The sequence below is a fragment of the Macrotis lagotis genome, chromosome X, assembly GCF_037893015.1.
Source record: "Macrotis lagotis isolate mMagLag1 chromosome X, bilby.v1.9.chrom.fasta, whole genome shotgun sequence".
Lineage (NCBI taxonomy): Eukaryota > Metazoa > Chordata > Mammalia > Peramelemorphia > Peramelidae > Macrotis > Macrotis lagotis.
Window position 1 is genome coordinate 586,654,563 of NC_133666.1, and position 144,179 is coordinate 586,798,741.

Below are 144,179 nucleotides of genomic sequence, written 5' to 3' on the forward strand. Positions count from 1 at the left end.
CTGCAGCTTCATGAGCAAAATGAATGATATCATCAGATCTAGGTTTTAGAAAAATCCACTTTGATGACTGAGTGGAAGATGGATTACTTGGAATGGGGAGAGATTTGAAGTACAACCTGATAGAAGGTTCTTTCAATAAACTAGGACCTGCCCTGGGTTAGTGGTTGTGTAAGTAGAGAGGATGATATGCATATAAAAGGTATTTTGAAGATTAAAACAATAAGACTTTGTAATGAATTTGTAGGGAGGATGAATAAAAATGAGAAATTAAGAATCACACTGAGGTTGTAAACCTTGGAAACTGACAGTGGTATCGTTGATAGTAACAGGGCAGTTTGGAAGAAGGTAGGGTTTGGGGCAAGAGTTAATGAGGTTTTCTTGCCCATGTTGAATTTGAACTGCCTATGGCTATCAGATTTATCTGATGAGTCAAGTGACTAGTGTATGTCCTCACTGGGCACTTTATTCTTAGATCAAAAAACCAATATACAAACTAATAAACCAACAAATGTTGCTCACAAAGGAGTGGACATTGGGTTATGCCAGATACTATGGTTATAATCTATTTCTGGGAATGAGTTGGAAGTAATAGCAAATGATTGCAGAAAAAAATTTAAGAGAAAAACAGAATCAAATAATGCAAACTTGTGGGGAAAGCTCTCTGCTACACATACTTAATTCTATATCTACAAAATCTTCCTTGGGAATCCAAAACTGAATTTTAGTCTTTTAGACATTAAGCTAAAAAATGATAAAAGAAGCATTTTTGGTTTTTAAAAAATATTTTCCATATATAAATATGTTTATATATCTGTAGATATACATTGTATATACACATAATTATAGATATATCGGTGGATGTACATACCCATACACACACACATATATGTCTACATATATCTATGAATATACATATGAATACTATACATAAACATAAAGAGATATCGGAGGCTATGATGCATAATTTAAGATGTCCAAAAGACAGTTGATAATATAGATTTGGAGCTCAAGAGAGAGATCAGGGATAGAAAATGAATTTTGGAAATCATCTGCATTGAGATAAGAGCTTGTGAGATCACAGAGGCAGATCAGGAAACTAAAGCAAAAGGAGGTTAAGGGACCATGTCAGATAATATATGCAATATTCTTCCCTCACAGTTCCTCTGAAATGTATTTCACATCTTTTCTCTGGGACCTAATTAATCCCCATTATTTTACAAAGAAAGAAAATGAGGAAAGGTTAAATGATTTGCCCATGATTATTCAGGTAAAATCAGATCTCCTACTAATTCTTCCAAAGGTACTATTTTTATTACTATTATAGTTTAGCAACAGTGACATTTGTGGGCTTTATGAACAATCTTGGAAATTGAACTGTAATTTATAACATTTTTTAATAATGATAAATAAATGTTTCAAGTTCCAAACTGCTGAACAGTGAAATTTAAAGCAAAATTTGCAAGTAATTTGGGATTCAACTGTATAAGCCTCATTATCAGAATCAGGTTGCAAAATACTTGAGATTGGGGCCCCAGATTTACGCTTTTTTATCCCCAGGATCTAAATCTAAATTAAAAAATAAAAATATATGTATGCACACACACAGTCCTACCTGATAACTGAACCTAAGACTATTCTTTAACAGCAACATGTTCTAATCATTGGAACTACCCAACCAAAAAAAACAACCTAAACTTGAGTAGTGAGAGGTCATTTCAGTTATCTGGCCTATATTCGGAATCTGAGGGAAATTTCAGTCTCTGAATTAGTAAATTAAATAGAAATTTTATGTAATACACATATGAATTTAGAAGTTCCAAATATGATGCTGTTATAGAACTAAAGATTAGGGTCCTCTTTGAACAATCATATCATCATGGGCAAGGATAGATGAAGAACTAGGATTAGAAGAAATGGATAATCAGTCATGAATGGAAGCCTAGTGATATCTTCAGACTTAATTTCCAAATCTGATAGTCAGTTCCAATTTAAAAAAACCAAATAACTGTTAAGTATTATTTCTGCCTTATTTAGAGTAAGGAGTTCATAAATGTTCGAGCTGAAGGGTTTGGAACTACCCTCAACATTGAAGTATATGGTAAGGGCTTAAGACCTTTTGGGCTTGTATTGACTATAACTTTAATAATAAAACCTTCTTATTTTGATTCTATATTTTGAAACTTCCTAACACATTATTTAGAGCATTGACTGGAAGATTTTCTTTATGTGATTCTTTAATATTTGAGGTTTTGGGGGAAGTTTAACCCTTCACTGTGACATCTTGATTCCTCCACCCTGAATTTCCATATACATACTTAAACAGGAAAAAGAGAGGATTATACATGAATATTACAGACAACTTGTTTTTCTTTTTAAATATATAATAAATTCAACATGTAATTTTCAGAGCTATCCACCCTGCTTATTTGTGATTCTTTCTGACCTACCTTTTGTTCTCTTTTTCATATAAAAATGTTTCAATGACACTCTTTACTTTTCTCTTCTTTTCTGTTTTGTTCTTTTCTGTTCTCTCTTCCTGCCTTCCTTCTTTCATCTTTCCTTTCTCTCTCTCTCTCTCTCTCTCTCTCTCTCTCTCTCTCTCTCTCTCTCTCTCTCTCTCTCTCTCTCTCTCCCGCCCTTCCTTCATTGTAACAAGTACATCAGAATGAATTTTGGAAGTGGGAATTATGGATGAATCATGGTCCCAACCCCTCTTCCTTGAATTCTGAAACTAGTCCTTCAGGAAGAATCACCTGGGTATAATTCAGTTCAATACAATAAGTATTTATTAAGCACCCACTATATATATCAGCCACTGTACTAGGAACTGGGGATATTAAGACAAATGTTTACAGTCTTTGACCTTAAGGGGCTTATGAGAGAAACAACATCCATATACATACTTTTAGGCATGATAGATGTCATTAAGGTCTTTAAAAGGCTCTCTTATGGAACAGCAATTAGCCTTACTCTGGACTCAGTGGTCAGAACAAAGAGTGATAAATAGAAGTTTTAAAAAAGGGCAAATTTGGGGTTGTTGTAAGGAAAAATATTTCTTTTTTTTCCCAGACTTTTTGGGAAGTCAATGGGGTTAAGTGACTTGCCCAAGGTCACACAACCAGGTAATTATCAAGTGTCTGAGACCACATTTGAACTCAGGTCCTCCTGACTTCAGAGCCAGTGCTCTATTCGTTGTGTCACTTAGCTGCCCCCAGAAAAGATAATTCTTAACAATTAAAGCTGCTCCCAAATGGAATGGGCTACTGTGGGAGGTGGCAAGTTCCTCTCACTCAAAGTTTTCAGACTGGTCAGGTTAAAACCTGTTGCATTTCCTTTCAGACATGCCTTAGACTGGGGCCACTGAGGTGTCTTCCAAATGTAAAATGCTTTAAATAAATACAATATATATGCAAAAAAACCCCCAAAGTAACTTCAGAAGAAGGGAGGGTATTAGCAATTGTGAGCATCAGGGAAGACTTCCTGTAGGAGGTATCACATAAACTGGATCTTGAAAGTAGTAAGGGAATCTAGGAGGAGGAGAGGTAGAGGAAGGGCTTTCCAGACCTGGTGCCATGGTGATTAGTCCATTATTCATATAGCTACCAAAGTGACTTTCCTAAAAATCATGTCTGACCCTGCTATTCCTCTCCTTCTTAGTAAACCTTAGTGACTCCCTATTACCTTCAAGATCAACTACAAAACCATCTATTTGCCTATAAAGCCCAGGAGCTGGTCCATTCTTACCTTATAGAATATCAGCACTTTATACATAAGTATGCCACACATGTCTGGTAACCTGTTGACTGACAAGTAGGCCTGTTTGTCTGCAAAAGAGCATATGTGAAGGGGAATACTACTAGACAGGAATACTCTAGTCACATGAAATCTGCTTTTAAAAGCCAAACAAAAGAGCATAGTCCTCCTAGGGTGAACTCAGTGGGAATGGAAATCTGCAAGGATGAGCGAGTTGGAGACCAGGGTAGGTCTATGATCTGTTGTTTCTTCCCACCACATGAAGTTCCCTCACAAGTTTCATTTGCTTTCTTTGACTACAGAATAAAGCCCATATTCCTTTTTTTTTAGATTTTATTTCAATTCTGAGTTTTACAATTTTTCTTCCTATCTTACTTCCCACCCCCCACCCGCCCCCACGGAAAGCAATCCATCAGTCTTTATTTTGTTTCCATGTTGTACATTGAGTGTGATGAGAGAGAAAAATCACATACTTAAGGAAGAAACAAAAAGTATAAGACATAAAAAGATCAGACAATAAGATATGTTTTTTTTTTTCTAAAGGGAATAGTCCTTGAAATTTGTTCAAACTCCATGGCTCTTTTTCTGGATGCAGATGGTATTCTCCTTTGCAGACAGCCCAAAATTGTCCCTGGTTGTTGCACTGATGGAATGAGCAAGTCCATCAAGGTTAATCATCACCTCCATGTTACTGTTAGGATGTACAGTGTTTTCCTGGTTCTGCTCATCTCACTCAGCATCAGTTCATGCAAATCCTTCCAGGCTTCCCTGAATTCCCATCCCTCCTTGTTTCTAATAGAACAATAGTGTTCCATGACATACATATACTACAGTTTGCTAAGCCATTCCCCAATTGAAGGACATTTACTTGATTTCCAATTCTTTTCCACCACAAACAGAAGCCCATATTCCTAATAGCAACTTTTAAGGATCTTCACTCATTGGATTAAAGCTACCATTTTAGACTTAATGCTCATTTATCCCTTATTGGAGTCCTTAGACATTGTCTCCTAAACATATCTTACATCTTCAATCTCCCTACAATTCTCCAGAATTTTTCTCTCCTCCTGCCTAACCCCTTCTCAATGTATTCAATTTTTTCCCATTTTTAAAGACTCAACTCAGGTCTACCATACTCTATAAACACTTACCTGACCTGTTAAATCTTCTGCTGTGAATTCCTACAACAGTTACTGTCTGAGCCACATTTAAAACCTGTTGCTTATATTATCAATGATCTTGATTTCCCAACTAGAGAATAAGCAGTTCAAGGACAGGGACCATGTCTTGAATTATTCTGTACCAATCACAACATCTAATGCACAGTTCCTTGCTCATACTAAGAAATACTAAGTATTTATTAATGAATATGTGAACCTCTCCTACACACATATCTACTTTATCAATGTCTTCTTATCTGGTAGCATGTAGGAAAAGGGATCCTGATGCCATGAAATCTTCCCCTTTTGACTGTAAAAAATGTGTCCCAAATGAATAATTATAATATTGGAGCAGAGTGTTTCTGGCATTAGCCCCCTTTTCTACTCATAGATGCTGAGGCAACCAGGTGGATAGTACTTCATGTGAAATCAGGAAGACCCTAGTTCAAATTCTGCCTAGTTCAAATTCTGCCTCTGACTAACTGTGTCTTCACTTCTTTTAGCCTCAGTTTTTTCACTTATTAAATGGGAATAATAACACACTTACCTTCTAAGATTTAAAAAGTTCAAGAGGCATCATTTTTATTAATAAAAATAGGTCAGTGACACTCTCAAATGCCAAAGATCCATCACAGAAGTAGGCTCACAGTTTATATGTCTTTGGAAGAATCAACTCTGATTGGTTAATAATGAGAGAAAATGAATATTATTATGAGAGGTGTACATATTCTACTGAGGGATTAGGGAAAATGTCAATTTGATTATGTCATTTACTTCTAAATTTCCCAGTCTTGGATAATCTAATCAAAGAATTTATTTTTACTCATATCTGTGCAGAGCACCTCAATTCAAGGTTGAGTGGGGTCTGAACAAGATTGTGAAGAAAGTTAATTCAATCTCATTATCAGTGATGTCCTTCTGAGACTGGACCTTGAAATGAGAACTTTAGGGGGGAAAAAAGGAGAACTCTGGATTTACTCTAATCACTATTTGTTAATTATCTTTTCTCTCAGTAGTTATGAATCAAATAATACATAGGTAAAGTGCTTCAGTGCCAGATGGCATAATATATAGGGTCATACATTGCTCATAATACATAGGGTCACTTGAATTTACTATTTGTTTTTGGATAGAATACAGGATTGGGGGTTCCTAAAGGCCTAGATTCAAATCCTGTCTCTAATATTAGTTGTGCCATCCTGGATTAGTGATTTAACTTCTAGAGCTTTAGTTTTTTTGTCTGTAAAATACCTACAGTTCTGTCTCATAGGGAGTTATGAGGGAGTTACAAAATTTCCAATACGACTTGCTTGCCCATTATCATTATTTCTGTTCTCATTGTCTAGTTTCCTTAGCTGCTGCTATAGATTCATGCTCTGTTTTCTGTCCCTTCACTTTGTGGTGTGAATGCTGCCTCTCTTTTGCTGCCCAGTGTCTCCCTTCTAGGCTGGCTCCTTTGAAGTCTCAGACTTCTTGGGGCATTACACAACCCCTACTGTATGGCTATCTTTAGTACCAACTCCCTTTTCTCTCAAGTGGCTTAAGTAACAACTCCTTTCTTAGCCTTGAGTCATATCTTCTCCTAATCAGCCATACCCAGCAGAGTTTCTAGAATATCAGTCAAAGGTCAGTACCTTGAAGATCAGTTAGGGGATTGGGAGAAGATGTGAAATGGTTCAATTTGAAAATCACACTCTATTTCTGACTCTACCTCATTCTCCCAGGCTGTATACCTTTCCAGATGCAAAATGTAGTCAATGTATAATTTGGCAGAATCAAAGCCACTCATGGTAATGAAGTAATATGTGGAGCAGGAAACTTTAGGGACAGAACCTCAAATAACTTTCTATTTTTATCCCTTACAGAACATAAATCATACCCAATGCAAGCAGCAAAATCATACATACCCTCAAATATCTGGGAGTGGAGAAGAGGTGGAGATGGAGAGGAAAGAAAGAGATGACACTTGCTAGGGGGGAGTCTAAAAACAGGTCACCTAGTAGCTTTTTTTCCATGAATTCTTCTTGCTAAATACATACTAAGCTGTTTTCCTCCTGAATGAATATACCTTCTAAACATGGTACATGTATATAAAAAATTCAGTCATACCATCTTAGTTACATGGCCAATCCTCATGAGTTGAATTGTGGAGACTTCAAACATTCCTTTGATTTTACTAGTAACCTCCTTTTCACTTTCTTGGTGGCAACCACACATATTAGGCCTATGAATAAAAGACAAAAAATGAGAGGCATAGTTCTAGTTTATCTTTACAAAAAAGGAGAAAAATATTCATAAACATGTTCATGAATCCAATCTAAAAAGTGCTAAAGTAAATTCTCAAGTGCATGAGGGAGGGAATTGAATAAAAGGAAAAGCAGTTAGACTTGTGGATAAATGAGATGGTAGTCACCCCTGCCCTCTTACTAGGTGCTTGCTGGGACTGGGGAGCTTGAACCTAGATCCAGGACTCATCCTGAGGTGAGTTCCATCATGGAAGAACAGTTCAACTACAAAATTGAAAGACAGAGATAACAGGTTACCCCTTCCCATTTTTATCTTGGGGTTAGTGACTACTTCTCTTTCCCAATTTCTCCAGCATTACCTTTCCTCTCCCTTGCATTTAGTGCATAATATCAGAATCTATACTTTGTTATAAAGAATTATATGTAGATAAATGTATTCTCAATAATCTCTAGTGAAAGATTACAGTTTTGGATGGTTGAGGGAATCAAATCCCCTATTTCCTATATATTCAATGTATCAATCATGGCATTTTACCAGCATCCTCCTGGGGTTCACAACCTTGACTCTCCCCTCTCCCTTATCACATGTATCCAATCAGTTTTAAATATTGTCAAATATATCTCTAAGTCATTAGTTACCTTTTCTCTCTTCACACAGACACGACTTTAATTCAGAATCTCATCATCTCTCACCTGAAGTATTGCAATAACTTCTTAATTGAACTGTTTCCAATCTCTCCCCTTTCTAATTCACCCTCCTCCCAGATTCAGAATTAATATTTCTCATATATGGAACTGACCATACCATGCCACTCTGTTCAAAAATCTGGAGTGGTTCTCTGTTACCTTTGGGATATAATACAAATGAATCAATACCAATACAATGTGCTAAATTCTCAGTCTGGAAATGAAATCTCTCTTTGGTCTAGTTCTCACCTGTCTTTCACACTTAATTCTATTTTTTTCCTTGTGCTCTAGTATTCTCAAGCTAGCTTCCTAATTTTTATATGCTAGCTCCCATCTGTCTTTATATTTTTGTAAGGTTTGTCCTTCAAAAGTAGAATGCACTTCTCTTACTTAGCACGTGAAACCTTTACTGATTCACAGTTACTGGTCCCTCCCTTCTCAAATTATCTAGTGTTTACACATCTGTGTGCATATTGTATCCTAGCTACATCACCCTTACCTCCACCCTTCCCTAGTAGAATATGATTTCACTGAAGATGGTAGAAACTATTGACTTTCTCTGTCTCCTCTTATCTTATGTAATGCCTAGCCCTTAAGCAAGTGCTTATAAATTTTTGCTAGATGGAATTGGTGTTCGTTTTAGTCTAATTTGGTGGTGGGAAAGCCATGCTGTGATCTGTCCCACAAAATTCTCCAAGGAAAGTTCTGGTCAAGAGGAAGCTTCTGAGCTTCCTATTTTACTATCATTTAAAAAAAATCTATGTATTTAACAGACACCAATAAATGCAAACAATTCATTAATACTTGTTTATTTTTTCCCTTTACTAGTATCACTTTTACTCCTGACCCGCATTACTCACCCCATTCCATTGCCAAAATAAATTGAAATCCTCCTTTATAATAGATAAGCCCCAATAAACAAAATAAATTCACACATCAGTTATATATGAAACTCTCATTTCTCTCATTCTATACAGATAGTCTCATTAATTCTCTACCAAGACATGGGAATCATATTTCATTATCAATCTTTCAGAGTTCTTGAGTCTTTCAAAATCGCTTCTTTTATAATATTATAATCAATGCATAGATAGTTTACCTAATTCAAATCATTTCATTCCATATCAGTTCATAAAAATCTTTCTAGGTTTATCTGAATCCATTCCTTTTTACCATATCTTATAATGCAATATTATTATAGTATATTTGCACACTACAAATTCTTCATCCCTTCCCCTTATTGATGAGAATTCATGGTTTCCATTTTTTGCTATAATAATAAAAAGTTATGCTAAAAATGTTTTTTGTGTCTTTGGGTTCTTTTCTCTTGGCCTCTTTGGAGGATATACCAAGTAATGGTATTGGTGGGACAAAAGTTACATACAGTTTAGTTCTTTGGAGGATAGTTCCAAATTCCTTTGCAATGTAGTTAGATCAATTTACAAATTGCCTTTCTTTGTATCTATAGCAATTTCTCAGTGCCAACTCACAGCATCTGCTTAATAAATACCTGTTAACTTAGTTGCTAGTGAAATAAAAAGATATAAACTCAAAATAAACTTGAAATTTTAATAGTAGGTGTTTTAAAAAGGCTCTCTGATTAATAAATCTTAGTGGTTATTTCATAGTATATTTCTCTATTCTGCAGATTAAGAAATGGAGTCCCATACAGATGGCAATGATGGAAAACTGATGGAAGAGGGACTATAAAGGATGAGACACATTTGAGAGGAAATGGTGGCAATAAAATCAATAGAACTTATCTTTTTGGATGTGGAGGACAAAGAAAAGTGGAACAATGTATAAATGACTTGGACTAGGATCATGGATAATTGGAACAGTAGTGATGCCATTGATATAAATAAAGAAGACAGAAAACAAAGGAAGTAGACTTTTGAAGAAAGAACAAATTCTATCTTAGACATATTGAGCTTTGGAAATGCCTGGGGTGTGCAGGTGGACATAGCTGAATCTCCAGGAAGAAATATGCATCTAAAACTTAGAAGAGAGATTAGGTTTAGAGTTATCTATTTGAGAGTTATCTGTTGAAGCTATTAGAAAAAATGAGATCACCAGGGGAAAAAGGACATATAGAGAAAAGAGAAGTTGAAAATGGGCAAATATTGATTATATGATAATATTAACTGGGCAGGGGATGAAAAAGAAAAGTAGAAGGGGTCAAAGATTTAGGAAGAAGACAAGAAGAATGCAATGTCCTGACTTTAATGAAGTATTTATTATGGTAATTCATCAGGTAAGAAGATATTGTCTTTGCCCTTGGGAAATTTATTAATAATGGAGACAAAAATATATAAATATACATGACAAGGATCTGCATTTCTTTGCTTTTGTTTACTTATTGAAAACTATTAATCTACCAAGAATGCCCTGTAGTTTTTGTGTACTCTACAAGTGACACAGAATAAACTGTCACCAACTCTCTAATATGTGAAAGGGTTGGCCAAGTATTTTACTTTATCTTTATATTTAGAAAATCACCATCAACATGTTTTTGTTTTCTAACTATTACTATGACAGCAAAAGAGCCTAAATGACTTTGGGTACTATTAAAATACAATGAAATGTTTACTCAGTGAATTTCTAAATATGAACTTTATGAGAAATTATTTCTGAATCATCTATTTGCTGGAGGCAAACTGTTTTTCTTGGTTGCATAAAATGTAATTTTTAAGAGTGAAAGAAATTTGACCAAGGAGAGAAATTTTGGAAAAGTTTAACTTGTAACTGGATATTAGAATCTTAGTATTTATAGCTGGAAGGGACCTTAGAGACTATCTAGCTCAAACCTCTCAGGAAATTAAGGGAGAAAAGTGACTTGCCAAAAGTCACCTAAAAGGCAAGGTCAACACTGGAATCAATCTGTTCTCAGTCCAGATCTGGTGCTCTTATTTCAATGCTGTCAATATGAACATGGTCACATGGAGAGTTTGAATCTAAAAGAATCTGGGAAAGCCAACAGAAACAATAGCAGCAATACCAACAAGAAATTTATTAAGCACCTACTATGCTAAGTGCTGTAGATACAAAGAAAGGTAAAAACAGTTCTTTCTCTCAAGAAATGATTTCATAATGTACAAACAACAATGCATAAACAATATGTATACATGGTAAATTGGAGATAATTTTTGAGGGAAGACTCTAACATTGAATAGTTAACTCAAAAGAAGACTCAAAGTGAAGACTCAAATGAAGACCAAGCTGTTACTCTGAGAGATTTTTCCTGTGGAAATGTATATTTGTGGGAGATCTCTTCATTTTTGACTGGTTAATATTGGAAATAATTAATTAAATGCATTCGCTCATAAATCTTTTGGCCAATTTAAAGTCAAATTTGAGTAGAACATGTATCATTATGTAGTGGGAAAAGTACTGAACTAGGAAATCCCAGAGTGGTAGTTCTAGTTCTTCCTAGAATTTGAAGCAAATCAAAACTTCTCTGGGTCTTTATTTCCTCATCTGTAAAATGAAGGGAAGAGAACTAATTAAATTCTAAGATGCCTTCCACTGAAATATGTTACGGAGTTTTATTTTATTTGAAATTTTGAGCATCAATGAGATATCATAAGATATATGAGAAAAAAAAAGAAAAATGAGAAAGGAAGTGAAGAAAGAGGATGCACAGAAAGGCAGAGGATATGTCCCAGGATGATATATTTCCCCCCCCTCAAAATGCTGGAGGAATGAAGTGAATGCCATTGGAGGACACAAAGACTAGTCATCTGTGCACATGGGTCATTTGGTGATGGTTTTGTCTGTGTGTGTGTGTGTGTGTGTGTGTGTGTGTGTGTGTGTGAAGTGCACCCTGGTATACAATGAGATTCCTAAACTGCTAAAGGGGAAGAAATTCACACAATCTCCAAGATAATGCTGTCAGTACCCAGGAACAAAACTCTGGTCATCCTGTTCTAGCTATGGATCTGAAAATAAGAATTCAGATGTTTCTTCCTGCTCTTTCACCAATCTCAATCCTTGTTTTTCCCATGCTCACAAATACTCTTTTGGGAACTGTCTAAGAAATGATTGAGCAACTTCATTCTGTCCATCACAGGATTTCAGAATAGGAAGAGACCCCAAAGGCCATCTAGTTCAATCCATATCTGAATAAAAATCCTCTCTAAAATATGCCTTTCTGGTTTTTGCTTAAAGATATCTAGAAAAGGGAAATCACTACTTCCTGAAGTTGGTCTCTTCAAGAGTTGGGCGATCATCTCCATTCATCTCAAGTATAAACAGATAAGAAAATGTTTAAGTAAATGCTATTTTGGTACTTGTTGGCTAAGTTCTATGCTTCATCTGTGTTGGGAGGAGCATTTCACTCTGAAATTCTAGATTGCTTCATCCATTCATTCAAAAAGTTTGTATATAGCATACTGTTGCATGGTATGCTATCATAATATGCCATGATAGATCAAAGAAATACAAAACATAATTTGTTCCTTCAAGGAGATTACAGTTTGAGTGAAGAGGCAAGATAAACTCACAAGCTTCTGAATGTCCTGACTCATATTTTTGTACTGTCTCCTGTGCCTGAATGTTCTCCATCCTCACTTTAACTCTTGGAATCCTTAGTTTTCACTGTCACTTTCTACCAGAAGCTTTTCTTGATCCCCATAAATACTACTTACTATACCTTGTCTCCAATAACATATATATTATTCATATATTATCTAGTAATATTATTATGAATATTATCATATAATAGGGATAATCTATGAATGATTCTATTATATAATTATGCATTATATTACATATAATTACATTGATATATAATTTTACATAATTTACACTATAGACATATGTATAAATATAATTCTATATAACAGATTATATTATATAATCATAGTATAAAATCTAAAAATAAATATATAATAATTAGATGGTAAATAGTTCACAGTATGAATATTATATGTGAATAATAGGAGTGCTATTAATATAATAATATTACTATGTCATTTATATAAATTCCATATATGTGTATATAAAATTTATGTATGTATAAATGTTGTTTCTGGTAGAATGTCAGCTCCTTGAGGTCAGGGACTGTTTCCCTTCTGTCATTATATCTCTCATACCTAACTGGGTGCCGGTGATCAGGAAAATGAGGGTGTGATTTTAGGAAAGTCTCATGCTTTAGAGAGTTATAGAAGAATGAGATTTGAGAAAAGGCCTTTAGATCTGACAATAAGGAGAAGTTATGGAGACCATAGATAGTGCAATTTAACTAAAGTGGTAGAAATAGAAATAGGTGGAAAAAGGGAGAAAGTAGTAGCAGATGCAGACTCTTTAGAAGAGTCTAGCAGATGAGAGGAGAGAAATAGTGTTGAAGAAAGAAAAGAGTATTTTCAAGGTAAGAAAGACTTAAAGGATCAAATGTTTCTATACATATAGGCTATTTTTTTTTAGGTTTTTGCAAGGCAAATGGGGTTAAGTGGCTTGCCCAAGGCCACACAGCTAGGTAATTATTAAGTGCCTGAGACCAGATTTGAACCCAGGTACTCCTGCCTCCAAGGCTGGTGCTTTATCCACTGCACCACCTAGCCACCCCCCTACCTATAGGCTATTAAATAGAATGTGTACTCAAGCAAAGGCTTCATACAACCTTATTCTTCCTTATGGCAAATATGGGACTCTGATGTCCTGTTAATAAGGGTATATTAGTCAGAGTTAATAATGATCCTTTGCTTACAATATCTGATTTCTGTAATGTCAAATCGATTTTAAATGGATTTATTTAGAGTAGAGCTAAGAAATTACATTTTAAAAAATCCCACCAAACATTTATTAAACATCTACTGTGTTCCAGATAATGCATTACACCCTAGGCATGTAAAATACAGTCAAAATAAACCCTGCCTTCAAAAAGGGGATGGAAATAGCAAAAGATAATGATAAAAAATTAAATATATGTAATTTTGTCAACAGAACTTGACAACCACAATTTTCATCACAATATTTATAAGATAAATAGAAGTGCATATAATCAGATAATTTTGTTGAAATGGTAATTATTTTGGAATTTAATTTATAATAGGAGTCAGTTTTATGTAGAGGAAAAATATGTGACTTCCTATATGGTATGTTTTACAGGGTTTCCATTTCAATATCCTTCCCCCTAACCTCAATCCTTCAATTGGGACAATGTGGCATGATGAAGTAAACATGATTTGATGTTAAAGGAACTTGGGTTCCTTTTTTTTTTAAATTTAATTGATTTCCAAGAATTCCTGATGAAAAGACCAAAAGTTCATAGAGATTTTGAAGTGCAAATTCAGGAGTCAAGTAGAACAGAAAAAGCTAAACATGAATGTACAACCATAAAGAACTAAACAAGGACAAAGTGTCCAAATTTTAATATAGGGAGACAATATGTGTCCCCCAAGATCCCTATCACCATCAAGATCTTAGAGGGAGTTGAATTATATGGAGATCCTAAGACTGGTTCTGTCATATTTGGTTGATTTAAAAGAATTGAGGGGCAGCTAGGTGACACAGAGGATAAAGCACCAGCCCTGGAGTACCTGGGTTCAAATTCGGTCTCAAACACTTAATAATTGCCTAGGTGTGTGGCCTTGAGCAAGCCACTTAACCCAATTTGCCTTGAAAAAAAAAGAATTGAAAAGGATGAGAAGATAAAAAAGAGAGGGGGAATATTATGCACATAATTAAAATATACATATTTATATATATAAATATATAAATATAAAAAATATAAAAATGGAAGTCTCTATAAATAAGGAGGTAGGGATAAGTTCACACTTTTTTTAGGTTTTTTTTTTTTGCAAGGCAATGGGGTTAAGTGACTTGCCCAAGGCCACACAGCTAGGTAATTATTAAATGTCTGAGGCCGAATTTGAACTCAGGTCCTCTTGACTCCAGGGCTGGTGCTCTATCCACTGTGCCACCTAGCCGCCCTGAAAAGTTCACACTTGATCCTCAGTCTCACCTGAACTTTCCAAAGGAGGAAAAAAATTAGAGCACAGAGAGATAATTTCAAAAGAGACATGTAGTAGGGATAGCAGAAAGTTTAATTAGATTAATGAAAGGATTAGTCCTAAACAAAACAAATTGAGGATGTACAAAAATATTTATGGGTTTTTTTGCATCTGTTTTTGGTGGTAAAGAATTGGAGACTGGGGGCGGCTGGGTGTCACAGTGGATAGAGCACCGGCCTTGGAGTCAGACGTACCTGGGTTCAAATCTGGCCTCAGACACTTAATAATAATTACCTATCTGTGTGGCCTTAGGCAAGCCACTTAATGCTATTTGCCTTGCGAAACCTAAAAAAAAAAATTGGAGACTGTAAGGATATCCATTAATTAAGGAATGTCTGAACAGGTTGTGGTATATAATGTGAATACTATTGTGATATAAGAAATGATGAAAGGGGTGGTTTCAGAGAAATCTTAGAAGACTTGTATATATTGATACAGTGAGGTAAGTAAAACCAGGAGAATAGTTTAAACAATACACAATACTGTAAAGACAAATAAGATTGAAAGAGTCAAAGACTCTGAATGATGAAAAGACCAATGATGGTTCCAAAGTACTCATGAGAAAATTCAGCTCCTCCTAGAGAGGAGTTGGACTCAGAATACAGTTTGAAATACACTTTTATATATGACTGATTTAGGAATTTGCTTTATTTGGTTAGGCATATTTGTAACAGGGATTTTTCCTGTTTCTTTATCAATTTCTGGTTTAGGGAATGGGGTGGAAGGTGAAAGAGAAAAAGTAGATTTTTGTTGATTGAAAAAAGTATAATTTAAATATTTAAGAAACCTTGGCTCTCTTTGTCAACTCACTGAGCTTCTTTAAATTTGTTTCTCTAGATCTCAATTATATATAAAAAAGGAATAAGATGAGATGGACCCTTCTAGTTCTTACTCATAACTCTCAAGAAACATTAGATGCTGTGCAAATTTGCCTGATTTTGTCACTAAAATAGCATGCAAGGAAATGCCCTTTCTTTTCTTCCTATTTTACTCTGACCTCTTGACTTTTACCAGGAAACCATCAGCAACAAGATGGAACAGGTCCATCTCAGAAATTTATTACTTTTTCATTATTTATTTTTCAACTTAATTTTCCAAATTTTATATAAAAGTTAAGGTGTATGAATTAAATGTATGATTCCTTAACATTTTTGTCCTGAGCTACTGGCCTACTCTGAGATGTGGGGTTGTTAAGATTTGACTAAAGAAGTCACATGTTGAAATTCTTTGCTCTGTGGCTAGCTATTCCCTTGTGGACACTAAATGATAGTTTAGAATTCACCAAGTATCCAAAGTATGGTTCATATGATATTCTATATGTTGCAAAGAGTGAAAACAAAATATGTTTGGGCCACAAAAATGTTTTCTAAGTATTGAACTTTGGAGGTCATAAGTAAGATTCGTTGGGCAAAGTGAATTTCTTAAAGGTTGTAAAGAAACCATATAATAGGTTTGTATTATATTAGCAGATTGGTAAATTATAGAAGAAAGCAATAAATCACCTGTTGATTTAGAAACAGCAGCCTACTAATAATGTATGTTGAAAATATAAATGCTAGGGTATGGATAGATGCTGACTTGGCAATAATTTTTTTCAAGGAAATGTGGTTTCCTAACTTTCTCTGTCATCTGAAACTGTTTTTAATGATAGATTTCTAAAGGAACAAAGAAAAATGAAATACCCCATAAAGGGAGTTCAGAAGTTTTATTTCATTCACTTGTTTTATTTTACAAATGAGAAAGTCTTTCATAAACTTTGTTTACAAAAAGTCCTATACAAATATACATAAAATGTTAAACAAATACGAGGAATTATTTTTGTTATAATTTTACTTTATAATATTTTCCTTACTTATTTTCATATTTATACTAGTCAACCCACTGAGATGGTAGAGATGGGGAGGCATATCAAAGCTTTGGCATATTATTTTGGGGGAGGGACAAATGTTAAAAGGGAAGAGTAACTTACAATTTCTAAGTTCTCAAAGAGTGATAAAACTTACTACTTGACTACATATTCTGTAGGCACTCAATAAAGCTGAATGAATTCATTTTTCTTAATACTTTAATGAATCTATGATCTCATGAATATTCATGTTCCATTCATTGAGACCAATCACAAATAATTCACAGTTTCTCAAGCTTCTAATTCATGAATTTCCATAAATCCTCTATAAAGAATTTATCCAAAATATTGGAGAGTGTACTGTAGGTTATTTCCATTCCACAGGTAACAAAGCAACAGTTAAATTATTCATATGTTTATTATTCTTTGCTCTTATTTCATGACTGGCCCAACTCCTTTTCCAAACATATCCTTCCTGAATCATATGTTTTATCCTTCTTCTTGTGTACAAATCATCATTGATGCTGTGTTTCAATCTATATGCCACTCCTCGTTTATCTGATATTTTAAGCCACATTTACTTCACTAATTATTCCCATGAGGAAGACATCCTGGCCAATTAAAAGTAATTGAGGGAATAGTAAGATAATAATAATAATAATAATTTGGGGAATAGTAAGATACATGGGTAGTTATGAGGTATCTTTTCTCTGAACACACAACTATTTTCTCTTCAAATATCATCAGTCTGGAAACAAGCATTACTTAATCAATTAGGTTGTTCCTGGGTATATTATTTGCTTTGTCCATTTGTGTGGTTTTGTTTTCTCCTTGGTCACCCCAAAATGTATTTGAAGTATCTGGAGCACTTTCCTCATATTCCATTTGTGCTCCGCATAAGCTCTCCTCTGTTCTAGTAGCAAAAAACCTTTGGAGATCATGTATCTTCATGATTTATGATTCACTTGATTATTCACTGGAGGATTGTTGAAAAAGTTGATTTCTCTGATTTGGTTATATCTTTCGAGGAAACATATGAACTTAGAATAGGCACAGGCAATATCACATTAAAAGGAGTCCTTAAAGACTCTTAAAGACCAAATTCTGTTCTACCAAGTTAGATTTTTTGAAAAAAATGAATATAATAATGACCTAGCTGTGTGGCCTTGGGCAAGCCACTTAACTCCACTGCCTTGCAAAAAAAAAAACACTGAAAAAAAAAATGAAATAGACTTGAAAAAATGAATAATAGAAATATGAGGCAGCTAGGTAGTATAATGGAAAGAGTCCTGGACCTAGAGTTGGGAAGACCTGAATTCAAATTTGACCTCCGACATTTACTAACTGTTTGATTCTGAGTAAGATAGTTAACTTCTGCCTCAGCTTCCTCATCTGTTAAATGGAGAAAATAATAGCACTTACCATCCAGTGTCATGAGGTTAAAATGAGATAATTTTTGTAAAGCATTTTGCAAAGCTCAAAGCAATATATAATTGCTAGCTCTCGTTATTATTTTGGGAGTTTACATTCTCTATTGAATACGGCATTTAGCTTATATAACTGAATTAATATGATTCTGGATCTGAGATATCAAACCAAATGAAAATGTAATTGGGAAAGATTTAGCAAAAATAAATAAAAATATCATATGATATGGATAATGTTAATTTGTGGTATTTTATGTCAATATGCTGCCCACGGGTTGTTTCTATTTGGCTTTAACATGCTCTATATCATTCTTATAAAAACTTTAGAGATGGAAAAAGTGGTTGGAGAGGATGTTAATACGTATTAAGTGCACCCTCTAAGATGGTAGCTACATATGTTATATATATATATATATATATATATATATATATATATATATAGATATATATATATATATATATATATATATAGAGAGAGAGAGAGAGAGAGAGAGAGAGAGAGAGAGAGAGAGGCTTTTTTTGGTAAAGCAATGGGGTTAAGTGACTTGCCCAAGGTCACGTCACATAGCTTGGCAATTAAGTGTCTGAGGCTGCATTTGAACTCAGGTCCTTCTGACTCCAGGGCTGGTGCTCTATTCACTGTGCCACCTAGCTGATCATCTTTATATATTTTAACACACATTTGCATATTTTCAGGTGCCTATAAAAAGTAGTTACCACAATGAGATCAAAAGAACCCTGAAATGCTATCAGATAGCAAATACTTGACCTTTTTGCCCATGGAGAGACATGGAAATGAAAAATAGCATCATTTGCAAAAAATTGCAGAGAAGTTTAGTAAAAAGAAGATAAATAATATTAATTAAAGAATTTGTTATATTATCCTTATTTTACAGCTGAAGAAATTGGTTCAGAGAATGTAACATTTATCATCATAGAACTAGTTAGCATTATAGCCATGATCTTAATATAGACTACTCGATCTCCTTTTTGGAAGGTTATAACACTATCCATAATTTTTCCTAATTGTTTGATAGCTTTCTCCTCTTCAGCTATCGTAAGAATCTGTTTTACAAAGCTTTCACAATTATGCCATCTCAATTGGTCCCATCTAGATCAGTTCCTACCATCATTTTCCATATCCTCATTCAGCATATTGTATACTGAGTTGTTAGAGTCCAAATATCATTAGGTCCATTGCCATCCATGATTGTTATGCTGGGAAATATTTTCCACCTTTCTCCATTTTTCTCCATCTAGCTTTACCTATAACTGCTCTTGGGATGGTGATTTGATTTGATTTTGTTCATGTTAAGCTTTCTGTAAACTTATTTCTCTCTCACACACACATACACACACACACCATTTATGGTGGTTATTACTATTACTGAGGTAATAGCGCTCATCCTCTTTTTACTAACCTTTGTAACCTTTTGGAAATGATGTTGCTTTTCACCTCCATGTCTCTCTATGGGCAAGAAGGTCAAGTGTTAGCTCTCTGATGTTATTTCTAGATTCTTTTGGTCTCATTGTGGTAATTTTTATTGATACTTGGAAATGTGCAAATATAAGTTAAAGAAACTCTCAGAATGAATAATAAGAAATAGTAATTCCACTGGGACATGAAATTCTACTTTCCCACGCCAAATTTTTTTCACATGTTGTTGGTTCCTACTCTACTTCCTTTGAACATGCCTTCTCCTCATTCCTTGATAAACAAACAAAACAAGCAAACAAAACTTCTATTATCCCTTCAAGCTAGTAGTCTAAATTCCACCTCCATTTCTTAGCCAAATTCTGAGAAAAAGCTATCTGGGATAACTATTTCCATTTATTCTCCCATTACTTTCCAACCCCTTGCAATCTGGCTTCATCATTAAACCAAAACTCTTCTCTACAAAGTTATCAATTATCTCTTAATGGACAAATGTTTTCAAAGTTTTCATCTTTCTTGACATTTCTGCTGTATTTGACACTGTTGATTGCCCTCTTGGCTTTCTGGACACTTTCTTGGTCTTTGTAACAAGACTTTTTGCTGATACTCCTAATTGTCTTATTACTCTTTCTCAGTCATCTTTGCTGGCATGATCCAGATTGTGCCACTAATTGTGAGTCTTCCACAAGATTCTTCTTGGCTCCTTTTCTCTTTTTCTTTTACAAATTCTGAGCAATCAAAACCCAAACCTGCATCTGAGATCATCGCCAGTCATACTGATCTATATATTGCTCCTGGACTCAGATGACTAGAGGAGAGAGTGAGTGAGGCCGATGATTTTGTACAGCTCTGCCTCACTAAAATTCAATTCATCACAACCTCCCCCTGATGTCATTAGTTCTCTTATGAGAATGAAGGACAAACAACAGCCCACATACTCTCTTGGTGACCTCATCAGTTTCCATATATACTGATGGTACACAGATCTATGTATTCTGTTCTAATTCAGTCTCACATCACCAGTTGTCTGTTGAACATTACAAACTGAACACTTCAAAGTACTAGAGACATTTTAACTTTAATATGTCCAAAACTTGACCCCTCCCAAATCCTCACCTCATTTAGCTTTCCTCAGTTTTGTTAATGACAACACCATTCTGTCAAGATCCCAGGTTCATAACCTTGTCATTATCCTTAGCCTCTTCCCCTCCCTCATTTCACATATTCAACTGGTATCAAATTTTGCTCTAACTCCACAATGTTTCTCATATCTGAACCCTACTCTCTACTAATACAACCAACACCTTAACGCAATCATAGTCTGTTGCAATGACTTTCTACTTGGTTCACCTGCTTCAAGTTTTTCCCCAATTCAGACCACCATCCTCCAAAATGATGCCAAAGTGATTTTCAAGGGCAGATCTCCCCGTTACTCCCTTTCTCAATAAACTACAGAGGTATGTTGCCTTTGGGATAAAATATAAACTCCTCCCTTTTGATTTTTAAGCCCTTCACAACTTAGCCCCAACTCCTTCCAGTTCTGTGTACATGACCCCCCTTTCTATTTTAGATCTAGGCAAACTGCTTTTCATCTGTTTTCACACACCTCAGCTCCATGCTTTTGCATTGGCCATTTCCCATGTCTAGAATCAACACCTCACCTCATAGAATCTTTCTATTCTTTCAACATACAGCTCAAATATCATCTTCCATAAGAAACTTTCCTTTTTTCCTAGGTGCTAGTTTCACTTCTTTTCAAACTATCTTACATTTAACCACTTTATATGTATTTATTTTATCTATATTTATTCTGCATGCACTAAAGTAAGGGTGTGCCCCCTTTTATATGTCAGCAAAAGCCAAAGATCAAAAACAATAAAACTTAAGGAAAGCCCTTTCAGATGTAAATGAAGTCTCCCCCATTTTTATGAGTCTAACCTCATAAAATGGGAGAAAACAGACAATTAACTTGAACCAGACCACAGATTACCTCCACTACTAATTTGTATAAAACCCAATAAGATTCTGGGAAGTGCACTGAGATTGTCACCATGAATTAGAGTGAAGATCCTCAAAAGAGGGAATCTGAAAAGGAAACTGAAAAGATTATGCTATTCTAATCCTATACTTGTTAGGTATATAGGTAATAAATCTCAGCTGAATCCCTAGGTGGAAATTAGCAGAAGACTTTTTGTCAATCTCAGTCTAAGGGTCTCTGTACTTTCTCAAAGTCCATAATAAAGCTCTCAAGTGAAGAAAAAAAACAAACCTCATACCTGTCTGATCCTGAGACTTAGAGGTAGAGGAGATTGAACTTGCCCATAGAGTTACAGGTCCAGAAAGCCTAACAAATCAACTCAACCCTCCTAGCAGAGATGCCAAGCCCTGTGGAAACCAAGCCTTGGGACCATTCATCCTGTATAGCTGAGTTCACTCCAATAGTAGTCATGCCCTGTGAGCAGCTAGCGAACAACCTGCCTGGCTCTACCTGTGAGTGTATAGACCCAAGCAGCAGAGACACTGTGCACTGTAAAGAGAAAACCCATTTGATATGCAGTGGTCTGTGGGGGTGTCAGCCCAGTTTAGTAGAAATGATATATCCATCACTGATACTAAAGTCTCATCTCACAGTGAATTTGCTGTTGTTTGGCACTCTCAGTCTTGTCTGATTCTTTGTGACACCATTTGTGGTTTTCTGGGCAAAGATAGTATAGTGTTCTGTCATTTCCTTCTCCAACTTATTTGACAGAAGAGGAAACTGAGGCAAACAGACTAGGTGACTTGCCCAGGGTCATATGGCTTGTAAGATTCTGAGGCTAGATTTGAAGGCATGAAGATGAGTCTGTCTGATCCAGGTCTGGCACCACTTAGCTGCCCATGAACTTTGTGAGAACTCTCCAAAGGAAGAAAGGACATGGAAGATCCTCTCTTCCAGAGTTGTGAGTTGCACTGAGCAAATATATTTATATATATTGGCCCTTTACCATGTCTAGAATTCAATACCTCCTTACCTCACAGAATCTTGCAATTCTTTCAGCACACAGTAGAATCTGGTCCCTTTAAAAAGACTTTTGCAACAAGAAGACATTTTCAACATTTCTCACAAAGATGGAAAAAATGCCTCTTTACTTTTGTGGCTCTTAAAGTTAGCTCTTTAGGTAAATTTCATGTCATAAGATTATTTTCCCCTTTTATTTTTGTATGCTGAAAGGGACCAATAATTATCCCAGTCTGGGATTTGACTTTCAGGTTTTGCCAATCCCTGATGCTTCCACAAATATCCTATAAAAAGAGACTAAGTGATTTTGATCAAGCATGTAGTTTGATGAGGGACCTGCTATAGCAAGAAGTTTCTAAATATAGGAAAGTAAACTTTTTAAAAATTTTTTTCCCAATTTCATATAAGAACAATTTAAATTTTTTTAAAATTTTGAGTTTCATATTCTATCCTTCTCCCTTCCCTGAGAAGGGAAAAACCTGCAGTCTGATTTAGGCTATCCATGTACAATCATGTGACATTTGATTGAGAAACCTAGTTAAAGCCGGATGTTGCCTATCAATGTGATTGCCTTATGTTCTAACTTCTTTCCTCCATTCACTCATGATAGAATGCATTATTCATTAATAACAGGTGTGTCTAGTTAATCATATCAAAGACAAACAGTACCATCTCACAGCTTGTACCAGATGATAACTTATAATAAAGTAGAGGAAAAATTGTGACCTTTGTAACTTACTTATAAACTGGAGTGACGCATCCAGAGATTCTGGTTTTGATAATTTCTTTTTCTGTGGCTATGCAAAGTCAACTGTACCATTTTTCTTATTTTTCCATTCATTCATATCAAGGTTATATTTTTGTTCTTCTTGCAGAGGGGGTAAATTTCAACATTACTCTTCTATATGTGTGTTTTTGACATTTTGCAGCATAAAAGTAAAAATTTTGGGCAGGATATAGTAACATATTATATAAAAAAATTTGAATAGCCCTCCTAAAAAGGACAAATAGTTTTTGTCCTTTGGTATCGAAGAAGATAAAAATGACATCATTATGTTTGAGACAAATTAAAATGTGTCTGCTATGCTGATCAGACCAATGTGAGCTCAGAATGCTCTACCACTGTTCGGGCACAAATAATCCACGTGAACCCCTGGGGTGCTTACTCTTAATAGGACAAATAGCTACCCAAAGGTATAGTTTTACTTTATTATACCACTGATACCAGAGGTAAGCAGAATTAACTTTCTTGTTTATTTGAAACATTCCTGCCCTCTGACATTCTCTTCCATCTCTGATTCTTGTAATTCTATTTAGTATTTAAGGTACAGGACATAGAGAGTTCCTCTATGAAAACTCCCTTTTATTTCTTCTTTATCCCTCAATCTGAAGTAAACTGCCATGGCACTTAATTCATATCCCATATGGCACTCACAATATCCAGATGTGTTTTATGATCTTTTCTGTACATGTCTATTCTTCCCAATTAAGGAGATTATATATTTCTTAAGAGTTAGTTTACCTTTTTTTGATCAATACTCACTACTTGATCTGTACCCTGAAGAAATCATGAAAAAAGGTAAAAATCTCACATGTAGAAAAATATTCATAGTAGCCCTTTTTATGGTGACAAAGAACTGGAAAGTGAGGGGATGCCCATCAATTGGGTAATGGCTGAACAAATTGTGGTATATGAATATGATGGAACACTATTGTTTTATAAGGAATCATGAGAGATGGGATTTCAGAAGAGCCTAGAAAGACTTGCATGAATTGATGCTGAGTGAAGTGAACATCATAAACATTCACAACAAGATGGGGTAATGATCAACCATGATGGACTTATTCATTTCAGTAGCACAATAATCAAAGACAATTTTAAAGGACTTGTGAAGGAAAGTATTGTGGGGTTTAAATGAAAACCAAAGCTTGCTATCTTCAAGTTTTAAAAAATTGACTTATGTATTATGTAATTTTGTTAACTCTAATGTTTTTCTTTCTGATTCTTCTCTCACAATATGTTCAATTTCTATCTATGTTTAGCATGGTTGCAAACATAGAGTCTATAATGGATTGCCTTCTGTCAGGGGATGGAGGAAAGGAAGGGAGGGAGGGAAAACAATCATAAAACACAGAACCCTGCTAAAAATGATTGACAAAAACTATTCTTGATATGTAGTTGGAAAAACTAATACTATCTTTTTTTTTAGAATTTTGCAAGGCAAATGGGGTTAAGTGGCTTGCCCAAGGCCACACAACTAGGTAATTATTAAGTGTCTGAGGCCTGATTTGAACTCAGGTACTCCTGACTCCAGGGCCGGTGCTCTATCCACTACACCACCTAGCCACCCCAATTTTTTTAAAAAAACTTAGGATGTTCTCTTATGTGTTGCTGTATTCTTCATACTTGTTTTGTACACTGTATAAGTCTAATGTTTCTTGAGATTGGTCCTTTGTTTCATCTACTTTTATTATTAATTGACTCTAACATCAGAAATTATTTCCATTTTTCCAGACAAATAAATCAGTTGTTAGTGTTATTTCTGAATTATTTCATTTTAAAAAGGCTTAATAAGCATTGAGCTCTATTGACAATTTCTGGAGAGGTATAGACTACTAAAGTTGAAGAAACATTTATGAATGCAGAACATACAGAATCCAGAACTTCTAAACAGAAAGAGAGCAAATGCATGTATGAACTTGGGCCAAGAAATGCAAATTTATTTTTGGGGATGGCTGAAGCCCTAGCCAAGAGCATATTTTATCTCTCATTCAAATCTCATTTATAGAAGCCATGAAGCTGACTTATTTGTGCTTTTTTATTTATCACTGATCACAGTTTATGAAACTTGTATTTCTTGTTGGACAGTTAAGAGATTGTGTCCTGCAAAGGGTTATAAAGTTTGATTGGCATATAATGCAGAGAGGAAAAAAAAGTGTTTCATATCCAGCCAAATTTTCTGCCATTATGATGATACACCAAATAAGCTAAAGTAAGCTAAGTCAAACTATGCCATATCTGTTACATAAACTTTGAAAATGCCCAGATTAGTTAAGCAATACATAGCTCTATAATTATCTCTGCCAATTTCTAGCAAGGGATGGAGGGCTGTTGAGGATCGTGTAGCTTATAGAAAATTTCTTGATTGAGCATCTGTTTATTTGATCAAGACAGAGCATTAACAATAGGACAAAATGGGGGGGTATTTGGGGGGGTGGTTTACCTTTCATAGAAAGGGAATTTGTCCTCTATTTGTTTCTAGTATTTAGAGTTGGACAGCATGTTTTAAGATAATTTTGACCAAGACCTACATTTCATTAGTGAAGGAGCTAAGGCCAGGGCAGTTTAAGTGATTAGGACAATCACAGACCTAATCAATTAGGGATTTGTGCCTAGACCTAATTTTTTAATTGGATGCTAAGGCTATTAAATAGGACAGACTTTATATAAAATTGTGAAATTGAGAAGTTGTCTTTGGTGTACAGTCCTCTAGGATAAGTTGCTGGACTCATTCATCAATGATTAGGAACTTCAATTTGCTGCCAATCACAACTTTTTCATTTCCATGTTTATGAACTCTCCTGTATTTATCTGATCATAATCTTTTAGCATCCCATCTTTCTCTGTGTCTTATGACCTGTAACCTTTTATTCAGTCTCACTGTGGCATCTACTGCTTCCACCTCTCAATTCTTTCCCAGGCTCTCACTCTTGCACTAGCTACACTCTCCTTGCTTTCCTCTTGTAACCCCCTCATGTAGAGTACTGGCCCTGGAGTAAAGAGGACCTGGGTTCAAATCCAGCTGCAGACCCTTGTTACTTTCTAGCAAGTCACTTAACCGAATTATCTTGTATCCCAGGCCATCTCTCGATTCATATCTGGTCACTGATGCCAGATGACTCCTGAGGAGAAAGTAAGGACAATGACTGCTCAGCACTCCCTTACTCAAACCCATTTCATGTGTTTGCCAAGGTATCACATCCCTTTCTTTAAGAAAGAAGGATTATCAACAACAATATTATCAGATACCTTTGCTGAGGTCAGCTACCACACTGACTATTTTATGGAGAACTCACAAAGGGCAAGGGCTCATAAGGTGGTCAGAAGAAAGAATACAGGGACACCCTGAAGGTTTCTCTTTAAGAACTTTAGAATTGATTATACATCATGGAAGACAATGGCATAGGATTGCCCAGCATGGTGTGCCCTCAGTAGAGAGGGCACTGAGCTCTATGAGCAAGGTAAAATAGAAGCATCTCAAAGAAAAGGTAAGTTTAGAGTAAATATGGACTATTTGTGCCTGACCTGTGGTATAGCATTCGGGGTTCATATTGGTCTGATCAGTCATAGTTGGCCACAATATAATTTGTCTCTAACATGGTGATGTCATTTTGGCCTTCTTCAAAAATGAAAAACAAGAACTAATCAATAATATCCTTCTCATTTGAGTTCCTTGTCTTCTTATCTTATTATGAACCATGCCTTTCCAAACCTAACCTTGGATAATCTCATACGTGTCAAATCAAATGGCTTTTTCTCAATCCCTATGATTCTTACCATTTCTGCAACATTTAACATTATTGATTAACTTCTTCTTCTGGATGCTGTAGATTTTCAGCTGTTGTTCTCTCTTCTAGTTTTTCTCCTATCTGTTTTTTTCCCATTCATCCTCCTTTGCCATGTGTTCATTCAGGGCATTCCCATGCTCCATAATTATTTCACAAGTCTCCATGCTACCTTTGTTGTTTGAGTTATGTCTGACTCTGTGACTCACTTTGGGGTTTTCTTGGCAAAGATATTGGATTTATCATTTTCTTCTCAAGTGGATTAAGGCAAACAGAAGTTTAGGGACTTGCCTAGGATCACGCAACTAATGAATGGCTAAGGCTAGATTTAAATTTAGACTTTCTGACTCCAGATCCAGTGCTCTATCCACTGAGCTAATTAGCTGCCTCTCTGTCCTTCCTAGAGCCTCTCATTTTCTTCCTCAATAATATTTTTCTTGGTGATCTCTGCTCCTATGGGTTGGGTTCAATGATCATATCAATACAGATGATTTTCAGATGTACATATGCAACCCTAATTTCTGTCCTGCCATTTGGACATTTTGATGTAAATATCTTTTAGATTTTTCAAACTTAACATTTCTAAAATGGAATTTATTCCCTCCTCATCAAACCTTCCCTTTTCCCAGCTTTCTTTACTCAGATTATATCTTTCCTGTTACTATATTAAACTACAATTTTCTCCCAACCTTGATTTCATCTTCTAATTCTCATAGGCTCCCATCTCCCATCTCCAGTCCATTATCAACTCTTCTTGTTTCAACCTCCCCAAACAACTCCCATAACTTTTCTTCTCTCTACTCAAATAGCCATCACCCAAGTACAGGGTCATATCACGTTCTTTCCTGGAATATTGCAATAGTTTTATAATTGATTTTTCTGTCTCAAGTCTCTTTTCACCTCAACATGGAGTGTATGGGATATTCAGGGTGGACTAGCACCCCAGTATGAGGGCTTGCCAAGCATTTTTCAGGGCTGCTCATCTACCTGTCCCCCAACTCTCAACTGTGACTCCAAGAAGTTGTAATATGTGCAGTGGTCATACCCCATTAAAACCATCTCAGTAAATGGGCTAAACCAGTTTGAGGGTAACCAATGGGCCTTAAAACTGTTGGTGAATTAGGGGGATGTCTTCACCAAGTATGTAAAGACTTCCCCCAGAAGAATGACAAGGTCATCCACTGCATACTAGGCCATTGCCAGTTATCCTGACTTTTGTTTTGCCACTTCATTATCAGAAGAGAGAATGAAGCTGGCAACTTTTGCAAATCTGCCTCACTTAAATCCAATTCATGAGCAAGTCAAGACAGTATATTGTGATGCCACTGGTTCTCTTAGAAAATGAAGGATGAACAATAACAACTCCAATTTATATTCTACTGCATTGCCAAAGTGCTTTTTTCCAAAAGTGTAGCTATATCTCTTGTAAAAGTAATAAACTCTGAATACTCTCTATTATATCCAAGAACAAATACAAAAGCTTCTGTTGGCATTTAGATCCCTCCACAACTCATCCCCATCTTCTTATATTTTAAGCTCCTCTACAAACTTATGGTCCAATAATACTTGGACCTACTTAAAGCAAACAGTTGAGTCCAGTCTACTTAATGCTCTTCAGGCAACCATTTTTATTTCATGACTTTGTACTGGCTTTTCCTCAAGAATGGAATATTCTCTTTCCTAATCTCAACCCCTAGCTACCCTGCAATGATAGCTTCTTCTCTCTATGATTACCTCCTATTGCAATCTCATTATGCTGCAATGTATATAGTTTTATACATGTTATCTCTTCCATTAGAACATGACCTCCTTGAGAACAGGGGTTGTGTTTTTGCTTTTTTGTTTTGTTTTGTTTTCTCCAATACTTAGGGTATTGATACTCATTGATTGACTGACAAACTCTCAGCATTTCAAAGTGATAACTGATTTTAATCTGGGTAAAGAGGCTTGAGGTGTGTGTTGAAAAAAATATAGATATGAGAGGGGAAAGCATTCTAGATTATAGCTTAGAAGCAAAATGACTGAAATGAGAATGAAGATGGCAAATATGTTGGGGCCAGGGTGGGGTTGGAGACAAACAGTGAAGAAACTATTCTGTCTGAAGCATAATGGTAGAATAAATTTTCAAATAGGTAAGATAAGACCTGTAATATGATGATTCTACTTATCTAAACTTCTTACAGAAATATATATTTTTAAATTTAATTTTATTTTCAGTTCCAAATTTTCTTTCTTCCACCATTCTCTCCTCCAATCATTGATATATCAAATACATTTTATTTCTTTTTTCTTGCACTTAATAGTATTTTATTTTTCAATATCATGTAAAGATTGCTTTCAACATTCATTTTTGTAAGATTTCGAATTACAAATTTTTCTTCCTTTCGCTCTCCTTCCCTTTTCCCCCACACAATTCAGTAATCAGTCTGATATAGGTTATACATGTAAAATCATGTTAAACATATTTACGCATTAGTCATATTGTGAAAGAGGAATCCGGATAAAAGGGTATAACCAAAAAGAAAAATAGACAAAAAAAGTGAAAATAATTTGCTTTGATCTTTATTCAGGTTGCACAGTATTTTATTTGAATGTGGATGGCGTTTTCCAATACATGTTTGTTTTTTTTTTGCAAGGCAAATGGGGTTAAGACTTGCCCAAGGCCACATAGCTAGATAATTATTAAGTGTCTGAGGCCGGATTTGAACTTGGGTACTCCTGACTCCAGGGCCGGTGCTCTATCCACTGTGCCACCTAGCCACCCCCAATACATGTTTTGACAAATACATTCTTAGCAGTTTTTGTTAGATTTACTACTCCATATTTAGTCAGAAATCTATATTTTATTAATAATATATTATATAATGTTAAGCCCTATATATTAAGCTCTTGTTTAGAAGTCCAAATCCCATTCTCAGATAGCACTTTCTTGGTCATCAATTTACTTCCAAAGTTCATTTTTCTCTTCTGAATTCCTTGACTTCAACAGGCAGCAGCAAGAAAAAAGCAACTAGTGCTCCATTTCTTTTACTAGATATCATGCACAAAATTGACTTTGTTTTGATCCTTATACATGCTATTTTTTCCCCTTCCTCCATGCCTTTGTACAGGATGCCTGGAATGGACTTCCTTCTTACTTTCATCTTTTTTAATTGCTAGCTTCCTTCAAAGTTCAGTTCAGGGGTGGCTAGGTGGCACAGTGGATAGAGCACCGGCCCTGGAGTCAGGAGTACCCGGGTTCAACTCTGGCCTCAGACACTTAATAATTGCCCAGCTGTATGACCCTGGGCAAATCACTTAACCCCATTGCCTTGCAAAAAACAAAGTTCAATTCAGCTATTACCTCATACACAGGTTCTTTCTTAATATATCCAGATGATAGTATCTTTACCCACCAAAGTTACTGGGTTTTTTTTGGGGGGGGATATGTATATTTTACATGGATGTAAATGTATACATATTCTTTCTTTAAAAAAACTCAAGGAATTTTTTAAATTTTTATTTATTTAAGACAATGGGATTAAGTGACTTGCCTAAGGTCACATAGCTAGGCAATTATTAAGTGTCTGAGGCTAAATTTGAACTCAGGTTCTCCTGACTCTAAGGTTGATCCTTTATCCACTGCGCCACCTAGCTGCCCCTACATATTCTTTCAATTACTAGAAACTGTAAGGGTCTTAAGGAGAGGAACAGTTTTGTTTTTTATAGTCACCAATGACTATCAAAGTTCCTGATTACAGGATTGGTGATTGATTGATCTGGAGGGGGAGGGGGGATAAGGAGGTGGGGAAGGGGAGGATAACTATCCCACCCCTATCTGAATAGAATGGCATCTGGACTGGAGTGAACCTCAAAGGAGACGTTGCACTGATGGTAGTAGACAAGTGTCATGAAGTGACTATGAGGGGAAGATATGCAGTGTATCTTAAAAATGAATCTAGAAATGGAGAGGCTGGGGGGGTGGCTAGGTGGCGCAGTGGATAAAGCACCGGCCCTGGAGTCAGGAGTACCTGGGTTCAAATCTGGTCTCAGACACTTAATAATTACCTAGCTGGGTGGCCTTGGGCAAACCACTTAACCCCATTTGCCTTGTAAAAAAAAAGAAAAGAAAAGAAATGGAGAGGGCGACTAGGGCTACAGAGTTTTTTGAAGAGAATTAAGTTTTTGTGACTGTAAAAAAAAATAAAATAAATTGAGAAGAAGTTTAATATATAGGGATATTTTTAAATAATAGAATGGAGATCCCATATGGGAATCCCATATGGAAGGGGAAGGCAAAGTGGGAAAGGGACTGAGGAGGAATAGGTCTAAGAAGGAAAAGTATGAAGGACAGGGTAATACTATCAAGAGAAGGGATTTCTCCCCTGCTCCCCCAAAGCAGTCTATAACCCTCAGTCAGAGATTCTGAGTGGAAGAGAGACTTTACTAGCCATAAGACAGGAGTAGATTGTTATACTCACTCCAAAAGAAAGGGAACTATATCCCAGGCATCAGTCCAAAATTGATTATCACTCTCTGAGCAAAAATGTAGAAAGTGGATCAGCTTGGGATGGGATGGTGACTGTAAAAGTTTTGTGTCTGGGCTCCTGTCCAGTGGCTAAACAGCCTAGTCATAAGAATAGGGAGTGGACACCAGATGGCAAGAAGCATGAGTCTAGGGGCTAGAAGGGGAAGGGAAGGGAATAAGAAGTTATTAAGTTTTCACTGTAAGTCAGGCATCATTGTAAGGGGCCAGGAATAGGAATAGGAAGTCAAATGGGCAGTGTCTGGGAAATGTCTGTGTTGCAGTGGTTTGTTATTTTCCAGTGAGGAATCATTACTTGACCCTGGAATGCAGGTGTAAAAAGAAAATAGAGATTCATCAAGAAGTTACAACACAAAGGAATTAATGGAGAGATGGCAGCTAGGTAGCACAGAGGGTAGAGCACTGGTCTTGGAGTCAGGAGGAGTGGAGTTTGAATCCAACTTCAGACACTTACCTGCTGAGTGACTTTGGGCAAGTCACTTAACCCTGATTGTCCCATATCCAGGGTCATCTCCAGTGTCCTGATTCATATCTGGCTACTGGACCTGGGGGCCTCTGGAGGAGAAAGTGAGACTGGTGATAGCACAGCATTCCCTCACTCAAAGCCAATTCATCTGCTTGTAATGACATTACCTTCCTGATGTCATGGTCTTTTTTGAAAATGAAGGACAAACAAGTCTAGAAAGTAAAAAGAGGCTGAACCTCATCAAAAATCTCCTTTAATCCCACCCTCAGGGTCCATGGGAAGAGGTAGTGATTGGGAGTTGCCCAAGTCCTGCTTTGGAGAGTTTGCTTTTGGGGGAGGGGTCAAGGGTCTCTGATTCTGGCCTAGGTGGTCTCAAGATGACGTTTCAGCACCTGTATAATTTAACTTGCCTAAGCAATGAGAATGTGGCCAAGGTCAGACTGGAGGTCAAGATGGAATGTTTTAACAGAGTGATAGAGGAAGATTATTAACAGTGCAAACAAAAGATTTATGAAATTTTGTTTCCAATTAATTTCAATATTCCCGATGTCCATGATTCTCTGCATCATCTGGACATAGCTGAAGGTGAGTGATAATAAAATGAAGTCTGTGACCACAAACCACAAGGTCTGGTATACAAGGAATTTGACTGTGATAGAAAAACAAACAATAGACTATGGTTGAAATGAATGTCAGGAAATATTTTATTTTGAATTCAATTTAGAATGCATCCATTAGATGCTTGCTGTATACACTCTATTAAGTCCAGAAGAGATAAAAAGCTTATGTAATATATAACACCTACCTTCATGAAATGAATCTAATAAAGAAATGTGTCAAATATATAGATGATTATGAAGACAGAGAAAAGATATGAATGTTTATAGTTTAAAAAAAGAAAGCCAAAATATTTTGTTCTTTAGTGTTCTAAAATCCTGTCAGAAATCCATTTGCTAACCTCAAAAGGCAGGTTCAAATTCATTTTAAGTATAATAGAAATATTGTAGGATATCAGCCTCTAGTGGTTCTTTCAATTATTACAGTTTTGTTAATTTGTTAACTTTTACAATAATATAAATTTTCACATGAGGAATACTAAGGTGTTTTTTTTTTAAGCTTACAAGGCAGAAATATTTTATTTCTTCAATTATTATTCTTTTGGTTTTGCAAGAAAATGGGGTTAAGTGACTTGCTCAAGGTCACACAGCTAGGTAGTTAATTATTAAGTATCTGAGGCCAGATTTGAACTCAGGTACTCCTGACTCCAGGGCTGATGCTCTATCCACTGCACCACCTAGCTGCCCCTTCAATTATTATTAAACTATATAAAACAAATGTTTCAAAAATTATGACAGGTGATCTTTCCCACTTTTTGGGTGACCTGGGACAGATCTTTCACCCTGTCTTGTTTCCTTAAAAGTTTCCTTAAAAGTCATAATTTCCTTAAAAGTAAAACAAGAGAGCTATTTTTTTAAAAAGGCCTTTTAAAACTGATTTAATGTCAGTAAAGGGAATGAACAATGTCCATGCTTTGGGCCGATGACAAGATATTAATAGAGGTCAGAAAATGCTTTTAATTTCTAGTTTACTTTTATTTTCTCTGTTTCTCCAGATTGGAGGAGGTAGAACAATGTTAATTTAAGCATTTATTATGCAAAAAGTCCCATACTTCCTTTGTTTTGACACAAAGGGAAAAATAATTCAATCCTTATCCTTAAACAGCTTTTATTCTAGTCGTGGGATGGGGAGGATAGAAAGGATCTACAGACCAGTAAATACAAGAAAATACAATATAAAGAAAAGTTACATTCAAAAGAAAAAGGAACTAACAACTGAGGGAATCAGGAAAAACTATCTGTGAGAGGTGACATCTGATCAGTATTTTGAAAGAAGTTAGGAATTATAAATGAGCCAAATTTGGAAACACTACTCCATACATGAAAGACTACTGTGCAAAGATATGGGAGTACTATGTCTTAGAATAATAGCTGTCAAATCTTGCTAAGAGAGAAGCTAAGCTAAATAGTAGAGAAAATATCAATAGGAGAGGACCTAGCATTTCTAAATGAATTCAACTTTCTTGTCCTGGACAAATTAAACTTCAAGTCTCAAAAAAAAAAACGCTTTAATATTGTGCTGCAAGTCTACTGTTGAGAATCTTTGTGACCTTGGAAAAGGACTTTACCACTTTAACCTTTAATTTCTGCATCTGTAAAATAAGGAAACTGATGATCTCTCAGGGTTCTCTTTTAGCTCTAATATTATATGATTAGGTGAGAAAATATTCAATTTTTCAAAAAAGGAAAGAAAAGTGAATTATTCAATAAATCAAATGGCATGCATTTATTGATAGGTTACTATATACTTCAGAGGTCCTCAAAAAAGGTAATATTAGCTTCAGATTCTTTTGTCTCATTTGCTCTGGGCAGATAAAAGGGGTTGGTCACTTGCAGAGGTGAAAGAGGAAGGACTTAGGGCTTTTTCTTCTCTGAAGTCATATAGTCCCAAGAAACATCTTCAGTTCTCTTATTATTTATTCTTTTCTATCATAGGTGAAGGGAGGGAATGGAGTTTCTAATATTGGGAATTTTGAAATGTCAGGAAAACAAGCTACAGTTACCTGGGATTTAGAGTTCTGGTTAAGGTATGCATCAATGTAGCATTGATGCCCTGAGAAGCAAGGAGTGTCCTTTGGAAGTAAGCTTTGGGAACCTAACCCAGGGTTGCTGAGGCAAGGATTCATTCACCAGATATGCTACCTTTAAATGTGAACTTGGTAGGACTGGTGCTATGCAGAAACTGAGCTAAGTTTTGAATCTACTCCCTCAGAGATCAAGGTGGAATAGAGGAGAGTATTCCCTCCATATCCCCTTTCTCCCCTGTACACAGCAGGAGTTGGAAATACTTGTACTTTGTTTTTGTCATGTGTGAGAAGCTACCTGACATTAAGTGATTAAATAGAACTGGAATGCTAGTTACTGCTAAGGGCAAATTATTGGGATGTAAGCAGATGAAAACAGAAAAAAAGAAACACCACTTCTCAGGGTTCTGAGGGGTGATATAGGCAGCCTGGTTCTGGGAGACAGAGCCAGGGAACCCATGCTACAATAGTTTAAAGAAGGCTGTGGATTCTAGGAGCTGGAGATAAGGAAGGACGGTATTCCAGGTCTATGCAGGGGAGGACAATTCAAAGGAAAAAAATAATAACAATAATAATGGTAATAATAATAATAATAATAATAATAATAATAATAATAATAATAACAGGACAGCTGGGTGGTGCAGAGGATAGAGCACCAGCCCTGGAGTCAGGAAGACCTGGGTTCGGATTTGCCTTCAGATACTTGGATAATTACTATCTGTGTGACCTTGGGCAAGTCACTTAACCCCATGCCCCATAAAAATAAAAAATAATAAAAACAATGATGATGATGATAACAATAGCAGCAGCAGCAGCAACAAAAATAATAACTTTTTTATATATAAAGTAATAGCTATATAAATAACATATAGAGCTTACTATGTCTCTGGCACTATACTAAGTACTTGATAATGTTATCTCTTTTGATCCTCACAACACTGGCCGGTGGGTGCCTCTATTATCCCCATTTTACAGATAATGAAACTGAGCCAAACAGAGGGTAAAAGATTAGTCCAAGGTCCTACAGCTGGTGATTGAGGCCAGATTTGAATTGAGATGTTCCTTGCTCTGTGCATTGGGGCGCCACCTAGTGGATATAAAGGTAATGTCATGTGTGATTAACAGCATAGTATTTATAGTGTGAAAGGAGGAATGTCAGTGAGTCACTAAACATTTATTAAATGCCTACTGTGTGCAAAGTACTGTGCTAAGTACTGGGGATATAAAAATGGCAGTCTCTGCTCTGAAGGACCATACAATACAGTTGTATGGAGAAGACAACATGCAAACAACTTTGTAAAACAAGCTATGTATAGGATAAACTGGAGGTAGTAATCAGAGGGAAATCATAGAATTAGGAGGATTGGGAAAGGCTTCCTGGGGAGGAATGGATTTTTCCTAGGACTTGAAGGAGGCAGGGAAGCCTGCAGGAGATAAAAATGGAGAGAGCTCCAGGGGTAGGGGAACAGCTAGTGAAAATGCCAGAGTTGGGAGATTTTCTTGTTTGAGGACCAGCAAGGAGACCAATGTCATTGCATCACAGAGTACATAAAGAGGGTGCCTATAAGGGGTATGAAAACTGGAAAGTTGGGGAGTGAGGGAGGGGATAGATTATGAAGGACTTTGAATGGCTAGCAGAGGATTTTATATTTGATCCTAGAAGTGGTAGGGAGTCACTATTCAGTGGGGGGAGGGAGGACCTGCATTTTAGGACAATTATTTTATCAGTTGAGTGCTTGATGGATTAGAGGAGGGAGAGACTCAGTACCAATCAGCAATCTGCTGCAATAAGGTTGAGAAGATAGACAGGAATCAGACTGTGAAGGGTTTTCAATATCAAATAACAGAGTTTGCTTTTGTTGCTGGTGACAACCAAGAACCATAGCTGCTTCTTTAGCAAGGAAGAAACAGTATTTTAGTAATATCACTTTGGTAGATGTGTGGAGTATAGAATGAGAAAGGAGCTCAAAGGCAGGGAGACCAATCAGAAACATGTGGGATAATTGAAGGGCTGAATTAGGGGGGGTGGTCATATGTGAACAGTAGGGGATGGGTGAGATATAGAGGTAGAACTCATAAGTGAAGATGAAGATGGTGTCAAAGTTGCAACCCTGGCTGACTAAAGAAATGGTGGTACCTTCTTTAGAAAGAGGCGAGTTGGAAAGAGTGATAGATTTAGGGGGGAAGATAATGAGTTGTATTTCAGAGAGGTTTACTTGAAGATGGTATCTAATTTGAAATATCCAACAGGAAGTTGTTGATGGGGTACTGGAAATCATGGGAGGGACTAGGGCTGGATATCGTCTGGCAGCCATCTGTGTAGTGATGGAAGTGAGATCCTTGAGAGGGAAAGAAGAAAAAAAAATGGTTCAGGACAAAGTATTAGAAGTGGGACATAGAAGATAACCAAGATAATGAAACTGAAGACAAATGAAGTCACTTAGAAAGTGAATTGAGAGAATAGTGTCATGAAAATTTAGGCAGAAGATAGTACTAAGGAAAAGGTAGTCAAGTATCAAATACTGCTGGGAGAATCAAGGACTAGGACTGAGAAAGGGCCATTAGGTTAAGAAATAAAGAGATTAAAAGTAACTTTGGAGAGAGCAGGTTCAGTTGATTAATGGAATTAGAAGTTGGACTATAAGGGTCTAAGAAGTGAGGAAAGGGGGCGGCTAGGTGGCACAGTGGATAAAGCACCGGCCCTGGAGTCAGGAGTACCTGGGTTCAAATCCGGTCTCAGACACTTAATAATGACCTAGCTGTGTGGCCTTGGGCAAGCCACTTAACCCCATTTGCCTTGCAAAAACCTAAAAAAAAATAGAAGAGGGGAGAGTGAGCATAAATAACTTTTCTAAGTGTTTTGCTGTGAAAGAAGAGTAATAGGATGATTGCCTGAGTCGGTTGGGAAGGTCAAGGGACATTTTTTTTTTTAAAGAACAGCCTTTAACACGAGTCAAAAATGCGATGAGACTACCAGGAAAATCAATTGAATCTTGGGCTTGGTTGAAAGAAGCATTGTGCTGCAATAGAGAATACCATCTGTATCCAGATAAAGAGCTGTGGAGTTTGAACGAAGTTCAAGGACTACTCCCTTTAATTTAGGAAAAGAACCAGATATCTTATTGTTGGATCTTGTTATCTCTTATACTTTTTGTTTCTTCCTTAAGAATACAATTTCTCTCTCATCACACTCAATTTGGATCAATGTACAACATGGAAACAAAGTAAAGACTGACAGATTGCTTTCTGTGGGGGGGATAGGGGGAGGAAAGTAAGATTGGAGGAAAAATTGTAAAACTCAAATAAAATCTTTAATAAAAAGAAGAAGCATTGTGTACAGAACAAGAGAAATTATTAGTGAGACCACATAGCATTGTGTTATGTTGTAGGCACCATACTTTGCAAGGGACATTGTTAAACTGGAATGTTTCCAGAGGAGAGACCAGGAAAGTAAAGGCTTTGACATCATATCATATGAAATATGCTTGAAGAAATTGAGTATATTTAGCATGGATAAATGAGGTCATGATAAAGATATAATAGTGATCTTTAGATTTCAGTTGTAGTTTAGAGGGAGTTAGTAATTTTTCAGTTGTGTATGACTTTTCATAATGTAGCTGCTTCTTTTACAGATGAGGAAACTGAGTTAATGACAGGATTAATGACTTGCCCAAGGTTACAGAGTCAATATGTGCATAAGGATGTATTTGAATTCAGATCTTCCTAACTCTAGTGCTGGTGTTCTATCCACTTTACCACCTAACTGGTCATATTTATAGGGAGACAGATTTCAATTATTATGAATAATTTGAGCTCTTCAAAACAGCAAAAAGTTGCCTTGCAAGGTCCTGAATTTCTTGTCAGGGAATTCAAACCTTAGACTTAATTTGATTGGGGTTAGACTAAATGACTTCCAACCCTAAGAGTTAATGAACTTTTTAAGAGGGCCGAAAAGCAACATTCAGCACATACCTAGAGGTATGTATGCTGGAAGTGAGAATTTCTTCTCATAGGTACCCCCTTATCTCTCAACAATTTCATACAGGTAAAAAATAAGATCAAAATAAACATGGAGGGTAATTGTAAGGGTGAATAAGGAAACAGGGGTAAGTGCCATCTGTTTAGCCTGAGTAACAAAGAAGGAAGTCGTGAGTATATGTTTTTTTTGTTTTTGAGCATCAGCTAATTTACCTTCTTGATACTCCTTCCTGTTCCTCCCTCTCAGCCACAACTGCCTCCCTTCTTCACTTGCCAGTCAATTATCTGTCTGGGAGGAGGGAATGAAGGGAGAAGGTATCATAGATTCCCAAAGGACAGGATGCTGGAGTAATTGTTCATATTCTATGCTCATTCAACAAACTAAATGCATCTATAATGTTTGTATTCATTACTGGTGTTAGGCTAGGCAAAATAATCATGCAAGTGAAGTTTCTCTTTAGGACACTAGCCTTCCCTATATGAAACCTTTCTCCAACACTATGAGTTTTTCTCCATCTCTGTTGACAAATGTTTTCTGATCTTTCCCCCAGCCTATTCCTTATAACAATCTTCTCTCTAGAGAGGAATTTATAAACTTATTCAAATAAAGATGCAAAAGGCTATTAAAGCTCAATGGGTGCAAGAATTTATATTCTAATTCTGAGAATAGGATTAAATATCTAATTAAGAAATTTAGCTAGAAATCAATTGTATAAAAAAAGCATTGGGACCAAAATGGGTTTTTGAGCAACCTGAAATCCCAATACTTGCCATTGTACTTGACTGTCTCTTATCCCAGGAACTTCTGGAAAAACTCAGTGCTTCTCAACCCCTATTGTTGAGACACCATTATGTTTTCAAATACCAGTCTTTTCTTTTGCTCTTATTCTAGATTCTACTCTGTACGAATTGCTGTCACCATTGCTTATTTCCATATCTTTACCTAGTTCTAATTCTTTTTTTGACCTCTTTCATTTCTCTATTCTGTTGAATTGGAATTTCCCTCTTCTCTTCATCAAAATCACTTCTTCCCCCAGAGATGTTTCATATCCCTAAAACTCAGTTTTATCAATGTATATAAGACTAATTCCATCCAGCCCTGGTCCAATTTAGAAATGTTAGAAGTAACAGAATAGGTAAAATAAATACTATTTGAATTGATACACAAAAGTTAGGAAACAAGGTCTTCAATCCTGAAGTATTGAAGTAAGAAGTAAAAGTATAATGGAACTCAACAAATAGTTGTTGAACCAATATATAAAACTTAGGAAGTATTGCCATGTCAGTCAATAAATATTTATCAACTGCCCATCATGGGCTAAATGTTGGAGATACAAAGAAAGGAAATAGATAGATCTTACTCAAAAAACTCGCAATCTAAGGGTAATCAGTGACTAATTTGATTGACTATTATGAGACAGCAGAAACTATAAGATGCATCTTACATGGATAAAATGTTAGTTTATAGGGTGCCATAATGGTATTTAAAGTAAAATTTTCTTTGCTCAAGTAATGAAATTTGTTTTGCTAATACAAAACTGGGGGTGTGGATATGGGCAGTTGGATAGAAAAGTTTTTCTGTTCTCTTAAGTGTTTTTTCACATCCAAAAGAATTTAAAAAGAATAAAAAGTCTCATTGGTTCTGTATGAAAGTTTCTCTGATTAGAACTGAATAGCTCTGACAACACAGAATTGACAAAATCAAGTTAAGGATTACAATGCCTGCCCAAGTTTTAGATCAGTGCAACCAATGACATATGTGTATATATTATATATAGTATTATATATTTTACATATACACACACACACACGTGTGTGTGTGTGTGTGTGTGTGTGTGTATGTATGTGTATCAATTAAGTGGCACAATGGATAAGAGCACTGGGCTTGGAATCAGGTAGCCAGGAAGTCTTATTTTCATGACTTCAAATCCAGCCTCAGAAACTTGTTGTGTGATCCTGGACAAATCATTGTTTGCTTCATTTCCTTATCTGTAAAGTGGGATAGAAAAGAAATGGCAAACCCTCCAGTAACTTTGCCAGTCTTATTATATATTATTTCTCTTCATATTCCCTAAAGCCTAGACAAATTTGGCAAAGAAAACCCAAAATGAGTTCATAAAGAGTCAGACATGACTAAAATATCTAAACAAGAACTATTTATCTATAAATTACATATTATGTATCACCTGTAAATGAATGCATATATACATATGAAGCAACTTAGACCAGAAAAATATTTTTGGAAAAATACTGAACCAATGTACTCATGTTGACATCACCCCTTTCCTATTAGGATAACAATAACATTTACAATCAAATGGCCCAATTTTGCAAACAATCATAATAGCAATTTTGGGAGAAATGATCCCTAAAGACTTTTTTCTTATTAGAGCCTAAATAGGATGAACTGGATTTTATTCTTGAACAGTGTTAACCAGAAGGTCATCTATGTAGAAGGAGTACAGAAGATGGCAGAACTAGTCAGAGAAATCTAAAATTATGTGATTGGATTCTCTGATTGAGGTGTAAGGGACTCTTTCCCTTTCCCTTTTTCCCAAGGAGAGAGGCTTTTTGAATGAATGACCATAGTGGTTGAAAGCATTTTCCATTCTTAGTTGTAGAGAGTCATTCTTTTTTTTTTTTTCTTCCTCTTCCCTGAACCATTTCCCCACATGGCAAAGAAGAGCTTTGGGAACAAAAGTTTTTCTGAGTGGCAAAAACTAAATTTTGTTCTACTGATCAGAGGATGGGAAACACTGCAGAAAGCTTTATTCCTTGCATGGGGTCTTCTATAACATCTTCAATGCAACATTTCTGACATGGTAGTGATTTATCTTTGATTGGACACTTGGAGCGTACAGGGTTCAGGGAGAACTAACAACTCTTGTATGAGGGCTCACTCAGCCCCTTTCTGGGCTGCTCATCCAACTTTGGTGTCCATCTGTCACCCAGCTCTCTCTCTATGGCTCCAAGAAGTTGAAGCATGTTTATTGACCACACCCCTGTAAAAGCATCTTGGCAGAGGGACTAAACCAGGCTAAGGATAACTAAAAGACCTCAAACTCATGATGAATTAGGGGGATGTCTACCCCAAGCACAAGAAGACTTCTCTGGAAGAATGGGAGAATGAAAATAATTTGTTCCATTAGTCATGAAGATAGATGAAACAGGTACTTTGAAGTTCTTAGGGTTTGGTCAGATATTGAATATAATGAGCTCAACCACTACATCACTGATCAGCTTAATTTTTGATTTGCCACTGAAGTGTGATGATTTTGGAAGAGACAGTAAGGCTGACAACTTTGGGCAACTTTGCCTCACTTAAATCCAAATCATGAGTAAGTCAAGATATCACCACTTGACATCATTGGTCCTTTTCAAAAAGAAAGGAATAACATCAACAGCAACGATGGCAGCAACAGCTTGGACACTCCCAGTAAAGGGAATTTAGTTCTTACCAATCAGTCTAGCTCACTGTTGGACAGCTTGGATTGTAAGAATATCTAACAGAAATCTGCCTTCCTGTGATTTCCATTGAATTGCTCATCTCTGTCTGCTGGAACTATAGAGAATTAGACATGATTTCTTTACTCCATGATGCCTTCTAAATGCTCTACCATATGGCAGAATCTCAGAGATGGATGGGACCTCTGAGGCTATCTAGTACATGCACCAAGAGTTTCCTGACTATTCATTTCTACTTTTGAGCAATTTTACTTATTATTTGGCAGTTTTTCGTTTTTTGTCAAGCCTAAATACACTTCTTTACAACTTCAGTGCTCTTTATCTTATTCTAACTCTGGGGTCAAGCAGAACAAATCTATTCCATCTTTCAAGGAAGAACCCCCCAAATATATGAAGGTAGCTATCATATCCAGCATTATCTTTTCCTTATCTAATATCTAATTCTTTAAATGATCAAATGGTATAAAGTTGAGTTCCTTCACCATGTTGGTGACAGTCTTCTGAATATCATCCAACTTGCCAATGCTCTTCTTAGATACAATACCTAGAATTGAACACATGAATACTGAATACTGAACTGAACACTGAATACTTTATCTCTCTAAATAAAGTTTATGATCTATTATATTAATTTTCTTGGTTGCCATATCAACCCTTAATTCATATTGAGCTTTCAGTGCACTAAAACCCTGCAGATCCTTTTCAGAGGAATAGCTAACTCATTTGAAGCAGTTAGGTAGAGGAGTGATACAGGTTTGGACCTATAATTATGAAGACCTGAATTCATATCCTGCTTCAATCACTGACTAGCTGTGTGGCCTTGGAAAAAATCATTTAATATTAGTTTTCTCCTAAAAAAATATTAGTTTTTTCATTAGCCAAATGGCTGTCTCACAGTTTGTTGTGATGATCAATTGAGATAATATATGTGATGCGCTTTGTCAGCCTTAAAGTCATATAAAAACTAGCTATATTTATTATCCACCCCTCTCTCATTTTGTACTTGTGAAGTTTTTTTTGGAGGAGTGGAGGCATGCTGTCCATTTGGTATGTTAATTATATACCTCTAAGCGTTATGGGGCAGCTAGGTGATGCAGTGGATAGAGGGCCAGGCCTAGAGTCAGGAAGACTCATCTTTCTGAGTTCAAATCTGGTTTCAGACACTTACTAATTAATTGGGTGACTCTGAGCAGGTCATTTAACCATGTTTCCTACGGTTTATTTATTTAGCAAGGCAAATGGGGTTAAGTGGCTTGCCCAAGGCCACACAGCTAGGTGATTTAAGTGTCTGAGATTGGATTTGAACCCAGGTACTCCTGACTCCAGAGTCGGTGCTTTATCCACTCTGCCACCTAGCCGCCCCACTACGGCTGGAGAAGGAAATGTCAAACCACTACAAATAGCTTTGCAAGAAAACCCCAAATGGGGTCTTAAAGACCTAATGGCTGATTATGACTAAAAGACTAATTAACACCTAACAAACAGCTTTAATTCCTTTTGTCAGCATGATGAACAAATCATTTATGCCTGAAATAAAAATGTTGAGGAAAAAAAGAGGTTCCTAGGAGCCTAGATTTAGATCTAGAAAAGTCCTTGGTGGTCAATTAGTCTATCCTCAGTTGATAGAAAGGGAAATTGTTGAACGTTAAATGATAGAAAACAGGTGTTCTGGCTCCAAAACTAGCACTCTTTCCCCTCCACTCAGATATTCACAAGTCTTTTTGGCTTTTTGCCTTTGAATCCTAACAGTGTTGAATGCTTTAATAAGCAATGATAGCCGGCATTCATATAGTTTAAAGACTAGCAAAACACTTTGCAGATCCCATCTCTTTTGATCCTCCTAACAGCCATCACCCCGGGGGATAGATACTATGATTACATCTAGTTTACAGGAGGGGGAAACTGAGGCAGAGGGAGACCTTGCCCGCTAAGTCCCCACAGAATCCCACTCCCACATGAAGCCTCAACTTCTCAATGCCATCCCCTTCCATTTATCCTGCCCGTAGCTGGCTTCTTATGCATTTGTTTGCACAGCATCCCTCCACTGGCGGCGAAGCTCCTGGGGTGGGGGCTGTTCTGGCCGCGTCCGGCACACGGAGCAGCTTAATCTACGTCTGTGGGTCGGGCTGTCCAGGATCGCTCAGCTCCGGCTGGGGACTCTTAGCCCCTGGGACGGAGGCCGGCGGTCACGTCTCGCGCTGAGACCCTTCCAGACTTCAATTCCCATGAGCCCCCGCGGTGACGGGATCCGTCCATTGGCAGAAGCTCCAACAGGCCCCTCCCACTCCGGAGGCTCCAGCCAATCGCGCGCCCCGTAGGTAAGGGAAGGGCGTCTGGGAAGAGGAAGGCGCCCCCCCCGCGGAAGTGACGCGAATCCGAGACCGTTTCCGGAAGATCGAAACTAGGAAGAAACTTGGAGCCGTCGCGGCGTACGCGCCCCTCCGCCCCCCTCGGCTCGCTGTCCGCTCCCGGGCCGGCCTAGGGCCCCGGCCCCCGAGGCATGGGGCGGCCGCGCCCTGCGGCGCCGTGAGCCGCCGAGCCTCCCGCGGGCGACCCCGGCGGGGCCGTGAGGAGGAGGGGGCGCCGCCCCTGCGGGCCCCGGCGCCCCGCGCCATGAACATCGACGTGGAGTTCCACATCCGCCACAACTACCCCTGGAGCAAGCTGCCGGCCAACGTCCGACAGGTGATGCGGCGCGGGGGGCGGGGGGAGCCGGGGCGGGGCGCCGGGCACACCTGCTCCCGGGGCGGGCACGGGGGAGAGCTGGCGCTCCCGCCGCCCCCCACCCGGGAAGGGTCGTCGGACGGACGCGGCCCGTGTGACAGTGCGGTGGAGGACGATGCACGCGCGTGGGGACGGAGAAGCGCGGGCTCCCTTGCGGTCCGCTGCCTGTGCCCCTTGGGCCTCGCGCCTCCTAGGTGCCAGTGGTGCTGTGGGGTGCGTGTAGGGGCATCTGCTTAGAGAAGTGCCTGCGTGTGTGTGGACAGAGCCGGAGGCACACACTTAGACCTTAGCGTCATTCCAGTCCCTAACCTTCATCTTGCAGAAAACCGAGAGCAAGAGAGCCCGAGGATTCACACATAGAATCAGAAGTCACTTGAATCCAGGTCTTGTGATTCCATAACTAGTGATGTTTCCTCCACACCAACTACCGGGAGAACCACCAGTTATTTTCTTCCTTGCGATGAAGGGAAGATGAATGTTGAATACATGTTTTTCTGAATATGAATAATAGTGACAAGAGGGAATGCCTAATTTAGATTGGAATAAAAAGGCGATATCGCATTGCTTTTTTTGTAAGGAATCCTTTAAAGGCATTGGTAAGATTAAGCCAGATCTAAGTTTAGCCACTTGTAGACAGTGGTTGCAAAATCCTCCCTGCACAAATTTCTTAGAGGAAATTTTGGAACTTCATATTAGTATCTTTAAGATTTTACCAATACAGGAGAGCTGCCGGGAAAGGGACTAATGATGATTTTTTTCCCCCACACATTATTATGATACTTTGACGAGTTTCATTACATAAGGAAAACACCAATTCACCTATTATGAAACTGTTAAAATTAGTTTTAAAACCCATTTTAATATGCCATTATGGAAAGACTTGAAAAACTATATAAAGTTGAAGGAGGGGAAGAGATCATCATTACACGGCTGTTTCATTTAAAATTTCATCCAAAACACATCATGAAATTGGGGGTAATTTTGGCTGTATTTGTAGGTAGATTAACTTTAATCTGTTTTTCAGGTTTTTTAACATTAGATCTATATCAGTGAGTTACATTATTGATTTTTATTTTTAAGCAGAGACACCGTGTTATGGTGGAAAGAAGACTAGCTTTTGTTTCAGTGGTTTAGATCTCACCTCTGACTACCTGCCACTTGTGTTACCTTGGGCAAGTTATTTAACCTCATTGGTCCTCAGTTTCCTTGTAGGTAAAATATGGTGTTTTGGAGTAGACATCCTCAGAAAGCCCTTTCAACCTTAGAGTTATGATTCTGAAGTGTTGTTTTAAAACTCTTATTTGATCCTCACAATTTAAACACCTCAAATCATTTCCTTTAAGTCTTTGTCTGCTTAGCTCCTTTCTTAATGCTGCTTACCAGTATTGCTTCTCTACTAAAATGACATTTCTTTACCTTCACTTTTCTTCTGGAACTTCCTTATCCCAAGCCCAGGATCTTTATATTTTTTAAGGGTTGGGAGAGAGTCTCTTTAGAAAATCTTCCATATGGGGCGGCTAGATGGCACAGTGGATAAAGCACCGGCCCTAGAGTCAGGAGTACCTGGGTTCAAATGTGACCTCAGACACTTAATAATTACCTAGCTGTGTGGCCTTGGGCAAGCCACTTAACCCCATTTGCCTTGCAAAAACCTAAAAAAAAAAAAAAGAAAAAAGAAAATCTTCCATAAACAAACATTTGCATATAAAAAAGTCTAGAAAAAAATTTTACATGAAACTGTTAATCTGTTACTTTTTGTATATATGTATATATGCACATATACATATGTGCATAGATATGTATATTTTTATATATGATGCCCTGATTATTCCCCATTCTAAATTTCCTTCTAGTTTAAAAATGTTTCATTGATACTCATTTCTTTTTTCTTTTTTAAAACCACTATCACTACCCCTCCTCAAACACATTTAACTAATTGTTAATATAATTTTGAACTTTCTATATTTTTTAGCTTGATCAGGGTCCTTCAGTCCCTTAATAACCATCAGAGTAGCATGCAGAAAGGGACCAGATTTTTTATTGTTTTATTAAACATTATTTATAATATAAACAATATCTGTCTTCCTTTTATTATTAAAATTATGTTTTCTATTTCCCTTAAATTTTTTGTTGCTATCTTTTGTTTTTGTGGTACTTACATTTTCTAATATATCCCATCTCCTGTTTCAAGAGCCCTATATTTTATAAAAAAGGGGAAAAAGACAGTTGTGTTAGATAAAGAATACATCCAAGTGTGACAGATGCCGTGTTCCAAACTATTTCTCTCTTTGTGGTCCTCTACTGTCATGCTCTTTGCTCCTAAAACCATTTTGATCTATATGATCTTTAGCAGGAAGGAAGGGAGCTAAAGCTTGGCCATTATAATTTCAGTTGTGAATTATTTTGTTGTTTTTTTTTTCTACATATCATTGCATATATCATTTTAAGTCTGCTGCTTGATGTCATTTCTTCCAGTATAGTATTATTCTATTGAATTTATTCATCACAGCTTGTTTAACTATTGTCCACTTTATGGGTCATTTACTCTTTGATTCTTTGCTGCTATAGAAAGCACCATTACAAATATTTTGGTGTCAAATTTTTATTTTTTTAAAAAATCACTGACCTTTTTTCTTGTGGTGTGTGCATGTTAGTGGGGTGACTGAGTTGAATGGTATGGACATTTTCATCATATTCTAAGCATAATTTTAAATTGGTTGGACCAATTCACATTTCTAACAACAATAGATTAGTGTGTCTCTTTTTCTATAGCTCATTTACTGACTATTCTATCTTTTGACATTTTTGCTAGTTTCCTAGATAAGAGGTGAAATAGTTTGTATTTTCTACTTCAGAGTTTCTGAGACTAGGCTATTTGGAAAGGTGGATAAAAAGCATTAATAGTTTTCACTTTATCGCTGTCTCTTTATATTTATATTACATAAGCATTAATAGTAGGAATAAATTATGGAATTATTTCCATAGGAATTTAATTTTTATGGAAGAAGAATAAGTTATCTCTTATAAGAGTAAGAGTCTTATCACAGAATCACTGATTGGTTTTCTTTAAATCTTTACAATATCTGCCTCTATCCTTGGTTTTGTGTGTTGAATATTGATGATTGTTCCTTAAAACATGTTTTGTTGAAGAAAAAAATTTTAAAATCAACATAGCTAATGCAGAGAGGTGGAATATGCTAAAATACAATATAAGTATGGTCAGGGCTTTCTTTGCCTCCTGGTTTACTGGTAAAAGAAATTGGACTACTCTAAAATATGGAAATAAAGAATGTGATGGCCCCAGTTTCCTCTTTCTAAAATTCCACTTAGCAGTACATGATGTAATCAAAATGAGAGATGGCTCAAAGCTGTCAATCCCATCTTCTCTCATTCCATATGAAGATTGACTTTGACAGTAACAGATACGGCCAAGTTCCTTGACGTTTGGAAAGGTACACAGATTTAGCTCAAAGAATTAAACCTACTGAAATGTTCAAATATGTTTTTAGCTTTGAGCATTTGGATTCATCCTACAGTGTGCTGGTGATCCCTTACAAAGCAATAAGAAAACAGGCTATAGTCACAATGAAAACTTTTGAGTGTATAGCAAATATTTATTGATTGGTATTGGCTAGTCAGTGTTAGTAGTTCTCTATTTTCATGAAAACTAAACTTTTGTTTTGAAAATATACTAAGGGTACATTTAGTAACAGCTTCCGGCTCATGTTAAAATAAACATATTTTATTTTATTCTTCTTGGATTCTGGAAGTATCTCATCCATTATGTAATAATTATTTATCCTTCTCATCTTCTTAACTACATTGTAAACTCCATGTAGATAGAGAATGGAATCATACTCTTCTTTGCACCCTTCAAAGAAGTAACTCTAGTAAGTAAAGTTTAATTGTCTCAAACTGAAGTTTTGTGTTTAAGTTTATATCATATATTTTCCACAGGTCAAATCAATAAGTAATGACTAAGTGTCTATTATGGATCAAGCCCTGGGGAATATAAAGAAAGACAAAAATTAGTCTTTTCTTCCAAGGAGCATATAAGCTAATGGAGTAGACAACACGGAAACTTAAGTGCAGTCAGACTATGTTCAGGATAAATTGGGGATAATTTTTGAAGGAAGTCACTAAAATTAAGGAGGGGTGGCTTGTAGAAGATGGATTTTACCTGAAACTTGAAGGAAGTCATGAGATAGAGAGATGAAGAGGGAGAGAATTTTAGGCATGAGGATCAGCCAGTGAAAATATATTTGGGATATAGGGTGTTATATTCAAGAAATGTGAAGGAAGCCATTTTCACTGAATTGAATAGCATGCAGGAGGTGTGTAAGGTGTAAAAAAAAAAACAGGAAAGGAAGAAAGGGACCAGATTATAAAGGGCTTTAAAAACCAGAGGGTTTTATATTTGGTTCTGGAGGTGTTAGGGAGCTACTGGAATTTATTGAGTTGAAAGTTAACATGATCTGATTGAAACTTTAATAAGATCTCTTTGACAAGTGAAAGATAGATTGTAGTGGGGAGAGACTTGAAGCCAGGAAATCAACCAGCAGGCTATTATATGGTGAAGGCCTGTGTATATGAGAGATATTCTGAAGGCAGAAATGACAGACTTGGCACTGACTGGATAGGAGTAGTAAAATGAGAAGTGGAGAATGACACCTAGAATTTGAACATAGATGTTTAGGATATCACTCAATAGAAATGGGAACATCAGTAAAAAAGGAAGTAGTTTTTTGGGAGAAATAATGAGTTCAGTTTTGGATATAGCATGTTTAAGATGTTTATGAGACATCCAATTGCAAATGTCCCCAGAGAGTTTAGGACTAAATGAAGAGACCTAAGAATTATCTGCATATAGAGAATAACTTAATTCTTGGGAGTTGCTGAGATCACCAAGCAAAATAGTATTGAGAGAATAAAAAAGAGAACAGAGACTTAGGGGCATCCATCAATAGCAGGCATTAACTAGTGAGTACTGAGATTAAGAAGGAACAGTCAGGTTAAAAAAACAAACAAAAAACAAGAAATAACAGTGTCACAAAGACCCAGTGAATAGAAAGTATCAAGGAGAAGAGGCTAATTGATACAGTCAAAGGCTAGAGAAGTCAAGCAGGATGATGGCTGAGAGAAAGATTGGATTTGGCAATTGAAATCATTGGTAACTTTGGAGACAGTTTCAGTTGAGTGATTAGAAAAGTTGGAAACCAGACTGGAGAATTCAGAAGAGAGTGCAAAAAAAAGGAAGTAGAGGGACTGATTATAGATGGCTTTCTCAATAAGTTTAGTCATGAAAGGGAGGAAAAATTAAGTACTTCTACTATGTCTTTGTTTCTCTTCAACAAAAGACTAAAAAGGCAGATTTTACATTCTTTGGACAAAGAGGTAAATAATGTCATGTAAGAATCCAAAAGTAGATACCCTGATTTAGAAAATACATTATCAATATAAACAGTCTAGATGCCAGATAAGACCTGTATACTGTGGCCAGAGCATCATCAAGTTGTTGAAGTATTGACAGAAATATTGACAAATAAAGAGTATTAGATTGCTTTGGAATTATTTAATTTGGGCACTTCATCTACATTAGGATACTGCATTTTCCCTACTTGTGCAGTTTTACATTCTACTTTTCTGGAATATAATTAATTCTGCATGATAGGAAAACTACTTTGGCAGAATGTTGGGTAGATGGGAGTAGGCTGTTGGGCAGTCAGGAATCATTTATTAAGCACCTAATTTTGTGACAAGCACTATGCTAAACCCTAGGGATACAAAGAAAGACAAAAGATGGGAGATACACAATGTAAACAAGTATGTACAGACAAAATAGAGACAGGATGAGCTAGAAACAATGAATCAAGGAAAGGTACTAGAATTAAAGGAGAGGAGTAAGATTTGCCAAAGAAGGTGAGATTTTTGCTGGAATTTGGAGGCAGCTAGGATGCAGAGATAAGGAGGGAGAATATTCCAGGTAATTGGAGGAGAGCCAATGAAAATGCCTGGGAATTGTTCAGAATTTGCAACTGATTAGATGTGAGAATGAAGAAGAGGAAATAAAATAGTATATCAAGGTTTCTAGTCTGAGTGATGGGAATCATATATTTTAGAGATGGAACAGCATCTAAGAGATAATACATATTTTCTTCCTCTTTTTATTTTTGCAAATAAGAAACAGTAGCACAGAGAGGTTGTATCTTTCTCAAGATGAAATTGATGTTCAAAGTAATTTTTAAGAAAGATTTAATATAACAGTTATATAGGATGAAAGATTGAAAGCAGGAAGCCTAGGAAAAATTGAAACCAAGCAGGAGACTTAAAGTAATTTGGTTATGAAGTGTTGAAGTTGAAGGCATGAATTTGGATAATGGTATAAAGAACAAGATCAAGAGTTAATATCTAGACTGGGGGGGGGGGGTGTAATAAAGTATGATGTAATGGGGAGTGAAGGAGAGGAAAAACAATGGCCAAAACCAGTTAGTTTCAAGTTTGTGAGTCTAAGAACTCATGGAAAAATTAGTGAGAGGAGACCATTTGGGAGAGGTGGCATCATGTGGAGTTGAGTTTTATAATTAAAAATATAAATAAAGGAGCATGACAGATAGTTTTGTTTAGTAGCATTCATCCATTAGTGAATTTGTCATGGATACGGTTTCTGAGAAGTTAAATGGTTTGTCAGGGAGAAGCTGAGAAGGATAGTCTGGAAATTTTGTTACTTCATATGACAGCAGTCATAAATGAGAACTAGTTTGGTGTCAAAAGACAGAAAAAGACAAGTTATTAGTGTCTCATAGTTCTTCAGAAAATTAGTTTAAATTTCTGTCTTTACAGGATATTGTTGTGAGTACAAAGGTGAAGTTCTTTTTTTTTAATATTTTTTTTTCCTCCAGTTACAGGTAAAGGCAATTTTTAACATTCATTTAAAAAATTTTGAGTTTGAAATTTTCTCTTTCCCTCCCTCACCTCTCCTCTCCCTGAGTCAGTAAGCTATATGATATAATTTGTTGTGAAAAAAAAAGATACAAACCCAAAGGGAAAAAAATGAGGTGGATTTCTAAAACAGCCTTTTGTAGGTTTCTTCCCCTGACTTCCACCTAATCATAATTCTCCTTACCATAAGAAAGAGAAGGCAATATAAATTTATATTGATCTTCTTTAATCCTTATTTCAGTGTTGTTTGTTTATCTCCCCAGTGGGTTCCAAAAAAGAATAGTTCATCTGAATGTTTTCGAATGGTATCTAGCCAGTGTCTCCAGGAAAAAAAAATACAGAGAGACTTCTTGCTGTTTCCATAACTCATTCACCAACAATTCACTTGCAAATGAATAGCGAATGTGTCTAACTAAAAGTAAATATGTCTCTAAGCAATGAAACAAATGATGGGGGGTAAAATTAAAATTTTACCATTTTTTAAAAAAAGATGTTGCTTCTATAGAACAAAACAGAAGAACTAAGAAGTACTTGAGTGTTTGGAATTGGACAGTTGGGGAGAAGAGCTTATCTAAAAATGTATAGAGGGTTAGAAATGGAATAGGCAGTGTAGTTGAGAAAAAAACAAGGCAAATGAATATTTTGGGAAGAAAATAGTCCAAGAAAAATGTGTACATATGTATCAGTTCAGGAACAAATACAACTCTAAAGGTACTCAGAGATTGATTTTTCAAGGTATTTCAGATAAGGGAAAATTCCAGAAGAGTGTTTTTATTAAACAAAGGCAATACAACAAACAACCATTATGCTTGCTATATTATACCTGGAGAGTCCTTATTGAAAATATAAGAAAAGATAGATTTTTGTTTTTCCCCCTCTATCTAAAAAAGCAAATTATATCTTTATTACATAGTTTGACATTGTGTTAAAAGAATTAAAGATTCTATTATGTTTATGGGTTTTTTTTTTAAAGAAAATGTATGATGCAGTGGAACAAGATTCCACATATAGTTTATAAAAGACTGAGACATATTACTAGCAATGAAGTCAGTAAGCATTTATTAATTGTTTACTTTGTGCCAAGGAGTACAAATACCAGCTGAAAGCTAGTTCTTGCCCTCAAGGAGCTTATATTCAAATGGGGAAAGACATGATAAGAGAAATTTCAGAACCTGGAGAGTTATGAAGACATGGCTGATCTGGATGCTTTCCTCAAAATGGAAGTTCTGGGAGAAACCAGCCAATCAAGGGTACTTTTGGTGTGAGAAGTACTGGGGAGAGGAGCCTTCTGTGACAGGTTAGCAAAAGCAGAGAATTTTAAGTGGAGCCTGGAAAAGCAATTAACATATATATTCAGGAATAACATATATATAGTCAGGAAAGAGTGAATCACATTTTGAGTATGTTAACTTTTAGGTATCAATAGATTGACATCTTTTGGAGACGTTTCCCAGGGAATAGGAATGAAGTTTAGAGCTCAGAGATAGATATCTGAGGTCACCTCTACAAAGAGGTGACATTTGAAGCCAAGGGATACAGAATCAGGAAAGAAGAGCTTAAATGACAATGTAAAACTGAGGAAGGCATTACTGAAGAAATAGTTAGCAGGCCTTCATTACCTCGCAACTGGACCCTTACACTACCCTTGCACTAGTTTCTTCCTGCCGCTAATCTCTCCCCTCTTGCTCTCTTTTCTACTCACATGTCAAAGCGATTTCCTAAAGCATAAATTTGTTCTTGTCAGTCCTACCCTCTCCCCCCATTCAGTTAATGTCATTAGTTCCCTATTGCTTCCAGAGTCAAATATAAAGTCCTCTGTTTAGCATTCAAAAAATCCTTTTTTTCACAACCTCCTGTCCTTTTATACCTTATATTTTTTCCGTACTGTGTAATTTATTAACCCTGGCCTCATCTCTGCTTTCTGACTTCCTGGCTTCCTTCCAGGCCTATTGAAAATCCCACATTCTACAGGAAGCCTTTCCTGATCCCCTTTAATTCTAATGCCCCCACTATTGCTTATCATTAGTTTGCATTGTCTGTATCTTGTTAGTTTATGTTTGTTTGCATGTTACCTTCTTATTAGACTGTGAACTCCATGAGAACAGAGACTGTGTTTTTTTGCCTTTCTTTGTATCATCAGTGGTCATTTCAGTGACATACATAGTAGGTGCTTAGTAGAAGTTTGACTACTGAAAATTAAGAAAATATAATATCTGTGAAACTAAGGTAAAATTTCTTGTTTAGCAGAAGGAAGAGTAGTCAGTAGTGTCAGAAGTCAAGGAGGTTAAGTGCTCAGAAAGTATTCGGCGGATTATTTCTGATTGGTGGGTGACTTTTTTTTAAAAGGTCACTTTTAGTAGAATAGTAGGAATGGGGGCAGCTAGGTGGTGCAGTGGATAGAGCACCAGCCCTGGAGGCTGGAGGACCTGAGTTCAAATCTGGTCTCAGACACATAATAATTGCTTAGCTTTGTGACCTTAGGCAAGTCACTTAACCCCACTTTCTTGTAAACAACTAAAAAAAATAGGAATGGAAGCCAGATTGTAGTAAGATTAGATTAAAAAAAACCAAACCAATAACCCACTCAAAATATTATAGGAAGATGAGATAAAAAACAATAATCCACTCAAAATTAATATACATATATATGTACATTTGGATTATCCCATATAATCTTATCAATTAAAATGATTATTGTACCATTCAGTATATTAATGAGATAATGGGAACAGTTAGGATATCCAACTCTTTCAATAAGATTAGCAAAGTGTGTGGAATGGGGGAGAGGAGGAAGAGAGAGAAAAAGAGAGGAAGGGGAGGACAAGAGGGACAGATGGAGATAAAGGAAAAGAGGAGAGAGAAAAGAGTGGAGAAAATAGAATCAAGGGGACAGATTTGCTTTGGCAAGAGGAGATACTGGACAGAAGGAAAGAAGGAACTTGAGTGAAGATGCAAGAGTATTGAAGAAATTTTAAGGAGTGCAGAATAGTTGATGCTTCAGTCAAATTGAAGAGTAAGATTGACCATGAGAATGTGTGAATTAAGAGTATAGAGTTTGGAACTTGAGCTATATGAACCTAAACTTGGGAACTAATATTTGTTTTTTTGACAATATGCTGCCCCCCCCTTTTCCTCAAGAATATTTATTACGTGTTCTTGGTCCACAGCAAATTTGTGGATACTTTTTGGTGTGTAGCCATGATTAACTTTATGAACTGAAAAAAGAATGAAAAATTATCAGTATATATTTTGTTTAATCTAAATAAAGACCCTTTTCATATTAAGTCAAATGAGTAGGAAAGCAACTTTTATTTTTAAGCCTTCTAATAATATTTTGTATTTTCTCTGATTACATATCAAGAAAATTCTTAGCATTCGTTTTTAATGATTTATTTATACATTTATACACAATAGTCTTGTTGTGAAACATAGAGAAATCTTCAGAGAAATGAAATGAGAGAAAAAAAATATTTCAGGCTGTATTTGGATACCATTGGCTCTTTCCTTGGGATGGGTTCGATTTTTTTTTTATCGCAAGTCCATCAGAGAAGTTGCTTCAATATTTTTCCCACAGTTGCCATTGTTAACTGTAATTCCTTACATTCTATTACTCTACTCCCATTTATTCTATTCTCTCTCTCTCTCTCTCTCTCTCTCTCTCTCACCCTCTCTCTCCTCAGAACTGTGTTGACTATCCTCTCCCATGAGCTCTCTTCTCTCACCTACAGGTCCCCTCCCCCTCCTCCTGTCTCCCTTCTTCCATTCCTTTTCCTCTCCTTTTTTTTCCCTCTAGGGTAGGATAGATTTCTATACACCATTGAGTATGTATGTTATTTCCTCTCTGACCCATTTCTGATGAGAATGAAGGCTCATGCATTCCCCCCCCACCTTCCCCCTCTTCCATTCCTTTGCAAGACCTTTTTCTTGTCTCTTATGTGAAATATCTTAGTCCATTCTACCTCTCCTTTCCCTTTCTCACAGTACGTTCCTTTTTTCACCCATTGACTCCATCTTTATACTATAGTATACCATTATTTTCAGCTCCCTCCTGTACCTTGTCTATATATTCTCCTCCTTAACTGCTCTTATAGATGAGAAGATTCGTATGAGTTATCAGTATCTTCTTCTCATGCAGGAATATATGCATTTCAGCAAGATTAAATCTTGTTTTGCTAAGATTTTATTTAGGATTTTTACATCTATATTCATCAGGGAAATAGGTCTATAATTTTCTTTCTCTGTTTTAACTCTTCCTGGTTTAGGTAACAGTACCATATTGGTTTCATAGAAAGAGTTAGGCAGAGTTCCATCTTTCCCTATTTTTTCAAAGAGTTTATATAGGATTGGAATCAATTATTCCTTAAATGTTTGGTAGAATTCACTTGTCAATCAATCAGGCCCTGGAGATTTTTTTTTTTAGGGAGTTCAATAATGGCTTGTTGAATTTCTTTTTCTGAGATAGGGTTGTTTAGGTATTTAATCTCTTCATTTAACCTGGGCAACTTATATTTTTGTAAATATTCATCCATTTCACTTAGATTATAAAATTTATTGGCATAGAGTTGGGCAAAATAATTTTGAATTATTACTTTAATTTCCTCCTCATTGGTGGTGAGTTCACCTTTTTCATTTATAATACTAGCAATTTGGTTTTCTTTTTTTTTTTTTTTATCAAATTGACCAGAGGTTTATCAATTTTATTGGTTTTTTCATAATACCAACTTTTGGTTTTATTTATTAATTCAATAGTTTTTTTGCTTTCAGTTTTATTAATTTCTCCTTTAATTTTTAGAATTTCTAATTTGGTATTTGGGGATTTTTGATTTGTTCTTTCTCTAATTTTTTTAGTTGCATGTTTAGTTCATTGATTTCCTCTTTCTCCAATTTATTCACATAAGCATTTAGAGATATAATATATCCCCTCAGAGTTGCTTTGAATGAATCCCATAGGTTTTGGTATGTTGTTTCATTATTATCATTATCTAGGATAAAATGGTTAATTCTTTCTATAATTTGCTTTTTGGTCCACTCATTTTTTAAAATGAGGTTATTCAGTTTGCAATTTGTTCTAGGTCTATATCTCTTTGGCCCAGTATTGCATATGACTTTTTATTGCATTGTGATCTGAGAAAGATGTATTCATCATTTCTGCCTTTCTTCAGTTGATATTAGGTTTTTATGTCCTAGTACATGGTCAGTTTTTGCATAAGTTCCATGTACTGCAGAGAAAAAGGTACATTCCTTTCTATCCCCATTCAGTTTCCTCCATAAGTCTACCATATCTAATTTTTCTAACAATCTATTTACCTCCCTAATTTCTTTCTTGTTTGTTTTATGATTCGATTTATCTAGATCTGATAGCGGGAGTTTGAAGTTTCCCACTAGTAGAGTTTTGCTGTCTATGTCTTCCTGTAGTTCTTTCAGCTTCTCCTCTAAGAATTTGGGTGCTGTCCCACTGGGTACATATATATTCAATATTGAAATAACTTTATTGTCTATGGTACCTTTTAGGAGAATAAAGTTTCCTTCCTTATCTCTTTTAATGGTATCTATTTTTGCTACTGCTTTGTCTGAGATAAGGATTGCTACCCCTGCTTTTTTTACTTCAGCTGAAGCAAAATATATTTTGCTTCATCCTTTTACCTTTACTCTATATGTATCTCTGCTTCAAATGAGTTTCTTGTAAGCAGCATATTGTAGGATTCTGGTTTTTAATCTACTCTGCTATTTGCTTATGTTTTAAGGGAGAGTTCATCCCATTCACATTTAAGGTTATGATTACTAATTCTTTATTGCCCTCTGTGCTATCTTCCCTCTGTTTATATTTTCCCCCCTTCCCCCCACTTTTATCCATATTCCCCAGTATTTTGTTTCTGAATACTAACCCCTTCAGTGTGTTTGCCTTCCTATATCACACCTTCCCCTTTCTTTCCCCTTTCCCTTTTTCCCTTTTCCCTTCCCGTCCTTTTGTTATTTCCCTTTATTTCCCCCACTCCCCTTCCCTTTCTCTGTCCCCCTCTCCACTTTTCCCCTTTTAATACTTGAAAGGTTAGATGTTTTATAAGTTAACTGAGTATGTTTAGGTTGACTTTAAGCCAGGTCTGATGAGGAGAAGATTCAGGTGTTTCTCCTCTACTCCCTTCTTCCCCACTATTATCATAGGTTTTTTGTACCTCTTAATGTAATGAGATTTACCCCATTCAATCCCCTCACTCCTCCCATCTCTTTCCTGTCCCCCTTTTTAGGGAGGTAGTGTATTTTTTTAGATCATTCGATCTAAGTCATAGAAAATTCTGAGTGTCTGTCCCTTCTAGTTCAGTATATTCTATTGAATAGAGTCAAAATTCTTGAGAGTTATTAGAGTCTTTCTCCCAAGTGGGGTTAAAGCCAGTTACCTCCCATTAGATAGCAGTCCCATGGATAGGTCATGAATGTCCATCATTTCTGGCTAGGTATATTGTCTCTCTGTTAGAGTTACATTTCTCAAGATTTATGACAATCTTTTTTTTCCCCCCATCATGGGATAGCCAGTTTCAACTTACTGGATTGCATTTTTTTTCTTTTACTGCCCCCCCCCCCCCCTTTTTACCTTTTCATGTGTCTCTTGAACCTCCTGTTTGATGTCCAAATTTTCTGTTTAGCTCTGGTCTTTTCATCAGAAATTTTTGGAATTCTTCCATTTCATTAAATGTCCATCTTTTTCCCTGGAAGAGAAGGCTCAGCTTTGCAGGAAAGTAGATTCTTGGCTGCATTCCAAGCTCCCGTGCTCTTCGAAATATCTCGTTCCAGGCCCTTTAATCCCTTAAAGTTGATGCAGTCAGGTCCTGCGTGATCTTTACTGTGGCTCCTTGATATTTAAATTGTTTCTTTTTGGCTGCTTGCAGGATTTTCTCTTTTATCTGATAGTTCTGGAGTTTGGCCACAACATTCCTTGGTGTTTTCATTTTAGGATCTTTTTCTGGTGGGAATCGATGTACTCTTTCAATAACTACTTTGCCTTCCAATTCTATGATATCAGGGCAGTTTTCCATCACTAGGTCCTGTAATATTAAGTCCAGGCTTTTTTTCTCTTCAATGTTTTCAGGAAGTCCTATAATTTTCAGGTTGCCCCTCCTCGATCTATTCTCGAGGTCAGTGGTTTTGTTGATGAGGTATTTTACATTTGCTTCTATTTTTTTCTATTTTTGATTTTGTTTAACTGACTCTTGCTGTCTCATGGAGTCATTAGTTTCTGTAGACTCCATTCTTTTTTGGGGGGAGGAGTTTTCTTCATTAACCTTTTGCAACTCCTTTTCCAATTGGTCAATTATACTTTTGAAAGAGCTTTCCATTTGACCAATTGAGGTTTTGAGAGAATTAATTTCTTTTTGCATTTGCTCATTTGAGGATCTGAGAGAATTATTCTCATTTTGTAATTGTCCAGTTGATGATCTGAGAGATTTATTCTCCTTTTGTGTTTGTCCAATTGTACTTTCTAAGGTTTTGTTTTCTTGTTGCAAGGTATTAATCGTCTCTCCCAAATTTTTAAGCTCCTTCCTTATTTCTTCAAGGAAGTCTTTCTGTGCTGGAGACCAGATTGTATTCTCCTCAGAGATTCCAGGTCTCTCTGAGTTGGGGTCTTTCCCTTCCAGGAATTTTTCTATGGATCCACCTTTCTGCTGACCCTTCTTCATTATGCTAAGACCTTGAGTTGGGGGGGGGGGGGCTGGTTCACCTGGGCTTGGGATCGCTAAAGGCTTTACTGAGTGCAGTTTCTCTGGCTGACCGGTAGGAGGTGCTGGTTGCTTTCTCTGGAGTGTCTGTGACCTTGGTTGAGAGGCCTTCTCTCTTTGCTTGAGGGGAGGAATTAGAGCTATTGAATTCTTTTGCCTTCAATCAATGGTGGGCTTTACCTTGGCCTGAGGTCATTCCTCAGCTGGGCTGGTTCTTTTGCTCACACACCTGGGCCTGAGGCAGAAGTAGTTTGCAATTGTTTGTTTTGGAGGAGGCCTCAGTGCAATGGAGGGGTGGACTCAAGAGTTTCTCAGACCCGAGGAGCCCAGGGATGGTGTCCTCAGCTCTCCTGCACCAGACCTCTCCCCACAGCCCCGTCCCCAAGCTCCAGGGGGACAGCATCCACACCAGCGCCTCTGCTTCCCCACGGACCCAAGCCCCTTTCATCCAGCCCCACCCCTGATCCAGCAGGTCCGGCTCTTGGGCCCTCAGACTCCCGGTTCCAATTCAGCTGTTAATCTAGCTGATTGGGGCTGATCCTCCCTCTGAGCCCAGACTCACCCGCCGGTACTTGGCCAAAGCTGCTGCGGGAGACAAATCCTGAGGTAGATGTTCTTTCTCCTGGCTTTTCTTTCTGGGTTTTGTGGGTTGGATTTCTTTTAAGAGGTTTGTTTCATGTGATAGATGGGGAAGAGATCAGGAGACTTCCTAACTGTGCCTGTCTTCTCTCTACCATCTTGGCTAGAAGTCCAGCATTAAATCTCTCATAATTACCCCTTCATTGAAAGTTCTTTTTCCCCTGAAAGAAGTTGTTCAGTTTTGCTGGGTAGTTGATTCTGAATTATAATCCAAGGTCTTTTGCGTTCCAGAATATCATATTCCAAACCCTACGAACTCTTAATATAGACACTGCCAAATTCTGTGTAATCCTGACTAGTGACACGGTAATTGAATTATTCCTTTCTGACTTCTTGTAGTATTCTCTTTGACTTGGGAGTTTGTGAGGTTTTTTTTGGGGGGGGTGGATCTCTTTCAGGAGGTGCTTGGTAGATTTCCTCAATTTCCATTTTTATCCTCTGCTTCTAGGATCTCAGTGAAATTTTGCTGGATTATTTCTTGAAAAATGAAGTCTAGGATTTTCCTGGAAATGACTTTCAGGTAGCCCAATAATTTTTAAATTATCTCTCCAAGATCTGTTTCCCAGGTCAGTTGTTTTTCCAATGAGATTTTTCATATTTTCTTCTAGTTTTTCATTCTTTTGGATTTGCTTTGTTTCTTAATTTCTCACAAAGTCATCTGCTTCCTTTAGCTCCATTCTATATTTGAAGGGGTTATTTTCTTCAGAGAGCTTTCTTATCTTCTTTTACAACTGGTCAGTTTCTGCTTTTAAAGGCATTCTCCTCATTGACCTTTTGGACTGCTTTTTTCCATTTGACCCAAACAGGGTTTTAACATGTTATTTTCTTTGGTGTTTTTTTGCTCTCTCCTTGACCAAATTGCTGACTCGGTTTTCATGATTTTCCTGCATTGCTCTTGTTTCTCTTTCCAGTTTTTCCTCTACCTCCCTTACTTGCTTTTCAAAGTCTCTTTTGAGCTCTTCCATAGCCTGAGACCAACTCCTATTTTTCTTGGGAGACTTTGGTTACAGAAGCTTTGACTTATCTTCTGAGTATATATTTTAATCCTCCATGGGACCAAAGCAATTTGGTACCCTCCCTCCTTTTCCCCTTCCTGGGACCTTAATTCCTTCAACGTCTTCTGATAGGCTCTGATTGCTCTCCTGGCTTGTGCTCTGGTCTGTTGATGACCATAAGCCCTTCCCTCTTCCTGGAGCTATGGGGAGGGTCCCTGCTCCTCTGTGATAGTATGGGACCCAGACTGCAAGTTGGATTTGAGTATGGACAAAGCAGCAGAGTCCTGTCCCAGGGATAGCAGATAGACCTTTGCTCCATAGTTCCTCCCTATCCCCTTAAGCAGCTGCTGGGTGACTCTACAAGTTCCCATCATGAGGCTGCCCTGAGATTGGTGCTGGCCTGGGTTCCCAGCTCGCTCTAGTGCAGCAGAGTTCTTCCACCAACCCTCCAAGCCAACCCTGACAACCCTGGGCCAAGAGGTTTGTAAACTGCCCCCAATGCCACAGACTCAGGGATCCAGGTACCCTGTGTGCTGTTTCTGGAATGCTGGAGTTGGCTTGCTCTGGTGCAGTGCTGGGGACTGTTTCCAACCCTGGTTATGGTCCTGGTAGAACAGACCTTTCCCGCGGATCTACCAAGTTGTCTTGGGCTGGAAAATTGTTTCCCTCAGTCTTTCTGTGACTTTTGCCCCTCTAGAATTTGGTTAGAGTCATAATTTTACAACATTTGGAGTTTTTTTGGGGGGAAGAGCTTCTGGGAATTCCTGCCTCCTTGCCACCCTTTTGGTTCCTGCCTAGCATTCATTTTTACAATATTTTGATTTCTTCCTTCCCTTTCCTCCCCTCTTTTGAAAATAGTAGGCAGTTTGATTTAGTTTGTATGTGTTATCATGTAAAACAGTTCTAGCTCAGGTGTTTACATAGACTAGTGCCCAACTTGTGGTAGAACATTCTCAGTTCATATTGTTCTGATCAGCCATAGTCTGACACACTGTAACTTGCCTCTAACATAGTGATGTCACTTTGGTCTTCTTTGATAATGAAGGACAAGAACCAGTCATTTCCATATTAGTCTCAGTTGTGGAAGAAGAAACAGATCAAAGGGGGGAAAACCCATAAGAATAAAGTAATTAAAAAATGCTTTGATCTACTTTCAGAGTCATCAGTTTGTGTTTTTCTTTTGAATATGGATAGCATTTTCTTTTGTGAGTCCTTTGCACTTGAATTAGATCATTGTGCTGCTGCTAAGAGCTGAGTCATTTTATAGTTGATCATCACACAGTGATGCTGATACTATATACATTGTTTTCTTGGTTCTGTTCATTTCATTTCCATTGGTTTGTACAAGACCTTTCAGGTTTTTCTAAAATCTGCTTGTTCAGTCATTCCCCAATTGACGGCTATCTCCTCAATTGCCAGTATTTTGCCACCATTGAAAGAGATCTATAAATATTTTGCACCTGTATGTCCATTTCCCTATTCTCTATGGGATATAGATCTAATAATGATATTGCTGGATCATAGGTTTACACCGTTTGATTGCCCTGTGGTTATAGTTCCAAATCATTCTCCAGAATGGTTGGATCATTTTTCAACTCCACCCGCAGTGCTTTAGTGTCCCAGTTTTTCCACATTCCAACATATATTATTTTCATTTTTCTGTCATATTAGTGAAAATATTTTAAATTTGCATCTTTATTTTCTAGGGTCTTGGAAATTCACAGAGAGAATATGAAAAGCAAGTTGTGCTCTATAGTATCAGAAATCAATTACGATACAGAAATAACTTAGGTAAGTAGATATTTTATTGTTCAGATATATAATACTAATATTGATTTTTAATTTTAACAAATTTTCTATAAAGTTTCAGTGTGTACTTTGTTACTGGTAGCATGAGGTAGTTGATAAGAGAGCCAGCCTAAGGATTGGGAAATCTTAGGTTCAGAATTATCTCATACAATGACTGACTATATGACTGTGCACTTTCTGTAACCCCAGGTTAATTTTCTGTGCCCCAGGCACCCAAGGCCTATGCTCTATCCACTATGCCACTTTCTTGTAGTTGCTATGCTGATTTGCATTGGTAGAGGGAGTTTCCTTCCTAGGATTTAATAAACCAGTGAAATCAGTGATCCAGATTTTAAAAAAAGCAACAACAAACTTAAAACCTCACTAAAAACTTTGCAGCACAGAAATGAATAGACACTTATGGATATTTGCATTATCCCATAATGAACTTATCAATTATCAATAAATAAAAAGTAATTCACTTTGTAGCACATTAATAGCTACTATATTTTCTTTATGATTTCACTGAAAATTATACGGCAGTACACTTTTTTAAATAGATTATGACATTCTCAGTTAAATTTTTTTTTTTGTAGGTTGGAGTTGCATAAACTTTATTTTTTTACTTTCCAGATGACAGTTATTACACTAGTAACTGTTACAACTTTAATCACTCGTACTTTTATAACCAGAAACAAGTTTAGATATATTATTCTACAGTGTTTGTAGAATCTTTTAATTAAATTTCTTGTATTTAATTTTAAATCCTAAATAATAAATTTATCATTTTATTTCATTGCTTGCTCTTTTCTCTTTCCTAAATTTTTAATGTGTGTGTTTCAGGCTTGGTATTTTTAGAGTTAGCTTGCTTTATTTACCTGATGTTACTGTGTTAGCATTTAGTTTAGCTATCTTTCAATTTTTTTGCTTGTTTAAATGTAGCAGCCTTTGAAAGAAAACAAATGACATTAGTTAATATTATTCAACATTTAATGCAGCCTTTCCTTATTTAGCTTTTTTAGAGTCTTATCAAATTAGACTTATAAGCGACATCTAATAAGGTGTTATTTTAAAGTCCAGTGACTTCTGTTACAGAAAAACTGTTATTTTAGTCACTTTTTTCTGAAGAATTATATTATCATGAATATTTCTTTAGTTTCCTTAGATGAAAATGGAAAACATTTCTCCATCTTTCTCAGATTTTGTTTTCTCATTTGATTCATCTCAATTTTTCTAGTTTTGTGTTTCATTCTCTGTGTTTGAATTTTATTTTCTATTATTGTTGTATAATTTAAATAATAATTAGTATCAGTAATGGAGGATCATGGATTTGTTTTGCTTCTTTTAACCAGTTAAACATGTCAAGAAGGATGAACGCAAGTACTATGAGGAATTGTTAAAATATAGTCGAGAACATCTCATGTTGTACCCCTACCATTTATCAGATATTATGGTAAAGGGCTTGAGGATAACACCATTTTCGTATTATACTGGGATAATGGAGGTGAGTTTCAGTATTGTAGTTAAAATTAATATGGATAAACTCTTATAGAGGAAAGGCTTCTTGTTAACTACAAGTCAAGACAGAATTGTAACTGATGCCAGTCTTTACTCATGTATGTACATGCATACTTAATGCTTACTGTGCTATTGTAATTATTTGTTAATCAGTTAAACACAGTTGTAAGGGGTTTTTTTTTGGCCTCTTAATTATGAATTTTTAAAATTGATTTCTTAGTATTTAAAGTTTTTAGTAATTTTTAAATGTTAAGGTTAATGAAACGTAATAAAATAATTATCTGATTACTGATTATGCATGTGGTATAAATAATAATGGTATGCCCAAGGTTTCAGTAAGTCAATGAAAGAATAAAGAAAAAATGTTTTTGGGTTCTTGACTTGAAATCATTCTTTGTCTTAATAATTGTTTTAATAATAATAATAAGAGACACTTGGGATCAATTATCCCAAACCAGCCCAATTCTATTTTTTACCATTACAGGATATTCACTAAACTATTATCTCTTTTGGTTTATAGGCACTATATAAGTAATGGGTCTTAATTTCCACATTTATCCACATAACTATTTAATGGGGAAATATTTTGTAGATTGACTGACTTTATAATGTTGATATCAGCCCATTTTTGACTTACACTTAAAAGAGCAGTGACTCAGTTCTTGGTTAAGAAATTCTATTCTCTGCTCTTCTGCCACTGGTCTTTTTATTGGAGGGTTCACTATTTAATTTTCTCTTATGGAAAAACTATGGATTTGGGTGGATGAGAATTGAAGGAACTGGGTTCTTGAGTTTAATTTTTTTAGGTTATTTAATCTATTATCTCCACAGAGTAGGGAAAATATAACTGTTTGGGACTTGTTAAAGGGGAGAAAATATCATTTCTTAATAGCTTAAGTTGGGAATAAGTGTCGTGTATGCTATAGATTACTAATCTATGCTCTTATTCTTATAACACAATTGTTCCAGTTCTTTGGTACCATAGCCAAATAAAAACATTATTTGCCCACCTAAGTTACCTTAAAAATCTTTATAGAATATATTATTTTCTTTTTAAAAGGACATAATGAACAGTGAAAAAAGCTATGATTCATTGCCCAATTTTACTGCTGCTGACTGTGAGTATTATTTATTCAATTATGTTGAACAAAGCAATGCACACACATATATACATCCATACATACTATATATATATGTGTATATATATATATATATGTATATATGACACTTTTTGAATTACTTTGTTTTATATAAAATGTTGTAGAGCAGTTGATAGTGTTGATTCTTTATAACAAGGATTCTTGTGAATTGTATTAGGCAGTTCATTTGAGGTTCTGTTCTTCATCTAATTATCAAAGAAAAAGAGAAATTAGATTGGGTGAAAGGGGAAATAATTATAAATTTCTAGAGGGAATCTGTTCTTTCCTGGAAATCTGATTTGCATTAGTGAGACTATTAGTAGAAGGTGAAGTGGTTTATTTATACATTTAAAAAAAAATCTAATTTTGATGTATTGTCAGAATATAATATAACCCTCTGATTTCTTTTTTCTAAGGGTGTGATGGCTGTCAAGTAGTGAATCACATAGAATATATTTTGTTCTTGGGAGTTCTGTAAGTGTATAACATGCTGATTCTGTTTTATTGTACAAATAGACTAATCTTCCAAGAACACTTTATTTGAACTTAATGTCCCTTTTAATATTTAGTGAATTTAGAATAGTTTTTAAACTAGACAAAAGAATCATCTTCAGAATAGGCAAAAAACTTTTTGGGATTAGTGTTTCTTATTTTATTAGTGTTTCATTCAGTCTAAGAAATATTTTTGATGTGCATATGATGTGCCAGTCACCAGGCTAGTTGTTGGGGGATGTGAGAAATTTTTAACATTTAGTTGAAAGAATTGTATATAAATGACTTAAGTGCTGACAATTTTTGAATCTTGATATGCTACTTTATTTCAGTGTTTGCTTTAAATTTCTAGCTGTTAAACAAGTGAAGTAAAATTTTGTGTTGTATATTGAATGAGATTCTTTTGATAAACTCATTTGTAAGAAGAAGCAGCTATCTGTGTTTTGAATAGGTTTTCTGTTTACTGACACAAAGACAAAATATAAGCAAGACTTTTTAAGGAACATGAGAATCAATGAGGAAAAATTCATTTTGTAGTTACATATCAATATAATCTACAAAGTAAAACTGAATTTTCATTAAGGGAGCATGTTGAAATTAACCAGATGGCTATATATAAATAATATATAAAATGAAACAACATTAGATTTCAGGTTCTTATTGATTTTAAAAAGGCCTGTTGATTCTTTTTTTAAGAATGCAAATAAAAATAGAGAAAGCTTTTTACCAAAGTTCAAAAACACACAAACTAAAATATTAAATGTTTTGGGGGGGGGAAAGTAATTTATAAAACTGGCTTCCATTGGGAGATGAGAATTTAAAAACCATCATTTACATATGTCTTGTATCAAAAAATGTCTTTCCTTAAAGAAGATTTACAAATCTAAATAACATGGTAAAGATAAATAGAGGATTAAAAGGTTTAGAATTTTAAATAACAGAATCAAAGGATTTCAAACTAGAAGGGACTTTGGAAGTCATTCAGACCCATCCATACTCAACCATTGTTTGCTTGTCTTGAATAGTGAGAAGTTATTTTCCCTGAAAGCAGCTCTTTCTAACCCTTATTGTTTGAATTTTCCTACCCTTGTTTATCACCCTAGATTTATTATGGTGGAGATTACTTCCTACATGGGCTGACCTCTGGTCACTGAGCTTCTTTCTGACTTTCTCCTTCTCTAATTGTCCCTTGTTCTGTGCTCTGGGACTAGAACAAGTGTAGACTGTTCAAATACTTTAAAAAAGGAATGATACCCCTGGACCATGTTTTCTGAGTTTAGTGTCCCCCTAATCCTCCCAGCTGATTCCCAGATCATGAACTCCCATAGCTACCCAGTCCTTATGCCTTTCTGGAAGAATGAGTCTTTGTGGAATGCTTTGTGAAATCTAGTTTTCTCTCATTTGGATATTGTGTTTACTTCTTCAATTCAGCAAGTATCATCAATTTCTTATGTGTAAGCAGTGTGGTGGTTGCAAATTCAGATAGAAATGAGATGGAGCTTGCCTAGAGGGTTCCACATAAGTAATCAGTAAATATTTATGAAGTGCCTATTCTGTGCTACAGGCAGTATAAAAGTATATATGCAGTCTTCAGAGATCAATAAATGCAAGATTCTTGGTTGTCATATATTATAAACATTTATTGTCTCTGTCATATTTATCTCTAAAACCTTAAGTGCCATGAGAATAGGAACTTTTTGTGCCTGGGACAATTCATTATTATATATATATATATATATATATATATATATATATATATAATGACTACTGAATCCAATTGAAGACCTAAGCACATTTATATGTTAGCTGAACACCAGTACCAACAGTGTATTGTAGTTTGTACTAATTATGCTAGAATTCAATTCAACAGATAATTGCCATATGCCTACTATATGCCAGACATTGCTAAGAGCTTAGGCATTAAAGACAAAAAACCAAAAACTTCTCCACTCTTAAAGAGTTTCATTATTCTGGGAGGAAGCATGAAGACCACTAAGTAAATGCATGTAGATACAAAATAAATTGAGTAATTTTGGGGAGGAGGTAATATTGACAGTTGGGACAGTCAAGAAAGGCCTTATATAAGAGGTGTCATTTGAACTGAACCATGAAAGAAATAATTCTTCTAAGAGGTGAGGAGAGAGAGCATTCTAGACTTTGGACAGGGGTGGGCAGCCCATGCCAGGGCCTGGAGGTGGGAGGTAGAATATTAGAGATGCGGCATAGTTAATAGGTCAATTTCATAGGAATATTGAGTCAATGTGGGGAAGTAATATGAAAGAGAGAACCACTGAGACTCATCGTGAAATTCAAATGGTTAAACCTGTGCTTTTAAGAATATCAAACTGGGGAATGGATTGTGGAAGGGAGAGGCAAAAAGCAGATCACTTAGGCAACTATTGTAGTTGTTGAAGTGAGATGAGATGAGTGTTTCAACTAGTTTGGAAGATTTATAATTTGAGAGGAGTCAGTAAAGCAGACATGTTAAGTTTTAAGATGTGGCAACTAGTTTGATATGGGGAGGCTCAGGTGAACGTGAGTAAATAGTAAAGGTTTGGTGAACCTGGATGACTAGAAGGATGGTGGTCCATTGAATACAATAGGAAAATTTAGAACAGGGGAACACTAATAATATGAAAAGTAGGTATTAGTTGGCTGACATTTAAAATAATTTAATTGGAAAATTTGGCATGTCATGAGAAGGGAATGTGACAGTTTAATACATATTTCAAAGGTAGCTTTGTTGATTTGCCTAGTGTGTGACAATAAAAGAATATGTGCTGTGCTTTGGAACTCTTGCTCTGGAGGGCTAGGGTGTCTTGGGAAGTACTCATAACTGCAATGTAGACAGACCAAGTCTCTGTGGTGAGAAGTGGAATACAGTAATTGATAATGTTTCTCTTTCACTGGAATTCTACCCTGACTGGGACTGGGAATAGGGCTATCTTCCTTATCTTGGCCACAGCTGTATGTCTCTCTCCTTCCTCCCCTTTATCAATACCATCAAGTTTTCATACTAAAATGTCCGAGCTAGTATGAATCGGCTTTTCATCTAAAATGTAAATGAATCTTCCTATTTTTGAATTTACTCTCTGAGCTATGACTGCAAAAAAGGATTTAGTAATCTACAAATGAGGAAACCTTTTTGGCAATAGATGGGAAAAGAAAGGGGTTGTCTAGGAAACTTATGAGATTGTTAAATTAAGGGAATGCTAAAGAAAGGCTGTATACACATTCTAAAGTATTTAACAGTCTCTCATGCTATCATTATAGACCAGATGGAGAGCTGAAAGGATAGATGAAATCCACAATTCAGCTTAGATTTATAAATGGTTGAATGATTGGACTCAAATAAGCACATTAATGGGTTGATTTCAACCTAGAAAGCTCTTGGTTTCTTTTGACTCTGTAATGTTCAACATTTTTGTCAGTGACCTGGACAAAGGTAATTTGTTTATATGTTAGGTAAAACAAAGCTTGACTGAACAGTTGCCATATTAGATATTAGATTTAATATCCAAAAATGAATTCAACAGGTGAATAGAGCCAATTACAGTGATAGACCAAACCTAAATAGCAATAAAAATAAAGTCAGAATGTGGGGCCAAAAAAATCAACTTCATAAATATAAAATGGGAGAATAGCTAAGCAATATTTCATGTGGAAAATATATGGAAGTTTATTAGTTTACAATTTCAAGATGAGTTAGCAGCATAATATGGCAATCAGAAAAGCTAATTTGGTATTAGACTGTATTCTGAGAGTCATAATATCTTGAAGTGATGGTTCTGCTGTGTTCTCATCTTGATCAGACTATATAGAATGTTATGGTCAGTCCTGGATTTCATGTTGTTTTCTTCTCCTTCATTTTTGAGGAAGACCGAAATGACATCATAATGTTAGGAATAAATTACAGTATTTCTGACTGTGACTAATCAAATCTATATGAGCTTGGACAGAACCAAGATTCACACCTGGGTCCAGTGTGTGGAAGGGTGGAAAGAGAAGAAAAATAAATCAGGAAACTTTAAAAATAATATATCAAGAAAAGATTAGGACTGAAATGGTAGTGGAGAGGTGTTGCAATAGAAGTAGAGAGTAAAGCCTGGTGCAAGAGATTTTGGTGAAGTAAAAATTGATAGTAGTTGATAAATCATTGGATATAGGGAGAGAGTGTGAGAGTGAAAGAAAGGGGTCAGAGATAACTGAAATTTTGAACGTGAGTGACAAAGTGCCAGTAACAGAAAGTAAAACTGAGAAGAATGGCAGATTTTATGAGGGAGAGAAACTCATTTTATCCAAAATCTTTTTATATGAGGGATCCCTATGTCAGTCTGGTGAAATCTATGAACTCCTCAAATAATATTTTAAATGCATAAAACAAAATATATAAGATTTCAAAGGAAACCGACTTTACTGAAATAAAGATCTGGCTTTCAAATCCAAGTCCACAGACCCCCTTTCCCCACCTCCCCTTAAACATTTTTTTTCTAGATTTCTTTAAGGTTCATGGACCTCAAGTTAAGAAGTGAAATAGTGAGGAGATAAAGGCAACAGGTGAAGATTACTCTTTTAAAAGTTTAGCAGTTAAGGCAGAGATAGAGGATGATAATTTGAGAGACTGCCAGTTCAGGGGAGAGATTTTGTTTGTGTTTAGAATAAGGGAGATAGTTTATTTTTAGTCAGAGGAGAAGGAGTCAGGAAAAAAGATAGTAGAGACTGAAGGTGAGAACAGAGAAGAAAGTATCTGATTCTCTAAGGTCCTTGAAAGGGCAGGGATATGATCAAGACACAGGTATTTCCCATAGAAAGAGTTTTAACAACTTGTGACTACTTTCTTTAGTACTAGAGGATATTTAAAGTCATTTTATCTGTTTTACTATGATAAGAATGAACTCTCTAAAAGATGAAATTTGTCTAAGATCTCACAGATAGGTAATGATAGTCCCAACAGCAGAACTCATATCACCTAGAACACAGGTTACCTTATTCCCAATTTAATAAAAATGATAATGATGATTGTGATTATCACAGACAAAATTATTTCCCACAATTGGAATGGTCCAACTAAAATTTATCAAAAAAAATTTTAATAGATGTCATCATACCAATACGCAACAATCTCTGAACAATTAGGATTGAAATTTTTCATAGTATAGAGATCTAGTGGAAGAACTCAGATGATAGAGGAATGAAATGAAGTACATCATCCCCATCTTCCTATTAGTTTTTCCAAAGATGCTTTTGGTGAACCCAAAGATGAGTTTATATCACAATAATTTTATTCAGTTACAGAAGATGTTTAGTTTGTCTTCTTATTTAGTAATAAGATATAGATCAAAAAGATGTAAAAGAATATTAACTTATGGGGTGGCTAGGTGGTGCAGTGGATAAAGCATTGACCCTGGAGTCAGGAGTATCTGGGTTCAAATCCGGTCTCAAATACTTAATAATTACCTAGCTGTGTGGCCTTGGGCAAGCCACTTAACCCCATTTGCCTTGCAAAAACCTTATTAAAAAAAAAGAATATTGACTTAACCAGCGATTGTCCTATCTCTCTTAATTTCTTTGTAAAAGATGAGAACAAGATGAATCATAATGATGATTCTAAATGATATTTTATATTTATATGGCCCTTTAAATTTACCAAACCCTTTATCTTATTTAGAATTTGCCAGACCCTTTATCCTTATAATAACTCTTGAAGTAGGTAGTATAAGTATTATTATCCCTATTTTACAGATGAGGAAACTGAGGCTCCAAGAGGTTAAGTGACCTATCCAAGGTCACACAACTATTTCTGCTGCACCATGAAGTACTGTTAGTATTAGGAGAGGGCTATACTTCAGGTTTGTAAGTTTTCAGACTCACCCAGGAACCTAACCTCTATTTTTATAGGCAAAGAAATTCCAAGTTCCAAATTAAATTTAAACTCTATTCAAATGTTGAAGGTTTTCTCTAAAAACTGTATTTTTTCTCTTGCTTCTCTTGAAATTAAGAGATTTTCTGCTTTTAAAAAATAATTTAATTCAAAAGAATATTCAGGTATCACAGTAATGCTTGTTAGGGTTTTTATGAAAAGACCTTTAATTCTTCTGCTTGAAAGTATTTCTAATTTTTCTTGATTTTAGGATTTAGTATTCAGCTAAGTATTCAAGGAAGAATAAAAACTGAGAATAAGTTATTAAGAATTATCTATAGCATATTAATATTAAAAGTATATAAGGAATGTATAACTTAAGGATTCTTTGTTTCAGGTCTAAGGCTTCTTGGCATAGGAAGAAATCAGTATATTGATCTTATGAATCAATGTAGGTCATCAAAAGTAAGTTGTTTTTCTTTTTTCTAAGAACCCTTTCTTACCAGACAATTCTGTTTAATATAGGTATTTTTGTGAGGGTAGTATCCTGGATTACAGTTCTTTTTATCAAATTAAAGTCTTTTAAAACACATGTTTATGCAAAAAAACCTAATTTATCTCCAGCAATTAATTTCTTACACATTTATACAAATAGAAATGTTTAAATTTCTAAACAATGGTTGGATATTTGCATTTTTCTATTTCCCTCTTCTCCCCATTCTTAATATTAGCCACATTGAAGAAGTGACTTTATCTTTTCAAATAGTTTTCACCTAAATTTATGTATATTCACCAAAATTCTTTGAATTGTCATGGGTCACTAGGAGTTAAAGAGACTCCTAGGAGATGAGGACATTTCTCCTTTAATAATACTCGATATACACATACCCAAACATAGTTAAATATATTCTAACATAAATAATTCTGAATACCTTCCCCCATCTGCCTCAGATCTATGATTTTCTCCATGGAGGGTAATCCTGATTTAGAAACTCTTTCCTTTTGAGTAACTTGGGGGATGGATATCTCTTATTAGTGAGTTTGTCCTTGGGTGCTTAGAGGTTGAGCAGGTGACCCATTGCCAGATATCTGTGATATGTCAGGGGCAGGCTTGGAACCTGGGGCTTCTTGCCACTAGGTTTGGTCCTTTATCCACTTCATTGTTATCTATCCAGAATACTTAATGTGCCTTTTAAAACATATTTTTGAAATCAATGTATATATTTAGCCTTGAGAGTATTCTCTTAAAAGAGGGGTAGGATACATAATATTTTTTTGACGTAAGGGGAAGTCATAATTTTTTGGCTTGGCTGGACAAGTTAAATGTTATCTCAAATGGACTGTGCCACTGCAGAAATTTTTCAGAAGGAAAACTGCTCGTGATCTTCTGCCAGTGAAGCCTGTGGAAATTACTATAGAGGCATGGTGGGTGGTTCAGGCTGGTTACATCACAGAAGATGATATAAAGGTAATTAAAAATTTTTTTCTGAGTTCACTATAGAATTTTTTGTTAGATTAGTTTTGAATTTGCTTCAAAAAGATACACTTCCATACTTTGCTTTAATTTTAATACTTCAAAAAAATCTGGGATTTACTGCTTAGACAAATTACAAACACTATTATAAAAGAGTGATTTTCATTATGTCCTGGGGTGTCAAAATTCATAAGCCTTCTTCATTGAACTACCTTAGGTTACTTCTTGTTGGATGAGCATAGTCTGTCATCTCTTCTCAGTGTCTTTCCGACTTGGAAGCACCAACAGAGAATGAATTCTGTAGCCTAAGTCTTTGAAAACACAAGTCATTTCCTTGCTACAATAAGGCATTGTAATAAAATTCTTTAGATCTAGTGGTTCTGATAACCTATTGTTTTTCTCAAAGAAAATAAAATTAAAAATCTCAGAGTAACAAACAGAAAGCAGATCTGTAGATCTATATATATAGCAAATTCTCTTGAAATCCTTGCTGGTATAGTTCTAATTCTGGTAACCAAATGAATAAGTAATGTACCCAATTTTGTTTGCAGTAGGGGTGAATTTTATAGGACACTGAGCAAATGGAGTGAAATATCCTTAAAAATAATGAACTCATTTTATAATATTTATAGTTTTAGTTTAACATTTTAACAATAGTTTTTAAGAGACTTATGGATTCAATTTGGACAAAACTTAATGAAGAATTTATTATTTTCCTCAGATATGTACTTTGTCTGAGAAATGTGCTATTGATAAGATCATCGATTCAGGTCCTCAGCTGTCTGGATCTCTAGACTACAATGTAGTGCATAGTAAGTGGTAAATTATAGCATTCTTTTAGGCAACATGGTTTAATTGTATTTAAGCCATTGAAAGGTTTAGTAACATTTATTTCCTGCTTAATGTAGATGAAACTCTTGTTTCTTAAGATGTTTTCTATGAAAATGTGCATTCAGACATTTCAAGTGTTCATTGTTTCCTAGTAAAAAAAAAATAAATGAACTAAAAATTTAAAACAGTATGAAAGAGACTTATCTAATCTTGAGCATACTCAGAAAATTACCCAGAACCATGATGCATACTAAAATGAGAAATCTTAGTAAATATATAACTTTGGGCAAATTACTTAATCTCTCTTAATCTGTTTGTTCACCTATAAAAAGAGAGGGAATTGGATTAGATGACTTTAAGGTTGCTTCTAACTCTACATCTATGAACCTGTGATTTTAGGAATAAGATAGTCCCTTGCCTTCAAATAGATCAGTTGGGCGATGAGAGGAACATATATGAAACAAATAGAGAACAATTAATTGTGACTTAGGGTTAGCGCTAAATAATATACCATTGGCTGTAGATATCTATGGAATTCATAGAGAAGACAATGTGCTTGGAGGATTTGGAGAAATAGAGAGTCCTAAGCTATTCTACCTATTATAAATTGTTAAGAGGAGTGAGCCTGATATTAGGAACATTAGACAATGAAAGAAAAGTCTTATTTGAAGGAACATAAAGTATTATGTCTTTAGCTTTTTAATTTTGAGATGCAATATGGAGGAGATAGTAACACATTTTATTTGTAGATTGTCAAAATGAACAGGAATATGTTAAATACTAAGAATTTTGCAAGAATATTCCTACAGTAGGTAATATAACTGGGTTCACAATCGAGAAGTTTTGAACTGAATTCTTCACTCAGTCATTTACTAATTATGTGATCCAAGGTAATTCACTTAACTTCTCTGGTCTTTAATTTCTGTAAATTATTTTCATTTCATCTTCAAAATGAGGGTACTAAACTCTAAAGTCCTTTCCAATTCTAATTCTATGGTTCTAAGCCTGATCTGACAACCTAGAAAAGTTCTGTTTTAAATTATGAAAGCATAATAATAATAATAAATTTTAATATTTAAGAAGTAGACATGAAATAATTTGCATAATCTATATTTATTTGTAGTAGAGGTTTGGAAGAGTAAAAGAGAAAAGGAATAGAATTTCAGAAGTCATTTGAATGGAGAGAAATAGCAAGTGTTTTCAAGCTAAAGGAGCTACATGTTTAGTAGGTTCTAAATAGAATGGCTTAATTCTTGCTTCTTGCTCTCCTATTAGGAGGGTTAACCTCATTCTTTTGTCATTTTTTGCCTTCTAATTTATTGATAGCTAAATTTTAAAAAACTGTAGTTGTATGTAGAAATTGTTAATATTGTCATAAATACACAGAATGAAAAATACTGAACCCAATTAAACCTATTTTAAAATAATTTGATACAAAGTACTTGTACTTTCCTGCAAAATATTTTCAGTCTTTTGGGGGGAGTTGGAGGGAGTAAAAATAAGAAAAGAAAATAGTTATTTTAATTTTAGTTTCATCTTGAAAATCTAAAACAATGTATGCTTGTTTCTATAGGCTTATATAACAAAGGATTTATTTATCTTGATGTTCCCATATCAGATGACAGTTGTATTGCAGGTATGTATATCCTAGTAGTACAATACATTAAAGCATTTTATTAAGTGCCTATAGTGGATACTGTGCAGAAAAATGTGTTAGATGGGAGAAAACAATATTTATATAAGAGACGGTCCTTGCTCTTAAGAAGCTTGCAGTTCAGTAGACGGATAAGATGCCAAACCAGATAGTTTTATACCATAACAGTATTTCATAATAAATGCTTTGCAGAATGCTGTATGAGTAGGCTTAAGGAGGAAGAAAGTTATAGTTGTGGGAGGTTCAGAAGTCTGTGGAGTAGGTAGTATTTGAGTTTCGCTTTCCTGGATGGGTAGGGTTGTTAAGGAAGGTGAAGGGGGAGGACATTCTGATAACTTAAGGTTTTCAATAAAATACTTCATTTTCCTGATTTCTTAAATGACTTATTACATTTGGTTATCTTATTTTTCCTTAAAAATTTTAATGTTTTTGTGTTTATGCTCTGCCCTAGTTGTGGAGAGCACTTAAGAGTTTTAGAATACTTTTGAATACCCTGTTCTCTACAGCATGTGGTGGCAATGGTGAAGATCAATTGTGCTATTCTGACTTGATTTGACCCTGATAGTGAAAGAACTTACTTTGCTCATTTTCTACTTAAAACAATATGAAAGGTGATTGGGTGATATTTAGGTAATAAATCAGATTTAATCTCATAAAATACATTTAGACATGATTTGTATTAGAAGAATGTACTTAATGAAATAAATATTCGAAAGAGTAATTATTTGATACTGGAAATACTTTCAAAACTTGAACCAAAGGGAACTCTAAATCTAAAAAACTTAGTGAATCATATCTACACCAAGAATCTAATTTTGATATTAAAAAATGTATATGAATAATTTTGACTACTTAGATAGTTTGTATTTCTCTCTTTCCTATACAAATAAGCTTTGATAATAGCTTCTACATCTTCACTAATTCTCTGTAGATTGGCTTTAGTCCCTGACATTGCAATTTTGAAAGACACTAATGACTTTACAGTTGCAAATTCTTTTACCTTTCTATGTCTTTGTTCACTTGGTATTGGCAGCTTTTGGTGCCTTTTGGTGACTGCAGCTCCTCCTTGAAACTCTGTGATGCTATTTTTGCTTAGTTATCTTCCTGCTCTTCATACTGCTACTTCTTTGTCTTCTTTGCCAGGTTTTCCTGCCCCTTAAATGTGGGCAGCTTCAGTCTTCATGACTGTTCTTTCCCTTAGAAACTATGTCGACTTTAATGACTTTAATTTTCACATCTATGCAGAAAAATTTTAAATCTATTCCTAACCTGACTTCACTCCCAAGCTGTAGTCTCAGACTTTTCAATACATGGACATTTTTATGTGGTTACTCCACTAGCATTCAAGTTAAAAAAAAACCTTAAGCTGAACCTCTGATAGCTAGATAGTAGAGAGGATATGTAATAGTTTATGGCTGTGGACAATCACTTCACCTTTGTTACCCTCAGTTTCCTCACCTGTATATTGAGAATATCTCTCTCAGATTGTTGTTATGAAGATCAAATGATATTACCTTTAGTTACTTTGTAAGCCTTCAAGTGGTGTATAAGTAAATAGAAATGCTTCTAATTTTGCCCTTCAAACTAACTCCTTCAGATGTCTATATTTCAGTTAATGATACCATTATTCTTCATGAAAAATGGAGTTATTAATATTTTCAGTCTTATTTTGCATGGTAGTTGTGAGAAAAGTATTTTGTAAACCTTACCGTACTCTTATAAATGTAATTTTTTTTCTTTCTAATCTCAGAGACTAGGAATCTTGAAGTCATCTTTTCCCCTCTGTATTTGTATTCTTTGGTATAGTGATTTTATTATTTGCTTTCTTATGTCTGCCTTTGTTTAATAAAAGTATGATTTTCTTTTATCTTCCTCTCTAATGCTCCCATATAACAAACAAATATATTTAAGCAACACAAACCTACACTTTGGAAATGCCGATCAGCATACACTGTATTCTGCTGTTATGTTATCCACTAGGTGATTCAGCCAATAGAATGCCAGGTCTAAAGTTATAAGACTCCTTTTCCTGAGGTAAAAATCTTTCCTCAAACACTTAGCTCTGTGACCTTGTGCAAGTCACAACCCTGTTTACCTTAGTTCCTCATCTGTAAAATGAACAGGAAAAGGAAATCACAAACCTGTTCATTATCTTTGCCAAGAAAACCTCAAATGGCATCACAAAGAGTCAGAACTGAAATGAGTAAACAATAACAAGTTGAAGTGAGGGGAGATGAATTTTATTTTTTTAGTCATTTGGAGAAAAGATTAGATATTATATTGAGGTCTTTTACATTGACATTTTACTTTTTATTAATGTATAAATTGTGTCTGCTCTGCATTTATGAATACTTTATAAAATTTACTGTTTCTTATGGTACAATAACAATCCCTTTGCATTCATATATCTTAATTTATTTAACTGTCCCCTAGTTGATGAGCTCCCACTTGCTGTTTTTTGATATTACTAAAATTGTTTCTTTGAATGTTTTTGTGTATAGGGCAACTTTCCTTTTGTTTTTAATCTCCTTGGGATATATCCCTAGTATTGTGATAGAACAGAAGATTTATAGCTTAGTGATTTTTTTTGTCAACTAAAATTCCAAGTTGTTTTTCATAAGTGGGACTAAGTCACAGTTGTACCAACAATCTCCCAACAGTTGTCATTTTTGTATTTTTTCAGATTTTACAGTTTGAGAGATTTGTTATAACAAGTCAGAAGTGTTATAGTTTCTTTTCTGTTTCCACTGTCCCTATCTACTCCATAAGAACAATTAACTAGCAAAAACCTAATTTAGTCTTTGATCTTATGCCTAAACTAATGAAATACCTGGTTTTCCCTTGTCCCATGTCTCTTTCTCCTTTGATTCAACTTGCACATTTTCATATTATAAATCTTTTTAACGCACAAGTTTGATTATGCTGTATTCCCCAATCAGAAACCTTCAGTGGCTTTGCATACACAAGGTAATCTAAACTCTTCTGCTTGTCATGTGATTCTTCATACTTTGTTCTACACATGCCTTCCAAGGCTCATCTCTATCTCCTCAACTTCCTAAACTCTCCCACTCTAACCAAGCAAGATTGTTGTGAGGAAAGCACTTTGTAAACCTTAGCATATTACATAAACATTCATTGTTGCTCACTGTCTCCTGAAGATACTTTGTAATTTCCCATCTTTGTGCTCATCTACCTGGCATCTTTTCTTTCCTCCCTGCTTTTCCAAATCCTAGTTACAAGACTTTTGAGACCTAGTCTGAAATTTTCTTTCTCCTCTCCAAACACTAGGAGCAGTTTTTTTCCCCTTTACAGCAATATATTGACAATTACTTCAAATTACTTCAGAAATTTGGCAGCCATTGTTTTTGTTGTATGCCAGTGAGTAACTCTCTAGCATACTTATTGCTTTTTGTTTGGCAAATAAATTCACAATAAACATTTTTACTTCTTCATATTGTTGACAGCTTGTACTTTTAAGTTAAAATTCATTTTAGTCATAACTTTAAGGTATAAGATAAAAACGTTACTCAACCATACTCAGAAAAATCAACTGAAGGGCACATATAAGTAAAAAAAAGTTTAGAATTTTTTCCAAGAAAAATTTGAAATTTGCTTTTAAAATTAAGAACGTAAAGCACAAAAGCTCAATCAAATAAATATAAAAAATTTTCTAAATTATGCCTGCTTTAATTCTAAATTATCGTTACTTCAGAGGACAGGAGAAGAAAGAGAGGGATAAGGAATCAGAGGGAGAAATGTGAAGATAGATTAGGGAAGAAGCAGAAGAGGAGAAAAGATTGAATCCTAGATGAAAAGAGTAGGGAGGTAGGGGAGAGTGCAGCACATTTTCTTCCAATCTAGTCACTGCTGTGCATAACATTGACTTCATTTTTTTAAGTCATCTGCTCCCTGCCTTGGACTTTATGTAATAGTTGATCACAGAATAATCCCAAATTCCACTGAAGCAACCTTGATTTCCTCTGTCTTCTTTTCAGCTAACATTTTCATAGAGATAATGAATGGCCTCTCTAGTAATCTGTTTAGCATTTGCTTTTAAATTCTTGAGAGTATGGTCCTCAATTCAAGAGCTTAATATAGGCTCAGTATATTTGCCAGAGGTTCTCAGGCAGAACTTATATGATCACTTCTCTGGGTGTGCTATAAATGAACAGCTTTGTTAAGTAAAATTTTTTTATATATAGCTTTTACTGTATGTCCTTGGGGACCCAGAAACTTTTAGATTCCCTTATATTCTTAAGTCAAAGATCAGATTCAGATGACTGGCTTTCTGTCCTTGATAAAATATTTAAACTATGGATTAATATTTATTAAAATTCTATATCTAAGGAAATATATATATTTTTTTAAGTACCACCACTTGAAGGTTTTGTAATGAACCGCGTCCAAGGTGATTATTTTGAAACTCTACTCTACAAGATATTTGTTTCAATAGATGAGCACACTAATGTTGCAGAGGTAAGTGTGACATTTCCTATGACAAATAGAATCTTAGAAATATAAAATGTACTTATGTAATAAAACAGTTGAAATCTGATTTGATAATTTGAATAAATTAGGGTTTTTTAACCAGTGTTAAAGGTCTAATTATTAAAGTTCAAATTATTTTTTAATACATTCATAATGGAAATTTTTAAAAAGTTAAACCGTATATATCTTATCAAATGAATTGCCCAGGGCACACAGCCAGTATGTATAAGAGACAGCACTTGAACTTAGGTCTTCCTGGCTCTTTATTCACTAAGCCATGGTGCCTACTGGAAATTTTCAGACAAAAAGAAGATAGTCTTTAGCATCAGGGAACTTAAAATTCCATGGATTAGGCAGGGGAAATAAGTGTACTGAAGAAGAAAACAAAATAAGTATGGATAGAATGGTAATGGTGAAAATAATGGGACCTGTAGGTAGGAATAGGTGAGCTCCCCATAGGAGGCAGAGGCACTGAGCCTGGAAGGGAAGTCCTTGTGTTGAGAAATGAGAAGAGGCATATCAGCATTTCAGGCATCTAGTAGCTGCCCAGTAGTAGGTCTGGGAGGGGCTCAGGATGCCTCCATCTAAACAGCGCAGCTATGAGAAGTCACCAGACAGGCCCTGTAGAAGCAGGAATAATGAGTAGCATAACTTTTCTGAACCTGTGGGCTTTAAAAAAATTTGGTTGGTTCTCTGCATCATTTTTATAGTTTTTCAGTTTTATAATAATAATGTCATCATTGGGTAAAATGTACATATACTTTAGAAGCTTTTATTTTTTGAGTTCTTATTTTTGACTTTTTTCTTCTAGCTTGCAAATGTCCTTGAGATAGACTTATCACTAGTGAAGGTATGTAGTTTTATGTAGAAGTATAATTTTATTTCATTGTTTAATTGAAAGCTAAATGATTGTGAACTTTTTCTTCTTACTATATGCCAGTGAAACTGGGAGGGGATTGGAGGCTACATTGAAATTTTCAGGAATATTTTAAGAAAGTAACAAAGATTAGAATTGTTAGAACCTTTCTGGGTTCTGGGTTCTCCTGTGTTTTTCATCCTAGATATATCAAGATACCCAGGAGGATATATCTGTCTGTCTGTCTGTCTGTCCGTCTATCATCTATCTATCTAGCTAGCTAGCTATCTAAAACAACGATTTAGGTAGTTGTGGGGTGTGAAAATGTTTAAGAACCATAATTATAAACTGTCCTGATATTTTCCTTCATACATTCTCTGTAGGTATTTTGTTTTCATCTAAATAGTAATCTGCATTTTTTTAATTTTCAGAATGCAGTCTCCATGTACTGTCGCTTAGGTTTTGCTCATAAGAAAGGACAAGTAATTAATCTGGATCAACTTCATTCATCATGGCGGAATGTTCCTTCTGTGAACCGATTAAAGTAAATGCTTTTATAGAGTCATGAAATTTTTAAGATGCAGAGGGCCATAGCTATTCTAAACTCCCTTATTTTATAGATGAGAAAAACATGACTATGAACTGATTTAGCCAGGGTAATGAATGACTAGTTAGTAGTAGACCTGATAGCCAAATTTATATCCCTTAATTTCTAGTCTGGTTCTCCTCCTGTCACACTATTCTACCACTTAGCTAACTTACTCATATTTTAAACCTTAATTGTGATAAACACAATTTTGGTTTATACCCCAGTTTTTGGTTAGAACATATTATACATTTAAAAGTGTGTATATTATATAAATGCTAACATTATTAGATGTTTCTAGAAGATTACATATACATGTATATTCAATTTAATTTTATTCCATTCATCAACAGGAGTACTTTAGATCCACAAAAGATGCTTCTTTCGTGGGATGGTGGGGAAAGTAGGAGTCCTGTGCAAGAAACTTCTTCAGCAACCGATACAGACACAAATAGTCAAGAAGATCCAGGTGAACATTGATTCTTGGTTTAATTCAAGTATCAAAACTTTTCCATATGTTCAAGGTTATTGATGGTCTTTAAGATTTGAAAAAATTTTAATTTTTGGTGAGAAATGAGGAAAGGAAACAAGCACAGGAAAATAAGGATGACTAATTTATATTCTAATTTTTTCTTTTAATTATATAAATTATTTTATATTTATTTTATAAATTTTATAAATATATTTATATACTTATATAAATTCTTTTAGTTATATAAAATTTGTAAATTTCATTAAATTTTTGGTGTTTATTTTTGCAAGGCAATGGGCTTTAATTGACTTGCCCAAGGTCTCACAGCTAGATAATTGTTAAGTGTCTGAGGCTGGATTTGAACCTAGGTCCTCCTGACAGCAGGGATATTGCTCTATCCACTGCGCCACCTTGCTGTCCCCTTAAATTTTTAGAAGAAATACTTGGTTGGATTTGATGGTTAAAACAATCATCATATGGCTAAAATTGTGAAGTATGGGAAAAAACCCTATATTAAGAGGAATAAGAAAATGATTTGTGGAAATTGTTGAGATGTCATTAAATAAAAATGAAATTAGAATTCTTATTAAATCTTGCACATATATGTGTGTGTATATATATATGTATATACATATACATATATATATATATATATATGGAAGTTTTATTAACAGTGATATGTTTTTGAGCCTAATTTCATATTTGTATGATTTGATACCTGTGTTATGCCTCCAGTTATCCTTTGTATATATGCTTTGCATTGAATTACTTTCTCATCCTCAGTAGAAATAAAGTTGAAATAAAAATGAGATTGCAATATTTTTAGATTAGCAAACTGTTTTTAGTAACTGCACAGTTAAAGCAAGCTCTTGATTTAGCTAATTGTAAAATATGGATTGTACTTTTTTTCTTAAATTTAGCTGACACAGCCAGCATAAGCAGCTTGAGTCTGTCTACAGGATATACGAAGCGTATTGCCTTCCTATTTGATTCAACTCTCACTGCCTTTTTAATGATGGGAAATCTTTCACCAGTATGTAAATTTCTTCTTAAAACTTGAAAACTTCTAAAATTAGAGTATAGATTAAATATTAACTAATGTGATGCCTATGTACATTGCTTCATATGATAGATTAATTTCTGAAACCAAGTGTGAAAAATATATATATATCTCCCAAGAAGAGGGATAAGAAAAGGTACCTTTCCCCTTGCACAAAACTATGAGTATGAAATATTCCATATAATGATAGACATTTTTTAAGATTTATTCATTTTGTATTTCCCCTCTCCTCCCCTTTCCCTACCTTTTTATTCTTGGGAGGTGGGCAAAAATGCAGGTGGTATAAAAAAAAAGACATCAATATAATTTAGTTTTTTTAAAAATATATATAATTATTTCTCTGATAACCCAAGTTATATTTAACCTTTAACTGGTCAAAGAGTGTGGGTTTTTTTTTGTTTTTTGTTTTTTAGGTTTTTGCTAGGCAATGGAGTTAAGTGGCTTGCCCAAGGCCAAACAGCTAGGTAATTATTAAATGTCTGAGGCCAGATTTGAACTCAGGTACTCCTTCCTGACTTCAGGGCCAGTGCTCTATCCACTGCGCCACCTGCCTGGTCAATATGTTTTTAAGGAGCTTATTTTGAATCATTTAGTCAATTGAAAGCAATCTTTGTAATAGGAAGGAAAGCCCCTCATTTTTTAAAAAGTTTTTTTGGGGGGCTGAGTGGAAGAAGTGGAATATAGTTGAATGGATTTTCTTAAATTGAAGCGCATTTGAATTTTTTTTTTTAAAAAAGCAAAAATATTTATAAATTAATCTTGCTTTTCCTTTGGTTTTATCTTTTAGAACTTGAAAAGTCATGCAGTTACTATGTTTGAAGTTGGGAAACTATCAGATGAATCTCTGGACAGTTTTCTTGTAGAACTTGAAAAGGTAATTTTAAACTTTAATTATGAAGCTTTAAGTTTAGTTATCCATACTTCTGAGAAAAAGGAACTAATGAGCACTGATAAAATTGAGAAGCTAGGTGATGTGTAAAGTATCACCATCTTCTCGATATATTTATTTTTCTTTAAATGCTTTAAGTACATTTATTCTTGTCAATCTTTGAGGCCCTGATTTATTGAATGGATGAGTCCACTGATTGCTGGAAAAATTGACATGACATCAATCTAAATGTATAAAGATAATTTGGTTTTATAGAGGTGGGGTTAGAAATCTGATTCCAGTGTAGCTTTGGGGTTGTGGAAAGAGCATTGTATTTGAAGTAGAAGATTTGATTTTGGATCCTGCCTCTGCCACTTTATGGACTTTGTGATCTTGGGTAAGTCCCTTCTTTCTGGGCCCCTTAGTTTCCTTATTTGTAAAATAAAAGGGGTGAACTAGAGAGTTTCCAGTATAGTATCCCTTACAACTCAAAACATACAATCTTGTGATTGTTTCCTTAAATTATAGTTTTACTATACCACTGTTAAGTTCACCACTTGGTGAGATTTACCTGAACTTTTGTTCCACTTTTAAATGTGGAACAGTATCCCATGATATCACAGTTATTCATGTCCACTCTCACTATCCCTTTTAGCATCTTGAAGACTTCAGCCATATTTGCCCTTAACCAACTTTTTCCCAGTGAGTACAGCCCTAGTTTTCCTAGCTGTAAATCTTGACTGCCCCTTTATTGGTGTTTTCTATTCCTTTGATATTTTCCTCTCTGTTGTGTTTCTTATCTTTGTCTGCCGATAGTTTGTGCGCCTAATTTTTGTTCCTTGACTAATAATTATGGTGACTTCTGGTCTTCATTTATCAACCCTCTATATTAATGTGCTATTCATTGAATTTGTGATAATTCTAATTTGTTTATATTTTAAAAACTCTAACATTATTTTTGTTTTGTTCCTTTTTTTGTAGAACTTTTGTTCCTGTTAGTACAGGAAACATATTTCTAAGATAATCTTCATCATTTTTCTTTTGTACATCTTACATTGGATTTTCACTGCTTTTCCAACATTTTAAAAATCACATCAGCCTTTTTTCTGATTGTGCTTCTCCTTACTTATGAACTTTCTTTGTGTGTTAACACAATGAATTTTGATTCCTAGGCTATTTTTTTAACCTCATCCTATCTTTCATTAACAGGTTAGCTCAGCTGTCTTTCTCATATTTCCCCCCCCCCTCCTTTTTAATGATATAGCTAATCCTGGGTAAAGTATTCTATATTCTAAGGTTTCATTTTTTTAACAGTAATTTACTCTCACTTTTTAAAATTATCTAATTTTGATTCAGTTTATTTGATTGGCCTTGCCCATTCTACAGGTTTAAGTTTGTTTCTACTATACTGTGGACTTGTCCTCTAGAGGCTTTCCATATTCTTAGAATGTATATACTACCCTTCATATATGAAGATGACATTATTATCCCAGCGTCAGTAGGACACATACTTTGTATTTTGTGTTCACTTCTACATGATGAACAATACAAAGTTTATGACAGGACTAGACAAGAATAGAGGTACAATCTGTGACCCCAATCTATATTTTTCTTTTTTGTGAGAGCAGTTGTCCTATATTGAGATGTAATCCATGACCTTGCCTTCATTAGCACCACATTCAAATAGATTGAATTCAACTCTTGACTGTGTCTTCTAAAAAAATTAGTTTTTATTCCTTGGCCAGAGGTTGGGGGTAGATAATGGTGGGTGAGGGTGGATAGGGGTACTAAGGTATCAGTTTTCTAATAAATCACTCTCGGTTTTGCCTTTCTGATTTTGGTGGCCCAGCAGTGGATTCTAATTTGTAAATTTTGTTATTTTATAGTATCCATTAAAGTCTTTGGCAGTATTGTGTGATGAAGAAAGAGGAAAGCCACTATTCAAATTGTGATAGTATCACCCCATACATTTGATCACTCCTGGTTTCATTTTTCATTGTTTTCACTGTGGTGGATTGTGCTACTTGGAAACACCAGTGGAGTGATAGGGCTGGGTTTAATACTGATTTTTCAGTATGAACTTAGTATCTGTACTGTGTTATATGATGATCTGTTAAAGTGAATGGTATTATTAAAGGGAATGTGTTATTTGTTGGGTTTCTTCTCTTGGTTTAGGTTCAAAGTACTGGTGAAGGAGAAGCACAAAGATATTTTGATCATGCACTTACTCTGAGAAATACAATATTGTTCTTACGACACAATAAAGATCTAGTTGCACAACCAGCACATCCAGAACAACCTAATTATGGTACGATAACTGCCTATGATTTTTAAAGCCATGATTTTTTGAGAATTATTTACAATAAAATTTAATAAATCTTTTTTACATACTTGATCCTGAGGTGGAGATAAAATATTGGGTTTGTACCTAGAGGCATGTTTTTATGATAGTTCTCAACAAGCTATACTTTATAAGTCAGAATGCAAATGATTATCAGCTTTAGCTTGCCATTTGTTAATAGACATGGTAGTTTTTCCCTTACCAATTAGAACTTAAAACTGTTTTCATTAAGAAAATTCAAGGCAGTAGGCTTTACATTCTCTTACTCGTTATTCTTCAGATTTCCACCGATTCTCATTGTGTAGTGTGTGCTTATTCATAATTCAGGTTTTCCTTTGGATCTTTTACGATGTGAAAGCCTCCTTGGTTTGGATCCTGCCACCTGCAGTAGAGTGTTAAACAAAAATTATTCTCTACTTGTTTCCATGGCTCCCCTCACCAATGAAATACGGCCCATCAGCAGCTGTACTCCCCAGGTAATAATACTGTAAGAAGAATAAATATCTACTCTGAGGGATAATAACATTTACTTCCCCCAGAAGATAGCCTAGGGTCACCATCATAATCCTCTTTGATCTTGAGTTGTTCTTACTGACCTGATCCTTACTTTCTTGTTCTCTGCCAGTCCCCACTGTGGAGCCCTTGGCAGAATTCTTGCATAAGCATACTAGTGGATGCTTATGATCTACTAGTATTTGGTTATATATTTGTGCACTTTGTCCTGTACATTTTTATATTTCCTACATTATCAAACATAGAGCCTTGAACAAAGCATGTTCTCAGTCAGTTTGTTTGAATGAATGTTCTCACTTGTGACCTGTTGCATTTGCAGAATAGTAACTCCTGAGGTACAGTGAAAATCTTTTCAACTAGATTTGGTCACTTTGACTTTCAGTTGTTGCTACAGATGTCTAGTGATTATATCTTTGGGACATTTCAAATGTATTTTCACAAGTGTAGCAAAGATAGAAATGAAATATGCTGCATATTGTAGAAAAATACTTGATTGTTAACAGTACTTAGTGAATGTCTGAAGTTAATAATTGCAACCTCCCCTTTAATTTGGTATGAAGATCTGTTTTATTGTTGTAGCATATTGGACCAGCGATACCAGAAGTTAGTTCAGTCTGGTTTAAATTATACATTTACCATATTACTGGACAAGGACCACCATCTCTCTTACTTTCCAAAGGTACAAGACTGCGGAAACTTCCAGATATATTCCAGGTACACTGAATGCATGTGACTTTTTTCTCCTAAACATGGAAGGGGGAAGTAGTGCTAATGGATTGGGAATTGCTGTTGACCATAAAGTTAATTATTCAAATGTTTAAAAAATTATGTTTAGAAGTGACTGTTTATCTTTTGACTTATCTGTTGTTCATTTGTATCCTTTAGGCTTATGATCGCTTGTTAATAACTTCTTGGGGTCATGATCCTGGAGTAGTTCCTACTTCAAATGTGCTTACAATGTTGAATGATGCTTTAACACATTCTGCAGTTTTAATTCAGGTATTATAAGTTTATTTGAAATACTAAAATTTGACTGATTTTAACTCAGCTCTCTTCTTAGAATGAGACTGAATTTTAGTTTGGGCTTGTGAGAATAAAGTGAATGGCTTCAGAAGATATAGATTCTAAGTCTGGCCATGCCATTGATTTACTGTGTGACTGACAAGTTGTTTAACCTCTTTGGTCTTATTTCCTCATTTGTCATATGAGTTAGGTGCAATAGATGTTACCCCAAAATCTTCCTAGTTCTCAGATAACTATAATACAAATTAATGAGAATCTCTTGTACTAATTGAAGATAAACTTCTAAACTAACAATAAAACATAAGTTTTATATTACGAAAAAAGATTTTATTTTACTTTTGCCTAAAAGAATACCATTGTTTTGTCCCATAAAAGTTAATAGAGCCAGTATTTTTCTTTAATGTGCTAAAATTGTAAGTAAAGGAATTTTGATGAAAATGTCATACATTTATTTCTTTGTAGACTTTTGATGCGAGGTTAAATTTCTAATCTTTTGTTGTCCTGTGAGATAGGATGACAATGAAAAGACAACTCTAGTAATCTTCATACTTTTAAGAATTAAACACATTTGAAAGATCAGGTTCTTTTAAAGTAGATTGTTTCAGCTTGTATAATTTTTCCCTCGAAGTAAAGTTATTTGGTAGCCTTATGCTTTTAAAGAGAAATCTCTTTGTTGCTGTAAACTTTCAAAAGGGACAGGAACAAAACAGTAAATTATTTAAATCAGAATGTCAGGGTAAAATTTTGCTACTAATATGGCTCCACCTAGTATCATGTAGAGAAAGTTGTGGTACCATGGAAAGAATGCAGGGGCCATCTCCAGCCATGTGGTGGAAGACAGGTGCCTTAGCTTCCCTGATCCTCTGACCTCATCTGTGATTTAGAATGATGTCTTGAGTACTCTCTTCACAGGGTTACTGTGAAGGGCAAACATTCCAAGTACTCTGTAATTTGACTCAATTCAGTAAAATGGAATGCCTTATAGGCAAAGCATTCTGCTAGATGCTGGTAATGCAAAGACAAAAAGACACAGTCTTTATTCCTAAAAAACTCAATAGTTGAATGAGATGCTAAATGTGATTAAGGAGGGTAAGAGAGATCTGATGTTAGAATATGTAAAAAAAGAGAGATGAGGAGGCAGCATCTTTCTCTGAAATCAGAGGCCTGGTTCAAATACTGCCTCTGAACCTGTCTGTGTGACTGAGAGCAAGTAAGTCACTTCACCTGTGGGAACTTCAGTTACTTCACCCATACAGTGTGTGGGGGTGGATAACTAGATGTGGCCCTGGAGCTGTCTGTTCTTCAGCTCTAGGAATCAGTATGACCAGGTATAGATTTTTAATATCTACTTCTGGTGATATTACTCTTGACTTTTTTTTATTTGTTGGTATTTAGGGCCATGGCATGCATGGAATGGGTGAAATCATGCATATACCTTTCCCTTTTGATGAATTGGAACTGCAAGGAGGTAATTCAACTTAGCAAATATTTCTTAAGCTCCTGTGCAAGGCACAGAGCCAGGGAGTGGGTAATTTTTACCCTTGAATTGTTCGCATTTGGTTTGTTAATCTCTCCATAGCATTTACTGTCAAAAATGAACCAGTATGTCTTTCTGTGATTAGGAAAAATGAGTTCAATTTTAGATCTCTCCCTTGGTACTCTTGTGGAAATGAGAAGGTATAGGGAAATCCTAATTCAAGTATTTGAATACAAAGACATGTCTCTGATTCTTTCTACCATGCCTTCTATGGCATGGTTGAGAGTATATACCATTCTGCTCCCCTTTTCTGAATATTGTAGTTTTCCAGTACCCTTAAAAGAATGTACTCACAATTTAACACAGCACTGTATCACGGAGTGAGGAAGGACTTTGTTAAAACCTCTAAACTTTCTTGCAATATGAATCATCAAGTCAGGTCTCCACCATCCTTCATTTGTATAGTTAGTAAAACAACAATAACATAATCGTTTTTATTTATCCTTTTCAAGCTTAATCTTGTGTGTTTTAATGGATCCATGGGGGCAGCCTATTCATTTAGAAAACCACAAATTAATAATTTCTATGTTGTATTTTTATCACTTTGCTGAACATTACCCAGTTGTAGTTTACTTTGATTCTGCTGCATAAGAGTTTTGAAGGCACCAGTTTGACATCTGTTTTAACCCATTGTGTAGTTTTTGAAGCCATTAAAAAAATCCTGATTTTGTCGTCTGACATTTATACCAACTTTGTGTTTTATGAAGAATTGATTCCTTCTATATCTTTATCCAGCTCATTAAGAAAAATGTTGAGGTATTCAGGGTTGAAACAGAGATCTGGGAAATACTACTAGAGACTTGCAGGTTGACAGTTGGTAATGATTGGTTATGAATTCATGAAAATGTATGATTGTCCAGCCCATATTACACTATCTTGGCTATAGGACACATTATTAGAGATTTTGTCAAATGCAAATATGTAAGTGCAGTTATGTAGACATATTATGTATACTGACACATTTTATACACATTGTGTACAATAACTTCAAAAATTATTCAGGGACTTAAGACTTTTTGATAATATTACTCTTTTTATAAAAACTAGAATTCAACCAAATCACCTATTAAATATTACTGCTAGTATGCTGTATTAATTATTAACCTTTAGTTTGAAAATAATCCTTTCTTATTCACCAAGTATGGAAGCTTGGGATAATTGGTTTGTTTGTACATGTTTGATTTTACAGTATTCTCTTTCAAAAAATGGTAGAATTTAGAATAATATAGACTTGTTAATTATTAAGTTAATATTAAGTTAAATATTAACTGTTAATTTTTTTACTCTATATCTGATATGTCATTTTCTGCTTATGTAATACAAACATCCTATCTATGGCTTGAATTATTTTAAAAGTAGTGATTTGTTGTGAATTCTCACTTTTCTGCATTAAAATTTATCTTTACTTCCCTTTGTTCTGTCCCCTAAGGTAATGAAATAGAAGAATTTAATTTGAATGTGTGGATATCTATTTTGCCTAGATATAGAAAATTGGAGATAATATCATTTATTACTACTAATAAATAATTTCATAAAATTGCAATTTTAGCAAATATACCCTAAATGTTTGATAATACATTTTTAAAAAATCTTCATAGAAACAGTGTGTTGTGTAGATGTGCATATAGGGCATGGATAACAGTAGGTGTCTCAGATTTGTAATTTTTGCTGATAATGCACCAAAGAGTGATTTGCCTAATTTTTGCTGGGCCTTCATTTCTTGGTCTATAAAATGGGTGTGATGGTATGGTAAATCATCTCTACTGCACTTTCTAGTTCTAAACCTCCCTATCCTAAGGTTTAGAATTTGTTCAGCTGCTATGTGATGTATACATTAATTTGAGTGCAGACCTTGAATGCAAGCCTCCTGTAACTCTTGAACTAGAAGTAATATGGTGCCCTAAGTACCTGAATCACAGATTTGGAAGGGACTTTGAACAGATTCATTCAGTAGAGGCCTAGTTAATGCTTCTGAGATTATCTAAAATGATTTTTTTTTTGCTTAAATCTGGGTTCCTTGAGTTTATTAGTAGTACTTAATTATTCAAATGAATCTGTGATCTCTCTGATTCTGAAGCTTTTGTATTGATGTGGTCTGATTGAGACCCATCTGTACTTGTCTGTCTTGGGCGATTTTGCTTTCTCTTGACATCAAGAGGGTTCCAGTGAAACACTCTGGCTATTTGTCATCTCTCTTGCTCTTGCTTTATGTCTAACCTGCCTTCTCTTTTCTTTCATACAATTTTTTTGATGACATAATTTATTCCTCCCTCTTCTTGGAGCTCTCCTTGTTGGTTATATGATAACAATCTGCTCATATTTACAATATGTCTTTGCATTGCCTTTTCTGTGATGGGTTTCTTTAGTTTTTAAGAGGAAATGGTTTTCTATATCTCACTGCCATGCAATAATACATGAATAAAATCTTTGTATTGAAAAGATGGGCTGCTATTATGAATGCTCAGGAACAGTAAAAGTATCAGGAAGTTTCCTAAAAGAAACTCACTATACTCTTCTCCTTTTCATCTCTGTTAAGTATATTGTTCATTTCTCTTGTCTGTCTCAAATATTCTCTCTCTGACATGTTTTTTAGGGTAGCTATTGAGACACATGTTGAAATCTGAGCAATAGATTCTTCATCCATTTGCTCTTTCCAGGACGATTACTTTTGAGTAAAAGTAGATTTCTTCTAAGATGTTCTGCTCTGTTTAATTGCAGTTACCATAATTCCACAACAAAATGTGCCCTTATGTGTTCTGTGTTATATAATTTTTTGTAATCAACAAACATTACACAATGTGACCTTATAGTTCTGAGATGGTAAAAAAATGAGGTCCATTGCTGAACATCATTTATAGTAGCTTCTTAGTCCCTAGTAATATTAGCTCACTTTATGATAGATGATCTTTGTGAAGACTTTGTAAAGGTAGAAGAGGAGGCATAAGTGTTTGGTAGTTATTGTTTTCTTTGGAAATAACATTATGACATAATCAAGGGTCTGAGATCTTTTTTTTTTTTTTTTTTACATTTTTGGTATCCTCCTCTTGTTTAGATAGCTTGTAATTGAATCCCTCAATGCCCTCACAATTGTATTTCTTCCCTCACTGTTCTTTATAAAATAAACTTGATTCACTCATTTACTTTTGACCTTTATTCTCATTAGTACATTTCTACTCCTTTTGTAGGGACTGAGGTGAAGGTCCAGTGTGATGGTTCCTCTGTTCTTGGTGAAGAAAGCAATTTTTTTTAATAATTACTTTTGTAGATCTTTTACGTTTTTTCTTCCTTTTGAAGTCCTTTCCTTTTTTATCCTTCAGTACTCTCAGCATGACTTTGAAAAAGAAAAACTTTTTCTTTACATTGGTTTTCCCTCTCCTACTTTTTTCTGCATTATAAGACACAATCATCCATTTTTGTTCTTAATATTATAAATGAGTTTATGTTCTAGTATGTCACCATTGGAAGCTATCTCTTTCTGGCAGGTAAGTCAGTGTTTGCTGACCATGATGCTTTCAGAGCTCTTTTGGTTTCCTTTTTCCAATAATTAATTTACATTCATTTATCTTTAGTTATTGCTGTTGTTGATATTATTCCAATCTTCATTCTTCATTTTTGAATTTCAATATCTTGTTTCAGTAAGCCCACACTGAATTTTCTTAATTGAGTGTCAAGCCCTTTTCTCTTTAGTATTTTTTCTTCCTGTTGACTACACATCCTGATCTTGTGTACACAGTGCTGATTCAGTTGTAATTCCTGACTCAGGAACAAATATTTTCTTAGCTTATGAGGGATGATGGATCCATTTCATTCTTTTGGTGCTTGCCTTCTCTAGTTCCTGGCAACTGTTTTTGAAGAAAATGTTCATATTTTAGAGGTGTAAGGTTTCTAAATCCTTAAATATATGAACACTCTTATTTATTTTTCCTAAATCAAATTTTCAAATATATTTCTCCTAATCCTCACTTTGACATACCTTTTCATTGAAGTCACTCTCATAAGAGGTTCTAAACTACACCAGGTTTTTAACAGTGAATTGGATGAAGACATCAAATGCATTCAAAAAACATTAAGTGCCTTCTATGTGCAAGGTTCTTGTCTAAGTACCGGAAATACTAAGACAAAAATAAATGAGTCCTTGCCCTCAGGAAACATCAGTTTTGCTGGAGAGGGTGGGAATACAACTTATATAAGAAAAGTCAAGAGAGAATACTAAATTTCAGGAGCACTAAGATGGGGGGTGCAGTGGAAGTAGAGATCAGGAAAACCTCTTATTGGTTGTAAGTTTTCTTGGTATATTTGCCAGAAAAAGGATTTGTTTTTATATATCAGGATTCCAATAAGTTTCAATGGTTAGTAGTATAAAACACAGTTGAAGAACTGTGGTAATTTGAATCAAGAGCTTTGGTTCTAGTTTCAGTTCTTTTGTGGAACATATATATTATATATTAAATAAAATGCATTACTAACAACTTGAATAAGAGGAAAGTATTCTCTAGTCTGGGATATATGTACTTGTGATAAAGTCTGCAAGGTCTTTTGTAAACTTTATTGTTGTATAAATTCCCGTTTATTCCTATATTATTTTTTTCTTCTTAGAGTTAACTCGAGCCAATCTGGGTGTTCATAAAGCACTGCAGACATTACGGGAGAAAGTGGACTTAGAGCACCTCTGTGGCTATGTCACAATGCTGAATGCTTCCAGCCGCCATGCTGCCAGTAGAAAACTCAGTGATGCATCTGATGACAAAGGTTAGCCATTTATCATTTTATTTTTTAATTAGATCAGCTTATTTTTTGTTTAGTACCTTCAAAAAATGGTAAGGAACTTAAGTATGTTTTTGTTGAGACTGAAATCTTTCAATAGAGGATAAGAAAATGTTTATTTGAATAAATATTTTTCTTTATCTTCCAGATGAGGCAGTGTTGCCTGAGGCTTATTAAAGCTAGGATTGAAAGTTAAAATTATTAAGTTCTAGACCTTTAATATAATTGTATTGATGTCACATTTAATATGACTTAAAATCTGGAAGCCATGGTTATAGTTATTTCAAAAGAAAATAATAATTTTTTCAGTTTTGTAAACATAGATTTGTATTTCTTCATAATAATACATTTATATATTAATAATTATTTTCACAACAGCAGAGGATTAAAAATCATCAACAGGTTTACCATATTGGTGGGTTCTTAACTTTTGGTGCCTCCTTAGATATTCTGGGTTCTGCTTTTTACTTCTGTTTTTATGCCAGGAGCTTTCATGGAGAAAGAATAGAGCACATGACTGTCTCAATATGTTCCATGCCTTGAGTTAATACTTTTCCTTTCTAGAAGAACTTCTATTCATTCATTCATTCATTTATTTGTTTGTTTATTTATTTATTTTTGGCTTTTGCAAGGCAGTAGGATTAAGTTACTTGCCCAAGGTCACATAGCTAGATAGTTATTAAGTGTCTGAGGTCAAATTTGAACTCATGTCCTCCTGACTCCAGGGCCATTCATTGCTCTGTCCACTGTACCACCTAGCTTCCCCCTCTAGAAGGACTTCTAAAGGAATATTAACAGGTGTCCCACCAACTTGCTGATGTAAAGAAAACAAAAAGCCTAAGAAAATTGATAAATGATACTTTGCCTCCTGAACTTCTTCCTCTTGGCCATTAGAATTGTTTGTTAAGAGAATTATATTGATAAGAATAAAGATTAATTTTTTGCTTTTCTTCTTACAAAGCAGTCCTATTTTTTAAAAAAAATGTTTCTTGAGATTTTAAAATATTATTGCTAATTTTATTCTGAAACTTAATCTTTGTAAATTTAAGTTACGCTTTTGTTTACTGTAGGTGGTTTTCTTAAATAAAAACATAAAGAAAATTTTGCCTTAGAAGAAATTTCAAATGGAGAGCCTCCATCAGATTTTGTCTACTATTTGTGTTCTCCATCTTGATTGCTTTATAGTTTGCCCTTATCTCAAGAGTTTCTAAAATTCTAGACTAGTCATTCCCAACCTCTGGATTGGAACTCTGGGCAGTTGAAGTAGTTATGGTCAGGGGACTGTGAATCCATATAAATACACCAAGTATGATCTTTAGTTTTAACAATATATAACGCTAGAATAAATAGACTAAAACACACATCTATATTTTTGAAAAATTATGCAGATGCTTTTGCAACTCCAAAATATAAATTTAATAGCATTAATTACTGACTTGGCTACTTTTTTGTTATCATGTATTTCTCAATTCCCAGCCTGTTGCCAAATCCTGTTGATTTTGTCTTTGTACTATTTTTCAAATATGTCCACCTTTCTCCTTTGACAATTTCAGCACACTAGTGAAGGCCCTCATCACCTCTTGCTTGAATTATTGTAATAATCTTCACTCCAGTCCACCCTTAAATGTTCCTTTTAAAGTGCAATTCTGATCTATTTGGTCTACTTCAGTGTCTTCCTAGTACTCCAACATCAAATATAAAAATCATTTTGGTCTTCAAATCCCTTCATTACTTGCCCCCCTCTTAACTTGTCAGTTTCCTTAGTCTCTTTCCCTACCACTTATTTTGTGAACCAGTGACAATGGCCTCCTTGCACTAGACACCCCATCTTCCAACTAAGTATTTTCTCTCACTGGACTCTTATGTTTGGTGTGCTCTCCCTCTTTTGCTTCCTGGCTCCTTTTGCTTCTTTGAAATACCATCTAAATTCTCACCTTCTAGAGCAGACCTTTCCTGATTCCCCCTTAATGCTTGTGACTTCTGTCTTTTGATTTTCTTTAATTTATCCTGTGTATATTTTGTTTCTACATAACTGTTTGCTTACTGTCTCCCCATAAGACTGAGTTTCTTGAGAAGCAGGGACTGTCTTTTGTCTTTCTATTACCAGTATATGCCATAGTAGTTGATACATAGTAGGAGCTTAATAAATACTTGTTGGCTTAACTTGACTATTTTCATGTGGGAATCCACACAAGTTTGGGGTTTTCTTGGACATTAAAGAGGTCTTTGTACTCAGAGATTGAGAAACATTGCCTTCAACCATCTGCTCATTTCATGTTTTTATTGCTAGAATTTTTGATGTGCTATCCTAACTACAGTGTCCTTGTTAAGTGTTATTTTGTAGACATTAAGGAAAAAAAATACCCCAAAACTATTGCTTAAAGTCATTTTTTATGAAGACTGATTTTTGGAATACTTGGGTTTACTGTCTGAATATGAATGCTATATGTAAATATTTTAAATTATCTTTAATTAGGTGAACCTGATTTGGCTTCGGGATCAGATGTAAATGGAAGCACAGAATCATTTGAAATGGTCATTGAGGAGACTGTAGACTCAACAGCAAAGCAAAATGTTGATGGTAAAATTGTTAGAATTTTGAGAGACTATTAAATGTTGTAAGTCACTATTTTTAATTTCCCCATTAAGTTGGTATTACTCTGTGTTCATCATGGACTTCTGAAAAAAAAACCCCCACCATTTCAAAATCCTATTCATATCATCCTAACAATTGTATGCTTAAAGGTTATAAAATTATAACCTCAAAGTATTTGTTTCAGTTGTTTCATTGCATTTGGTTTTTTAAAGACTACTTTCTCAAATACATCCTTTTGTTTTCAACTCCCTCATCCATCTTTTCACTCCTCTTAAACAGCCATGCTGTCATAATTCTTATGTACTTTTACCATAACTTACTATTTGCTATCCTTCCTCTCCAGTCTATCCTCCATATTATTACAAATTAATATTATAAAAACCGTTGGTTACTCCCTCACTCAATATTACAAAGTTGTTTGATGTCAAATCTATTTTACAAAGTTGTCCCCTTATCAAATCTGCAAGTCTTAAAACCCTCCACAGTATGATCCCCACTTAACCATTCAACTTTATTATATATTACTGCCCTGCATGAATTCTCACTGACTTTTTGTCCCCATTGCCTAGCATAGTGTCTTGCATGTGATAGATGCTTTGTAAATATTTGCCAGGGTAAACTCTAGAGTTCAATATTGGCACACATTTTATTTAATTTGATCTTTCATTTTAATGATTTTGGAGGTTTTTTAATAATGTGCATTTTCTTTTGTAGTCGCTACAACAGAAGTTGAATGGGTTCCTCTTGAACTGTGCTTTGGAATTCCACTATTTAGTTCTGAATTGAATCGCAAAGTTTGTCGGAAAATTGCTACACATGGACTTTGTAGGAAAGAAAGGTGAGGGTTTGTGGCTGATTTATATTTCCCTAATTTTGAATTCTTAGTTCCTTGAATATGGAGATATAACAGTATCTAAGATAACTTTTTTCCCTTGGTGTATTTTTTTTTCTCATATATATATATATATATATATATTCCCTTCCCCCTACCCCCCAGCCAGTTTTCTGTAGCTTGTTAGCTTATTATGATAGTTGGTTTTCAATAAATATTGATTTGGTGTGATATCTTTTTCTATTTTTAAGACATAATCTTCTCTGATTTCATTGCTTTGTTTTCTCTTATTGAATTGGCATGATAGGGCAGATAATAATTTGGAAAAAATTTTTTAAAAGATTGACTTTCTTTATCTCAAATTTTTTACTTTGAGATGTGTTCCCTGAACATAGTTAATCAGAGCAAGTTAGAATTCTGAGATGATAATCAATACTAAATGATTAACATTCCATAAGGTAAAATAATGTATATGAGTGTTTAATTGTATTAATGATAACAATCTGTGTATTTGAAAAAAATAGCAATTCAAGTTATGCTAAATCTGCCAACTTTTCAGATTTACTTTTTTGAGTTTTTGGACATATTTTAAGTTTAGCTAATTGGCTATCTGAAAATACTTGTCATTTTTTAAAAAAGATTAAGTTTTATTTTTTAGTTCCCGATGGATTGTTTTGTGCAAATGTAAATCTTTTGCCAAACTTCTTGAGGCTGGTTTTTCTCTCATATATTATGACTAATTTAATATTGCCTTTTTAAAAAATAAAATATGACATTCTAGACTTTTGCTCCTTTTTATACTTAATGATTATGCAATAATTTTATGAGGTAATAATTTTGAGTATCATCTAGTATAAATACTAATCAAAAGACTGCAATTTGTGTTACAAAAATCTAATGTGCAAGGGGTGGTTAGGTGGTGCAGTGGATAGAGCACTGACCCTGGAGTCAGGAGTACCTGAGTTCAAATCCAGTCTCAGACACTTAATAATTATCTCGCTGTGTGGTCTTGGGCAAGCCACTTAACTCCATTGCCTTGCAAAAACTAAAAAAAAAAAAACTAATGTGCAACATCAGTGCTTCAAGAAAAACATACTTATACTTATGTCCTTGTTTTTCTCTTTGTCTTTTTCAGCCTTCAAAAACTCTTGCATTCCAGTAGAAAACTCTCTCTTCACGTCCTTAATTTTGTTCATTCGTTCCAGGTAAAAACAAAAAGTGTGGTGTTTAAACCATTAAAATTTTGTCATTTTTTTACAATTTAATTTATACAAGATAATTCTGAATAGGAATGCTTTCACTTAAAATGTCCAGATCTAAGATTATCCAGTAATTTATGCCATAGAGAGTAATGACAAACTGTTGTTTAATGCCTGAAGTACTCATTGGTTTTGTAACTGTTTCTTGATAGGGGAGCAACTAGCTACATTAAAAGGTAGATGATACTTTTAGCAGTTATTTGATTTTTTTTTCACCAGGAATTCATGCAGTGGACTAAAAGCAATTCATGTACTTCCTAAAACTCATAATAACCAAGGAATACTTTTCTAGAATATAATGAGATTTTCATTTTGTGGTTTCATAGCTGTTTGTGACATTCTCTGTATACTCTTTGCAATTTTAGTAGTGCTGTATTACTGACTTTTGTTTAAATTTGATTATATATTTTCTATTTTTAGTAAATTTTCACAAATGATACCATGGAAATAAATGAAATCTAACACTATATAGAAGAGTGGTCTCTATTCATTCTAATTTTGCAGAAGGTGAGATTTGAGTTGAATTTTAGAGGAAGCCAAGACAGGAACAGGAACTCAGCATGTAGGTCAGGTGTGAGGAGCAAACAAGAAAAGGTTAGTGTAGGTGAAGCACACTCAAGAAAATGTGTGAGAGACCTTGAAAAGTAGGAGGGAGACAGATTATGAAGAGTCCTTGAAGTGATTGGGAACCTGGGGAGCAGGGGATGGTGACTCAGTCATCCATACTTTATAAAAGTCACCCTGACAGCTATCTTCAATCATTTGAAAGTTTTTCTTGTGGAAGATGGGTCAAGTTTATTTTGTTTGATCCTAGAATAGTGGTGTAGTTTAAGTCTTGACTGTCACTTTTTAGCTTTAGGATCTTGGACAAGTTACACTTAGCCTTACTGGTGCTTAATTTCTTAATCTATAATACCAGCATTTTTTACTTAACAGGGTTATTGTGAGAAAAGTGTTTTATGAGCCTATAAATCACTATAAAGATGAGCTTAATCTTATTAGATAAAATTGAGGGATGGGATTAAAATGGTGAGTTCCATATAACAGAGCATTTCAAAAATGGAATGGGTTTCCTTATGAGGTAGTCATTTTTCTTTCCTTAAAAATCTTTGAGCAGAAGTTGACTGAGATAGTGGACCATTTGTCAGGGATTTTATAGAAGGTGTTTTCATTTCGTTATGGGTCTTGGCCCTAGAGGATCTTGGCACTATCTTCCCCTTCTTGAATACATGCCCACCAACCATATTCTCCACAGGCCTTCCTTAACCTTGTTCATTAGTTGATTCCCCTCCATAGTTCCATCCAGGAACAAACATACATTTACACTTGGTTAGAATAGGCTGCACATAATGTTTATAAATTAATGTTTTCTCATTTTTTTTTAGGAAGGAATTTCAAGCCTGGACTTACACACTGAGGCCAGTTTTTCAAGTCTGTTTTCACAACCTCCTTGTGCTGAACTGGGTGTTCCACTCCCTGCAAAAAACTTGATGTTTAAAGATGGCATCTTATCTGAGTGGAGTGGACGGTCACCTTCCTCAGTCCTTATTGCAAACGTCAATTTGCAGTAGTTCATTCCCATACCATTTGTTCACACTTACTGCCTTTTTTCTTTCTTACAATTAATTTCTAGTGCCAACCACTAAGAAGTATACTGCTGCAGAAGAATGTTTGCTAAAGTGATGTTAAAAGTGCATGGTGTTGCAGTTTGGGGGAAGATATTTGTACTGTTTGGAGTCCTTACTTGTTACTGCATATCCTGCTGCAACAGAGAGCTTTTTAGCAGTCAGCACTGTATTTTTACCTAGAGACAATCTGCGTTTCTTTTATAAACCTAAGGGTACCCTTTATAGCCTTTATGATGATTGTTAAATTTATAAGCTATCACCACAAATGTTGCAATAGTAATTTTATATGTTAGTTACTCAAACATGAATCCTGTTTAATTTTATATTATATTAACTATACTTTTTTGGGGTAATGGAAAGAGATTTAAGACTTTCTGGTACTTAAAGAAGTAAAAAATGCAAAAAAAAAGTAAAATCTAGTGTGGTGTGATGATATGATGAGGGCATTATAAATTGTAGCAATTGTCTTTAAATTATGTGTATGTGTTGAACAGTGTTGAAAGTATGTAAATCAGCATAGTTAAAATAATTTGACATTTTGCTTTATAAGGTCTTAACTCTTGGAACATCAAGATTCATTGATGCCTCATGAGAAACTTTGAAAAACATTCTACATATAAGCAGTGTGCTTTTAGATATGTAAGCTTCACTGTCTCACCAGACTTTATTTTTATCAGATGTTTCTATAAAAAGACACCTTGTTTGGTTGCTACTACTGCTGCTGTCCATTTTCCATTTAGCTGAGTAGTTTTCATTTTTAACCACAAGAGTGATTTATATGAATACAGATTTCATGTTTACAAACCAAAGATTGGAGGCTTTAGATTCAAATTAATATCAAGGAAAAGTAAGAGTTGACTGAGTTAGGTAAAAAAAAAATATGATAAATTATTCAACTCAATTAACTGTTGTTCCATGTTGACATGGCTTTTCATCTTAAGAAATATGGAACCTAATTTCTTGTAAATGGGCTGGGGTAAAAAGAAAGGGAAATAGAGTGTTGTTTCAAAGTTTTTCTTGAGTTATCAGTTCTTTTAGTGTGACAAATGTTAATTCAATTAGTAGGAATACTTCAGTAATTCACTTTTATGTTTATCAAGTTACCTTCCTTAGAAGTTTGTATAATGTTTTGGTTTGATTTAGACTAATCTGTAGGATGGTTGCTTTGCCAGTTTAACAAACATCCTGGTAAAATAGTATGTATGGAAAACATTTAAATGGGGAACGGTTGTAACAAAGATTTCTGCTGGTATTTTTTTCCTTGTTCTATAAAGAACAGTTAATGTGTGGTTACTCTGGTATTATATATATGTCTTTCCTAAAACTAATCACAACCATGCCTTCAGTACTACCTGTTCACAATATTATTCAAAAATTTGGACCAAGAATCTGTGGCATGGGGAGTGCTGGAAAGTGTTCATGGTAAATGTGATAACATTTCATTTTCTGCTGTAGTAGGAACCAAGTGTGTGTTAAATATATGCTTGAAAAAGGAAAAATAATGCATACTAATAGTAAGATGATATGTTAAACTGTGAATCACACACTAATTTCTCATTTAACTGTTAATGTACATTCCTCTTCCTATAAATATATAACTTGCAATTTCTTAACTGAAAGTCCAAGTACTTAATTTGATCAGTGCTGCTTTTTATTCTAACATTTTTCTTATCTGATTTGTTTTTACTAAGAGTAGGTAGGTATTTATTCTGCAAATACTAATACTTTGGGCCTACCATGTTGTGTGCACTAATAAAGGACTGAATATTTGTTTTTGCTGGCAGTAAATCCAGTTTTTCATAAATTTGTAACAAAATATGGGAATGATTTTCTGCCATATTTCCTTTCGAAGAAAATGGAGGGGGAAAATGGAATAAGAGTGATCATGCATTTTAGGAAAAATAATTGAAAAAACTTTTAGTTCAACTCTGATTTTTTTATCTTTACCATTGATAAGGAAAAAGGAACCCTTTTATGTACAGCTTGGTAGATCTTCCATACTGTAAGGAATGGGGGTAAGCAAATTCAATGTTGTAAACAAAAAATGTAAAATGCTGCTGTTCTCAGATTGTGTTTTACAAACTTAGCTTTATTTCATTACAATTGTATATATGCTCATAAAAGAAACATACATTATCTCATGTAAAGTTACATTTTCATTTAAAGCTGGTAATTCAATGAAACTTTAAAAAATACAGACTGTTACCTAATTAATAGGTGACTACCAAAGAGAAGGATCATTAAAGATTTTTAACTCAGTTTTATTGCTATTTGATATAATTCCAATTGGCTTTGTTACTTTTTACAGTTGTCTTTAAGTGTGGCTTAAACAGAGGGTAAGACTTCTTTGAAAACCAAAAGAAAGAAAGAATCTATAGAGATATTACAGTATGTAGAGCCATTAAAGTATGTGGTAGTCCCTTTGTCCTCTTTTAATGTGTTCAAATAATTTGATGTTTGTTTTTCTTGGGGAATAATGCAGCTGCCCTACTCAATACTTATAGCTGGAATTATCTTAAACATTTAGAATTGAGTTTTACTGTTTATCATGCTGGTTTATTCCCTGAAGGTTTCAGTTCTTCCCCGCCCCCCAAACCCCTCTTCAGTCTTTCAAACACAGTGTGTATTTAAAAGGTTTTAAAGTACCAAAATTGTAACTGAGTACAGTGGATTGTTTTCTGGTATGGCATTGTTAATAGTATACAATGAATTGTATAAAACCTTGTGTTCAATTTGCTGATTGGCACATGTAACATAAATGTTTACAATAAACAATTACTGATCAAGACAGTTGGATGAATCTAACTTTTAATGTTTGCTATAAATATAGAAATTATGCAGTACTGTGAAATTTTAGTAATTAGAACAGCTGGAAAGATCACTTAATAAAACATCAAAATTGTAGAAATGCACATACTACTTAAATATTTACTCTCTGAATAATAGACTTATTGATGATATTTTTTCTCTCATACATATTTCTGTAAGTGAGGAACACTTATTATACAAACTGATATACAAAATGTATAAATTCTGTTTTGGCATACATAGCTGCAAATCTGAATTGTAAAATATCATTTGTCCTTTTGGTCTTCTGTAATAAGTTGTGTATTCAAAATTTGTCATATTTTTACTTTTATGAGACTTGACATTCTTTTTACATGATAACAAATTTAGCTAGAACTTTTGCATGATTAAATTTCCTAAATCAGTATAGATCAATTAATGATCAGCTTAATAAATATTTGTTGAGTTATTGTTATTCTTCCCATACTCAGAAAACTTCAACAAAAGCTTTCAATGATTTCCTACTGCCACATCTTTTTGGTTTCGAATCCAAGACTAAACTTGCTTTTCTAACTTTCTTTCCCATTTCAGAATGATCCAAGACTGGAAGTTAAGCTAAAGACAATCCAGACAATGATTGGCAGGGATGTGGATGGGATGGTAATGAATGATAAAATGGAGAGAAGGCAGAACTACATTGTTAAGGAGAATCTTTCAAACTTTCAAAAATATTTATTAATAAGTTGGAGCCTAAGATATGTAAAGAAATAATAAAGAGAACTCTTCTTTCTTGAGTCTGCGTTAAACAGAACCAAACTAATGTTCGTTTGCCTGTCATTGAGCTTTGGCAAAAAACATCAAGAGATTTTGAGACCTAGGTGTGTTGTTCTGGAGAAAAGTGGGACAGAGTTCACCTCTCTTAATGGCTGCCTCTAGCCATTATATCTGTTAACTATTGGCAGAGGATTGAGGAACAGATATCCACAGCTGCAGCACAATGATTGATCAGCTCCTTTTCTCACAAAGTTGAGCCCTGAGAATATTTGCCTAGCCAAGGATGTATGAATGAGATAAGACCTAGGGCCTGCTATTATTATGTTAGTTCTCATTTACACTGAGTCCTAGGGGAGACATAAAAAAGTAGTTTTCAGAAGAATTCTGAGAATGTTACAAACCTGATTTTCAGTCTTGGATTTGATGTAGTATTGATGAGAGGGCTGACTCAAGATGGAATAGCAGGTTGTAGAAAGAGCACTGTCGCACAGAAGGAAGATTAGAAAATGTGTAGCCATTCCTATAGGTAAGAGGCTTACTAAAAACTAGTTACCAGAACTGTATTACTTTGAATACAGAAGAGGCAAACTAATCACATTTCTAATGAACATTGCACAGGGTAGTATGTCAACCTACAGATACCTGGAGGCATGATGTCCAGTAGATGACAGGTGATGGGGGCTAAGTCCACTAGAGAGCAATACAATGATGGAAAGCCAGAAACTTTGAAGTACCAGAGATGTGAGTTGCCTTTCATTGTACTCTGTTTTCATGTTCCCTTTCAAAGTTATGCTGATGATTTCTGTTCAGAGTAAGCTTTCTATTAAACCTTTGTGGGAGATTGGGTTCCTAGTTTACAGGGTGAATGTTTTATTCTTTTTTTTTGTGGTGAATTGTTTCCTTTGGCTAATAGAAAGTAAACATTGGGAAGTGGTGAACTGTGATTTGGAGAGGCTTCAGACTCACAAAGTACTTAGACTTTGGGCTAGCTTTTTGGGGCACAATTGCTGAGATGAGTTAACACTACCATACATGCATAATGGGAAGATTACTGTAGGATTAAGGGGACAGCTAGATGTCACAGTTGATGAGAGTGCTGAGACTCCAGGTCCAGACTAGGCTTCCTGCATTCAAATCTGCCTCAGATACTCTAGCTGTGCAACCCTGGGCAGATCACTTAACCCTGATTACCTCAGTTTCCCCTGTAAAATGAACTGGAAAAGGAAATGGAAAACCATTCCAAAATCTTCCAAGAAACCCCCAAATGGACTCACAAAGAGTGGGACATGACTGAATAACAAAATATGGGAAATATCTCAGTTTTTTTAGAAAGAGGATGAAACCTTGCAAACTCTGGAACACTGAGCTTGGCTGATTCTTGGCAAAAGTCCTTGAATGTTAGTATTAAAAGAACTATAAGCATTTAAATATAAGCATATTATAAGCATTTAAAAAGGAAATTGCTAGCAAACACCAAGAGCCAGGCTTAAAATCAAGAATGAATTGGGTCAGTTTAACCTCATTTTTCCCATGTTGTCTAGCTAATCAGGGAAATAAATGATGTTGACAAAGGAGTCAATGAACATTTAGTACACACCAATTACATACCAACTTCTGTGCCATGCACTAGTAGTACAAAAAGGCAAAAATCCCTCCTTGTGAAGGAGACAAGCAAACAATGTACATACAAGCTACAAGATAGAGGAAAGACTGTAACATTAAGGAATGGAAAATGCTTCCTAGAGAAGAAGGGTTTTTTTCTCTAGGATATGAGAAGCCAGCAGGCTAAAGGGGGCAACCAGCACTGGAAGATGTGGGGTCTTGTTTGTGAAACAGCCAAGAGGTCGGGGAGTCATTTCATCAAAGAATATGTGGTAGGGGGTAAGATGTAAGATTAGGGTGGGGTGCAGAACTGGGTAATCGGCTTTGAAAAACAGGATTTTTTATTTGATCCTAGAGGCAATAAGGAGTCCCTGGTGTTCATTAAGTAGTCAGATTGACATGGTCACACTTGCTTTTCATCAAAACATTTGACAGACTCATGAGGTAGATGATACTAAATTTAGATGAATTGGACCCACCTCCACAAAGTTTTCATTAATGGCTCAGTGACAACTTAGGAGACTTGTCCCTTTGACTCTGTAATTAGTTATTTAGTCTTGTGCTAATTCAACTTTATCTGTAACTTGGGAGAAGGCATTGATGAACACTTGTCAATATTCATGTTAATGACTTGGAGTTGGGAGGGATGCTTAATATGTTAAAACACTCTAGATAGCCGGCACAAGCACCACTATAATAGAAATATAGTTGAGATAAATGTGAAGTGTGAAGTTTTAATGAGTAAAAAAAAAAGCATCTGCTTTATCTCTATATTGAAACACAATCTGCTTGTCCTATGACTAGTTCCTCCCACTGCTCCTTGTAAATGAATCAGGCTAATGGGTTACATTACTTGACTAACTCCATTGTTTTAACAGGAACATTCTGGAAATGTTAAAATGAATTAGTGAACAAGCCTGATCAGAACTCATTTGTGTTTTCAAAATGGTAGCCTCTGTGTCCAAGCATTCATCTGTATCAGCATGATATATACTCATGGACATAATAAGAAGATGCAGCCTGAATGATAGAGTACATCAATTCAGTTTCTAGTTAAAGATTAGGTACCTTCTAGGCAAAATGCTGCCTTGCACTCTTATCAGCCCATTTCTATTCCACATTTTTATCAGTGACTTGATTCACTGTCCTATTCCTTTTGCCAAATGATTTGATGTTAAAATAAACATGTTAGTCATTGTGCTAGGGGCTACAAAAAGAAGCAAAAGACAGTGCTAATCCCCAAGGAGCTTACGGTCTACTGAAGGAGATGTGTGTGTGTGTGTGTGTGTGTGTGTGTGTGTGTGTGTGTGTGTGTGTGTGTGTGTCTGACATACACACACAAGCTATATGCAGGATAAATGATGATTTTTTGTTCTTTGTTCTTGAAGAGCATGACATCAGGAAAGTGATGCCATGACTCACGAATTGGATTTGAATGTGGAGGTACTGTGCTAGGTCACCAGACTCATTTTTCTCATTTGAAGTCATCTGGGTCCAATGGTCAGATGTGAATCAGGACATGGCCCTGGATTCAAGGCAGTCAGGGATAAGTGTCAAGTGTCTGAACTCGGGTATTCCTGACTCTAGGACTGGGGCTCTAGCTGCCCTGGTAGGATTAAAAGGGAATACAACAGGGAAGTCACTTAAATTAAGAGAGGGTAAGAATATAGACTTTTTGTAGAAGATGGGATTTTAGTCTTGAAGAAATTCAATGAGTATCTTGAGTTTTTTGGTAGAAATTTAATAGTGGGATTCATCAGATAATCCTGTTCATGATCCCTCCTATATTTAGTGATTTGCTTTTTAAGTAATTTGTGATTACCACCACTCCCAGGAAGGAAAGGAGGGAGCATGTAGATTATTGGTATAAAATTTACAAGTCCCAGTAAGATTTATTGAACAATATTCTTTGAAGCCAGAAGAGGTCTCAAGAGGATTGTAAAATGGAAAACTAATGTTGAGATTCAACTAAATTTCTGCCAGTTATTTGGACATTGCAGAAGCTTGCAATCTGAGACAAACTTAGGGTGTGGATGAAGCAAGATGACAGCACAGTGATTGGTAAAAGAATGTATGCCATTAGCATCTGGGCAGCACAGAGGCTTATAGTCTATTATCAATCAGTTAAGGTGGGGAGGGGGGATTGTAACTTCTAGATAGTTTATGGAGATTTCAACACCAGATGGTTGTCACCAAGTTTCCATATATTGAACCAGAAACATTGAAATTAATCTTCAGTTTAATGATACATGCACATACCTGTCTCCTATATATTTATAATGTATATATATATGTGTATGTGCATAAATTACACATACACATGTTCCTATGCCTACTACATGACAGTAATATGTCGATTTTCTCTTTTCCAGGGATTCTAGGGCTAGTAATTGGTTCAATGGAATGAGAAGTAATAGACCTGAAAGTCTCCTCTTTAGAGAATATGTCTGCTATTTAGCAACTGTAATGCTATACATATATATGTGTGTGTATACACATGTATACATATATATATATACATGTATGTATATATTGCTTGACATGAGATAAGAATTTAAAATAGTTTTGGAAACAATATAATATTGTTAATATGAGTATAAAGCAAAATAACAAAACTGAATTTCATTGATAAAGAGAAGGAAAATTAAGTATCTTAATGTAAGATTTTTTTATTACTTAAATAACTTAATACATTGCCAAGCAAGATGGCCTTTGAGACCTACACTGAGGTAGAGGAAAATAGAGCTTTTTCTCAGCTTTCCCTTGAGCTTCTAACCCAGAGGGAGGGGAAAGGGCACAAGGAACCTCTGAACTTTAATGTAAAGGGAGAAAAATCCTAACTTACCAGTAAAGCATCATAAAAATCTGTAGTCATGTATACCAAGCAATACTAATTCATTTACATTCACAGAGAAAGGATGACATTTGTAGTTACATAAATCCCAAGTGGCAAACATATTGTTATATACATTGTAAAAAGAATTGTAGTGACAACCCAGATGGTATGAAATACTTTGCATAATTTTGTTGACATCAATATACATTCTCATCTATTTTCAAAAGACACTGAGGTGGGAGGAAGAGCTGTTTGTATTAGATAACAGAATCTAGATTCAAAAGGATTTCAACAGATATAAATGTTGGAACAACTCTAATGAAATGAAGTTTAATAGGGATAAACAAAACTTCAAAAAAATCAATTGTATAAAAACAGGATGTGGGAAGATGTGAAGGCCACAGGAAAGTCTTAGGTTTTTTATTTTTGTTTGCTTTTTTTTTTGGTGAATTGTGTGAATTACTATTAAATATGCAAATTTATATTAAATATATAAAATGATTGCCAAAAATGCAATCTCAGGTTGTCTTAAGAGAGTATATATAGAACTAAAATATGTTTTGGTTTTGGTCAGAACATTAGAAGTATTATGTTTAGTTGTGGACATCACATTTTTAAAAGGAATATGGAGGAGAGTGATCAGGTAAGGGGACTCTAAACTTATGTTATTTTAGGGTTATTGAAGATAGAATGACTAGGGAATGGTTTGAATGAGGAAGAGATTTAGGGAAGACCTAATGAGTCTTCTATTAATGATGAATAAAAAAAAGTAAGAAAATAACTTTCAAATGTAGAATGGAACTAAAGGAAGCTGATGACTTTGCAAGAAATCAGAAAGAAATAAAACTAACAAAAGAATCAAAAATTAGAAGAAAATATGAAATATCTCATTGGAAAAACAACCTTGAAAATAATTTAAAAATTATTGGGCTACCTGAAAGTCACGACCAGGAAAAAAGCTTAGACTTCATTTTTCAAGAAATAAAACATTGCCTTGAGGTCCTAGAAGCAGAGGGCAAAATAGAAACTGAGAGAATTCACAGGTCACTTCCTGAAAGAGATCCCAAAAGAAAAACTTCCAGAAATATAGCCAAATTCGAAAACTCCCAAGTCAAAGAGAAAATATTTTTTTTAAATTTTTTTTTAGGTTTTTGCAAGGCAAATGGGGTTAAGTGGCTTTCCCAAGGCCACACAGCTAGGTAATTATTAAGTGTCTGAGACCGGATTTGAACCCAGGTACTCCTGACTCCAGGGCTGGTGCTTTATCCACTATGCCACCTAGCCACCCCTAAAGAGAAAATATTAAAAGCTGCCAGAAACAAGCAATTCAACTATCATAGTCAGGATTACACTGGAACTGGCAGCATCTACATTAAGGCCTTGGAGGTCTTGGAATATGATATTCCAGAAGGCAAGAGATCTTGGTTTACAACTGAGAATCAACTAGCCAGAAAAACTGAATATCCTTTTTCAGGGGAAAAGATGGGACTTTCAAACTTTCCTATTGAAACAACCAGAGCTGGACAGAAAGTTTTATCTCCAAGTACAAGACTCAGGTGAACCATAATGGGGTTAGATGAGAAGGAACTATGAGGAACTTAATGATGCTGAACTGTTTGCATTCCTGCATAGGAAGAAGATACTGGTAACACATGAACTTTCTCATTTATAAGAGCAGTTTGAAGGAGCATATATAGACAAGGCACAGGAAGGAGCTGAATATAATTGTATAATATGATAAGATGGAGTCAATGGGTAATTAAAGGAAAGTACTGGAAGGAAGAGAAAGGAGAGGAAGAAAGGGCCAAGATGTTTCACATAAGAGTCAAGGTAAAACTTTTGTAATGGAGTGGAACCGGGGAAGGCAAGAGGGAATGAGTGAACCTTCATTCTCATTGGAAATGACTCAGGAAATAACATAACCACTTAATAGGGTATACAAATCTATCTTACCTAGAGAAAAATGAGAGGAAAGGGATGGGATAAGGGGGAACAGAGGGAGGGAAGGGGGAGTGGGTGATAGAAGAGAGGGAAGGTTATGGGAGAGGGTACTCGGATATAGCACACTTTTGAGCAGGGACAGGGTGAAAGGAGAGAGAGAAAACAGAATAAAGGAGAGTGGGGAGGAATAGAGTGGAAGAAAATACAGCTAGTAGTAGCAACTGGGAAAAATATTGAAACAACTTCTCTGGTGGACTTATGATAAAGCAACTCATCCCAGAGACAGAGCTGGTGGAATCCAAACTGAGACTGAAGTGCACTTTTCTTTACTATTCTTCAGGTTTCTCATCTTTTTGGGGAAGGGGGGTTTATGTTCATTCTCACAACAAAGATTATTGTAATAATAAAAAATAAACCAAAAAAAAAAGTGATCCAACTCATGAGGGAGAAAACCAGCCAGAATGATCTGGATGGAGATAGATTCCCTTGTCCTGATTGCTAGAAGTGACTGTCATTTAAAGCAGGAGCTAAAGACTTTTAGCCTACCTCTTCCTTAAATAACTACCAATAAGGGTTGATTTTCAGTTATTAAGGGAATTACCTTTCAAGGATTGTTAAGTCTTTAAGGCTTTCATTGTCTTTTGCCTTTGGTTGCCAAGAGATACCCACTGACCATCAATTTATTGATTACTGGGTAGCCAGAAACTAAGTCTTCCTCCCCCCATCCCCCCTTCTGTCTTTGTCTTTCACCTGTCTAATACATAAATAAAAAATAAGTTTTAGAGCCCAAATTTTTATATGAGATGTTTAAAAAATCCAAACAAAGGTTATTTATTATTTTATTTTATTTTGGGGGGAAGAAAAGTATATTTCTTTTATACATTAATAAAATATTCTTATTTAAGAGTAAACAAAATACCCTCTCCCCCCAAAAAAATATAGATTCGCTTGAGTGATAAAGGGGAGAGAAAAAATTAAAATAAAAAAAATAATAGTAATAATTGTAGGTATGGCCAGGTGGCTCAGTGGACAGAGCCTCAGCCCTGGAGCCAGGAGCACCCAAGCCCATATCCGGCCCTGTACACCCAACAATCACCCAGCTGTGTGACATGCAAGCCACCCCAACCCCACTACCCAGCAAAAACCAAAAAAAAAAGACCCAAAATAAAATAGTGATAATAGTAAGGGTGGCTGGGTGGCAGACAGAGCAATGACCCTTGAGCCAGGAGCACGGGGTCCAAATCTGGCCTCAGACACCCAATGATCACCCTGCTATGTGGCCCCTGGCAAGCCACCCAGCCCCATTTGCCCTACACCCCCCCCCAAAATAATAATAATAATAATAAATGTGCTTCAGTCTTTGTTCCAACACCAACTCTGTCGTGGGTGGATCACATTCTTTATGATAAGTCCATTGCAAAAGTTACTTCCATATTTTTCCACTGTTGCCATTACTGATTTCAACTCCCTCCTTTCATATTTCTCCACTACCATGTACTATATTTTCTCTCTCCTTTCACTGACTCTGCTGTAGGGTAGCTGAGTGGCACAGCAGACAGATCTCTGGCCCTACGGCCAAGAGGCCCTGAGCCCCCCTACCACCCCTTAGGCCCAGAATCCACCTGGCCCTATGGTCCCAGACAAACCATCTAATCCCAGCCTCTTGTAAGAAGTAAAAAAGAAAATGTGTTCTATTTGACCACTCTCCCCCCATGGTCCATCCTCTCCTCTCCATCACTCACACACCCCCTTCCCCCTGTCCCCCCGCCTCTCCTTCTTACTCCAGAAGCCTATACCCCATTGAGTATATATGCTGTTTCCTTTCCTAGCCACCTCTGATGAGAGCAAAGATTCCCTCATTCCCCCTTGCCTTGCCCCCTTCCATATTATTGCAAAAGCTCATTGTAATGAAGAAAAATATTATATGAAATATTTTGGCCTATTCCCCCTCTCCTTTTTCTTTGTCCCATTACATTTCCCTTTTTTTTTATTGACTCCATTTTATACCATATTTTATCTTCAAATTCAGCTTTCTCCTGTGCTTCAACTATAAAATCTCCTTCTTACCTGATCTATTAACTGAGAAGGTTCATATGAGTATTATCAGTGTCATTTTTCTGTGCAGGAATACATGCAGTTCATCATCATTAAGTCCCTCATATTTTCCCCTTCTCCAATTTCTATGCTTCACCTGAGCCCTGTATTTGAAGATCAGACCTTCTGTTCAGCTCTGTCCATTCCAACAGGAACATTTGAAATTCCCCTGGTTCATTGAAAGTCCATCTTTTTTCCCCTGGAAGAGGATGTTCAGTTTTGCTGGGTAGTTCATTCTCAGTTGCATTCCAAGTTCTTTTGCCTTCTGGTATATTATATTCCAAGCCCTACGAGCTTTTAATGTAGTTGTTGCTAAGTCCTGTGTGATTCTGACTGCAGCCCCATGATACTTGAACTGTGTCCTTCTGGCTGCTTGTAATATTTTCTCTTTGACTTGGGAGTTCTGGAACTTGGCTATAATATTCCTAGGGGTTGGTTTTTTGGGATCTCTTTCTCAGGGGGATCGGTGGATTCTCTCCATTTCTATTTTGCCCTCTGCTTCTAGGATATCAGGGCAATTTTCCTGTAGTAATTCTTTGAAAATGATGTCAAGGCTCTTTTCTTGATCATGACTTTCAGGTATTCCAATAATTTTTAAATTATCTTTTATAAATCTGTTTTCTGTATCAGTTGTTTTTTCAATGAGATGTTTCACATCTTCTAATTTTTCATCCTTTTGGTTTTGAAGTATTGAGTCCTGATTTCTTGTGAATTCATCAATCTCCCTGAGCTCTATTCTTTGTCTGAAGGATTTGTTTTCCTCAGAGAGTTTTCTTATCTCTTTTTCCATCTGGCCAATTTTGCTTTTTAAAGCATTCTTTTCCTCAATAACTTTTTGAACTGTTTTATCCATTTGACCTAAGCTGGTTTTTAGCATGCTATTTTCTTCAGCATTTTTTTGCATTTCCTTGACTAAGCTGCTGACTTCATTTTCATGTTTTTCCTGCATCTCATTTCTTTTCCCAGTTTTTCTTCTAATTCTCTCATTTGATTTTCAAAGTCTTTTTTGATCTCTGTCATAGCCTGAGCCCAATTTCTGTTTTTCTTGAAGTCTTTAGATGCAGGAGCTTGTGCTTCCTCATCTTCAGACTGAGTGTTTTGATCCTTCTTGGGCTCATATGCAAGATATTTCTCAATAGTATTCCTCTTTTTTCTCTGCTTGCTCATTTTCCCAGCCTAAGCCTGTTTTGGGGGTGCTTCCTGAGCTTTTGGGACACTCCCACAAGGATCTCAGTGTGTGAGGTTCTGTCCTCTCTCCTGGTCTGTGAATGACCATATGTGCCCCCCTCTGCCATGGGGCTGAGGTGGGGGGGGCACTGCTGTTCTATTGGGGGGGCCTAGACTGAGATCAGGATCTGAATGTGGTCAGAGCCCCAGAGTCCTGTTCCAGGGGCAGAGGACAGAGCTCTGCAGTCTCTCTTCACTCCTCTCCCTCAGCTCAATGGGCTCATGCCCTGGGGGCTCCTGCTTACCTGCTCTGCCTGCTTTTGTTTCCTGGATCTGGACTGTCTTGACCAGGCTGCTGACTGTGTGCCCTGAGGGCTGGGCTCTGGCAGAGGTCCCTGCTGTTTCCCCAATTTGTGGCTGGTGCTCCCTAGGGTGTAGGTCAGGAAACTTCCCTGCTGCTGTGAGCCGTGGCTCCCAGCACCCTGGGGTTGCCTCTGGGAGGCTGAAGTTCTTTCACTCTGGTGGGCCACCCCTCTGGAGGGCTGCTCCTTCAACCCCGGGGAGCAGGGCCTTCCTGCTCTTTTCCAGGTTACCTTGAGCAGTGCCTCACTGGGTCCTTCTGTGGGTTCTGTCTCTCGAAAATTTAGAGTCCTTAGTTTCGAAGATTTATGAGAGAGCGCCTAAGACAGGATCTGCTCTTGTCGCCATCTTGGCTATGCCCCCCACAAAGGATATTTTAGACAGCACAGTTAACTTTACATGTTAGAGTACTGTCCTACCAGTTCCTTTTAGGAAATTAACTTTATCATGCTTGAGTCCTCCCTTGTTTTAAACTTAGTAAATTGTTCTATAGATCAGTCATTTTCCTAGTATGAATTAAAGTCGATCTATTCCATTTCCTAGTCATTGGATTTTAAGTTCTAGTTTAGAATTGAAGTCTTCATTTCTCCCTTATGCCCTGTAGTCTCTTACTGTCTGGATCACTTTCCTCTGGACCTACTCATCTTCCCTAAAGCCTAACATCCAGAACCGAACATGATACTCCAGATGTGGCCAGAATAGACCATGTAGATGTAGTATACTCAGACACAGAGCTGATGATTCTTTTTTGGGGGGGGGTGTTGCAAGGCAATGGGGTTAAGTGGCTTGCCCAAGGCCACACAGCTAGGTAATTATTAAGTGTCTGAGGCCAGATTTGAACTCAGGTACTTCTGACTCCATGGCCGTTGCTCTATCCACTGTGCCACCCAGCTATACCTGATGATTCTTCTGTGGCCTGGTCTGGTCACATCTGGAGTATTGTGTTCCATTCTGAACATCACATCTTTTGGGGATGGAAGGAGTGGGGTAGGGAAGGTAACAATTGTCTTGTAAGTCATGTTTTCTTCTTTTGATTTATTGGACTCGGGATTTGGTCAAATCACCACTATTTACCCTCATGGGGATTGACCTGCATTTATTTTATTTTATTTTATTTTTTTATTTTTAGGTTTTTGCAAGGCAAAGGGGGTTAAGTAGCTTGCCCAAGGCCACACAACTAGATAATTATTAAGTGTCTGAGACTGGATTTGAACCCAGGTACTCCTGACTCCAGGGCCGGTATTTTATCCACTACACCACATAGCCACCCCCCACTATGCCACCTAGCCACCCCGACCTGCACTTTAAATGTCAGACTAGAAAGAGAGCCAGCAGAGGAAGTTGGAGTGGGGTTATTTTTGGAAAACTTAACTTGAAGATTTTTTCTTCTCCTATAGGTGGCAATGTTTTACTTTTTAATTTAAAATTCAGTTCCAAGAACTTTAATCTGCATCAGGGAAAGGAGAGATTTTTCCAAAGAAAAATGAATCCTGCTTTGGATAAAATTGTTTTTTCCTTTACTGTTGCAATGCCTAAAAATGAGCTTACTCCTTGCTTAATTTATACCATTTATTTGGAGAACACTTCTATGGGGATGGAATATTATGAATTTAAGTCCCTAGGTTTATAGAATATAATTATTATTATAGGATATAATTATATTTTAGAATATGATTTTTGCAGAAAAGGGCCTTGTATAACATGGCAAAACTTCTAGGCAGGTGCCAAGATGCTTTTTGGATGATAATAATATTTCATTCATTTGTTCATTTTTTCATTTTTACTTGATTACCTCATTACCAATTTCACTGGTGTTCCTCATACCAGGTGGGAAGTTCAGAACCTCAGGGAGAGAGGATCCACAGGTGATCAGATTTACATGGTGCGGTGACAGGTATTGTGGAACCAAATGAAAAAGAAGCAGAGCAGCAGAATTAAAATTCACATCAGTGCCAGGAGTTCAGTTAGTGTGATACTTAAGGATTCTATTTAAGGATTTTTAATAATTACTGGTAAAATTTGTTTCTAAGTAAGATGAATGGACTATGGACTGGCTTAATTTCTGCTTTCTGTTGTCCATTTATGTCCAACCTTTCATGATCTCATTTGGGGGTTTTCTTGGTAAAGATATTGGAGTAGTTTGCCATGTCCTTCCCAGCTCATTTAATGCATGAGGAAACTGAGGCAAACAGGGTTAAGTGATTTGTCCAGGCCCACACAGCTAGTAAGTGTCTGAGGCTGGATTTGGGAAGATGGGTCTTCCTGATTTCAGGCCTGGCCTGAAGGTGCCACCCAACTGCCACTAATTCATGCTTTATCTAAGGCTAGTTTTTACTGAAAAACACAGGTGAGATTTCTTTAATACCAAGCACCAATCCATCTCTAAGTTGTGATTTGCAAAGAGCAGTAAAATGGGGCAGTGGATTGAGAGATATGCCTCAGTCATAAAGACCTGAGTTCAAATCTAAGCTCTTATTTATTAAGTGTGTGATCATGGGCAAGTCACTCAATGTCTGTCTGTCCTTGTTTCCTCAAATGTGAAATGGAGATGATGGTAATAATAGCATCCACTTCCTAGGGTTGTTGGGAAGATTAAAATATGATAATATTTAAAGCATTTAGCATACCAACAACATAGTTATCACTATATTAATGGAAACTATTACTATAACTAGCTCACATTTCTGTACTTTGGTCAGGTATGATCCCTGCAACCATAGTGTCATCTTCTCATAGTCCCTAAACAGTTATTTGATTTGTAATTTTGTGAGTCATGACCAGAAAAATATTGGTAAATATTTCACAACTGGCCCTCTGGGGGAAAATTGTACCTCCAGCACACTTAATTTTGATCTTAATTTTTCCATCACTTTCTTAAGTTACTCTAGACAGTTAACAATAAATGAAAATGTGAGTAATAGTATTTGCATATTCCTGGGGTTTAAATTCTCCTGATTAAAAATTTAATAATATAATCTGGAGTTGAGTCCAGGACACTGAAAAGACGTATGCAAATGAACCAATGGACCACAGTTCCTGGGCCATTGTCTTGCCTTTCAATCAGTCCTATTGGTACATTTATTGGAGGAGCAATTGCTTTTTCATGAGATCAGCCTTTGTCTTTCCTCAACCTCTTATATAAGTGGTTGTGTTGCTTCTTCTCTCATTCGAATGTTCTTTCTTCTCCTTTCAGAGAGCAGAATGCCCACATTCAAAAGGGTACAAATAAAGTATAAAATGCAATAAGCTTGGGGGGGCTGCTTCCAGATGGAAGGGATTGGGATTGGCTTCATGGAGGAGTTGGAATGCCAGTTATCAGGGGGGTAGCTAGAAGATACATGGGATGGGCAGGAGGGATTGGAGGATCCTTCAGGGTCACCCACTATGCCTGCTTGTTAAAGTAACCTTGTGTGGGGACTGAATCCTATGCTTGGATTTAAGCATTCAGGATAAACTCTTTCCCCTTCCTATTTTGTGGATAATTAATAGAATGAGAAGATGATTTAGGAGTCAAACCTGGTATTATTGTGACTGCTCTAAAGATAGTCTTGGCCCTTGTCCCAGAAGTAGACCTGTAAAACTGGCTTCCCAGTGAGATCTGCTTTGGAATGCATCACTGAGACATTGCTGCAAAGGGGCAGGAGCTCTGTACTTAATTCAGTTGAGAAAAGGTGTTGGTAGCTACATTCTAGGGTTCCAAGTCTTCTCAGAGACTTCCCCATGGCAGTCCAGTATCCTTTATTGCTTAAAGTTAATGATAACCATAGTGTGGCACCCTTTTAAATGATACCGTCCTCCCTTCCTCCACTTCCATTCCTTTTGTTATAAATGGTTTGTGAATATTTTTATTAAAATATCTTAACAAACACCTCCCTCAAAATGGAAGACAGGGGCGGGGAAATCCCAAAATGCAGTCTTTTATGCACTTGGAAAGGCCTTGTTGCTGCTGCTCATGCCAATCATAGGCTGGGGTCACAATCTAAACTGATACATTGGTCCCCATAAATTTCCCCGGCCCTGCTCATTATATTAATGAGCAAGAATAGCTAGATCTCCTTGAGCATGCAAAGGTCAAGACTCTAGGTTAACTAAAAACAGGTGGGGGCAATGTCAGCAGTTTTTGATCAGATGGAAGCTTAAGTCTTTTGAGTTTAACTCAGTTTCTTGCCCATCATCAACAATATAGACAGACCCTTGTCTTTTTAATGTAAACCAACAATCCTCCCCTTCACATTCTTGTGGAACCCAAACACCCACATATTCCTCACATTTCACCTAGGACATATTTAGCTAGCTAGCATTAGAGGGAAACATATGGAAGCATGGAGAATGGTACTTCCAGGAATGAATGGAAGGACCCATTGCCTCCAACTTAGAGAATTCTTAGTTATCCTCTGATTGCTTCCAGTAGGTCTTATGACTCAGAGGTTTGTACTATGTAGTCTTATAATTGATTGTTAAGCTAAACTCTCCAGATATTTCAGGAGTAATTCCCATTCCTCAGGCCTCCTTTTTCTTATCAGATTTGAAGGGTAAGGACAATTTTCTGAGCTATCAGGAGAGTTGGGCCACTTTTCAGTGACAAAGCCTGTGCCTGTAATAGAACTCACTGTCCTCTTTGTATGTTCTTTCATTTTGTAAAGGCTTGTAAAATTTTAAAGGCATTCTTCCTTTGGGGTCTTCTTATTTCTGAGCATCTAAATGGCAGGTAGCAGCCACCAGAAAAGTTGTGATGGTGATGGTAACAGAAGCAGACAGAACAAAATGGAAAGAGCTTCCAGCAGAGAGAAGAAAATGGAAAGAGGTCATTTGGTGCTGGTGAAATTGTGTTCAGTGGTACTAAGATGCATAATGGTGAATCAACAGGCTTCATAAAGAAACAATTGCATATGTCCCAAAGAGCCTTGAGTATTAGCCTCTCAATTGTACTAGTAATGGGGAGTCATTCTGCTCTAATGATTCCACAATACTTTACTGCTTAGCATTCTCTTTTCTATGTGGGAACAAGGTTATTCATTACATATTTGATTAATATTAATAGTCTGAATGTCTTTGTTTTTTGTTCATTCTTTCCTTCCTTTAGCTTTCTTGCTTCTCTCCTTCCTTCCCTCTCCCCTTCTTTCCTCCTTTCCTTCTTTTTTCCTTCCTTTCTCAATTTTCATCTTTTCCTAGGAAAATTTTTCTATTTTTAATTTTTCTCAGTTATATGCAAAGGTGATTTTTAATATTCATTCTTTTGTGATCTTTTGAGTTCCATATTTTTCTGTCACCTTGCCTTTCCTACTCCCCTCCTCATGGGAGGGAACCCTCTGATATAGGTTATATATATATATGTATATATATATATATACATATATATATATATAAAATCATGTGTAACATATTCCATATTAGTCATATTGTAGAAGAGGAATTTGAAACTAAGGAGAAAAACATGAGAAAGAAGGAAAAAGCATAAAACAAATTTTTAAAAGTGAGCATAGGGGCGACTAGGTGATGCAGTGGATAAAGCACGGGCCCTGGAGTCAGGAGTACCTGAGTTCAAATCCGGCCTCAGACATTTAATAATTACCTAGCTGTGTGGCCTTGGGCAAGTCACTTAACCCCACTGCCTTGCAAAAAAGAAACCTATAAAAAAGTGAACATAGCATGCTTTCCTCTGAAGTCAGCTCCATAATTTTTTCTCTGGATGTGGATGGCATTTTCCATAACAAGTCTCAGGATTGTTCTAGATCACTGAACTGCTGAGAGGAGCTGTATCCATCACAGGTGATCATCTCATAGTGTTGCGTTAATACATTCAATGATATTGCTAGGAGAATTCTCAGATCAGATCTAAAAGTAGAATTGTTCTAAAGTAGCAAGGCATGGAGCATGATTCAGTAGCTGTGAGAAAACCCCTGTTGAAAGAGCAGGGTCCTTGAACTGAACCTGGGCAAATCATGCAAAAGGGAAACATTCAGGTATGGCCACAGGTGTCCAGCACTCATCTAACAATTGTGCTAAAGTAATTAGAATAGTTTCAGACTGTAGAGAATTTTACAATTCCAAAGGACTTTAACAGGCATTATGCCTTCTGACCCCACCCTATGGGGTAGATATTATTTATATTGTTATACCCATTTGAAAAATGAAGACACTAGAATTTAAAAAGAAAAGCAACTTCCTCAAGTTTATATGTGTGTGTGTGTGTGTCTGTGTGTATATATATATACATATATATATATATATTCAAGTCTCAGCTCTTCTAGTTACACCCTACTCATATGTATGTGTGTGTGTGTGTGTGTGTGTGTGTGTGTGTGTGTGTGTGTGTCTGTGTGTGTGTGTGTGTGTGTGTGTGTGTGTGTGACTAACAGAGTTGAGACTTGAACCTCAGGTCACTTGAATCAAAGTTTTTTTTTGTTTTTTCCTACTATCTCATGCTGATTGTAGTAGACTTTATTTCAGTGAAACATAAATCCCTTTCAATAATTCTTTAAGTTTTACAAAACATAGTACTGTTATCTTAGGTGGTTCTACTATAGTAATACCCATTTTATAGATGAGGAAACTGAGGCTCAGAGAGTTTAAATGATTTGCCCAGTTAGTAAGTGGAAGAGTGGGGATTTAAACCCTTGGTCCATTGAACTCAAGTCTGTCTTTCTCTCAGCCAACAGAGTTATATGACTTGTACAAGGTCACACAAAAATAAGGAACTCAAAAGCTTGAGTTAATTAATTAATTAGTTAATTAATTCCAGATGGAGATGAACCCAGAGGTAGGTAAGCAATCCAAGTCCTTCCCCATTTAGTGTACTGTGGACCTTGCCCTTGGAAAGGACTTATGACCTGTAATTCTCCCCTTTCAGACAGTCAATCTACTATTCTTTTGTACACATTCCATTTTAATTTTAATTTTATTCCTATTATATATTACATTTATGTTTATATTACATATAAATTAAATCTGGGACAATTAAGTCTTTTGTCTTATGTAGTTTTTATTCATGATCTTTTGAAATATAGCTTTGAAAAACCAGGCTTTGATAAAGTCCATTGTGATTCAAATAAAGCTTCTTTAACTATGTCTTTTAACCCAGATCACTCTGATTTCCACTGGTTGACCAATAATAAGTTAGATAGTTAATAATCTAGTTAGATAGAATGAATGTTAAAAAGTTACCTTTGCATACATATAACTGAGAAAAATTTAAAATAGAAAATTTTCCTAGGAAAGGTGAAAATTGAGAAAGGAAGGAAGAAAAAAAGAAGGAAAGGAGGAAAGAAGGGAAGAAGAGAGGGAAGGAAGGAGAGAAGTAAGAAAGAAAGCTAAAGTAAGGAAAGAAAACAAAGAAACAAGAAACTAGTAAATGTCTCAGGTTGGGTTTGAACTCAGGTCCTATTGACTCCAGGGTCATTGTTCTATCTACTGTGCCAGCCACTTACCCGGTATTATTTGTCTTATATCAGCATAACTAGGTCAGAATCTGTTCTGGTCATGCACACTGCAGTAATTTTTTAATTCATCTCTAGGTCACTGTATAAGAGATGGAGCAAGAAATGAACCAATCACCTAATCTAATGCTACTACTTTATAGATTAGAAAATTGAAGCCAAGATAAAGGGTGTGATCAGTTGAAGGCTATATATATGGAGCTTTAAAAATCATTTACTTTCAAAGGTACAACTTCCTCATTTTATCTAAAACAAGCTCTGGCAAAGGACTAGTTGTCCACAACAACCCCTACCTCTGACCCCCATCTGATTTGTAGTTCTTCCTAGTTGGTGAAGAGACAGAACTAATACAAGATCAACTCTAGGTAATTTTTTTTGTTTTCTTTTTTAACATTTTAACATTTTATTTGTTTTTCAATTATATACAATAGTAATATATACCCATCATTTTTTGCAAGGCTCTGAATTCTACAATTCCCCCCCCTTCCCTCCCCACCCCCAGAAGGCTGCTTGACAGTCTCTACATTGTTTCCATGCCATACCTTGATGTAAATCGAATGTTATAAGAGTAAACATAACCCCTCCCCCAGAAGATGAGAAACCTCAAGAATAGTGAGAGAGGAAAAAAAAATGTACTTCTGTCTGTGTTCAGATTCCAATGGCTCTGTCTCTGGGGTGAGTTGCTTTCTTTATCATAATTTCACCAGAGAAGTTGCTTCAATATTTTTCCTCAGTTGCTATTACTAGCTGTACCTCCACTCTATTTCTCCCCACTCTCATTCATTCTATTCTCTCTCTCTCTTTTCATACTGACTCTGTCCAAAAGTGTGCTACATCTGAGTACCCTCTCCCTCCATCACCTATTCCCTCCTTCCCTCCCCCCACTCCCCTTCATCCCGCCCCTTTCCTCCCATCCTTCTCCAGGGCAAGACAGATTCCCTCACCCTATTAAGTGTGTGTCATTTCATCCCTGAGTCATTTCTGATGAGAATGAAGGCTCATTCATTCCCCTTTGCCTCCCCTCACCACTCCATTGAAAAAGTTTTTTTTTCTTGACTTTTGTGTGAAATCTCTCAGCTTCTTCATCATCTCCTTTTCCTTCCAGTACTTTAATCCCATTGCCCATTGACTCCATCCCTTTACCACACCATACCATTATATTCTGCTCCTTCCTATGTCCTGCCTATATGTGCTCCTTCTAACAGCTCTTATAGATGAGAAAGTTCATGAGTTATCAATATCTTCTTCCCATGTAGGAATACAAACAGTTCAACATCATCAAGTTCCTCATAGTTAGTTCCTCTCTTCCACTCTCTCTATAGTTCACCAGAGTCCTGTACTTGGAGATCAAACTTTTTGTTCAGCTCTGGTCACCTCAGTGGGAAAATCTGAAAGTCCCCTGTTTCATTGAAAGTCCATCTTTTCCCCTGAAAGAGGATGTTCAGTTTTGCTGAGTAGTTGATTCTTGGTTGTAAACCAAGATCTTTTGCCTTCTGGAATATCATATTCCAATCCCTATGAGCCCTTAATGTAGATGCTGCCATATCCTGTGTAATCCTGACTATGGAGCCTCGGTAGTTGAAATGCTTGTTTCTGGCAGCTTTTAGAATTTTCTCTTTGATTTGGGAGTTTTGGAATTTGGCTATAAATATTCCTGGAAAATTTTATTTTGGGATCCCTTTCAGGGGGTGATTGGTGAATTCTCTCAATTTCTATTTTACCCTCTGCTTTTAGGATCTCAAGGTAATTTTGCTGCATTATTTCTTGAAAAATGAAGTCTAGGCTTTTCTCCTGGTTGTTTTTAAATTATTTTAAAATTAATTTTAATTATATTATATTTAATTATATAATAATTTAATTATATATATTATATAACATGTAATATATAAAATATATATTATAATTATATATAATATGCAATATGTTATAATTATATATAGTATTTAATATATAATATGTTATATAAACTATAATAATTATATTTAATTTTAATTAAATTAATTTTTAAATTATTTTTTCTGGATCTGTTTTCAAGGTTGGTTGTTGTTCTAATGAGATATTTCACATTTTCTTCTAATTTTTGGCTTTTTTTGGAAGAGTTTTATTTCTTTCTGATTTCTTGCAAAGTCATCAGCTTCCTTTAGTTCCATTTTGCATTTGATGGAGTTATTTTCTTCAGAGAGTTTTTTTAATCTCCTTTTCCAGCTGGCCAGTTCTGTTTTTTAAGGCATTCTTTTCCTCATTTGCTTTTTTGTTTTGCTTTTTCCATTAGACCTAAACTGGTTTTTAACATTATTATTTTCTTCAGTATTTTTATATATATCTTTCAGCAAGCTTTTGATTTCTTTTTCATGATTTTTCTGCATTTCTCTTATTTCTCCTCCCAATTTTTCATCCACCTCCCTTAATTGCTTTTCAAAATCTTTTTTGAGCTCATCCATAGTCTGAGCCCATTTTCTATTTCTCTTGGAGGTTTTGGATATGGAAGCTTCAATTTTGTCATCATCTGAGTATGTATTTTGATCTTCCATGGGACTAAAGTAATTCTCTATGGTCAGATCCTTTTTTTTTCTGTTCTTTACTCATTTCCTCCAACTCTAAGTACTGTTGAAAGACTGAGATTTCCCCCACCCCATGCACTGGAATGGCAAAAGTTTCTGGGAGCTCTTGACAAGAAAAAAGATAAAAATTAAGACCTATAATCATTACATGGCTAGAGGCTTCAAACAGTAATTGGTGCCTGCCTCATCTGCAGTTCCCTCATGGAATGGACAAGCTAGGAGGAGTGTGTGTGTGTGTGTTCTAATGAAGGAGTCAGTTGAGGAATGGTCAGTAATACTTGCCCTGCTGCCCTTTGTGTTTACATTTTCTTAAATCTATTTTGTTAAAGGACACCTTTGCCAGATAAAATATCATTTCTTATAAAATCCTGTGGTCAATATTGTTTTTATGTTGACAGGTGGCCTTTTGTTTGGGCCATGAGGGTACAATAAGAGCCACAAATGAGAGAGGATTGTTTCCTGAAGGAAGATCCACCCTCAGTAATTCTGCTTTCTACTGGGCCATCAGAATCCAAAGAAAGAGCAAATGAGACTTAGACTGGGACTTATTGGTCAACCAGTGAAAATCAGAGTGATCAGTGTTTAAAGACATAGTTAAAGAAGCTTTATTTGAATCACAATGGACTTTATCAAAGTCTGGTTTTTCAAAGCTATATTTCAAAAGATCATAAATAAAAACTACATAAGACAAAAGAGTTAATTATCCCAGATTTAATTTATATGTAATATAAACATAAATGCAATATATAATACTAATCACCTATCTCTCAGAGTAGCTGTGAGAATAAAATATGATCATATTTGTAAAATAATTTTCAAGTCTTAATGTGCTTTGTAAATAAATAGTTTTAGATAAATTTGATAATTTTCACTTTTAGCCCAGATCAAAAAATTGAGGCTCAGAGAGTTTGTCATTTACCATTCACTAACATTTTTATAATAAATGAGGGTCACATGATAAGTCAGAAAAGTCATTTAATCCTCTTTGTCTCAGTCTCCTCCCTTATAAAATGATCAAGAGAAGATGGCAATCCATTCCTGTACCTCTGCCAAGAAAACTCCAAATTAGTCATGAAGAGTCAGATATGACTGAAGTGACTTGTCTTCATTATCATCATCATCATCATCATCATCATCATCATCATCATCACTGTCATCATTATCAACATCAGCAGCAGCAACAACAACAACCAGCTACAAAGCACTGGTTCATGGAGTGGTTCATTTGATCCTTATAGTCACCTTGTGATAGCCCCTGGAAATCAGAGTTACATCCCACATTATAGACAAGAGAAGTCAGGGAACAGGAAAAAGCAGCAAAATTATAGTTTACATTTGCATAGTGCTTTATTTGTAATGATAAATTGCTTTGTATACACTATTTCACTAGGTCTTCATAGCAACTCTATGGTGTAGGCAACAAATTACTGATGAACTGAGACTGGTTCAGGTCACACAGCTAAGAAATGACAGAACCAGGATGCCATCCCAAATTTCCTTTCTCCAAATCTAGTGATGATTCTGGAGGGGTGAAAGAGATTCACTCACTCAGGAAGTGAGTTATAGACTTTGGGTACTGAGAACAAGAATGAAAAATCAGGGAAGTAAAATGAAATGAAAAAGAAATGGGAAAAAGACATTAACAAAATAGGGATCTAAGGATTGTATAGATGGAAGAGACCTTAGAATTTCTCTAATGCAACATCCAAGATCATCCAACTACTTAAACAGCAGACCCAGGCCTCAAACTCAAGGACTTGGCTTCTAAGTATACTATTATTCCCACAAGGTTAAGATGTGTTTAAAGTTCATAGAGAACCAGAAGAAATGAATGAGGTTTCTTTAGTCCCCAGGGTACTGTAGAAGGTTAGCTATTGAAAATTCTCCTCTGGGAAAAAACTAAAGAGACTAAAGAAAATTGCCTCAGAATTTTATGGGTAGTGTAACATCAAATATTCTAATGCTGTACCAGATGGAATGCTTTTCAGTGGTTAGAAGATGAATAAGGGTAAAAAGGAAATTTTGAGCAGATGAGTTCACATCATTTCTAGAAACTGGAGAAACAGTATGTCAATGTGTCTTTATTGAGTTTCTCTCTAGGCATAGTTATGCAACCTTTAGTGTCTCAACCTATCTTCATCTATAAAATGGGGAAATTGAATGCTTGAATTGTTTGGATCTCTATTTTTGGGGAAAAAAGTGTTTTGAAGATTGTAAAATACTATATAATATTCAATAATGTATTTCATTTCAGTAAGAGATTTAGAGTCTGAGGATTATCCCAAGAGAAACTGTATCAGCATGATTTTGAATGGGGAAAATGACTGAGTAAGAATTCCAGACAGGGATGAACCCAGACGTAGGTAAGCAATCCAAGTCCTTCCCCATTTAGTGTACTGTGGACCTTGCCCTTGGAAAGGACTTCTGACCTGTAATTCTCCCCTTTCAGACAGTCAATCTACTATTCTTTTGTACACATTCCATTTTAATTTTAATTGTATTCATATTATATATTGCATTTATGTTTATATTACATATAAATTAAATCTGGAATAATTAACTCTTTTGTCTTATGTAGTTTTTATTTATGATCTTTTGAAATATAGCTTTGAAAAACCAGACTTTGATAAAGTCCATTGTGATTCAAATAAAGCTTCTCTAACTATGTCTTTAAACCCTGATCACTCTGATTTTCACTGGTTGACCAATAATAAGTCCCAGTCTAAGTCTCATTTGCTCTTTCTTTGGATTCTGATGGCTCAGAATAAGTATGAATAGCAATTTTTCCTGTTCTAACCAGAAATTCTGAGGATCTTCCCCTCCCAGACTGATTTTTTTTTGAAGACAAGCTAGATCAGCTTTTGATTTTTACCTAGCTATCAATTCTTGAATGGGTGTTGCCTCAGTAAAGCTGAGATCTGGGAAAGTTATTGGCTTAAAAAGACTAAGGTCTCCCACTGCAACCTGGATCACTAAAAATTTTCTGATCTATGTCTTGCCATTGGACTCTGATGTCTCTGGAGGAGAGGGTGAGGCTGATGATCTTGCATAGCACTCCTGATGTCAATGCTCCTCTTCCAGAATGAAGGATGAACAACAACATCAAACCTTTCATGTTGGCAGTTGGGATACATAGTATAGAGAGTAATGAACTTGGAATTAGAATGACAGGAATTCAAATCTCACTTCAGCAAGTCACAACCAACCGCAGTCTCAGTTTCCTCATATGTAAAATAGTGATAATAGTGATCACAGAGGTCATAGTGAACATCAAATGAAATAACATATGTAAAGTGCTATGCAAAATTTAAAGCGCTATATTGTGTTGGTATTATTATTAGTATTATTATTAGGCTCTCGGGCAGGCAGCTGGCTAGAGGACTTTAGCATTGCCAATGAGATGTTGTGTGTGGTGGATACTGAAAAGCTGCGGTGGAAAAGGCAAAAATGGGACCAAGGAATTGAACAGCTAGAGGTAACTAGATGGTGTAGTGGTTACAATACCACTCACGAAGTCAGCCAAGTCCTGAGTTCAAATTGAGCCACAGACACTTACTAGCTGTATTGTTGTACCCCAAGAAGCGAGCCAGAGCCCAAGCTATAAAATTTGGGAGTGGAGTTTATTTACCTGGGGGTTGCTAGGGGTAAAAACCCAAATCTAACAACCCCGAGAATAGAATGAGCAAGGTTTTTATAGTATTTTGAGGGGCGGGGGTATCATGAGTAAACAGGGTACAAATGCAAAAATAGCAGTTAGATATATTTCCTTGTTAGACTATTACAAACATATGACATAGTATAGATAGGAGACCAATAAAAGACAGAAGGGAGTCAGGGTCTAACATGCTTCCTGGGGTACAGGACAATCACGTACCAGGGAGACTTAAGGTTGGGTGGAGTTTATTATCTCACAGCTTCAGTTGAACCTGGGGAGGGGGGAGGCAGCTTTAGGGGGGAGCAGGAATATTGTAGAAACAGCACAAAGGATTAGGTTAACAACATTAGGTGAGTCCCAGATAAAATTTATAGTATATCTCATGAGTCTCAGTGTCAACTGTTTTAGCCGTGTCAGGATGTTCCCAGACTTAGGAGCATTAGCCAAACTGAGAAACTTCTTGTGGCCCAGAAGTGTCAAGGACCCCCTTTACACAGGGGTTACTCAAGTATTAATATTGTACTTCAATATGACCCCAAGTCAATCAATTCACTTGTCTGCCTTAGTTTCTTCAGTCATAAAATGAAGACAATAATAGTGCCTATTTCCTACAGTTGTTTTGAGGATCAAATAAAACTCTTAGTTCAGTACAGGCAAATAGTAGTTGTATGTAAATATTAGTAATAATAATAATAATAATAATAATAATAATAATATTATTATTGTATCAGTGACCAAAGGTCAGGATGGAGAAGGATTGGATTCACAGCTGCCATAAAAGCTCAGCTACTGGGACCATCAGGCCAGGATCTCACAGGCTTAGTGCTCTCATTCTCCAATCTCTTGGATACTTAGAATTTCCTGAAAGTCTATAATTAGAGCATGGATTCCCTAGTAGTCCCTATTGCTCCTTTCTCAAAATCTATGACAAACTTGCCTTTCCTGTTGTTGATTTGATGAATTTAATCTAGTCAGATAGTTCCATGAGGAGGTTGCATGCTAAGTTGGACTTGGAAACAGAAGACCTGGATTCAAGTGCATGCCATTTTGCTGTGTGACATTGGACAAACCACTCCCTGCCTCTCCTCTTAGTTTTCTCATTGGAAAAAGGAGAAGGTTGGACATGATGAGATTAAGGAAAGCAACTCTAACATTCCATAATTAAGAGAGGTTAATGTATTATCCCTCCAAGATAACATTTGCATTTTTAAAGGGGATTCCTGGGGAATCCTGAACTCAATTCAACCATCATTATAAAAATATCTTTTTCATCTGCAGAAAGAATTTCTAATGTTGAAATTCTAGGTATTATGGCAGGTTGGTCGGGGAATATTTGGAGGTAGCACTAAATCAACTATGTAGGTCACTACCTATGATCCTGACTTTATAGATTTTTTTTTTAAGGATCACTTCTCAATGTTTTGTTATTAATTTTGATAATGCACATTAATATGACATTTTACAGTTATAAAGTATTTTATAAACATCATCTCATTGGGAGCCTGACATTATGTATGTAAAACACTTTGCAAACCTTAACTAGTTATATAAATTTCAAGCTATTGTTCAGTAGGGAAGGTATTATTTTACTTATTTTATTGATTTGGAAACCAAGGCTCCAGGGAAGTTAGTTAACTTGTCCAAGGTCATGTTCAAGGTAAATGTCCTGATTCAAAATTTAGTGAACTTTCTTCTACTCACCAATTCTAGATTCTTTGTAATTGTGAAAATTTTTTGAATATTAGGCATACTCTTTCCTTTCCTACCTGTGTGATTTTTGAGCTTGGTCTTTGAACTTGTCTCCTCATCTATAAAACCAAGTAATTAGAATAGATGATCTTTAAAATCTCTTCCAGTTAGGAATTTATAATCTTTTGAAGATGAGATGTTTAATTTCTGTGATATTGAATTGCTTTCTAGAAAATCTTGTTTAGCAGAATTTTTTTTCCACCTCTGGGAAATCTTATCTAGAACAGAGGGTGAGTAGGACCAGGAGTTATGAGGAGAACCAGAATAGAACATAGGGATTGCCCAGTCCCCAGATACTTCCTTCAACCCTTCACTGGCATATTATACTTTATTTTAAAAATTTCTTATATACTGCATCTTTCTATTTGTGCATGACTGAGAAGCTGCCCAATGTCATGGCAGCGGGCTGCAGAATATATGTGAGCAGAGAGCTCACAGTGTCCTCTTGTCTGAATTGAAGTATTAAATTGAGTATCAGGCTATATGGAGCAAAGGGGACCTTTGACTTGAGGGACTCAGGCATTTGAACATAGGCACTCTGAAGAAACTACTCAGATTTGACCTAGGAGGGGTCAGATGCAAATCAATAGTGTGTTACTATGGAAAGACCCTTTTGAGGCTTTCTTGACAAAGATACCAGAGTTGTTTGCCACTACCTCCTCCAGCTCATTTTATAGATGAAGACAACCAGAATTAAGTGGCTTGCCTAGAGTCACAAGGCTAGTGTCTGAGGCTGAACTTGAAGTCATGAAAAAAAGTCTTTCTGATTTCAAGCCCAATGTTCTAGCCACTGAACCACCATCTGTCAGAGAACTTAAGTTCAAAACCTTGTTCTGCTCCTTACTACATATGGGAATGACTGCATGCAGATGCCATTCTTGGGCCTTAAATTCTTCATTTGTCAAATGAGAATATTGAATCAGATAGTCTTTTGGATTTATGTCTGATCTGAAAAAACCCTCATGGACAATATGAGATCTCCTCTCCTTCATTCATTCCTTGAAGCTGTATTGTCCTTTTCTTTCCCCTTTTGAATCTTTGTTGAATGCCCAATTTAGCCTGATTTCATCTGTATAAAAAGTGCTTTCTGGTATCCTGGGAGAGAAAAACCTTGAGAATTTGCTTTATACCTTATTCCTTCTAAGAATGACTCTGGGGTGGGGGTGGGGAGTCAGGATGGTGGCATGAAGACAGCATTTCCCAGGAACTCCTTCCCCCCAAAACTCCAAAAGCCATCAAATTATGACTTTAGCCAAAATTTAGAGGGGCAGCACCCAGAGAAAGACTGAGTGATACATTTTCCCAGTTCAAGATAACTTAGATGTTTCACAGGAAAGGTATGTCTCACCAGAACTGGGAGTAGGAAAAAGCCCTGGTTGTAGCACAGCCCAGGAACAGATTGAAGGAGCAAGGAGAGAATTATACTATACCAGAATGAATATGGAGTGAGGGAGCACTGGCTGTAGAGCTACAGTGAGAATCAGGGGAAACCAGCCTGTACCTCCAGAACATAGCTCACAGATGGTAAGGGGGTCAGGGGAGAGTGCAGAAATTTCTTTGCTCTCCCTGGGGGCCAGACTCTGCTGTTTGCCCACACTCAGATCCAGGTTGCAGTTTGAGCTTCCATACTAAGACAGCTAAGCAGGGCTCCTCCTTACAGCTCCAGATCAAAGGGAAGTGCTGTGGTCATCTACATATCAAAGCACAGGCAAGAGAGCATAAGACCTTGGAGGAATATAGGTACTAGTGAGGTATCCCCACAAAAAACCCCCAAAGCCTTGGAAGTGCTGTAAATTAGTCTTGGGTTGAGGAAATGAGTAAACAAGAGAAAAAGAAAAATCTGATCATAGAGAATTACTTTAGTTCCATGGAAAATCAAAACACATACTCAGATGACAACAAAATCAAAGTTTCCATATCCAGAACCTCTAAGAGAAATAGAAAATGGGCTCAGACTATGGATGAGCTCAAAAAAGACTTTGAAAAGCAATTAAGGGAGATGGAGGAAAAATTGGGAGGAGAATGAGATGATGCAGAAAAATCATGAAAACCAAATCAACAGCTTGGTGAAAGAAATACAAAAAAAAAAATAGTGAAGAAAATACATTAAAAACCAGTTTAGGCCAAATAGAAAAAAAGCGAAACAAAAGGCAAATGAGGAGAAGAATGCCTTAAAAAGCAGAACTGGCCATCTGGAAAAGGAGATAAAAAAGATCTCTGAAGAAAATAACTCCTTCAAATGCAAAATGGAACTAAAGGAAGCTGATGACTTTTCAAGAAATCAGAAAGAAATAAAACTTCCAAAAAAAAAGTCAAAAATTAGAAGAAAATGTGAAATATCTCATTGAAGAAAAATAACTGACCTCAAAAACAGATCCAGAAAATTATTGGGGTACCTGAAAGTCACAACCAGGAAAAGAACCTAGACTTCATTTTTCAAGAAGTAATACAGAAAAATTGCCCTGCGATCCTAGAAGCAGAGGGTAAAATAGAAATTGAGGGTATTCACTGGTCATCTCCTGAAAGAGATCCCAAAAGAAAAACTTCCAGGAATAGTATAACGAAATTCCCAAACTCTAAATCAAAGAGAAAATTCTATTTTTTTTTTTTTTGGTTTTTGCAAGGCAAACAAGGCCACACAGCTAGGTAATTATTAAGTGTCTGAGACCAGATTTGAACCCAGCTACTCCTGACTCCAAGGCCGGTGCTTTATCCACTATGCCACCTAGCCGCACCTCAAAGAGAAAATTCTAAAAGCTGCCAGAAACAAACATTTGAACCACCGAGGCTCCATAGTCAGGATTACATAGGACCTGGCAGCATCTACATTAAGGGCTCATAGGGGTTGCAATATGATATTCCAGAAGGCAAAAGATCTTGGTTTACAACCGAGAATCAACTACCCAGCAAAACAGAACATCCTCTTTCAGGGGAAAAGATAGATTTTCAATGAAATGGGACTTTCAGACTTTCCTATTGAAACAACCAGAGCTGAACAGAAAATTTGATCTCCAAGTACAGAACTCTGGTGAAGTATAGAGAGAGTGGAAGAGAAGGACTAACTATGAGGAACTTAATGATATTTAACTGTTTGTATACCTGCACGGGAAGAAGATGTTGATAACTCATATAAACTTTCTCATTTATAAGAGCTGTTAGAAGGAGCATATAGAGACAAGGCAGAAGAAGGGGCTGAATATAATGGTATAATATAGTAAAAGATGGAGTCAATGGGTGATAAAGGAAAGTACTGGGAGGAAGGAAAAGGAGATAAAGAAGAAGCTAAGAAATTTCACATAAGATTCAAGAAAAAACTTTCAATGAATTGGAATGGGGGAAGGCAAGGGGGGGAATGAGTGAGCCTTTATTCTCATCAGAAATGACTCAGAGAGGAAATAACATAGGGTGAAGAAATCTATTTTACCCTAGAGAAAAATGAGAAGAAAGGGTTGGGATTAGGGGGGAATGGGGGGAGGGAAGGGGGGAATAGGTGATAAAAGAGAGGGAATATTGAGGGAGAAGGTACTCAAATACAATACGCTTCTGAACAGGGTCAGGATGACAGGAGAGAGAGAGAGAATAGAATAAATGAAAGTGGGGAGGAATAGAGTGGAGGGAAATAGAGCTAGTAATAGTAACTATGGGGAAAATATTGAAGCAACTTCTCTGGTGGACTTATGATAAAGAAAGCAACTCACCCCAGAGACAGAGCCATTGGAATCTGTACACAGTCTGAAAGTACATTTTTTTCTCTCTCACTATTCTTGAGGTTTCTCATCTTCTTTGGGGGAGGGAGGAGGGTTTATGTTTACTCTTAGAACAAAATTATTGTAATAATGTAAAATAAATCTAGATCCTTAAAAATAAAAAAAAAATTTAAAAAAGAATGATTCTGGCAGAGGTTCTTCTAAAAGGGACTGGAGAAAAATAAATCATCCTTAGGTTCTATTAGAGAGAAAATGAGATTCACATATTAGGCAGGTCTTTGAAATCTTTCATATCCCTTTAAGACATTTTTTCAATTGTGGAAAAGAGATGAAAAAATTTGCTGCAATGTATTCAGCTTTTTATGGGGAGGGGAGTACTCTGTTATTGTAGAATTGTGTTTATCATTAGTTTTGGATATTTATCAGAAGACAACAGGAACACGAGTTCTCCATTTTAAAAGAGAATACTGCTCCCTTTCCAGGATGGTTATTATCAATATTTAGTGTAGCCATGCAAGTTATTCCAAGACTTACAATGGGGTCAGGGAAAGGGTGAGTAGCAGGAAATCTAGACTGGGTTAAAATAAACCTACCCAAAATGAAAATGAGAATGACTTAGGTTCTAGCTTAGAGTTACTTACCTCATTAAGGTCAATAATGAGGGGCAGCTAGGTGGCACAGTGGATAGAGCACCGGCACTGGAGTCGGGAGTACCTGAGTTCAGATCTTGTCTCAGACACTTAATAATGACCTAGCTGTGTGGCCTTGGGCAAGCCACTTAACCCATTGCCTTGCAAAAAAAAAGTCAATAATGGACTCATGAATGGAGAATACAAGGCATTTCTAGAGTCCAGGGCTGAGGAATGTGTTAGAGATTGAGAAAGTGACTGAAACAGAAAGAGAGGAGAAAAAGAGAGGAGATAGATAGATAGATAGACAGAGAGACAGAGAAAGACAGAGAGAGGATTTAATCATAGGTCTTCCTGTTTTTGAGCCCAATACACTATTCATAATACCAGACTGTCCTTCTTAATAGTGTAACACAGGTGATGTGACCACCTACACTTTAGGCATGATACTTCTTACATGGACATGTGGGCATCCAATTACTCTTTGGATTGACTTATCTCAATCTGCTTTCACAATGTCAGGTTTAGGTTTATTGAGAGAGAGAATACCAAGTGAAGTGAACATTTATTGTGTCTACAATGCACCACTACTACATGATTACACTAAAGTCATTCAGAGTCCTAGAGGAAACCTTATTGAGAGAAGTGTAGTTTTCTCACTTACCACTTTAATTCTTGAACCCTCACCAATACACTTATATTTGTATAGATCAGTAACTCAATAATGGCACTTTAAGGTCTTTTTTTTTTGGTAAGGCAAATGGGGTTAAGTGGCTTGTCCAAGGCCACACAGCTAGGTCATTATTAAGTGTCTGAGACAAGATCTGAACTCAGGTACTCCCGACTCCAGTGCCGGTGCTCTATCCACTGCGCCACCTAGCTGTCCCTTAAGATTTTAAACATAGCAATAAGTCAAAAGAAAAATTCACAGGAGAACTTATATGTTAAAACCACCTTGGTCACACTCTCCTACCAATGCATTTATTATCTGTAGAATAAAGTGTGAATACTTAAGTACCTATCTGGGAAGCACTTAAAAAAAGCTTGCTAACTAACAGCTCTGCACTGTAGGCTTTGCCATCTTTGGTCTATGCAAGATTGGCATTATGCAAAGTCAATGCTTTACTAACTGGTTTTCTGTTGGCCATTTCCAACCTACAACTGGGTAAATCTCTTATCTTCTATATTCAAAAGTAGCATTTATAAGCCTTTTCAATTTATAATCTCTGATATAAGGTCATTTAGGAAATATTACTATTTAATTTGAATATCAGTCCTCTTTAATCCTGAGAACTATAAAGTTCTACCTCTTCTTTTATAGCAAATCAGCAACAGTGCCTAGTTTCCTTTTTTTTTTTTGCTTTTTCCTCTTAGAAAAGATAGAAAAAGGACATCAGACATGACTGAGATGTTTCACCTCTCTTTAGCTTTAGGTGGTATTAATGAATAATTGCAATCTTTAGTCAACAAAAATAAGAAACTAGCAGTTAAAATCATTATACAGATGACCTCTCCTACCACTGGTCACTTCAAACATCTCTAACAAAGCTGCTTTTAGCTCTCTGTCTCTTTCTTTTCTGTCATTCTTTTGACTCAACTTTTAGCACTCTCTCTTTCTGTCTCTGTGTCTCTGTCTTTATCTCTCTCTGTCTCTCCCCCCCACCCCAGATTAAATCTTAGCCTTTTACTTAAAAAATAACAACTTATCAAATTTCCTAAAATAAATCAACAGATAGTGCAACTAGGTGATATAGTGGATAGAGCACCAGCCCTGGAGTCAGGAATACCTCATTTAGCAATTATCTTGCTGTGTGACCTTGGGCAAGTCACTTAACCCAATTGTCTTGCAAAAACAAGCAAAAAATAAAATCAACAGACATTATTTGATCATACTGTTTCAAAATAGCATATGATCTCTCATTTGAAAAATTTATCTTCTTAAATCACAAAATAGTTATATAAATGATCTGAGGAATCATAACATGCTGCATCTCTAAGGTTTTCCCAGAGTCCTCCATCTCATTTTATCCCTTTGAAACTATTTTTCTTCAATCTCATATTTTTCTAGGTTTTAAGAAAAATGTTCTTTTTCTGCCCTTTTAAATCATTAAATCATAAAACATTGCAATGGATGCATGTCCAAGCTGACAATGACTGGCAGTTCTAGCTTGTCATGTTTCAGGAGGAATCTTTTCACTGAATCAGAAGTCTAGCCTTTCAAGACAAGGAACACACAAGAAAGGTAGAGGAAAAATCAGATGTCCCAAACACTATGATTTTTCCCCCCAGTTCCAAAGTAAAAAATGACTTTTTGCTTACTTTAAGCAGCTCCAAGTTCCTAGTCTACTGATATAGAAATATGAGGGTTAGTTTAAGCCCTAGCAGCATTTTAGCCAAGCCTGAGGCAAAATAGCCCAAAAACAGTCCTATGAGAATATTTACCATTGTGTTCTGGGGAGTAAGTTCAGAGTGTAGATATGCTCACTTTGAATAACATATGATCCTGCTGTCAAGGTCCTGGGTTGTGAGACTGTAGACATAAAGTCCCTTTCAACTGAAGGATTCTATGTGTCACTTGTATCTCTTTAAATACCCACCAGGGATGAACTCAATCTCTAAAGGAGTCTGGCCTAGTGAGTAATAGAGAAAATTTGGGTGACAGATTTTTTAAAAAAGCTTTTTAAATATGATCATTGGGCTTGCAATGGTCCAAACCACTTCATCTTCCTGACACAATTATGATATCCAGGCCACTTAGGTCCCATAGTGGGAACCCTTCTCAGCCTAGTCAAGATGGAACAAGAATTAAATTCATGTACTTGGTAGTAAGATAAAGAGACTAGCAGGACATTGAGAAATAGAAATATCTAGAAGGAAAGATAATGCCTAGAGCCATCCTGTTTGCTCACTTTTGTTAATTAGCAGAAAGGGCATCTGAAGTGTTCCTATTACATAGGGAATTCAGCAGATGGAAACCATGGTCTGCTAAGGGATGTTAAACTTCTGAGTCTTTGTCCTGTGGCTTGGGAGGCTGAAGCAGGCAATGGAAGCAAATGTGGGGGATATTGATATTAACCTTTTTGATTTATTCCCACCATTCTGATGAAAGCCTTTATAAATGAACTTAAATGAAATGTGAAAAGGGAAGAGAAAAATGAGAATCATCAATGGCATTGGAACAAACAAGCTCTCTTGCTCTTTATTGTGTTCATTTCATAGTTTTTCCAGGAAATGATGTCTGTTGCCAACTACTGTCAATCCATATTGCTGTCTAGAAAAAAAGGGATATGTATTTTGTTTCTTCAAAGCTATTCAATTTAATTCAACAAATATTAAATGCCTAATATGTGCCAGGACCTGTGAGATAAAAAATGATAGAGATCCTGCTATCACTGGGTTTGTAATCGAATAAGGGGACTATGATCAGCACACAAAGTAAGATACAAGCAGGATGTGATATGGGTAAATGAGAAATGCAGACAAACTGCTTAAAGAAATTTGAGGAGGAAGAGATTTTTTGCATGTGACCATCTCTTAAAACATTTTGCTGCTAAAATTAAATATTTCCAAAATAGTTATTGTCTAGAACTTTAGACAGATTACATTTTATTTTGGAATAAGCATGTCACACATCTCAACTGAGGAGCCCTTGCATTTTTTAATCCAAGTGAGAAGCCAAATAAACTAATACCTTAATGACTAAAAACTTTCCCTAAATTAGAACACATGGTTATTTATGGATTGTAAGTTAATTTTGTGCTACTTCGCATTTACAATGTTGTTGAATTGCCTTGGGGGTAAAGGTGGTGATGAAGAGACTGTATTAGGCCTGAAATATTATGATTGACATTCAGATATTTTGGGAAATATTTAATTGATTTATCACATCAGCCCAAGGACAAATCTACATGTCATTTAATTGTGACAGCTTGTATGTACTCTAGAAAACAATACATAAGACTAGAGAAGCAAAATCTATTTTTCTTCTTTCCTAACATCACCAAGGACTCAGTGAATATCTGTCTGTCTGTCTGTCTATCTAACTATCTATCTATCTAACCAACCTGTAATCAGGAATTCTCATCTTTTTGAGTTCAAATTCAGCTTCAGTTACTGTGTGACATTGGACAAATCGCTTAACCTTGTTTGCCTCAGTTTCCTCATCTGTAAAATGAACTGGAGAGGGAAATGGCAAACCATTCTAGAATTTTTGCAAAGAAAACAAGGGGGTCACAAAGAGTTGGATACAACTAAAAGAACTAAACAACATACTCATATATGAGGATGTTAGTGTCTGTAGTGGTCCTCTACTTAGAATCTCAGAATCCCAGACTTTTATTGCTTGGAGGGAGGAGTAGTTATCATATTCTTTGCTCTACACTGCTATTAAGATTTTTGGAAGATTGTTGATAAGCTGGAGAGTAGCAACCAAAGGATGAATAAAAAGGACTTCTAGATCAGGCCATTTGATGATGAATTGAAGGAGCTGAAGTTTAGCTTGGATAAGTGGGGTTCGTGATATACATATATATATGGTCTACTATTTTGTAATGCTGCCACATGTCAAATGTAGACATAACATGCTTATCTCTTCCAGGAAAAAAAGCTGAAGCATGTTCAAGAAGGAATATATTTCTGGATAAGGGACTGTAGAACAAACATATTCTCTTCAGTCTGTCTTGGTGTCATCCAACTGTCTCTTATACACAAACCTAAAAGACATCCATCTAACACAGAGAGTCTCATGCACTATGGAGCTAGTGCCAAACAGAGATATATAAATGTGTGCTGTGTCAATCAGTGACAGTGCTTTGGGTTCTTGAAAGCCTTTGCAAGAGTTAGTTATAGCTAAAAAACTCTTGGCTCTAGACCTTTCTTATAGCGTACTTTAATTTACTCTAGGGAAGACTTAAACTGGAAATAAAGTATTGTAAACAGGAATAATGAGGATACAACCAAAGAGAATGGCCCACACCTGATGATCTTCAGGTCTCAGTGGGTGGAGGCAGGAGTTAAAGATGGTCCCTCAAGATCCTGTCCTTGGATTTGGCAATTCAAGTTCCACCAAGCTCTCATCACTTCCCATGGTTTCTTTGTTCTTCCTACACCAGAGCATATTAAAGAGGAGGCAATGGGTCACAGATATGATGAAGGTAAAGGGAGAGTGATTATTTCAGGTTCACTTGATTGGTTTCCCATTGTAGGTAATGATGGTAATGATGATGAGGATAATTAGCATTTCTATAGTGCCTATATATGTTCAAGCCACTGACTTATGATCTCCAAATATTATCTCACATTGTTCTCCAAAAATTGATCCTCACGACAACCCTGGTAAGTAGGTATTATTATTATCCTCATTTTCATTTAAAGAAACTGAGGCAAACAGATTAAGTGACTTGCCCAGGGTCACATAAACTTGTAAGTATCTGAGACTGAATTTGAGCTTAGGTCTTCCTGACTCCTCCAAGTATTCTTTTTTCTCCACGGTGACATTTAACAGCCTTTATATCTGCCATAAAAAACCTGAGACTGGATTTGAACTCAAGTCTTCTTGATCCAGGCTCACTACACTTTTATCTATTGTTACTTAGGTGACTTTGATATGGCAAGTTGGGAGTTGCCAGAGACTGGTTAGTGAAAGATCTTCTGCTTATCTAATCACAAGATATGGAACCCAGAAGAAGTTTCTAGATAAGAGCAGGAAGAGAGATACATTGGACAGGAGGTGTGGGGTGGCCTACTGAATCTGCTTGCAAGTGAGTCAAGACCCCTCAGAATAGAAGTTATTTTTTTTTGTATTTTTGTATTATAATCACATCAAGGGACATTTGATAGGAAGGAGTAAATTTGGAAATTTAGTATAAGAGAAATTGATGCAAAAGAGAATCATGTGAATGAGGTTCCATGGGAAGGTAGGACTCACCAAAATAGAGGATTATTGATGCCACCCCAACAGCAGAGAGTTTTTTTTCCTCTGAAAAACCCAATAAAACAGCAGCATCTAACAGTGTATGTATCTAACATCCTGCTCTGTTGTATCCTGTCTCTCTGTCAAGAAGATTTTTCATTATTTGTTCTCTTAGAACAACATTAGTTTTTATGATTTCTCATGATTCAACAAATCCTGCCTTAGGCACTAATTTTATAATTCTGAGTTACACTCAACCCCTCTCACTCTGAGTTTCCTCAAATGTCAAATTGAAATAATAGTAGCATCATTTCCTTAAGGAGTTTGTGAGGATTAAATATGTACAGAACTTCACAAATCTAAAGAGTTGAATAAATGCTAGCTATCACCACCACCACCACCACTAACACCATCCTAACATTAGCTAGGTGGCATGGTAAAAAGAATGCCAGACTTGGAATGAGGACGTTCTGGGTTCAAATACTACTTAAGTGATCATGGGCAAGTCATTTAAACTCTAATTCAGTTTTCTCATTTGTAAAATGGAAATAAGAGTAGTATGTATATCTCCCAGGGTTGTTGTAAGACTCAAATTAGATAAAATTTGTAAAGTGCTTTGCAAATCTTAAAGTTCTATATGTTTTCTAGCTATGATGATGAAAACAGCGGTAATGATGATAATAAAGATGCTTCTGTTATTGCAGATATTTTATATAAAATATATGTATAACCTAGATAGATAGACAGATAGATCTTTTGTTTCTCCTTAATTCAATTTGTATCTTCTCATCCTTCTCTGCCTCCATCTCCTCTTCCATGGGAAGAATTGATGGATTTGGAGTCATAGTATTTCAATTTGAATTCAAAGTCTGCCACTAGTGACCATTGTGGCCTTGAGCAAGTTGTTTCTCTTGCTCTTACTTTCCTTATCTGCTAAACGTGGAGATTGAGTTAGATGACTCTGAAGATCTCTTTCATCTCTAAATGAATGATTAAATATGGATTTTTAAGAGAGACAGGAAGGAAAAAAATCCCTTGTTTTGAGAGAAAGTCATTCCTTTCTTACAATTTGGCAGGAAGTAGGGGATTTTGTTCACTTCCCTACCTTCCCAATGATAATAGTATTTTATAACAAAACAACTTGCCTAGTAGGAGACACAGTAGTGCTTGGAAGATAAAATGCCCCAGAAATCTAGCTACAGAGTTGAATTTAGCTGTGGAGGATGCAAGGTTAGGGAGGCCATTGGGGTCACACGCTCTGTAGAAGCACTGTGCCCTTGGGAACAGCATGAAGATTCTATAATAAAAGAAAGGCCAACAGGGTCATGCAGACTTGTGAATTTCTTTGATCATGCTCTACTTGTTTTTTCTTCAATGTGATTTTTTATAATGATCGAATCAAAACTTTGTTCATGAAATTTCATACTCAAAACTAATGAAAACCAATGAGAAAACAGAATTTTTTCACTTTATCTAGTATTTTTGGAATGAATGTTAACATATGGAAAAATGAATTTGTAATACTTTGGATTTTTTAATTTCAATTTTATTTTATTTTCGTTTCCAAATTCTCTCCCTTTACTAGATCCCTCTCCCATTCATTGAAACAAACAAGAAATATAAAAACCATTACAAATATTTAGTCATGAAAAGCAAACATATGTTACTTTTTCCTCTCACTCTGTGTACATATACTGGGGAGTGCAATGATTATTTGGAGGGTAGAGATGTTTTGCCTTTATTTTGAGCTAATTCTTTTACATATTGGTGGGGTTTCAGAATCTTAGGAGTGGTGTCCTTAAGAGTATTTAATCCTGCTGGTTACAAGTCAGGGAGATTGATTTGGAGGGGAAGCTGTCTTCACATTAAAAATCATTTTGGCAAAATTGGCAAAAGAAAGAAAATGATCAATGTTAGAAATGGCTATAAGATAATAGGTACATTAAAGTACTGTCGATGGAAATATAAATTGATTTAGTCATTCTGAAAAGCAATTTGAAACCATCCTCAAAAAGCTCTTAAACTTTACATACCCTTTATCCACTACTACCACTACTAGGACTTTACATTAAAGAGATAAAAGAAAGGAAGAGTAAGCATATATAAAAAAAATATTTATAGCAGTAGAACCTAAAGGAACACCCATCAATTATGGAATGACTGGACAAATGACATTCTATGAATTTGATGATATACTATTATTGTACTAAGAGAAATGATAAAGAGGATAATTTTGCAGAAAACTGGAAGAATTGTATGAACCTATACAGAATGGATGAAGCAAACAGAACCAGGAGAATGATTTATACTATAAAGATCATGTTATAAAGAAAGACAGCTTTCTGAGACTTAAGAACTCTGACTACCATAATGACCAATAACAATTTCAGAAGATCCATAATGAAATATACTCCCTGAAGAAGTGATAGACTCTGATTGTAGATTGAGACACACATAGCTGCATACATATACACGTTTACACACACAATGCACAAATATATACATATATATGTACATAAGCATGCACAAGTTATGAATATGTGTACATATGTATATATTTAACTTGGTCTATCCAGGAATTTATTTTTACTATGTATTTTTGTTTTACTTTGGTTTTGGTGGGGGATTGGGAGGGAAATGGCATGAAGGAAGGAAAATATTTTTTTTATTAATTAAAAAAATAAAACTTTTATAAAAATAATAAAGATGTTCACAGAAGAGATTTTTGTTCTAGCATATCATCCTTAGGAAAATCGTGGATTAAACGTGGGCATCAATCATAACTGACTTATTCCTTATTTTTGACCTAACTCATGGTCCAATGGAAGAACATAGCTTTAGAGTTAGAGGATCTGAGTTTAAATTCTGCCTTTCCTGTGTGACCTTGGGCAACTAACTCACTTGACTTCTCGTGGACTGTTTCCTTATTCATAATATTAAAGGATTGGAATAGGTGACATCTGAGGTTCCTTTTATTTTTTAAATCTATGACTAAATGTCCTTATTTCTGAAATTTTTCAAATAGAAAAAGATGTCAAGGACCTCTGCTCTCAAAGACCTATATAATTTTTCTTTCATGGATTCCTTTGCAAAGGGAAGATGATTTGCCAGCCCATGAGTTTATTTGTAATTGTCACCTAAGATTTTTTCCCCATAATCTGCACGTCAAACCATTCAAATTATTTCCCTTTCTAATAAGAGATCTGATAAAGTCACTTTAAAATTTTTTTTGCATAAACAATAAAAGCTACCATTTGCATTTTTATTGTTAATAAGTACTCTATTAAATACTTTATTGATAGTAACTTATAAAGTACATTATATAATTGATTTCATTTGACCTTCACAAAATCCAGTGAGATAAGGATTATTATTACCATTTTACAAGTGAGCAAACAGACTTAGAAGTTAAAATGACATTCAGGGTCTCCAAGGCAGTAAACATCCAAGGTTGGTTTTGAACCCAGGTCCTCCTGACCAGACTTCCAGTGCTCTATCCACTATACCATACTTCTGATGTATATATTTGATTAGTGGTCCCTTCTCATGCATCAGAAAACTCCATCTGAGTTATACCTAGTTAGTTTTTTTCAACCTTTATTGTATCTGATTCTGAAGAAGATTGATTTCCGAGACAGAGAATTCTGGAATTTTAGAGCAGATTGAACATTAGAGTTCATTTCAGTCACAGGATATTCACATTTCTCTTACTCTTATTTCCATCTTACTATAAATGTTGCACTGTTTCCACTCAAATCCCTATTTTGTCCAAAGTACTATAGTAGGCCCTTGAGATAAAAAATTTGACAAAGGGATGGTTTTTGCCTTTCAGGGAGCTTAATTGCATGCAGTCTACTTTTGGGGCAATGACATGAGTACAGGTCAGAGTAACACAAGGCATAGAATGTTGGGAATAAAGAGAAATTATGCAGACTGGACTCTGAGAAAATTTGAGGGTGGAAAGAAGACATTTTGGGTGAAGGATAAAGAAGAAGGGGGCAGGATTGGAAGGAAGAGAAAAATTATAATTGGCAAAAATTTAATTTGATGTAGAACTTAAGTTCTTAGAGCCAGGAAACTCCGAGTTCAAATCCTTCTTGAAACATTTATTAGATGAGACATATTTTTATAGATGGGAAAGCTGAAGTAGAGGGTGACTTGTCCTATTTCCCATTG

At 35.7% G+C, this 144,179-nt stretch overlaps 1 protein-coding gene across 2 annotated transcripts; it reads left to right on the forward strand.

The window, feature by feature from the left end:
- The first annotated feature begins 44,747 nt into the window (after positions 1 to 44,747).
- On the forward strand, positions 44,748 to 103,584 carry FAM91A1 (family with sequence similarity 91 member A1). 2 transcript variants are annotated; one of them, XM_074201619.1, is made up of 24 exons: positions 44,748 to 44,891; positions 62,922 to 63,006; positions 64,356 to 64,507; positions 65,582 to 65,639; positions 72,410 to 72,477; positions 73,367 to 73,480; positions 74,208 to 74,298; positions 75,891 to 75,953; positions 80,341 to 80,447; positions 81,271 to 81,309; positions 81,747 to 81,859; positions 82,255 to 82,370; positions 83,294 to 83,406; positions 84,221 to 84,307; positions 86,477 to 86,609; positions 86,970 to 87,118; positions 87,735 to 87,869; positions 88,041 to 88,154; positions 89,574 to 89,646; positions 94,312 to 94,464; positions 96,956 to 97,060; positions 97,790 to 97,913; positions 99,043 to 99,112; positions 100,552 to 103,584. In XM_074201619.1, exons 1-24 carry the CDS (start codon positions 44,820 to 44,822, stop codon positions 100,735 to 100,737), a joined length of 2,520 nt encoding a protein of 839 aa, XP_074057720.1. In that variant the 5' UTR covers positions 44,748 to 44,819; the 3' UTR covers positions 100,738 to 103,584. The 2 variants fall into 2 exon arrangements, with proteins under 2 accessions (XP_074057720.1, XP_074057721.1); XM_074201620.1 differs by lacking the exons at positions 44,748 to 44,891; positions 62,922 to 63,006; positions 64,356 to 64,507; positions 65,582 to 65,639 and adding an exon at positions 65,671 to 66,134.
- The last annotated feature ends 40,595 nt before the right edge of the window (positions 103,585 to 144,179 follow it).

Excerpts from the sequence above, each read along its gene's own strand:
- FAM91A1 (XM_074201619.1), top strand. The coding sequence starts at position 44,820 with ATGAACATCGACGTGGAGTTCCACATCCGCCACAACTACCCCTGGAGC. Across the intron at positions 86,610-86,969 it reads TCCAGAACAACCTAATTATG|GTTTTCCTTTGGATCTTTTA; the intron begins GTACGATAACTG and ends TTCATAATTCAG. Across the intron at positions 87,119-87,734 it reads TCAGCAGCTGTACTCCCCAG|CATATTGGACCAGCGATACC; the intron begins GTAATAATACTG and ends TTATTGTTGTAG.